The sequence below is a fragment of the Spermophilus citellus genome, assembly GCF_964194105.1.
Source record: "Spermophilus citellus genome assembly, chromosome: 13".
Lineage (NCBI taxonomy): Eukaryota > Metazoa > Chordata > Mammalia > Rodentia > Sciuridae > Spermophilus > Spermophilus citellus.
The window spans coordinates 91741583-91885038 of record NC_138193.1 but is presented as its reverse complement, the minus strand read 5'-3'; the positions used below and the strand labels follow the sequence as shown (position 1 = coordinate 91885038).

The window sequence follows — 143456 nt, the reverse complement described above, 5'->3', positions numbered from 1 at the left end:
TTCAAAAATCAGTATTCTGATATATATCCTAAAATTTAAAGAAATAAATTCTTTAGGGAGACAACATATAAGAAAACATACATTATTACCTGTTCAGAAAATATCCATGTTTATCATGCTCATAAAATTGTTCCATGATGGAATGTGGCATGTCTCTCCAACTTACTTAGGACTTCTATAATTTTTTTCCATAAAGTTTTATTATCATCCACATATTATGTCTAACACATCTTTTGTTAGATTTATCCCTAGGTTTTTGTTCTTTTGAAAATAGTATCCTTTGTAACATTCTCTGTTATAACTCCTTTTTGCTAGTGTTTAGAAATGCTGCATTATTACTTACTTTCTTTTAAAAACAAGATACATTTCTAACTATTCAGAGTTGATGTGTCAGCAGGCTCTGGGTAAATTAGATATTCAGAGCTGGCATTCAGTGGTACACAATAGCAGGGCTGCCTGAACACAATATTGAAACTTTCCCTCATTGGAGTTCCTCACACTCCCTGCTGCCACCCTGAACACATCTGGCACAACACAGGGCTTCTGGCTTTGCTCACCTGGGAAGGCCAGTCTGTTCTGACCGTTCAATTCCCATGCCATGTGAGTTGTTGAATATCTGTAATATTACCTCCTATGCTTATATGTTGGGTAGAATTTGAATCTGAGTGGCTTCTTGGGGATACAGAGATCAGAAAGAGATGATCAGCTTTGGGATTCAAGGAGGGTCAGGAGACCTAAGCTATAATAAGGAAATTCCATTTATCACTTGCCTCTCAAAATCCCCACAGAAGTCCCCACATCTTCAGCACACTCCTCCACCTGTTGTTCGCACAGGCATTTCAAATGCAACACGCTTCAGCCAGAACCTGTTATCTATCTGCTAAATCTGCTCTCTTCCTAACTTTCCTGATTAGTGGAAGAGCTTCTCCAACTGTTTTGTCCCCTGCAGTAGAAGATTAGGAATCAGCTTAGGCTTTGTCTCATTCTGATTTCCTCTTACTGCTTACCAAGATCTGCCCATTCTATGCCATAAAAAAAAATCTCTTGAATCTGACCTCTTCCCCAATCCTATTGCTGCTGTCCTCTAGTTGTGATTATTTTCCTAAACTGTCTCTTGGCCTCCAGCCTTTTGCTCCTTCAGTTCCTGTGCTGCTTCCAGTATCATCAATCCCACATGGTCCATGAGCTCTTTTTTTTTGGGGGGGGGGGGTACTAGGGATTGAACTCAGCAGTATTAAACCACTAAGCCACATCCCCAGCCCTAATTTTGCATTTTATGTAGAGACAGGGTCTCACTCAGTTGCTTAGTGCCTCACCATTGCTGAGGCTGGCTTTGAATTCACAGTCCTCCTGTCTCAGCATCTCGAGCCGCTGGGATTACAGATGTGCGCCACCACTCCCGGCAGTCCATGAGCTCTTTATCTCCTCTTCTGCTGAAGGGAGGACAGTGGGAACCCTCTGCTTTGTCAGGGAGTAGTGGTTTAGCATCACACAATTTAGGTGGTGATAATATAAAGCAGATGAGACTTTGAGTCGGTTTATTATTGCATTTAAATTCTTTACAAAAAAATGCACCCCTTTTTGCCTAACATGGCTGTTGCTCCCACCCACTGTCCTTGGTTAGATGCTGGAGATAATATGCTCTACTGCACAAGAGTTATAATGAAAGTTAGAAGAAGCAATGCTTGCTGTAGATCTTAGCCGAGGGACCTGCACGTGGTGAACATTTTGTTAATTTAATGATTATTAATAATAATATTGGTATGGGTTCCCCATTCTTTTCTTGGTTTCTGCCTTGGCATGCACAGCCTCTCTTGCCTGGCCTCACTTACCTCTTCCATCTTCCTGAATCCTACATTCCAGTTATGCTAAACTGTTTACACTGCCCTGCACACACCAAGTTTTTCCAAATTCCAGGTCTTTGCAAATGCTCTTTACTTGGCTTGGAATGGCTTCCTTTCTTCTTGGTTCAGCATTGAAGATCCATCTCTTGATCCTACCTCCTCAAATTATCCACACACAAGTAAGAACTCCCCCCATTGCTTCCATGGCCCTCTGCTCTGGTCTCCTCTGTAAGGTCTGCCTTGATTGCAGTTTCTGGAAGAGAGACTCCATATAGTGTTCACCTTTGTATCCACAGTTGTCAAAATTATGTCTGGCTTAGAATATGGGCTCAATATGCATAGAATTTTGCTTGTTTGCTTGTTTTGTTTTATTGGAAGGAATGAATGGGAACAGTTTTGACTTCACCCCAAGCCCAGTAAAAACTTTAATGACAGTTTGGGTATTTTATGCAGCCTAATACTGGACCCTTCTTTCCGTTCCCCAGGAAAAATATTCCCTAATACTAGAGTGCCTGCGTTCTTTGGGAATTAACCTCATGACTAAAGGAACAGGGGATATCAAAGAAGGGAGAGCAAGAGAGTAGGTCAATGCCATCTTCACAGCAGTCCCTGAGAGGGCGCTGTTCCCAAATCAAACCCCCAGAGGCGGGGACTGAAACGCCAGCGCTTTCCCACGGGACCCGGCCAGCATCCTTTCCCAGGCAGTGGCCTCCCGGCCGCAGAGCGCCTGCCCACAGACATGGCGGCGCCCTGCTCGGCTTCGCGTCACGGGGACCGTGGGTCCGGGCAGGCCGTGCCAGTACTCAGGGACTTCCTCCACGCACCGGCTTCCTGCACCGTTGGCATTTAAACGCGCGCCTGGGGCTGAGGGATGCTGCTACGGATGCGGAGCTGTCCTCCGGCTGTGGCGCGCTGACACCTCCCGCGAGCGGTCTCAACCAGGCAGGAGCAGAACCCAAGCATCCCTTAGCCGAGGGCCGGGCAGAGCAGGCGAGGGCTGGGGGAGATAGGAGACCCCCCCCCCCCCCCGCACAGTCCCAGCATCTGGCAGTTCGTCACAAGTCAGGCTCAAGGTTGCAACCCTCCTCCCGCAGCCCAGATCATTTTCCGGGGCTGCCGGATGAAGCGGGGGCTGGGCTGGGTCCCAGTCGCAGGGGCAGAACGAGCGCCCGGGCCATGGTGCGGCTGAGCCCCGCGCTCCGGTGAGGCGGCGGCGCGGCTTGAGCCCGGAGGGGCGCCTTCCCCAGGAGCCTTCCCCGCGGAGCCTTCCAGGGGGCCGCGATGTTCAGCTGGCTGGGTACCGACGACCGCCGGAGGAAGGACCCCGAGGTCTTCCAGACGGTCAGCGAGGGGCTCAAGAAACTCTACAAGAGCAAGCTGCTGCCGCTGGAAGAGTATTACCGCTTCCACGAGTTCCACTCGCCTGCCCTGGAGGATGCCGATTTTGACAACAAGCCTATGGTCCTGCTGGTGGGCCAGTATTCCACGGGGAAGACCACCTTCATCAGGTGAGCAGCCCCAGGGCCTGGCAGCCCATCCCCGTGCCCCTACGCTGAGTCCTCAGGTCTCCGGCCTGGGGATAAACTGGAAGTCTTCACTTAAGGGCTCTGACTAAAGCCTTGTGTGTGGTCTCAAAGGCGACCCCCACAATTTCCCCACTGGTCCCCCCTCTCCTTACTACACAGGGCTTCTCGACTGTACTTAGCCCTTGGTTCAGGTGGTGGATTTTAAGTGTTCAAGTGTAGGACCATCCCAGTTCTCCCCCATTTTCTCAATGATAAACCAAGGCCTAGGAAGAAAAAAATGGCAGAGCGCTTGGTCTCACCTTTTAGGGACCTATCCTTCAGGTCCAGGATCACTTTCCTTGCCTTTTAAATGGCTCAGCACTCACTTGGAGGCCTTATGGCTGCAGCGAGGAGTTCTGATGACCGCAGGCCTGGAAATGAAGGTGGTGCCAGGTAGTGCTACTTGTCCTGTTATTTTCTTTCTCTGGGGTAGTGCTCTTAGGTATATCTCTTGGTGACAAAACAGATGCAGAGTTGAGAAGCGGAATGCTTTTAATCTCTTTTCTTCTTTGACCTTAATGGCTCAATAATGATTTTAAAGACTTTTGGAAGTGGTAGGGATACTACAGCATCTCATCCAGTCCCCTGACTTTGCAAGTAAGATAACTGAGGCAATAGAGAAATTAAATGAATTGTCCAAAGTCATATAATGGGCGGCCGCAAACCTGGGATACAAATCTTGAGGAGATGGTTGGCTAAATGCCTATAACTTTGAGGGTGAGTCATCCATTCCCTTGAATGACAGAATCCTTGGGCTGGAAGTTTGTCCAGTCTGCATTGATAGAGGTCTGTATATTGTCGACCAGAGTAATGAGCATCCTTCCTGTCTTCAGAGAACAAGCTCTGCTTCAGTGGTAAATGCAGCCTATAAAGTCAGGCTGCTTTTCCTGGCCTCATTTGAAGACATGCCAAACTGTTGAGGAGTTAAGAGTCAGTGTGGGGATGGGGTTTGGTTGGTACCCCTCCCAGGTCAAGCGTACTTATCTCCTGCAGAGGGTTTGAAGCAGGAGTCCTCTCATTTCCATTCACTGGCTACTTGAGTATCTGAAGAAAGCAAAGCCTTGCTTGTTTGGTGATGAAAGCAGAAAAACTGACAGTCTAGTTACTAATTTTCTAGGTACTAATTTTCTCTAATGCTTAGCTTATACTAGGCTTATATCACACCTCCTGAGAGCAGGACGTGCACCAAGCTAGCGTGTCATGTCTGAACAGAACACCAGATCAAGTTTGTTTTTAAGCCGTGGACAGCCTTGAGCTCAGGAGCTTTGAGAGTTCAAATGATTTCTGAATCATTTGGGGTCTAGGGCTGATGTTTTGTTGACTCTTATATATGTTATATTGTTAGAACTTCAGGATCACTGAGAGATTAATCCAATCATTGCTTCTTAACTTTTTAAAAGGTCAGAACTTCCTTTGAAAATCTAATAAAACCTGTGGGCCTACTCTTTAGAAAAATGCACATGTATCCTAAATTTACATTTAATGCTGGGGGTCTAAGAGCCATCCTTGGACCTTAAGGTAAGAACCCTGATCCATTCCCAGCCCCTCATTTTATTAAAATTGCTGCCGAGGCACTGCAGAGATACTTGGATTGTGCACAAGGTTTCCTTTGTGATTTCTGCCCACCTGTCCTGGATTCACCTCACAGGAAGCACAGGCCATTTGCAGGCTGCTCCTGTGCAGCACAGCCTTCCCTGGCTCTCTGGACATTCCTTGGTTATGAGTCTTAGTATGTCCTATTATTGGAACTTCTCCGCCCAAGGCACAAGTTCTTACAAGGCAGAATCAGTGTATTAGCATGTCCCAGGTCTCAGCTACAGGAGATGTCCAGTACTTGTTTTGAATAGGAGGGAAGATGAAGAAGGGTGAGAGTCCCTAGGGTCTCTGAGTAGCAGACAGGTTTAAGTGCTTTTGTCTGAGAGGCCCTCTTGGCTTTGTCTGAGTCATCCTGGCTGTTATGGGTCTAAGAAATTGACCGAGTGTGTTGCCCCAGATTATTCCTTATCTGAGGGAGACAGAAGACAGGGAGAGGCAGACCTCTTTTCTCTTTTATTCTCCAAAGTCCAAGAGTTCCCCTCCCAACTCAGACCAGTAACTGAATTTAGCCCATTCATCAAAAGCTGTTTCCCCTTAAGGGAGAGTCAACCAACAGACTAGGCCATTTGTAGCCCAAGGAGCCCTCTTGAACCAAATTATGTATTTTTCTTTCTTCTCATTAGATCCAGCAGTTTATTTTTAATGAAAAAATGCAGACATGAATAAATTTGAAGAAATAAAATCATCCCTAATCCCATAACTCGGAGGAAAACATTTTAAATAACATGCATATTTTTCTTTCTAGTATTTTTAACTATTTTATACCACAGTTGAGATTATGCCATATATATATATATATATATATACAAATATATTATATATAATATATTTATATATAATTATATATATACAAATATATATATATATAATTTTGTAGGCTGGAATTTTTTTTTTTACTTATAAGCATTCCCATGAAATTATTATTCTTAACAGCTATATGATATTTTACTTCACATGGATGCAATTATTCTCCTAACAAGCTACTTCTTTGGAATGTTTCAGGTTTCTTCTCATTTGTTTGTCATTGTAGGATCACCCTGAAGGTCCCTGCTCATAACATTTTCCCACATATTGGGCTCTTTTCCCACAGATTCCCAGAATACAACTATCAGGCCAAAGGTTACATAGCATTTTTCATTTTTTAATATCTTTATTTTTTTTTGTACTGAGTCCTATTTCACAGTTGTTTTCCAAAAGGGCAAGTGGGCACATTATCCCTTCCCCACAGTGAGCAAAGGTCCCCGGGGTGGGCAAGTCCACCCCTGCCTGGCTCTCTGCACTTCTTGCCTTGATTCTCCTCTCTGGCTCAGGCCTGAACCTGCAAGGGACCTTTCCCTCCAAAACAAAGGCTTGCCTCTTCATTCCCCCAGTGCTTGGCTCTTTGCCTCCAGACTGTGCATCTACTTTCAGTTCTATGTGCCTGCCACGGGGCCTATTCCTTGTCTCAGGAAGAACACACAGAAAGGACATTCTTCTAATAACTAATTAATGCGCTATGATCTTTGCCTGAAATAACTTCCCTGGCCTGAGGCCCAGCAACCCAGAGTAATAAAATAAACAATAAACGGGGCTGGCGGCCGCTCTCTCCAACACAGCCTGCCTCTTTGGAGTACAGTAGCTCTGTGTCCCCCCAGCCCTGGCAACCTTTTCTCCTGCCTCTGCTATTTTTCTCTCTTTGCAGCCTCAAACTCCTCTTCCTCTGGGCCAGTTGGCCCCCTGGCCACCCCTCTTGCTGCCCACTTTCTGTGGCTCCTCTGTTTGTGGGTAGTGAAGGTGATCAGAGGAAGGCCGGTGTGCTCCTGTGGGTTGTAAGGGAGGTCCTCTGGACTGCAGTTGGGCTGAAGTAGAGGACCTGGGGACTGGGGAGGGGCTTGAGATGGCAGAGCAAATCTGCCGGAGCCCCTGCAGGAAGGTCTGGGCTGGTCTCCAGGCTGGCATGGCCCTTCTTTAGTGTGACTTGGCCTCTGAGGCCTGAGCACAAGGCAGGCCAGCTGAGGCAAGGCCTAGTCAGCTGGCCAGTTCCACCTTCTGCACTTCTGGGACTCTGCATCCTTCCCCAAAGGTGTCTGCCTCCATTTGCCCAAAGCTATTCCATCTCGTATCACCCACCCCAGGCCTTACTCTGGGATTTACAGCATTACTACCTGGAAAGATGATTCTCTGGGAAGCCAAAGGGTTAGAGAAAGGAGGCCGCCATCCTAGGGAGACCCACTGACTTCTGCAGAGCCTGTCCTACCAGCCATGGTCCCTGTGCTGGTCAGCCTTCTCCCACCCTCTGAGATCAGGGGATGCCCTTTTATTGCTAGGGATCCCATCTGCTGGTGCCAAAGTAGGACCACGTGAAAATTAACCTGCTTCTTCCAAGGTCTGACTGTTATTCGAGGAAGCAGAAGACTCTAGGCCAGAGAAACTGTATCTGTCTGCCTCAGGTCCAGCTTAGGATCTGCCTTGAAAGTCAGGTGTTTGGAAACCATTGCAAAAGGCATGTACTGGAAGAAAGATACCTCTGGAGAAGGTCTGCATCCCATTCCCGTTGAACCTGGACTAGGTCAGCAGAACCCAGGCTCCACCACTTCCTAGCCAAGAGACCAAATTAGGAAGACTACCAATGGCCAGGCCTCCCAGCCTTTCCGCCCAGCCCTCAGTTTCTTTATCTATTCAATGTGTGTAGACCATCTCAAAGGGTCACTATCAGGTTTAGAAGAGAACAGACCCAAGTTAGTACCTTGAGTTTCAGGCACCATACTTGGGGCTTGATCATTCCCTTCCTCTTTGTACCTTGATTTGCTACCAGGAGATTTAGAGGCAGACCCGCAGGAGGGGGAGGCAGCCTCTCTTTGGCACCACCACAGTCAAGATGGAGGGAGACCCTGCCTCTCCACACCTCTGAGGCTTGAAGGAGGAGCATGGTGCCAGGCTGTGTGGACAGACAGTAGTGCCCTAGGCAGGCTGGCCCGTTGCAAAGTGAGGCCAGGCAAGGGGAGCTAGATAGTTAGCCACTAACTTCTCCTTTATGCTGGAATAGCTTCTTCCCATGGATAAGGGTACTGTGTCCCAGAGACTATGGAGGGTGCTATAGGGAACACTGAGCCAACTCATCCCATCTTGTCCAAGAGTCTCCCACCTCACTTTGTGTCTGTGGGCCACATTACAGTCTCCCTAAAGCCCTGTGAGGTTGATGAGGCAAATACTGTTACCCTGACCTCATATTAAAGCTGACGAACCTATGTCTTAGGGACCCAAAGTTACTGATATATAACATGAATACCTATGATATAGGCAGAGAGTGACATGCACTTTTAGAGTGTACCTAAAAAATATGCAAAGTGAGAACTGTGAGACTCTCAGGGAAGAATGAACACATCGGGCTTAGGTGAGGGGGTAATGAATCAGTTGAAGCTGCACGGGGAGGCATTTGAACTGGGTTTGGACACTGGGTAGGAATGTGCTGAGCACCCACCGGCAACATGGAGGGCTTCATTTTCTCTAATTATTGTCTCCGCCAATGTCAGCAGTAGCATTTGCTTTTCCCGAACCCTTGTATATTACCTCAAAAACTTTCACCAAGTATTTTCTCCATTTTAAAAACCAGGGAGACCAGTGTTGTTGGGCTTTTGGGCCATTGTCCACAGTTATGTTGGTGATGGAAGTATCCTCCCTAGAGGGTGTATTCTTCATCTGAGCTGGGGCACCTGTCTCAGCCCAAAGCCTCCAGAAGCAGATCCCCAACCTCTGTTTCTCTCCCCTGCACTTGGTTCCAGCAGCAACCTGAAGTCTGGGCTCCCCTATTACAGAAATGGGTAGTTAGAAACAGCTAGGTTAAGATCCTTGGCTCCACACCTTACCCTGGGTACTTAGGTCACAGTAAAATAGGCCACCTACTAGGATCGCCATCTAAGCAGTGCATAAAAAATGAAAACAATGTGGAGCTGGGCGTGGTAGTGCACACCTGTAATCCCAGCAGCTCAGGAGGCTGAGGCAGGAAGATCGAGAGTTCAAAGCCAGCCTCAGCAAAAGTGAGGCGCTAAGCAACTAAGTGAGACCCTGTCTCTGAATAAAATACAAAATAGGGCTTGGGGATGTGGCTTATGGTTGAGTGTCCTGAGTTTGCTCTCTAGTACCCTACTCCCACAAAAAAAAAAAAAAAGAAAAGAAAAAAAGAAAAAAAGAAACATGGAGAAAAGTAATCTCATGAGAAAAATCAGAATTGCGTTGGCCTTTCCCACACCTATTTTATGATTTAGAATTTATTTATTTTGCATTAGACGGCAAGGGAAAAGGGCCCACCCTTATCTTTTTAGCTCTTAAGACCTATGTTACCTTGGCTCTGAACTTGGGTACTTCATACCTCAATATACTCAATGGTAAAACTGAAATGATGCTACCTTGCCACAGAGCCCATGGGGCTGATTAGTGGAGTAAAACAGGTAAAGCTTCCAGAACAGTGCTGGTGGCACAAGGGAAGCTTAGCCCATCCTTTTCCTCCTTATCCTGTGTGTCCCCATCTCAGCTGATCCCACCAGGCTTGAATTAACTTTTCTTTTTTTACACTGCTGTAGGAATGTTTTCACCAGGGAACAGAGGCGATCTGTCTTGCCTCCCATAAAGAGGCAGCGCATGAGATTCCTCAATAGATTTTCCTTTCTGGACACAGTGGTAGCTTTGTTAGAGGGGCACTGGATGCCTCAAGCCATACCCAAATGTCCCTGAGAATTTACCCAGCCCCAGGCTCTCTGCATGACCTGACTGTGCCCCGTGGACTTGCTGTTGGCCTCCTTAGACTCTGTGTTTCCCCAGGTCCACAGCGGTCAGCAAGTTTTGGGTCATGTGAGCTTCGCAGGATAGCAGATCCTACCCGAGGCCCTTTTTTTGTGGCCATCTCAGGTAGCACTCTGTGACTTCCCAGGAAGCCATCCTGTTAAACCAGGCAGCGTAGCCCTTTGTCTGCTGGGTACATCCTACCTTTCAGGGACGAATTTGAGAAGCCCGTGTAAGAAGGATCCCTCTTCACTGTTGATTTGGACATTTTGGAAGCTGCCTCAGAATGGTTCTTCCCACCCCTCTCTATTTCGGCTGTTCCTGCAGACTTTTTGACTCCCTCCCACCCCGACAACCCATTCTTGCAGCAAGGAACTTCTCAAACAAGCACATTCTCAAATCACAGAGTGGTGCTCCTGGATAATCTGGCCCTACCGTGAGCCCGTGGGCCTGTGTCCTGCTTTGGTCACCTAATAGAAACTGCTTTTGCATGTCTCTGGAGCTAAGCTGCATACCCAAGGGCTGATGTTTATGGACATGAGTGCACACCCAGGGTTGTATCCCCCAAGCCCCACCTTTCCCCCAAGCCCTCACCCTGAACCACCTGTCACCAAACCATATATATATATTTTTTGTGGCCTTTTATGTCCCATTCCTTGATCTAGTTCCAGATTGAGCGCTGTCCTTTTAGCCTGCCCCTAGAAGTGACTGTATGTCCTGTCCAAAGGGTTGCCTAGGGCAGGAAAGAAAACAGTAGGTATAGTCACTATCAGCATGAATTCTCAAACCCAAGTGCCAGGTTCAAATCCTAGGCCTGCCATGACTGATGCATAACCTGGGGCAAATTGTTTAACTCTTTATCTCTTCCTCCTTAAAATGGGGATAATGCAGGTGTCAGGTACTGGTTAAGTGCTTAATCTCAGAACACCCTGTGAGGTGGATTTTTTTATTAGGCCCATTTAATGAGGAGGATCATAGTGCTCACATCAGAGTCAACATGAAGATGAAGTGAAATAATCCACAGAGCATCTGGAACAGTGCCTTGCACCTCGCAGGGGTAAAGTCTGAACCATTATCTCCCTATTTCAAGAGGGAGGTACTGAGGTTCACGGGGTTAAGTACCTTCTGGAGGCTGCAGAATCCCAATGGCTGGCCCCAAGCCACTGAGATTCCCAGCCTCTCCCTCGAGGTCTGGTGAAGGCACACAAGAAAGTAGGAAGCACCGTGCACGTGTGTAACTGTGTGCTTATTCTCATCCCAGGCTGGTGCCAGCTCCAACCTGACCCTCTGACCAGAGGAAATCCTGCCTTCACACCCTGATTGTTGGGCTGGAATTCTGGAGGAATGAGGGGCTCCCCACCCAGTACCCAGGGTGCAGCCTCCCAGGCAGCAGGGCTGGAGGCTATGAGTAGATCAACAACTTCCTTGCAGCTGCCACGGCTCTTCCCCAGGCTCCTTGGGGAGGCAGTGCGTAGCAACCCAGTTTACACTGCTATGGAACCTCGGGGTCAAGTGCAGCTCCAATTGCCTTTCACTTTTCCAAGGCACAAATAGTATGTTGAGAATCCAGAGGACAGCCAGCATGCCTCCCTGGCTCCACCCGACCTTGGGGAGGCACAGGATGGCAGAGAGCTGCAGCTTGGGTCCCTGGAGACTTGGCCTCTGTCCTTAGCTCTGCCATGCCTGCCTGAGGGCCTTGGTCAGCTCTCTCAGCAATGATTTCCCCAGGAGTAGAAGACAGTTGAAGAATGAAGGATTTGGTGTCAGACTGATAGGGGTTTGGGTTCCAGCTCTGTGACTGGCTGCTTAACTTTGCAAAACCATGTAAAATCCTTCTTGGTTTCCTCAGTACCTATGTATAGGACAGAAGGAAGTCATATTGTGAAAGTATTCAGAACAAGAAGGCCTGGTGTGCAGAAATGCTATTGAATATCAGCATGTAGTCTCAGGAAAATGAAAGGGTTGATGGGGAGCAAATTAGAAATCCTGGCTGCATGGTGGAGCCATCTGGGGAACTTCTAAAAGGTAGCAATTGCTAGGACCCTGCCCCTGACTGAACAGGTTAGAAGCTCTGGATCAGCCCAGTACCATCACCTAATGCTTCATAGAGCTCTTGAATTGCAGCCAGGGCCAAGGACCACAGAGCAGGAGACCTCCCCAGTTCTCTTCTCAACCAAATAGTCTCCAACTTGACATCTCTTCTGAGGACTCCCTGAGCATGAATGCCGACCCCAGCCCTCAGGTTATAAAGAGGTTCCCAGGGCTTCTAAGGGCTCACCCCATGGATGTGGGTTTCTTGGGTGCTGTCCTTTAGATCCTGTCCATCAGCACCTTGGAAGATGCTCCTGGGACTCTACTGCAGCCACTCCCACTCCAAGGCAGTTCCAGGCTTCTTCCTTCAGTCCAGCCTCCTGCTGTCTGTGCTCAAAGCTGTCCTGGGCTCCCAAAGGGCTCCCTTGTCCTTAGAGGCAGTTTTCTTGGTTTCCTGGCTCACAGTGCCATTGCTCTTGGTCTCTAGAAGGAGGCTGCAGAGAGAGGCAGGTGGCCTCGGGTTCTCACTGCCTGGGCCCAGATAAGAGGAGGGAGGCACCTGCCAACTCAGGGCACAGTAGAAGCTCAGGGGCAGGCAGCTCACCACCCTTTTCCCCTTTCCAGAGGGGCTTGGGTAGCACAGACTTTTTGAACAGGAGAAACCCTGGAGATCACATGGCCCAGTCTCCTAATGCACAGGTAGCAATGTCCAGAGAGGAGAGGGACCTGCCTGAGGACTGACCCATGGTGAGCCAGTGGAATGAGCTCTTTGGTATTTCCCACCACCTCCTGGCTCACATTCAGGTTCAGGAAGGGGATGTGTTACAAATTCATCCCATAACATACTCTCCTTCTCCTCTCTGGTTGAGACGGTGTTTAAAATCCTCTACCACCATTTTCTTCCATCTAGGCAATGGAAAGTGTTAAAAGGTAGTAAAATTTTCACTAAAAACAACTTGTGATATCTATATAATGGAATTCTACATTGTTACCAAGAGGAATAAAGTAGGTCTTGGCTACTCTCTGCCAAACACATTAAGCATGAAAAGAAACATATACATGGATATTATCTGCAAAATCATTGCAGGCCCTGAGTTCCCACCCTTGCTCATATCCTTTGTGGTTACAAATTGCATTTGTTGGGGGGAGGGCTTGTGGGGGGATGTCATGTACAATCAAAAAGCATTGGTAGATAAAAGATAAGGTTTGACACCTCTCTCAGTGGAGCAGATAAAAAAATAAAAGCATTTTAAAACAAAGCACAGGGGCTGGGACTGTAGCTTAGCAGTAGAGTGCTTGCTTAGCACATGTGAGGCACTGGGTTCCATCCTCAGCACCGTGTAAAAATAAAATAAAAGGTATATTTTAAAAGATAGGATGCTGCTGGGGATGTGACTGAATGGTTGAACACCCCTAGGTTCAATCCTTGGTTTAAAAAAAAAAAAAACCTACACACACAATTAAAATCTCCATCAGGGAATCCCAACATGATCTATAATATTGAAAATCAAAATTCTTGATGCCCAAGGGCAAAAAGAATCTGTGTTGTGCCAGGTACCGTGCATGGCATTTTGAATATAGTTTCGTGCTTGAAAGTTTGAATTAAATGCATGTGACAAGAAAGACAAAGAGAAGGAAAGATGTGCAGTCTGCTCTGTGTTTAAAAAATTCAGTCCTCTCTGTGTCTGTTTCTGTGCATAACACGTGTGCACATGAGACAGTTCTAGAAGGATACAGAATGCAAAGTCTAGAGAGTGGGACCAGAAGTCTAGGTTGGGGATGTAGATTTGCTTTTCATAGTTGACCCTTCACAATGTTTTTATTTTACATTATATACAAGCTAATTTTATATTGAATAACTATCCAGACATAAGAATAATGACCTATGAAAAGCCAGCATTGTCTATGACTGGTCTGATTCTTACTATGCCTTTGTGTAGAAATGTCAGCAGGTTACCTACCTTTCAGCTGGGAAGTCTACAGTACTCTAGGTAGGAATCAGTTTCAATGCAGTCTTTATTCCTGAGTTCAAACCTGGCTTTCCTTCACCTGCCCCCCCTACTAATTCAAGGAGGGAAAAGGACCAAGAAGTACAGGATATCTGAAGTTAAGCTGTATTCCACCTCCTCTGCATTGCTCTGGATCCCGCCCTACTGTGACTTGCATATTGTCAGCCCTGTGGTAGATACACGGTGGTGATCTGCAAGCAGAATCCCTGCGTCATGACTACTCCTTTTTGCCAGGTACCTGCTGGAACAGGATTTTCCAGGCATGAGGATTGGACCCGAGCCAACCACTGACTCCTTCATTGCGGTAATGCAAGGAGACACGGAGGGGATCATCCCTGGGAACGCCCTGGTAGTGGATCCTAAGAAACCCTTCAGGAAACTCAACGTTTTTGGCAACGCCTTCTTGAACAGGTGAGTGTGGAGGGGAACCCACATCTTGGGGTGTTTTCCTTGCCACTTCTTGGGATATGGGAGGTGAATGGACAGTCTTGGGAGGCTCACTGCTTTTTCCATACCAGAATCTCTTGATCATCCCATCCTTCCTAGAACTGTAACTGAGACAGTCGCCATCGCAGATGTGGGAACTGCAAATGCTGGACTGATACCTTCTGATGGGGGGGGGGAGCTAGTGAGGGTATAATGATTTAGATCACATTCCCAACTAACCAGCCTCGACCTCCAATAAAAAAGGAGGGTACTGTGTATTTCTTGGCATTTACCTATATCATGGCTGCCATTTGCACCCAGTTGAAAGGGTCTCTTTTCTGTTTCTGGAGGTTGCTTTACTTGGAGGAAGGACCTGAACTTAGGGGGAGGCTTGGATTTGAACACACACTCTCCTACTACTACCTGGACAAGTTCAGCCTGTAGACACCAAGGTAATCATGAGGATTCAAGTGGAGAAAGCTCTAAGGAGTGCTTGACATGACAATCTGGGCATTCTGGTCATTATCCTGTTTAACTAGAGTGCAGGCCCACCCCCATCACATTAGTTAGACTTACAAGTCCCGTTTTACACATGCATTGCACTTAATTTTAAAATGACCCTTTCTAATTGGAGGGGTATAAAGGCTTTGACTTCAGATAGATGTGGGTTCAATTCCTGCCTTTTACTGTGGATCTTGAACAAGCCACCAAATTCCTTTGTATCTGACTTTCCCATCTGTAAAGGAGATAGTAGTAATATCTTTTTTCAAGGATTTAAAGGAGAGAGAAGTGAAATAATGAACAGAAAACATTTTGTATCCAGCACACAGGAGCCACCAAAACTGTTGTAGTAGTAGTATTATCATTTTGTGGGGAAGGGGTGTTACCTGGGATTGAACTCAGGGGCACTCAACCACTGAGCTACATCCCCAGCTCTATTTTGTATTTTATTTAGGGACAGTATCTCACTGAGTTGCTTAGCACCTCATTTTTGCTGAGGCTGGCTTTCAACTCTTGATCCTCCTGCCTCAGCCTCCTCAACTGCTGGGATTACAGGCGTGTGCCACCACACCTGGAATTACCATGTATTTTTAAAATTTGATTCCTCAATTATTCATTGAGGGAAATGGGCAGCCACAGTTGTAGAAGTTGAGACTCATTGGCCAAAGAATTTTCAACATCTCTTGTGTGAGATTTTCTATAAGACAGTTTCTGGCCTTTCGTATAGTGACGTGGAGTCAATTGAGACAGGGATGGGCAGGGGATCATGTGGGTAATGTGGCATTGCAGGCTGGCAGGTGTGCTCCCAAAGCAGGGATGCAGAGGGACGGTCGTGTTGAGAAACGGAGGGGATTGGCCTGGCAGAGAGCATGGCACAGGGGGCTGGCTGTGTTTACATAGGGCGGGAAGCTTGGGTCAGTGTAATATTGGGACACTAGTGGGATTAAGGTGAGTTGGGACAGGTGTCCTGGAGTTCAAGAGTGTCTCTGATTCTGGAGCTGGGTGAGGAGGTTCTGATCCAGGGTAGAGGGGAGGGTGAACACCCAGGATGCGGAGACACAGAAATGGGTGGAGGCAGGGTGAGCCTGATGGAGAGGAACGCGGCAGCAGTGGTGAACCGAGGTGGGGACCTCTGGGAAGGGCTTGAGGAATTTGAGTTTGCAGTGATTGACTCTGAGTGAGCTGAGGGCATCATCCATCTGAAGGCTAGAGCCCAGGCCAGAGGGGAGTAAAGCCCGGGCATGTAAGAGGCAACTGAGATCATGGGAAGGATGAGTGTAGGGTTAGTGGGTAACCCCCTTCTGAGCAATCGTGCTTATAACGATAATAACATATGGTGTAATATGATAGAGCATATAGTCTATTATGTGTGCCAGATGTTGGGTGCCCTCTGAGAGCAAAGGGCTCTTTGTGTCATTAATCAAACCAGCTGGTGTCACCAACCCTGTTGTTTTAGTCCGCTTTTTTGACGCTGTGACTAAAAGACCCAACCAACACAACTGTAGAGGAGGAAAAGTTTATTTGGGGGCTCACAGTTTCAGAGGTCTCAATCCACAGACAGCAGGCTCTATTTCTTGGGGCTCGAGGTGAGGCAGAACATCATGGCAGAAGAGTGTAGTGGAGGGAAGCAGCTCATGTGATGATCAGGAAGACTCCATTTGCCAGATACAAATACACACCCCAAAGCCACACCCCCAATGCCCACACCCTACCTGCCTTCATTTACCACTCAATCTCATCAGGTAATTAATTCACTGATTGGGTTAAGGCTCTTGCAACCCAATCCTTTCTTTTCTGAACCCTCTCACGTTGTCTCACATGTGAGCTTTTGAGTGACATCTCACATCCAAACCACAACACCTGTGGTTAGACATATGGAAACCAGGAGGTTGGGTGGGGGCGAAGACATTTAACTTCTTTCAGTCTTACTGTCTGCATCTATAAAATGATAGAATGCATAGTGCAAATTCCCTGTGCTTCTATCTCTTCCTGCAAATGTTGTATAAAGAAAATCCAAGAGAAAAACAAAAACAACTATAGAGTAGTTCCTATGATTGTTGACATTTGGGTAGTAGAACAGACAGGGGAGAAGGATGGGGGAGAGAGATACCTTTATATTTCATTGTATGCCTTGCTAAAAAATTTTTTTGACCATAAAAGTATACCTTAAAATATTATTAAAAACAATTTAGAGAGAATATATGTGAAGGTTCATGAAAAGAATAGCATGATCTTCTAGGGGAACACTGTTAAGGGATGTGGAATTTCTCTTTAAATCTGGGGTTTCCCTGGTTAGACTGTTCAGCCTCAGGAAACAGAGTCAGGCAGATCCCGCTTGGCCAAAGAGGCCTGGGCACCGCCTGCAAGAAGGCACACGAGCAAGGTGGCCATACAGAGGGCTGCACCCTGTCTCCCTCCTGGATACTTTCATGCAGGATGAAATTCAGGGTTTATTTCAACAGATACCAGGCCCCGCTCTAGGAGCCAGGAGTCCACTCTGCCGGACACAGTGGGACTGGGCAGGCAGACGCAGCGGATCAGGCGTGCAGAGGGCCAGGGGTCACACGGGCAGGGGGTAATCCAGGTGAGGGGCCTTTGAGGGAAAGTTAGCATTTGGCCTGAGCATTAACAAGACAGATAAAATGACACTGAAAGGGGGAAAGAAAGGACATTCCAGGCAGGGGAAACTAAGGAGAGAAGAAACTACAAGCAGGAAGGAATGAAAGGCCCGGCTCCGCGACTGCACGCTAGATGGCTTTGTAAGTTCTGGGATTTTCTCCAGGAGCACTCACCACTGAGGTGGTGGCTGACCAGGCTGACGCAGGGTCTCAGAGGCTGAAAGGACATCTTCATTTGTTGAAAGGACAGCAGGGAACAGGGAAGCCTTCTTCCATTTGCTGCCAGCTGCACCAAGTGCTGCGCCGGAATCTTCTAGTTGCTTCTCCGAGCTGCTTCCTGCCAGAGGCTCCCCTGCCCCTCCAGAGTAAGGCCCAACTGTTGCCCTAGAGCAATGCTTGGCAGTTGAGTCGCATTTTAGCTGCCCAGATAAATGTTCCTGGGTGTTGTGACCCATCCTTCCAGGCTAGTCCCAGTGCCTCCCCTAGAGAAGCCTCCCTGGAGGCCATCTGTCCACCTTGGATCTTCCAAGGTGCAGGCTTCAGGGCGCACCCTGGATTGTGGTCGCCTGTGGGTGGGCTTCCTCTCCTCCACCAGGCTCTGCTTCTTGAGGGCAGGGATGGAAATCTGGGCATCGTGGTGTCCCAGCAGCAGGGGTTTAAAAGCATGAGCCACGGCTGCCTGGGGATCACCCAGGGAGCTCCTCACAGTACAGACCCCTAGGCCCATGGCTAGTGCTCTCAGCCTGGCCTGCTGCCAGTCAGGCTTGTGATCCTCTGTCTGGTGACACCACATACTGTCATGCACAGGGTACAGTTCATGAATGAGGACACCTTCAGGAGGCACAGGGACTGCCTGCCACTGGGAGTGGGTTAGAAGGGGGTTCCCCACACACTGACTGCAGACCCCTTAGTCCCTGCTGTCCTGTTCCTAGGGGCCCATCACAAAGAGGAGGCAGGGGTCCTCTGATTGGCTGAGGGTCTGAGAGAGGGCCAAGCTAAGGGAAGCCACTTGAGGAAGGAAGTGGCTGACCAAAGCCCAACTAGAGTTGGAGCCATAAGAATCGAGTCACACCTGGGGTGGGCTGTCACCATGGAATAGCCCTATTGGCCAGGCAGCGTTTGACACAAACCGGAGGTGAACAGACAAGAGAATTGGGGCTCAGCCTCTAGATCAGCTGTCGCCCACACCCTGTACTGGCAGGCCCACGGCAGGGGGAATTGAAACCCCTGGGCACACAGCTGTGGTTGCTGTCGGGGAGGCAGGTGATTCCTGGGAAGTGCCTGAGTGGCTCTCTGGCCTTCCGCTCACCCATGCAGGTTCGTGTGTGCCCAGCTGCCCAATGCCGTGCTGGAGAGCATCAGTGTCATCGACACGCCGGGGATCCTCTCTGGGGAGAAGCAGAGGATCAGCAGAGGTAAGTGAGAGGCCAGGCGGGTGTTGACTCCGGGCTGTGTGGCACATTCGGATATGTTCTGGAATGTTCACTCTTCCCTATCAGAAGAAAAGCACCCAGGGTCTTGCTGTCCCTTAGTAGGCCAGTACTGATATGCTGCACAGGGCCGTTTTACATGGGGCAGCCCTGGGCAGGAGCCAGCAGATGAGTTCAGGTCCCATGGAGCCGAGGAGACAGTCAGCCTCGGTCTTTTCATCTGTAAAATGGAAAGTCAGCATCTGCCTTCCTCAGGGAGTTTTCGAATCCTCTACAAGGCACTTAGCCAGGCTTCTCCAGCGCCTGTAGCTCTGAGGGGAGGGCTTCAGCCCAGCTGGCCTGGATGAATGCAGTGGCAGGTTGTGACAGCCTGCTAGAGTCATTAGAGGAGGGACCCAGTGTGTGAAAATACGTGGAAAACTGTTCACTGCAGACAGATACGGGGTGATTGCTTGTGAAGGAAGGTCACCAGCACAGTAGGCAGGGGACAGAAGGCCAGGGCCAACTGGCAAGTCCTAAACCTGCCTCTGTCCTTTCCTGGCAGAGTGGCCTGGTTTCTTTATCTTTACTTCTGTCGAAATTTGTCTTGTTTGAGGATTAAAACATAACAGTGTAGGTAAAAATGACTCTGCCTGGCACACAGCCAGCGTCCAGGAAACACAAGGTTCTGTAGCTCATCATCGTCACTGTCACCACCGTCTCGACTTTTCTAGCCCTAAAATGCTAGGCCAATAATGTAGAAAGAAAAAAAAACCCTGCCCTGGGGTCCCCACCCCAGTCTCTCCTGCCACATTTGCTGTGTGCCCTGGGTGGTCCCTACCCTCTCTGTGTCACATGTTGTTTCTCTGGCAAGAAAGTCATATGAGCCACACCCATCCCGGCACTCGAGCTGGGAGCCGGGAGTGGAAACCAAATCAGCACTCGGAAATTAGCTGCGGAATGGATGACTTTGGACGGGCAGCTCTCTTTGGGAAGCAGCCAGAATGCTCCTCCGGTAACATCTGCCTCCCGGTGACATGTGCCTGGCCCTCTGTGCCCCATGGTTCTGCCTAGAGCAGATACCTCTCTGTCCTGTCTTATGTCTGTGCCACCATTGTGGGGGCCCAGAAACCCCTTCATGGCCTGCCTACGCCAGCATGTGTTCACCCCAGGACCCTGAAAGTCACAGGGTGACAGGCAAGTACTCCTGAGGCTGTGTATCAGTGAAACCCAGTGGCACAGGCCCTGGGCCAGGTCAGGCCTCTGGTGCCAGAACTGGGCTTCTGTCTAGCATTCCTGGGGGCCGCCTGGGCTTCCTCTCTGAGGAAAGCAGCTCTCTTCAGGTGAGGGCAGGTACGGGGCAGGCTCAGCCCTTTGGAGGTACACCATGGCTGTGTGAATGGGCAAAGCCAGCCCTGGCTGGAGTGGAGAGGAGAGAGCGGAGAGGCCGCCTAGTAGTAGCCTCCAAGTAGTAGCTAGGCCAGTAACCCCGTAGGTCCTTAAACTTCATCCTGGAGGGAGCAGGGGGAGGGTGCTGAGAGTCCTGAGCAGGAAAGCCCCGGCACGCACGGGTGTGCACACACACACACACACACACACACTCTGGGAAGCAGAGGGGAAGGAAGGAGCTGAGTCAGGAGGGTCTTTGTTCCCTGTAAGTTCCTGTAAGTTCCTGGCCTTTGAACCCTGGGACTTCATGATGTCCCCTGTGAAAGGGTCGGGGCAGCCCTAGGAAGAGTAGGCACCTCCACCTCCTCCCTCTTGCCTAGATGCACCTGGCTCCCTGCCCAGTGCCCTGTGGAGGGGCAGCTGGGGTGATTCTCTCCCTCCCTCCCTCCTACCCCATCCCTGCCCCCAAGTGGCTCATCTGAGTTTAGGCCTAGAGGGGCTCTACTGTTTCCCAGGCAGCCCATGTCCTCTCACCAAAGACTGTGAGAACCAACACCTCTCAAGTCCAGGTGTGGCTGGTGCAGGCTCCTGCAGCCTGACAGCCCAGGTGGGGCCAGAGTGGACCCCAAGGACACTGAACGAGGGGCTCAGAATTCTGTGCTTTAGAACGCTGTGGGTCTCAATAGGTCACAGTTTCTCCCTGAGCCTCAGGGTCCTCATGAGTAGTGGGGGAAATAACATGTATTACATGGCCTTCTTGTGAGGTCCACAGACCATAATGGAAACACAGACCTCAGACCTCTGCATCATGGCGAGCTCCCTCCTTCCCTCCTTGCCTGCCATCCAGGGCCCCCCATTCTACAACCCTGTGTGAACCATCTCCTTTGCCCTTGTACAGTGCACAGACTGTGCAGCTGGATGCAGCAGCCCTGCTCCCAGGGACTCCCACCTTCTTCAGTCCCTATTCCATTCTGGTTTTCTCCTGTTCTTCCACCTTCTCTCCTGCCTTTGTCTCTGGACCCCAGTGGCTCTCCTTCATAAACTGGGTATTGATGTTCTTGTCTGCGCTTCCTTGTCACCTCCCCTCCCATGCTGATTAAGCACCAGGCAGCTCACCGCTGAGAGAAGCAATGGCCCTAGGCCTGGCTGTGCGGGCCAGTGTGCTCTCTGCCCTCCTGAGCCCAGGCTGCAAAGGCAGCTGCTGGCAAAAGCAGGCTGTGGTGGAAACAAGAGCTGGCAGTGGCCGCAGCACCACGTTGCCAGCCTGGGGCAGCCTCAGCACCCTGAGGCTGGAGTCAAGGGCAGGTCTCCGACACCCTCAGTCATCGGGGCAGTCCAGAGGGGGAAAGTTTCCAGTGTGCAGAGCCCCTCCCATCCTTCCTCACTATCGGCCACAGAACCCAGAGTTCCGGTGCAAACCTACACACGCAGCCCTCCCCCTGCCTCCCTGCACTCACCCACAAGCTCATATGCAGAGCCGAATCCCCATTCTCCCCACACAGGTACCGTTCCTCCCCACCCCGGCTCACAGTGTGTCCTCAGGACTGATCTGGCTTTGTCAGGGGCTTTGCCTGGGCCTTCCGGATCTCTGAGTTTGACCTCAGAACGGATCTGGTGCTTTTTCCCTTTCTTTGACCAGCACAGCGCAGGCCAGAGCCCTGTGGATTGTCCCGCAGACCAGGCCCTGCAAGAGGAGTGCATAGAACCTGAAATTCAGCCCGTATTGCACTCGCCAAGCCTCAAGCTGGCACAGGGCTGGTGTCACCAGCAAGGAACATCAGTGTCACTTCAGCACAAAGGCACTTTCTGGAAAGTGAGCTGCTCCCAAGGGATCCCGAGACCTAGGCTCCATGCTGAGAAGCACTGGGGCCCCAGGGAAAGTGTGGTCCCTGCTCAGGGTGTGGCCCCTTTGTCGGGGGCTGGGGACATGCATGAGGCTTCTTCAGGGAGGCCAGTCTGGAAGGTTCCAGGCCAGTTCTTATCTCTGGATGAAGATGCACTGGGGTGGGCAGGAGAGGCAGGCAGGGTGGCAGTTCCTGGAAGTGACCGGATGTGCCCTGTCCGGGAACACTACTGGGAAGAAGCAAGGATGCAGCAGAAAGGGGAGGGCTCCAGAAGGCTGCCAGTTCTCACACTTAGGAACCACAGTTCTTGGCTGCTTCTGGGCTAGAAATGCCCTCCAGCCCGGAGCTTTGAGCTCACATCCCCCACTGCACAGCTGGATGCCTCCTCCCAGCAGGTGCCTTCTTGTGCCGACTCAGCAAACCCAGAGCAGGTACCAGTGTGCCAAGGTCACACAACTGGAGTGGGAACCCTGGTCTCCCTGATTCCCAGCCCAGTGGCTTTTCAGCTCGTTATCATCACCTGCCCAGGAAGAGTGCAGGGGGAGGAGTGAGAGCAAACTTCTCATCCAGGAGTTGCGTCTGGAGATCTGACTCAGACCATGGGGTATCTTGGGTGGCTCCTCACAGCCTCATACAGGCCAGTCCCTGGTGCCCCACTGGAGCTGGATCTGCACTTAGGGCCCCCTGGGGCTCCCTGACTGTGTGCTGGCAAATCCATGCCTGGGTGGCACTCACATGCCCGGGCAGAGCAGCAGAGCCACGACACCCTTCAAGAGGCCTGGGGAAGACTTTGTGGTTGTCTGGAGGCCTATGACACATCTACTTAGGCCACTCTTTGTGGTCACATCCAGGAGACATCCTGGGTGGCATTTATTCCCTGATGTCAGCCAAACTCTGCCCACATTTTGGAGACGGCTGACTTTTTATTTCTTTTTTTCTATAATATCTCAAATTTGACAGATCTGGGGGGGGGGGGGAGTGGTGTCTGGTTGGTGAACTCGGTCCTCTGAGCTCCAGGGCCCGTGAGCTAAAACCATGTGGATCTGGGTTCTAGGCTGGAGTTGGCCACTGCCAACTTCGTGAGTTTCAGCAAGCCCCTTAACTGCCTGCCCCAGTCCCTCCCCTGTAAGAAGGGACGATCTGTTCACCTCCTGGCATACAGAGTTTCGAGGGTCACATGAGGTCTGTTGTGTGGCTGCAAGTGTAGAGAAGTGCCGCCTGGTCTGTGCCCCGCCCTGCATTTCAGACTGTAAAGGAAGCCACCAGGTGATCCAGGAGCTGCCTTGCCTGTTGGGTCTGTCTCATTGATTTCCTCCCTCCTGGCATTACTTAGAAAGCTTTCCAGTCCTCCAGAGCCTGGCCAGTGAGCCAGGGTCCCTGTAGGCTGCCCCGTCTCCAGCGTAGAGCCTGCCCCCCAAATCTCCTGGAGCCAGCAGACCCACGAGGAGGAATTCCAAGCAGGGCAGCTTGTGTCCTCTGTGTCCCCCACCCATGAACCTGGGCTGCCACAGGTGTTCAAGAGCAGCTATGACAAGACTTAGAGCCATTCATGGGACCAAGGAGGAGAAGGGGGCCTGTCACCGGGCATATCATTCACCCTGGACAGTAGGGCTGTCTCCAGACAAAGTCCACTCCTATGTCCACTGTTGGATCTTATTTCCACGGCTCCTCCACAAACTCCTTATTCAGCCAATCATTGTTATCTTCATTTTACAACTAAGAAAATGAAGGTTCAGGCTTACCCAAGACCACACAGAAAGTCAACGGGGGAGCTAATCCTGTGCCCCTTTCCTTACTGGGTCCAGTCTGTGCCTTTGAGATGCCTCCAATTCTAGTTATGTACATAAATCCAGGCCATGGGAGCAACTAAATATCTTCTCAGAGGTCCCACAGGCTTCAGGAGCAGCCAGGGCACACTTCAGAGGGGACCCCAAGAGCCCATACAAAGGCATCTTTGTGCCTGATCGTCATCCACCCCACTGTGCTCTCCATCTGCACTCCTGTAATCTTAGAAGCAAAAAAGAATTTTGAACCAAGAAAGGAAGTCAGAGATCATCCAACTTAGTCCTCTGTTTTGACAAACAAAGAGATCAGGGATCAGAGAGGGGAAGCTATTTGCCCAGGATACACAGCAAGTTAATGGCCAAGCAGAAACTAGAGGTCACTCACCCAGGCCAGTGCTCCTCTGATGACTCATTTAGAGCACATCCCCTCTCGTGGGAACTGGTGTATAGGAGTTCTTAATAAAGGGAGCAGGGCAACATGAATTACCTGGTCACAGCGAAATAGTGTCTCCAGCATCTTCTTCTTTGACTTGATCCTCACGACGACCCTATGACCAAAGCACTCGTGGATTCTAATTTAGAAACCAGAAAAACAAAGCGCAGAGATGACTTGTTCACTGTCTCCCAGATGTAAAATGCAGAACAGGACTCCCATTTCAGCAAACACTGATGGAACATCTGCTATGTGCCAGGCTCTGCACTGGGTATAGGGGAAACCAAGGAGGGGGCTTCCCCTGTCCTGCCCTGCCCAGCTTTCAGGGCAGTGGGGGACAATTCCATGGAGTGAGCAGAGGACAGGCAGGCACATGAGTGCCAAGAGACCACAGGGGCACCTGGCCCAGCTGGTTTAGGTGCTACTCCCCACCTGTCCCAGAGCAGGGGGTAGCCAGGTGGCAGGGGATCCCCCTCCCCCAGAGACACAACCTCCTCCTGTGTGCCTGTGTCATCAGGGACCAGAGCCAGGTTGGAGGGGCGGAGCCTCTCTCCTCTCTGCAGCTTCTCTGATGTCTTTGCTGCCCCCAGTCCCCTGAAGGGGTGGCTACAGTGCTGGGCTTGAGGTTGGACGCCTGAGGTCCTGGCTCTGACCCCTGCTGCTGCGTGGCCTTGGGTCTCTGCCTTCTCTAAGCCTGCATTCCTTGTCATTTAAGGGCCCAGGCTGGCTGCCTTAGCTGGTTATGAGCAGCAGAGCCAAGGTGTGCCCCTGAGGTCCTGAGGGTGAGATCTGCTGACAGGCAGGAGGAAACAGCAGCAAGCTCTTCCTGGGGCCCCTCCCTGCGTCCTGCCCTGCCACTGCCACCACTAAAATCCATGTCAGGGTTGGGGAACAGGTGTCGGCAGAATGCAGAGGCTCTGAACCCACGGCCCTTCCCTCCTGCAATGCAGGGCCGAACTGACTGGCTCTAGGCACCGGTGCCCCAAGGCTGGGACCTGTTTTCAGGGGGTGGGGGTTGGAACAGGGGGATCCAGTGGCCCTGCTTTTCTTTGCCCTCTGACCCTCTTTCCAGCAGTGGCTGTGAGGAGACCACCTTGGGAGGTGAGCTGCCCCTCTGCTGGTTCTGACGGAGGAAAGATAAAAAGAGGCTGGTGCCTCTTGCAGAGGGAGAGAGGGAGCAGCTGCAGCCCACCTGGAACCCGAGGGCTTGGCTGGGTCTTTGTTCAGGGGAGAGGGTGACCGGTGTGGAAATGCTGCCTCGAGGTCCTGTGTGCCCTGAGCCCAGGTCCAGCCCAGCCACCACTCTCCAGCTGTTTGACCCCCTCCTCTCCAATCTCAGCCCTCCCCTCTGGAAACGAGAATGCTGTTCCTCTCACTCTCTTCCTCAGAAGAGTGTGGGGAAGGTGAAGTGAGGTCATGGCAGGAACCTGCCAGCTGGAGCTAGTATTGAACTTGGAGATCTGAGGTCCTTGTCCCTGAGCTGCTTCCCACAGAGCGTGGTCTTGACTGACTCACTGAACCTTGCAGAGCTGGTGCGGCCATCTCTGAAGAGGCACTGATAATGGCCCTGCCTGGCTACCAGGTGCAGTCGGCCCTGAGGCATTTTCCTAGGCCTTGCTCCTCAGCAATGAGATACCTCTCCTTGGAGGAGAAGGCGAAGTCCAGTTTGCACCAGGCCTGCGCTGGGCAGGAGCCTTCCTGGGGTGGTACATAGGCCTGCTCTTCCCTTCTGGAGTCTCAGTTCCCTGATTTTTAAACCGGGGAGTTGGACCATTGTTCCCGAAGCTTCCCCAGGCCTTGTGGATTTACCCTACATGAGCAGAGAGAGAGAAAGCCTGAGTTAACTGAGCTGAGGCAGAGAAAGTCCGCTAAGATGGGTATGCCTGGAGGCAGTTCATCCACCCAAGACTGGAGAGTTGAAGACAGAGGGGAGTGTCCAAAGGAACCAACATTCCTTTGTTGGTTCAGTTTCCCTTATGGCACCGGGGAAGCATTAAGGGGTCCTCTGGGACCCCTTAATGGGAAGTGTCGGGGCAGCAGGCTATCCCGTCCACACTAAGTCTATCCCCAACCCCAAGATAGTGCTTTAACATGCCCTAAGTATGTCTCAGGGCATTCAGAAGATGTCACAAGTAGAAAATGCCTCTAAAACCCAGCCCACCTCCCCAGCCTGCCCCATGCATCCTCATCCCCTGACCCCTGCCATCGAAGTCTGTGGCTTAGTCTGAAATGGCAGCCTCCAGAAGCCAGGTCAGGGTAGCAGCTGATGGCACTGTCTGCAGCCACACCTCCTGGATTTGGATCCCAGCCCCACCACCTGTTAGCCGGGTGACCTTAGACAGGTTACTTCACCTTCTTGTGTCTCTGGGTACTCATTTTAAAACTGGGTCTAATATTAGTTATCGGTTATTAATGACCTCATAGGGTCATTCTGAAGCTTAAGGAGTTACTGATTATAAAGTACTTAGAGCAGTGCTGGGCGCCTAGTGAATGCTATATAAGCAGTAGCTATTATTGTTATGGACCAGTGGTTCTCAAAGTGCGATCCTTGACGAGCTGCAGCCGCACCTCCTGGGAACTTATTAGAAATGCCCACTCTAGGCCCAGTGCAGTGGCACATGCCTGTAATCCCAGCCACTTTGGAGGCTGAGGAAGAAGGATCCCAAGTTCAAAGCCAGCCTCAGCAACTTAGCAAAGCCCTAGCAACTCAGTGAGACTCTGTTTCTAAATAAAATACCAAAAAAGGGCTGGGGATGTGGCTCAGTGGTTAAGGGCCTCTGAGTTCAATCTCCAGTGCCAAAAAAAAAAAAAAAAAAGAAAAGAAAAAGAAAAAGAAATGCCCACTGGTGTGGGGTAGGATTAGGCCACCTGGGTTTTAACAAGCCCTGCAGGGGATTCTGATTGGGCTCCAGTTGGGGATCCCTGTTACAGACAGACCATCAGAGTCTCTTCCTACATCTGATTCAATCACAAGGCAGTTGCATAATGACCTTGCCTGGTCTTTGGCCTCCCTCTGTGAGGCAGGGCCGGGACTAATGGCATTTCCCTTAATAGCTTGATTTCCTGCACAATAGTGGCAAAGAGTTTTTGGTCCCCATGGTGTAATCCCTGATAACCCTGTGCAGACAGGAGCCAGGACTGTTAGTTACAACAGAACCCAAGGAAAGGCCCCTGCCTTGGAGCCAGAGGCTGCCATGGGGAAGTGGCAGAAAGAGGCCCTGGAGCCCTGCTCAGACTCCCACAGGAAAGCCTGGCACTTCCATTCTCATCAAGAGCTGTGGACATTTGAACACGTCATTTAACTCCTTAGCCTGTCTTCTTCATCTGTCATCCCTGTTTCATGGAGGAGGGTTATGAGGCTCGGGGAGCTCAGGCTTCTTCCAGCTCTGTGTGTCTGTACAGCGAATGTATGAACTTGGGACATCTTCCCCCTCTGCTTCCCCAGATCCATGATGACTTGGAGTTGAGCAAAGCAAGGCCTCTGGAGTTCCAGGATCAGGCAGGACATGAAGCAGCTCAGCGCTGGGTAATCCAGGAGCCTGAGCTGAGTTATACACTGTTGTAATGAGAACTCAGATTTCTTCCAGGCCAGCAATGGGTGTGGTCTGAACCATGCATCAGTGATTTATACATTCTGCCTTGTTTTGGGGGAACTTTGTAAAGAATTTCTGAGTCTTTATTCAAATTAGGTATCTAGAGTTCCTTTTCCAGCAGGGCCTCTGGCTGCCAATTGCAATAAGTGAGAATAGGAGAGCTAGATGATCAGTGTTCTTTATGGGAATAGTGGTGTTCACAGTAATATCTGCTAAGTACTGAGCTCAGAGATTTAATCCTCATCATTCTATCAATCAGGTACTACATTCTGTTAGTCAGCTTTTTGTTGCTATGACCAAAACACCTGACAAGAACAACTTGGAGAAGGAAATATTTTGGCTCACTCTTCTAAAGGTCCCAGTACATGGCTCCAAGGCAGAAATATGGCGAAAGGGCATGGCAACACAAACCTGCTCAGCTCATGGCAGACAGGGAGCAGAGAGAAAGAGAGGAGCCAGGGATAAAATTTAATCCCCAAGAGTATGACCCCAGATAACCCAGTATTTCATTCATATTATCAGTCCATCAAATGGATTAATCCACTGTGGAGGGTGCAGCTCTCAGGATCCAATCACTGCCTAAAAGCCCACCTGTGAACCTTGCTATACTGGGGACGATGTTTCAACCTGTGAGCTTTCAAGGGACATTGCAGGCCCAAACCCTAACACATATTCTGCCCATTTTTTTAGATGAAAAGACATTGGCCCACCGAGTAACTTACTCAATGCCAGACAGTCATCATGTGGAGGAGCTAGGATCTGAACTCAGATCGATTCCCAAGACCATGTTTTTCCTACTGTCCCTGATGCCTCTCCCCACTGCCATGCCCCCAACGCCCCTCACCTGACTCTTCCTCTGCTCGCAGGGTATGACTTTGCAGCGGTCCTGGAGTGGTTTGCCGAGCGGGTGGACCGCATCATCCTACTCTTTGATGCCCACAAACTGGACATCTCAGATGAGTTCTCGGAAGTCATCAAGGCCCTCAAGAACCACGAGGACAAGATGCGGGTAGTGCTGAACAAGGCCGACCAGATCGAGACGCAGCAGCTGATGCGGGTGTACGGGGCCCTCATGTGGTCCCTGGGGAAGATCGTGAACACCCCGGAGGTGATCCGGGTCTACATCGGCTCCTTCTGGTCCCACCCCCTCCTCATCCCTGACAATCGGAAGCTCTTTGAGGCCGAGGAGCAGGACCTGTTCAGGGACATCCAGAGTTTGCCCCGAAATGCCGCCCTGCGCAAACTCAATGACCTCATCAAGAGAGCCAGGCTGGCCAAGGTGAGCCTGACCCTGGGGAGCTGACAGCATGGGCAGGGCCATGAGTCTGGGGGATCAGCTGCAAGAGCTGAAACTTGTTGCCTGCAACAAGTGGGCTACTTCCTGCCATAGCCATGGCACCAGCAGCTTCAGCTGAACCACTGCACACTGGGGGTGGGAAAATGGGGTGGTGGTGGCCGTAGGCTCTGGGTCAGAGGCCAGGCTGGAGCTCGGCCCTACCATTTGTGTGATCCTCAGGCATGGCCAGGCCTTTGGTCTCTCCTCCTCTTTCCACATCTATTAAATGAAAGTCATTGGAGGACAAAGTGGAACAAAGAATGTGAAGGCCCCATCCCAGCACCTGGTCCACAGCATTCCCACCCCCTGGCTGCCTTGACCTTGGCTTCCCCACATCCTCACCTTGCCCAGCCTAGCCCTGCAAGAGACTCAGAGGAGAAATGATTTCAGAAGCAGGAGAGGAGGAGGGGGGGGGGCTCTTGGGAAGGGGCAGAGTGAGAGAAACTCCAAGAGGGGTCCTGATGCCCTGTGGCCCTGTTTGTCAGGTTCATGCCTACATTATCAGCTCTCTGAAGAAGGAGATGCCCTCAGTGTTTGGGAAGGACAACAAGAAGAAGGAGCTGGTGAACAACCTGGCTGAGATTTATGGCCGCATCGAGCGGGAGCACCAGATCTCACCTGGGGATTTCCCTAACCTGAAAAGGATGCAGGTAACTAGGCTCAGGGGCTTTAAGACAAGGGATCACATGAGCTGGTGGTGGAGTGTGGAGGAGCTACCCTCATAGATCCCAGGGGGACTCAAGTCAGAACCAGAGGCACGGAGGAGGCCCCAGGCCTGTCCTCACTGCCGCACCTATGGCAGAGCAGGTGCCACATTTGAAACTGAGCCCAGTCCCTGCCCCAGGGGACAGGTGTATTAGGGGATGTGTAGACCGCCATCACCTCAAGTTTAAGACCTTCCCCAGTTGTGCCACCACAGGCTTGACATCACCACCATCTCCTGTGTAATGGGACATGTCACCTGACTTATGTTCTCCAGGCCTTTAGGTGGTCTCCCTGGGGAGCAGTTCAGGACTCACACCATGGAGAGGCAGGGAGTCTGCCATCTTTGTGACACACTGCAGGTGCCTATCCTGGACCAGGGGCTATTGTTCATGATTCCTCAGATTTTTCACGAGGGCAGTCTTCAGAGGGAGGCATTTTTGTCCGTCTTTAACCAAAGAGGAAGCTGAGGTCTCAGTGTTTCCCAAGGTCAGTATTCACATAGGGTACAGGTACAAAGGCCAAGAGCTGCTCCGAAGTCAAAGCAGAAAGCTACAGCATCATACTGACAGGATCCTCTGAGCCTCCATCTCTTCCTCTATAAACAGAAGCCACAAATGCCCCCTGTACACAGCTGTGGGGACCATCAGGGAGGTCACTGCAAGGCCCCTGGAAGAGAGCCCTTACACTCCTATCTGTCACTGGGCAGGATGTCACAGTAGGTAGCACTGTGTGGTGAGCCCAGAACACCCTCTATATGATTCTTGCAACTTCTTATGAGTCTATGATTATTTTGCAATTAAAGAGCTGGGTTTTTTTTAATTATCTGAATTAAAAAGGCAAAAATATAGCAGCCATGGATGTATCACAAATAGACGTTGCCATTCTTGTTTTGATCTTCAGGCTGAGAACCAGTGTCTCATTTTAAGGCTAGGATTATTCAAAATACCACTAGTCCCAAATAGGCATTTTTAGTTTTCTATCTAATAAAAATAATACTAGGGCCGAGGTTGTTGCTCAGCGGTAGAACACTTGCCTAGCATGTGTGAGGCAGCGGGTTCCATCCCCAGCACCACATAAAAGTAAACAAATAAAATAAAGGTATTGGGTCCATCTATAACTTAAAACAAAATATTTTTAAAAATAAATAAGATGAATAAAAGTAAATACCCGTTCCAAGTTTGCATATGTCCTTGGATCCATTCCTTCATATAGCCACCTACCCTACCGTGAGCCTTCATGATCCAGAATTGCTTTAGTGGAATCCAGGGTTCTCACTCAGTCATGTCCTAGGACCCTTCAGCCTTCTTTTCCTCTTGTGGAGAATGTGATGAACTGAGAGCTAACATTTGGAAAGGTGACACTTGAACCAGACCATGTGACCCTTTTTTAACGTGAAGAATCCTTGTAACAAATGATTTTCACTTTCTCATTTGTTTGCCAGCCTGATATTCTGTTCTAGAGGTATGCTGGCCATTCCCCACTGGGAGACATGGGGACCCCTACATGGGAGCCCACCAGACCCACCTTGGGCTGAACAGGCTAGGAGAGACAGAAGGTACTAGAGGTGGGAGGGACCTGGAAAGTTGTGTTCTAAGGCAAGAGAAAGGCCATCATCTGCTCTGCCCTCCACACCCGCTTCCTCATCATGTCCCTGGCTCAGCCCTAGAAGGGAGGTGAGAAGCGTCCATCTCACACTTGCTCTTGAAATGTAACTATGGGTGTTTTCTGAATTTTTCTACAGTGAACTCGATGTGCTTGTGCCTGTGCTCTGGCCTTTTCCTAGCATGCTGAGACAGCTGTGGTCAGGCCAGGGCAGGAGGACAGCACTTCCTTGCCACCCTCTAGAGGCCAAGGAGGAGGCAGAGTTCGAGACTCAGGTCCTGTCAAAATTGCAAACAAAGTGGAGCATCTTTCTTTGCTGACGTGGGTGGGTGGCATGAGACGGCGAAGGGGGACACCTTTACGAAATCTGAGGACCTGCCTGTGCCTACTGTGTCCAAATCCCCCAAGGTGGGGGTAATCTTTAAAAAACTCTCCAGGCAATTCCAGTGAGTGCCCTGATTAAGAACTGTGGATTTGAGGTTGATCTTGGCTTTTATTATGATTTGTTTTTTAGTTGCCTTAATTTTTCTTCAGTAAATGTGGGTGGACTATGATTCCCTACCTCGGAGCGCAACAGTGGGGAAGGTGGGGGCAGGGGTAGGTCACGGGAGCACTTTCCCCCTTGTTCAAGGGTAACCCATGTTACAGGTCCACATGACTCAGTCTCAGTTGCCACTGAGAGTCGTTGCCACTCAATAGCCAAAACCAACTTAAGGAGAAACATAATGATTCATTCTCTGGAATAACATTAAAAGGGGTCTAAATAGATAGACCAAGGTTTGTTAAAATCCCTTACTTCCCCAGCCTCTACTGCCTCCTGAAAAACCTTATCCTCAGCCCCAGTGGCCGGTCTCTCTTCCTCCCCTCTCACATTGGTGATATTTTTTGTGATGTAGCTCAGCTTAGCCTCTTGGCCAAACTCTCTTCATTGGAAAGGAGCAGGGCTCTCAACGTTCCAGCAGGACAAATGGAGGATCACCCTTGCTTGCATTCTATCTCTACCTTTCCTCCTCTCTCTTCCCAGGACCAGCTGCAGGCCCAGGACTTTAGCAAGTTCCAGCCACTGAAGAGCAAACTGCTGGAGGTGGTGGATGACATGCTGGCGCACGACATTGCCAAGCTGATGGTGCTGGTGCGCCAGGAGGAGACCCAGCATCCTGTCCAGATGGTGAAGGGCGGAGCATTCGAGGGCACCCTGCATGGCCCCTTCGGGCATGGCTATGGGGAGGGGGCCGAGGAGGGGATTGATGATGTTGAGTGGGTGGTCGCCCGGGACAAGCCCATGTACGACGAGATCTTCTACACCCTGTCCCCGGTGGACGGCAAGATCACAGGCGCCAATGCCAAGAAGGAGATGGTGCGCTCTAAGCTGCCCAACAGCGTGCTGGGCAAGATCTGGAAGCTAGCCGACATTGACAAGGATGGCATGTTGGATGACGAGGAGTTCGCACTGGCCAATCACCTCATCAAGGTCAAGCTGGAGGGGCACGAGCTGCCCAACGAGCTGCCCGCCCACCTCGTACCCCCATCCAAGAGGAAAGTTGCCGAGTGATGGGGGAAAGGGGCTTCACACAGGAAGTGTTAGAGAAGGGATGGGAGCAGAAACCACACACACACACACACACACACACACATCTTGACAACTGCACTGTAGATGGGAAGGGACCAAGATCCCCACGTTTCAGGCTGAGCCTCGTTTGGGCACATCTCCAAGTTCTCAGGATTGGTAGAAAGACAGACAGCAGCACCTCCAGGTCCCAGGGTGCAAACCTGTGTCTCTGCATCTCTTTCCCATCCTTTTTCCCTTCCCCAGAGACCTGAAGCAATTCACTGGCCCACAGATGGCCCACCCGCCCTGATTCCCCAGTGCCTCTGTGCCCGAGCTCTGAGCAGATGGAAAAGGCTTTACATTTAATAGGCAGTTTGCTTTATTTTCTATGCTTTTATTTTTCCCTCTTTGGCTTCCTAATAAGAAATCTACCCAGGGGCTAGGGAGGGGACAGCTGTGGGAGGAGAGGTAAGTGGAGAAGCATCCTCCAGGGCACCATATGCCAGACTGTTAGAGATGTTGGCCTGTTCACTTTACTCTCCAAACCTGAGGTTTGTCCTCCTCAGCAAGCCTGGCTTTGAACTCTGCCTGCAGTTCATCTCAAAGAATCCCAGAGTAAGAGAAAAGAAAAAAAAATTGGTAGAAAAAAGCAAGGAAACTATCAGGGTGATGCTAGTCCATGGATTTTGCCCGATTTGTGTTCTTTCTACCTGGCCTAGGATATTTGGGTGTTCCGACTTGCCTCAGTTAATCCAGCCCCTCCCGTGTGTGCCAGGAGCTGTGTTAGGCACTTTATATATTCTCTGTGGGCCTCATTAATGTCTCAGGTAGGTATGCATTTTGAAAAGATAAAAACCTGAGACTCAGAAGAGATGAGGTGACCTTCCCAAACTTGCAGAGATTGCACATGAGGGAGTGAGGATTCAAAGCCAGGGTCCTTGAAGACCCACAGACTTGTCCCTGTGCTATGACGTATGTAAATCCCAGCACTGCTGCCCAGTGACAAACCACAGAGAGCCACCCAGGCATGCAGGCCCCCTTGCAGCATCCCAGAGCAGGCTGGCAAGGCAGGAGGGCTAGCCAGCTTTTTGTGAGCCATCAGTCTGGCCATCTGTCCCCTCATAGAAGCAAACCGTGCCTTCTGGCTGTGTGCCCCATGTTCCCAACATCAGAGAAGCCCAACGCTGCCAGCAGGGGAGTGGGATGGCCTGCTGGGTGCTGGCAGCGCTGATCCTTGCTTACCTCCCCCACACGCACCCTGAGTCATCCCAGCTTAAATGCAGCCACTAGCTCTTATCAGGCAGTTCCTTGGGCTGACTCTCAGAAGGCTGATTCAAGAAGATTGGGGTCTTGTGCTCTGTAAGGTCCCCAGAAACTCTACAGTGTCCTTGGCAAGTCCCCTCCATACTCAGTGCCCTATACCCTCCTTTGTGGTCTCTCCCCTGGCTTGCTCCATAGCCGCTGATCCAGTCACTTTGTTGCCTATGCTCCTACTGTGATGGAAAATGAAACAAGTATAACTTATTTTATATCTATGTTCAGACTATATGAGAGAATATTCTATGTATCTATGATGTGCTTACTACTGCAGTGCGTTTGTCATTAGGATTCATGTTAATACAGCACATTTATCCTTTGGTACCTGTTTGTCCACAGAGCATCATTCTGTGGGGCTGGGTTCTTACTTGGGCTCTTGGCAGTGTCTTGGGAGGGAATTACTCACTGAGACTTAAAAAAAAAAAAAAAAAAGCCAGCTCTCACAAACATTATCCCATGGCCTGGTGCTCTTCTCCCCTGGACTGGTGACCAGCCCAGATTGAGCTGGTGAGGTCACAGTTCCCTGCCCCTCTGGTATGGAGATGGTCCCCAAACCTTTGGGCTTCCTTCTACAAACACACATATCTTTCATATAAAATGAACAGCAAAGAAAGGCCAAGGCAGAGAGAGCTCTCCTCTGAACACAACTCCACCGTGCCAAGACCAGCAGAGGAACTGTCCCCAGCATCTTACTTTGGGCTGATGGCAAAATGGGAAAGAAATAGCAGACGATGGAGATGTCTCTTGCTTTTTTTTTTATTTTAAAGGAAAAAGGAACATCTAAGTCCCTGTCCCCACCTTCACCTGGATACGCACACCACATTCCTTCCCTTCTACATCTCCCTGCCTCCCCCGCCTCATCTTCAAGTCTCTGCTCAGGGGGATCTGCCAGGCATGGAGATTCCATGTGTATTCTGTTCTGCTCTCCCTGGAAAGAGGAGATGATACTTGAGGCTATTTAGAGGTGGAGGAAATAGGTGCAGGTCACTCTGGGTGGTGCCCTCTGGCTGCCTGGTCCCACCAGACTCTGGGATCCTGAGGAGATCTCATGTCTCAGCTTGGGGACATTTCACTGGGAAAGTGGAGACCTGTCAAAGCCATCTTCTAGACAGGAACCTCTTGCATTCCTGTCCTGCTCCTTTCTCCCACACTATCAGCCTGTACCACAGTAATCATCAAAGGAGCAGGATCACCCCACATTTCTGGCTCGTGGTCTCAAAGAGCTAAATCATGACCAGAGAATAGTCATTTACATGTGCGAGTGACACTCTGCTATTCATAGGGCTCTGTTTGCAGAGTGATCAAAGTTATCCTTACTTCCATTTAGTCCCTTCTATTTGAAGAGCCAATCTCTGAGATGGCTCATCAGAATGAGCAGACGTATCTGGGAAGAAGAGTGGACTTGTTCTTTCTCCCTATGAGATATTAATTGACCTTGTACACATTCAAACACTTATTCTTCAGTGTGTCCTTTCTTCCACCCTCACATCTAGCCATGCAGCCAGTCATATATCCATACATCCATACATCTTTCACTCAAAAGACAAAGAGTACCTCCCACAGAGAAGACCCTGGGGGAAAATATAAAGATCCATTCCTTGAGCCATCTTATGAATTTCATAAAATCCATCTATGTAGCAGGAACAATTCTAGATGGATCAAATCAATGTCCTAGAAGACCAGAGAGTTCATGTCCTGATGGGGAAATGAAGTATTCATAATAGCATTGATTATACAAGGAAGAAGTGTGATGGGTCATGGGTACAGGCAACATGGGGACCTTGTCTTCAAATTGGAAGGAAGATGGTCAGAGGTAGCCTAGGCTGAGGGTGGGTGCCTGAGCTAAACCAGAGGGAGCTACTGGGGCCAGCCTCTAGGGCTTATCTTATTTCCTTCTAGATCCAAGGAAGAGAAGCAGAATTTTTTTTATATACAAAACTGAACAGCTTTCCCAGCCCACCAAATCATGACAACTGAGAACCTCTGGTATGTTTGAGGAAAAGCATGATGAGAATTTGCGTCTGGGGACTGCTAGTTTTTCACAGGTCATTTCCAAGTGAAAATTTTATCAGTGTCTTCAGAGTTGAAAATTCCAGTGCCTAGAGGAAAAGAAAAAAATGGCTATGGAGAAGCATTCCCGATCCCAGTTGAGCAGTGAGGGAAATGGGGAGAGGGAGGACTCAACCCTCCCCTTTATGCTGTTCACCAAGATTCGGTTCTCTCATCCCTGCCCCAAAGAGAAATGAGCTTCCCAGCCCTTTGAAGTTAGGTGAGCTGTGTGACTTGCTCTGGCTACAGCAGAGCCTTCCAGAAACAGGGGTGCAGGTTGCTAAGTTGTGCTTTTCCTGCCTCATCAGGAAGGCACACAGGAGCAAGCTTGATGATGGAGCCCTGGTCAGTCTGAGTCCTGACTCTAAACTCCTTTCCTGACCTAGGGGGGACAGGTGCATTAACAAGATATAAACTCTAATCATTTTAATTTTAAGCCACTGATAGTCATGGGCTACTGATTTCCTGGCATAACCGTTACCTATCATGCCCAGGAGACCTCAGAAGGACAAAAAATTCTTAGGAGACCAACTTCCTGCCTTAAAGAATGGAGGTCACCTGAAGCAGAAAGGATGGATGATTTGCAGAAAGGCTTTCAGTGAGTCACATTCTGCCATATCCCAGGGCCAGATCCTTCACTGTTGCTTTTTTTTGCTAGAGAATTTTGCACCTATGGTGTCAAACATTGTTAGGGTGTACTTTCTTCCCAGGAATGTAGGTACTGGGGATTGGACATTTGTTTTCCTAGGGCTACTCTGGACATGTTATGGTGGTGGAGCTGGGGGTCAGTTGGAAAGAGAAAAAACTACAATTCCCAAATTCCCTCATAACCACGTTCAGGAAGTGACTTTAGGTGCTGCCAACCAGCTATACTCCTGAGAATCTGTTCAAGTGGCTCCAGCTGGAGATGAACCTAGCAGCCATGGCAAAAGCTTCCTGGCTTTGCAACTTCCTTTCTATGCTCGAGTTAGCTGGAAGCCCTGTTGTGAAGCCAGAAGAACCCATGGCTGACAGCAGTAGACAGCACTGTGACCACCTGCCACCTTGTGTTGGCCCACCTAACCCTGGTGCCTTAGTACTGCTGAGATGTATGAAGCAGGCCTAGTTGCAGCAGGGGAAGGTTCCTGGATGGTGTTTTTGTGTGTGAGAGTGTGTGAGTGTGTGTGTGTGTGTGTCTGTCTGTCTGTCTGTCTGTTTTGCGTCAGGTTGGGAGGAGGCATTAGAGTGGTTCTTTCTGAAAAATGAAGAGAAAAGAGTAGGGCAGCTCTTTCCAGAGAGAATGACTCTGGGGAATTTTTCAGACAGTTATTACTTTCTAAGAATCTACATGGATGGATGAGCACACTTGGGACACTTGATATTATAAGAAGAGGACATGATAGCAGAGCACTCGCAGTTCTGTCTGCTTCCCTTTGGGTTGAAGGAAGGGCAGATCCCCCCACCCTACCCAAGGAGCACCACTGAAACATAATGGCAACCATGGCTTGAGGACAGATCAGTCTGTAAACACACAACAACACAGAAGGGAGACCGGAAAGAACAAGCACACGGGTATTGTGTGACCTGAGTTCCAGCATCAAGACAAGCCAGTGGAGTTGGTACGTCTGATACCTCCGTTTATTTTTCCCCCATGTCAAGGTCATTTCAGTCTTGGGAAAGCTCACCATTGACATCAACACTATCCAGGAGAGCTCCATCAGCATATGCTGGAAAAGAGTCACAATCCAGGGAAGAGATGAGAATCCTGACTACAGAAAGGAAGGAAAGTCACTAAGCCCTGGAGAAACAGGAAGATGACCATTAAAGAGGAGAGGTGGAGAGTCTGAGCAGAGCCACACCCACAATCTTGATACCTGAAAAGTGCTTGGGGGCCTGGATATTACCTGGGGGTGCCTATGGTCTTGGACTACTGGGGCCCACTGCCACCCTGGGAAATACACAGTTCTGAGTCCTTGCCTGGCCTTCCAGAACCGTGACCTTGTGCTGAGAGGGGTGTATGAGTATCCAGATGCCTCACTTGGGTGGGGGGCAACAGACAGCCTGGCTCCAATGCTCCAGTGCTGGCTCCCTGAGAACCGCAGAGGTGAGGGCAGACCCTCCAGAACAACCCCATGGCAAGCCTCCGGTCACACTGCTGTGTAAGGTCACGTCTCCTTTTCTGCCAACTTGTGTGATTTTCAGTCTTAAATCTTTTAAGACAAGAAGCTAAGGCAGAGACACATACCAGATCCATGTGGAAAGGAGGCGACCCTCGTATCCTCCCAATGGTATCACAGGAAGGGACGAAGATTGGGTTCGCCTTTGAGAGACACTCAAACTTGTTGGTGTCAGGATGATGCTGGTGAAATCCGACTTCAGCCCAGGTGTCCTTTCACACAGGCTGCTCCCTGCCCTCTTCTGCTCTCCTGCCCACCCAGTCCCAGGCTGCATCACCCCTCCAGACTGGGCTTTCTGTCCTCACTGACCAGTGATAGGAGTGTGTCTGTGCATGTGTGTGCGCGCGCACACACACACGCGCACACACACACACACACACACACCACTCCATTCCCATCTTCCACGTCTGCTCCATTACCTACACTAGAGTTTGCCTGATCTGAATAATCAAGAGATTTCATGTGTCTCTATGGGGTCAGATGCTACTACTCTTAACTCTGATCACAGTCTAATAGGAGCTTTGGGAGCCCAGTGGAAGAGGTTCCTGACATTCTGGCAGAGAAGTCTCAAGAGAGAGGGTCAGGCAGGCGTTTGGACATGCCACCATGAGCACCCACTAACATGCAGAATTTCCCTCCAGGTTTCATCTGCTCGCTAAATGCCGCCACAGCTTTCTTGGCCGTAGGAGGCAATTCCCCTCATTCCAGAAAATCTTAGTCTTCAGGAACACGCAATGGAATGAAAAGATTTGATTCAGTGCAGGGAAGTCAGCGGGCGCTTCTTGTCCTGAGCACAGTGTTCATTCCAGCCCCAGAGCAGCTGCAGCTTGTCCTCTTGATACCCCAGTTGTCCGGAGCCACGGAACTGAGGCCGACAAGAATGATAGCCCTAACCTCTCTAGAAACTTTTTTTTAAAGCATTTTTTATCACAATATCTTTGTTCTATTTATTTATTTTTATGTGGTGCTGAGGATCAAACCCAGGGCCTCACACATGGTAGGCAAGCGCTCTACCACTGAGCCCCAGCCCCAGCCCCCTGGAACTTCTTGAGACAAAGGGAAAGCAAGCAAACTGACTCTAAGCTGCAGCACTTGGCCAGATGTCACTCCTCAGCCCCAGGGACTGACTTATCATCCAACAGTGGCCCTGGTCTGTTGGCGTGCTTAAAATAAGCCCCACGTTACCCACCAAGGATTTCAATCTGGTTACTTTTGAGGACAAAAATTTTCAAACTAGACCCAATATAAATAAATATTCCCAGAGATGTGACACTCCACCCCCACCATATTCCCATCTGCAAAACCCCAGAGCTTTGGAGTTCCACCTATCAGAGGTCACCTGATGCATTGTCATTTGCATACTTATTTCATTCTACCCATCCAGATAATAAGCTCCTATGAACACAGAATATGCCTCACCCAGAGCAGTGGGTACTGTGCTGTGCCACCAGATCCCTTCAGGGGTGAAGGACTTAATTCTTCCGCTATGGTCAGGGCTGCCAGCAGCCAGCCCTCAACTTCAAGCTGCCTCCTCAGCTGCAGAGATCAGCCCCCTTGGCCCATGCCACACCCTTTTCCCAGCTGCAACTGTAGAAGAGAAATTATGTGAAATTCAGCTGTCACTCAAGATGCCAGTCAACCCCACATCCACCCAGGGGAGAAGGGGGAGAACTAGCACAGCCCAGTAAAAGTGAGCTTCACTGTGTAGATGGGCCTTGAGCTACTTGGCGGCTCAGCCTCCTCTGCTGTACCAGAGTGTGTACTTTTGCTTTCAAGAGACCTTTGCTTTGCTTGCTGAACTCTTGTGTCTCTTTCAATTCTTTGTTCTGGATGCCAAGAACCTGGACCCCGGGGCCTCCTGAGGACTCCTGCCCATGCACCAGTAACAACATTCTGTGCAGAATAACAGTGTTTTCAAGATTTCTCAATCAATAATTTCTTCTTTTTTGTTGAAAAGCAATTCCCTCCTGTTCTGGGAATATGCATAGATCAGAAAAGACAGAGGCCAATAGGTGAGGGAGAGAACATCCCTTCCTGGAATGAGTCTCCAACCCCAAATTCTCAAACAGTGTGCATTAGAAAGGACAGTACCTTAGGAGTGAAACTGATGACAATAGTGTCCTCGAGCAGCAGCCTACAACAGCCAACTGCATGTAGAGACTGAGGCTTTTGAACATTTGGCAGAAAAGTCCCAGTGACAAGGATGAGATATTTTAAAATTACAGACTTGTAGGTTATAAAAGATCAGTGGATAACAAAGAGCCGGGGCAAGAAAAGAAGGTCTGATGGGGGTCAGGATAACCTCAATGTGGGTTTTAAAATCCAAGGGACCACAGATCGGTAGCAACCTGTTGGTATGCTGCTGCAGTAGAACTCTTAAGACCCAGCGTGGCTTCTCTGATCGGTCAGGTCTTTCCTGGTCCAGAGCTGGGGGAATGTGGTGCGTTCATCCTGAAGTTTTGCCAGTTTCTCAGTGAAGAGGAATCACTCTTCATACCACAGCCATATTGTATGTTAAATGTAGTTTATTATATAAATAATTGTAAGTTCTATGAAGTTAGTAATTTTGTAAACCATGCAGATTTTATCCAACTTTCTCAATCACTTTACTACCTCTGAAAAGTCTTGAGAGAAAAGATTCCTCTTCCAATACTTTTGAAACAGCAACCTGGCTGTGGTGAATCCCAGTTGGTTTTGTGACGAGGACTCTAGTGGTAGAGTGGGTAAACCTTCTAGAAAGTGCCTCAGAAGGTCCACTTCTGATGGAGTGCTGCCTGGATTTCAGAACCTCAGGATCTTGGGGATGGACGGGACCTTGGAAATCATCATGTCCATTCGGTTTCAGATACTCACCATTGGAGAGTTCTGTCTCTTTATAACTGTCCCTGGCCACCCACACGTTCAGATCAATTACTTCTGGATATGATGTCTTCCAGAAGTGACAATCTGGTCATTAGAATATTTTGCCTTTGAAACATGCATGTAGAACTGCCTCTGAAAAGGAATTAGGGTCATTATGCATTTGTTGAATGTATGGACTCTACAACAGAGCCCACCCTGGTGCAAACTGTGGGTCTCAGGTGATAGAGATGTGTTGGCGTAAGTTCATCAATTATAGCCAATATACACCCAGTGCAGGGTGTTGATAGCAGAAGAGGCTATAGGTATGCAGGGATAAGCAGTTCTAATAAATTACTTATGAAATAAATCTCAAAACTGCAGGGTGTTGATAGCAGAAGAGGCTATAGGTATGTAGGGATACGCAGTTCTAATAAATTACTTATGAAATAAATCTCAAAACTGCTTCCTCCACTCTATCCCTCCCTCCCTGTTGTTGAAGGTAAGGATGCTGCTCAATCCACACCCATCATTCTGGGCAATGAGACACCTGCAACCCCTCCTTTGCCTTCTCCAAACTTTCTGCTCCACTTTGCTATGAACCTAAAACTTCTCTAAGAAATAAAGTTTTTCTACTTTAAAAATTTTTTTATCTGTACATGGCAGAAAAGGAAATCTGGTGTGAACTCTGGAGTCAGTGGAGTTGGTATATCTGATACTTTATTTCTCCTGTCACTTAGACAAGTTAAAAGCAATCACTGCTGGGTATTAACAGGGGTAGTTTATGCTGAGAGTTGGGGCTTAGGGCCTGATCGTCTCATTAATTACCTATCATTTGTTAATCTTTACAATTGTAGTTTATCTGGGGAGCACTTGGTTTCCTTGTTCCCTTGACTCCCTTCTCTGTCTCCACTTCAGCTCTTTTATCAAGAGCCCCTCTTCCATGGCCAAGCATTGAGATCATTATGTCTTACCATCCCCTTGGATGGTTGGTCTAGTTTGATCCATGCATGGAAAAAAATAATCCAAGGTAATTTATTATTGAAGAAAAAGGAGATAAGCCATGAGAAGGGAAAGATATTTTTTTTCTTTCCTGTTCAGGAAATGCAACTCTCTAGATTAGTTTTTTTAAAAATGAACTCTTTAATTTTCTTCCAATGCAAAAATGAAATTTCCCTTGGAAACCAAATGTATCATTCATGTATCCCAAACCACAGTCATTTTTAGATTTAAAAAGGCAGATCTATAATGGAGGAAAAAATGATCTGTTTCAGTCTACCCCCCTTCTCTGTGAGCATTAATTAAACAAGGATAAAAAGTGAAATAATCCTTCCAATGCCCTTCCTCTGACTTCCTGCTGCCTGCATGGTTTCACACGAGTTATTTCAGTTATTGTAGTTTCTGGACTTAATCCAACTTTTTTTTTTTTCATCAAAGTATTGTAGGCACTAACTTGCCTACAGGGCTTCAGCAACCACATGTGCGTGTGTGTGTGTGTGTGTGTGTGTGTGTGAGAGAGAGAGAGAGAGAGAGAGAGAGAGAGAGAGAGAGAGAGAGACGGAGAGAAGCCTTGTGCATGGATTTGTTTTATGTATGTGTATCTGTGTGTTTGCATGTGTATATATGTGTTGTGCTTTATATCTCTGTACATTGGTATGGATGCTGGTGTATGTTTGGTGTGCGTTTGTGTATGTTTTATGTCTGTGTGCATTCTCATAACTGTTTTGACCCATTTTGTTTAGCAGTGCCACAGTTGTGGGAAGCTCCTGAGAACAACTTTGAAAATACCTTCCCAGAACCTTCTTGTCCTGTTTCTATTAAGCAAGTCCAGCTTTGAAAAGTGCCTCCAGATGAGCAATCGGAAGATTCAGGACCCTGCATGGTATTGAAGAGTCCTCTCTCTCAGTTCCCAAGCCTATTACCTCTGCAGCCTATCACCTGGGCAGGTTTTGAACCCTTTGTAAAACCCAGAATTACAGTGTTCTCATGAGAAAAAAAAATGAAACATCTGTAATGGACCTAGAACAGGGGAGGAGACCAATTAATAACAATCGCCCTCCTTTCTCTCATCTCGCTGTGGTGCTTGGGTGAAGGCATGGTTCTAGTCCGCTTCCTCCTGGTGCTGCCCACCAAGAACCTTCTGTAGAAGGCAAGTAGAGAATGAGCCCACTCTGGTTCTTGCCATTTTACCTTCTTTCAGTGCTGGTCACAAGTGCACAGTGACCTCTCCTTTCCTGAACTTAACAGTACTCACAAATTCATCTCCTGATGACGTATGACTAAATCGCTTATTAAGAGTTTCCAGTGTCTTTACTTTGTCTGCCAATGAGGCTTAAGTGACCCGAGGGCAGGCTCGTGTTTCCTGTTCCTGTCATTTCCTCCCAATAGCTTGGACTAATCATAGGTGACCTGCAGGTATTTGGTACTAGACAAGTCAGTACAGGTCGCATGAGTGGCCTCCCTTAAGGGATGTGGTCAGAGAAACCTCCTGTCTTTTGTACACTATGGGTCACACACCAATGCTGGTGACTTGGTGGATTGAATTGGCCAGGCAACTAGTGGAGTGTCCTCCAACCATCCCATCCCCTTCTGCCCTCTGAAGTTGAGGTGGACAAATGGAGACAAGGACACACTTTGGCAGCAGAAGTGTGCTTGATGTCAGCCATTCACCTTCAAGTTCCTTGCTCCACTGAGGGCTCTCCTATGCCCAAGAGGCACCCAGAGACCTCAGGTAACCCCAATGTCTGGAACTATCACTTTCTTCCAGACGATTGTGAAACCTGCCTCCCTGGGGACTGAAGCCTTCTATCTGGCTTTCCAGAAGTTGTTGGTATTTCTGGGACCATATACTGTGACAAGCAGACAGAGTCATCCATCAGAAAATGTTGCTTCTTTGGAATCAGTGGGCCAAGGTTGGAAGGCCAAATCTGCCACCTATTAGTCTTGGGTGATAATAAAATAAAGGTCACATAACCAGAAGTTTTGTGAAAATTGAAGTCATTAATAATTGATAACATTTCTTAAAAGCATAGTGTATACCGGGCTAAGTTCCTTAGGTGCTTTTCTTTTGAGCCCCAAAACAACTCTTTAAGGCCAGCACTGTTCCTGCAACTTCTACTTTACAGATGAGAAACACAAAGGGAAAGGCTTGGGTGAGATGTGAGAAATAAAACAAGGTTTTTATCCATGGAGTGGCAGATCCAGGGTTAGCAACAGGAAGTCTTTTCAAGCACTGCTCTTGTGGGTATCTTATCTTCCCATCTCCAATGAAGTCTTTTTAACAATAGAGATATACCCGTTTCTGCCTTTAACTACATAGCTTTTAAAATACACACACACACACACACACACACACACACCCTACAACTCTTAAGAAAGAAATGAAGAAATTTATATTGTTGTTCCAAAAAAAAAAAAAAGGAGAAAAGGGCACACTTTGGGGAAAAAAAAACCTAGAATATAGAAAATATGAGCTATTTGAGAAAATATGAGAATAATAAACAAATTATTCTTCCAAATCCTTTCCAGGCTTGTGATTCTGAATACCAAAAATAGCTTAGATAGTCAAGCTGTCGACCTTCTTCATGTCTGAAATTACTTGTTATCTATCTGTGCATTAGTTGTTTATCATCATGGGCTCACTATGTTGTCACACTCTGCCCTTTGATTGCAGTGGAAAGATAAATTAATCAGTGATGAGTGAAATGACTTTTATCAGCTTGGAGGATTTTCTTTCCCTATGTTAACAATGTTCCCAGGTTAACTAGGCTCCTCATCTGTTCCCATCAAGGTCATGACTGCCCTGGGGTAACCTGTGATTAGGAACTTATTGATCACCTACCTGAGGGTGGGATGGTGCAGAGTTAGGGAAGGAGAAGAATCTTCTCAACCAAATGTGAGGCAAGGACTTTTCTCCCAAGTCAAAGGTAAGATAGTTCCTAAAGCTTAGAGAAGTGAATTCTTGCTTATGGTATACCCAGATTCACTGCTATACCTTTTGCATGGAAATACGCCGTTTTTCAGGAAGGATCATGTGGCTTCCTGAAAATTTTCTTAATATTGAAGTTGAACTCCAAAAGCTGTGTATTCCAACCAAGGCTGGCCGACTCCTTGGAATAACTAACACTAAAACCTCTTTACACTATGCACACAGTTGCTGCCTGACAGATTGCATTGCCAGCCTTGCTTTTGTGGGCTTTCATGGAAGTCAGCAAGGGCACAGAGCCAAGACCTGGCCCTTGAGGGGTGTTGCAAATGGGCAGCAAAGGGAAGGTTTCCCACCCCCAAACCTGAGACAGGGCAACAGCAACTTCAGAGATGGGAGGGGAAAGTGTGATCCCACAATCCAGTGGTACTGAACATGACGGAACAGCTACCAAGAGTGAGGGCTGGGAAGTGGAGCCGGGGAAGGGAGTCAGGTGTCATCTGGAAGGGAAGGGGACACTGTGAGAGCCCAGCCTACATCCAGAAGTTCAGCAATACAAAGATTAAAAAGAATGGACTAGGAGCTCAAGGGAAGCAGACTTATTTGACAAGGAGGAGACGTGGGTATGTTCAAAGGTTAAGAAGGAAGAAAAGAACTTCGGGTGACTTCTGGGTGACCTGCTGTCCCCATGTGCTCAGGGGTTTCCTGGGACATGGGACTTTCAGTGCTAAAATCAGTCAAGTCCTAGGCAAACCGGAAGGAGTGAGTGGGTCATCCTACAAAACACAAAGGGAACAGGGAGGGGATGGAGAAAGATAATACTGAGTCCTAGAGGAGGTAGAAAGGTTAAACTGGGAAAGGAAGGCAGATAATTTTTTATATACTAATTTTTATTACATTGAGAAGTATCTTGCCACACAAAGAATAGAAGGGTTATAAATTATGGAAACAGACTCTCAGTTGCTCTGCTAGCTTGGCTCAGGCCTAAAGTCTCGGCCTTTCTCTGCTACTTCTTATGTCATGCTCAGCTCACTTTTGCTATCCAGAGCCTTCTGGTCACTCACCTGTGGCTCTCTGTCCTCCATTCAAGGTCAAGCCATCACCCCGTTAGTCCTGAGCCCTGATCAAAACAGCTCCTAAAGCTCAGGCCACTAGCCCATTCTCTACTGTGGATCAGAACATTCTCCCCTAGGCTGCAAATCCCCTAAACCCTACCCCAGAAAATTTCAGAGCTTGCCTCTCCTCCAAGGACCTCCCAAGAATATTCTGTGTTTCTCGCCCTTCCCGGCAGGTAATGACATTTGTACATGCATGGCTATCAGTTCAGATATATCCTAGGGGTCCACAGCCCTCAGGGAGGGAACACTCAGACCTGCAGCATACACACCAGCTGCTAGTGTCCACCACCCTACCCCTCCTTCTCCCACCCAGCCATATCCATGCAGAGCCTGTGTTTTTGAATCCCTCTGATGCCTCCGCTTGCCCAGACTCCTCCATCCTGGGCCCACCTCCTCTAAATGATTTCTCATTTAGGAAGCAGAAGGCACAGGATTGTCACATTTTGAGGCACCTGGGTCCTTTTGAGTGTCCTCTTTCCCAGGGTTTAGAAATTTCCCAAAGCTGCCAAACCTCTCCTCTTTTTGTCTGTCAGGAGTTAGAAGTAAACAAGACATCTGGAAAAGATGAAACCAGGGGACCAGGGAATAACAGCTGGCTCTGCTGCTATTTGTCATTTGATTCTGGAAAGGTCACTGAAGCCCTCTAAGACTTCATTCCCTTGTCTGTAAAGTGGGAATTGCCGTGGTCTGAATGTCCATGTCTTCTCCGAAGGCAGATGTTGAAACCTAATCCCCAGGATCAGTCTTTGGGAGGAGTTTGGGTTGTGGTATGCTTTAGACATGAGGTCTCACCCCAAAACTCATGTGTGAGACCAGGCAAGTAAGTTTAGAGGTAAAATAATTGGGTTTGAGGGCCTCAACCTAGTCGGTGCATTAATCCACTTGAATGGATTAACTGGGAGGTAAATGCAGGCTGGCAAGGTGGGACTCCATAGGTCAATGAGGGCAGGACTCTGGGGTGTGTATTTTGTCCCCAGTGAGTCTAGCTTTCTCTTTGCATCTTGGTGTCTATGTCCTGATCAGCTTTTTGGGGGAGGAGATTGGGTTGTATTATGCTTCCACCATGATGTTTGCCTCACTTCAGGCCCAGAGACATGGAGTCAGCCAACTACGGACTGAGACTTCTGAAACTGTGAGCCAAATAAACTTTCCCTCCTCTATGTCTGTTTTTTTTTTTTTTTTTTTTTGGACAAAGTAATGAAAAAGCTGACTAAGACAAGCTGTGAGGACAGAGCCTTCTTGAATAGAATTAGTGCCCTTATACACGATCCCCCAAAGAACTTCCCCACATCTGTGAGATGGAAAAAAAATAATATACAATGAAGGATCAAGATGTATGGAATTCATTCTCAGCAAAGTGTAAACCTTCTCTCCTAAGTCCTATCACCTAAGACTTCACAAGAAGTGATACATGCTAAAGAATGGAACTTTTCAAATCTGAAATGGAACATCTTTATTTTGCCTGAATTTGGTACTTCCCATTCCAGGGCAAGACAAAAACAGTACTATAATTTATTATTGGAGACAACGAATATGTTATCAACAGAAATGTACATTCCAAGATAATGCAGATCCTGCTTCCCAGGGTCCCGCTTATCCTTCCCTCTTCTACGCCAGTGGGTTGAGGAAGGACTGGCGCCATCTTGGATCATAAATCACTTCCAAACAGTTCCTGGAGGGCACAAACCCCCAGGGCACACCTTCCACACAGCTGAAGAATTTCCTGCTGAAAAGGATAAGAATTTCCTGTTTTGCTTTTCATTATTGCTTTAAATAATCCTATTCAGAGTCTTGAAGGAGAATCGTAAGCAGCAGAGGCTGAGAGGGGATGTCAACATCTTTTCCAGATTAATTCCAGACGATGGCAGCAGCTTTAGAAATGGCCAAAATGACCAAATGGGAATCACGTCGCAGCCTGGGGGCTGTTCAGATTTCAGGGCAGTCATTCTATAAGCTCTGGGTGTCTGGGGGTCAGATATTTCCATCTTTTCCCAATGGAGGTAGAAGCTCCTCTGGTCACCTGTAGTGGGGACTCAGTGGATAAGCTTGTCAACTCCTTTAGCCACTTCCCTTCCTCCATGAAGAGCAATCAGAGAGATACCCACAAATAACCCTTAGAGAGATGGATGCCTGATGCTTCAGGTCCACCCTTGATGTGGCACTGGGCTTAGCCTATGCCTTTGACCATGACTCCAAGCCATACAGTGTTCTGCCTATCCCTCAGCATGGTTTTTACCATAGAGTTCAGGGGGAGTTCCCACAAACTCTCAGGCCACAAGATGGGCAGAGCTATTCCCTTCCCTTCCCAAAAGAGTCCCTGAGAATCACACATCTGTCAGGGTAACTGCAGGCTGTGCCCACACAAATTGTTCTTCCCTTTTAGACACTAAAGCCACTGGATATGAGTGCATATGCTCAAATAACACAGGGTAGACAACTCAAGGGGCATCTCATAACTTCTCTGAGGGTTTTGGTAATATTGGCTTAAAATGTCACATCCAGACTGCAGCCACCTTTTCTCCTCCATCCATGCTCCCACACCCAGAGTAGGGAACAAAGAGACTTGCTCCTCACCCCTGAACAGTGCTTGTCCCTACCTCCTTCTCCCCAACCCCTCTCAGCTCCCCATCCTGACCCCCTTCTCTCTATGGATGGCACCCTATTTCTTCCAGTTGCCCTTTCTTCAACTGAACGCTTTGCTTATCTTCACTCCTCCCTCTTGCTCCTTAAATGCCATCACCTGTCACCAAATCCAACCCATTGTCTAAGAGGCCAAGACCTCAGCTAAGTTCCTTCACATGAATCTCTCCTGCATTTGGCCTATTTCCCCATTACAATAAAACTCAGGGCCTTTTCTTCTCTATCCCAAAGGACAGCAATGGCCTCCTAATGCCTTTATATTCTTGTTGCCTCTTCTCCAGAACTGTTAGAACCACCCACACACTGCTTTCCTGCTCAGAAATGTCATGGCCTCAAAAATAAGGCACAGACTCCTTCAAGGCCCTGGTATTGACCACCTGTAAGGCCCTGCATGATCTGGTTTAGGTCCCTTCCCTTAGAGGTTCCCCATTAAGTTAGCGTGCCTCAGCCTTTGCCACAGCCTGCCTATTCTCCTGCCACCTCTTCTAGATTCAGTGCTTTCTAATCTCTGCAGTTCAGGGCGGCCTCTCAAGATGTCATCTCATGAAGTCCCCGAGGGCAGTGTTCCCTCCCCATTGAATCACACAGCTCCCTACAGTTTCTGTCACACTGTAGGCACCCTATGGGTATTGCCTAATATTTCCAGTTGTCTAATATTTCCAATCTCCTCTCATTCTGGGTACATGATGGATGACCTTGGAACTAGTTTTAGCCAACAAAATATAAATAGCAGTGACATATTTCATTTTTGGCCAGAAGCTTTAAAAGCCAATGTAATTTTGCCATACTTTCTTCCCCATGAAATATGTGTCAAGGTAGAGTCTCCATCAGCCTGAGTCCCTGAGAGCCTGTTATGTTGACTTTGTATGGGTGAAAAATAAGCCATTTTTCCTGAGCCACTGAGATTTGGAGGTTGTTTGTTATCACTGCAAAATCTAGCTCATCCTGACTATTCTAAGTTGGATACTAAGAGACCATACAGTCCCATTCCTTTATCTTACAGATAGGGAAACTGAGTCTTAGACGAGGTCACATTGTTAGTAGCTGACCCAAGCAAGGGTAGAACCAAGATCTCCTAACATCCAGTCTAATACTTCTTTCTTGATCCAGTCCTATAGGATCCCAGAGACAGGGCCTAACACCGAGAGTCTGACATTTTGACCCCCATCCTCTACTACTTAGCTACATGATTCTGGATAAGTCACCCTTGCTCCTGGGCCTCAGTTTTCTACTTCTAAAATGAGACTGGGACAAAAATCCCTTCTGGTCTGAGCCTTGCTCTGTCTCCCCTCCCTGCACTATCCCCTGGGCAGTGTTCATCACGGCGCCTTGCACAGGGTATGGTGAGGGCCTCCTAGCTACCTCATAGGCATCTTGTCTCTTCATGGGAATAACTAATCTATCTCTCCAGAGACAGAGTTCAGACGAAAACACTGACCCCTTTGAACCAGTTCCCATACTTCTGAGTTCAGCCTTTTGTGCCCACAGGCATCTGAGTTTATGTTTACCTCTCATCCATCCAGGCCCTGGATTAACTGTTTCCCCCTCAATTGACACTTCTCAAAGTCCTTAACTGATTCCACAGGTACCTTGTCTTTGGCAATACAGCAAGCCCTTGCAATGAGAAGGGTGAGCTTGTTTTTTATACCATGACCCAATTCTTGAATCTTCTAAGGGTTGTCAGCCTTTTAACTTGAGTTACTGGGTTTTTATCTGGGACACATTCTAATTCTTTTTTCCTTTCTTTTGATCTTCTTTCCTTATACTACTTCTGTATGAATATAACCAATTCTTTGAAAGTTAGGAAATTGATCAAGGTTTTAAAATGTGGCAGACCATTTCTCAGTACTGGACACAGTTCCACAAGTTGAGACTGCCCCGCAGCCATTAGCCAAATGTCCAGCTTCCTTTAGAGAGTGGTCAACCTCACAGCAAGAAGGATCTGAGAGTGGGTGCCCCCTTTCTTATATGGAGAACAGGGAGGACAGAGGTCTGAAACCTCAGGGGTGGGAACGCCTATGGAATGAATGTTCAATCCTCATGAAATTCATGTTAGATCCTAATCCCCCAGGTGATGGCATTAGAAGGTGGCCTTTGGGAGACAATTCAGTCATGAGGGTGGAGTTCTTATGAATGGGATTAGCACCCTAGAAATCTTAAGAGGCTTCAGAGGGTTCATTAGCCCTTCTGCTGACCATGTGAAAACCTAGCCTCCTAATGGTACAGATGAGGAAACCAAAGTGCTGAGATATGTGAATTTCATAAAGATTCCAGATTCAGAGTCAAGATGGAAGCCCAGTTATCCTGCAGTAGTCTTCTAGAAACAAAAGCACACAGGAAATCAGATATTGATTTATACAGATCCCAGACAAAAGGCTAAAGGTATATTTGCAGGGCTATAAGAAGTTGTTAGGTGACTTGCAAGTGCAAGCAAGCTGGGTATTGGGGGGATTTCTTATTCTTCTCTCAGGAAGGTAATGATTTGTAGTAAGGTTAGGGTTCAGCAAAAGTAGCTGCCTCTTAAACTCACAGATGTTCATTCTAGGAGAAAGGATTCATGCAAGCCTGCCAATCATCCAGCTGGTAGTATTCATACTTGGAGCCATTGGGCCCATTAGCTTTGCTTCTGACCTGCAGCGAGATGTTAAACAAAATACTGGTAATTGAGACAAAAGAGTGTGGACTCTAGAATCAAAGATTTACCTGGATTCCAAGTTCTCTCCACCTCTGTATTCTTCCCGTAAATTGGGGGTGATATCGATAATACTTTACACTGGTGTGGGTTAAAAAGACATAATGGCCAGGCCAGTTCTAGTAAGTATAAGGCATACAATCAGACCTCAATACACTTTGGCTTTGCTTCTCTTGATTGCTTTAGAAAAAGAGCCACTGTTGTCCGTGGCCTTTACTAAGCATTGAGATGCTACTCTCTTGAGTTGGCTCAGCCTCCTAATGGATGCCTGTAGAGCAACTTCCTAAGCCCAGCCAGGACTCACATGGAGCATACCAGCCTCCTCCAGTTCCTTCAGTGATCTTTACAGCAACACTGCCACCTGGGATTAGAAAGAAACCAAGTTGGCACGTCAACAGTCTTGGTCTCCCCCACCATGTGGGACCAGCCTTAGAGGGAGAGAACCCTGAAAGCAACAGTTTGGGATCATAGCTCCTCAGCTAGGGGATAAATTTAGTGCATGGCTTGGATATGGGAGAGCCTCTGCCTCCCTGTGATATTTTTAATTTGAACATCAAGTAAAAATAGAATTTCCTGTTGATCTGATAAGAAATTCCTGTTTTTCCAGGGAGCAGGGCAACCTCCACTAGGGGGCATGGGCAGTGGGGGTTACCAACTATTTCCGAGATGAAGAGTTAAAGAAAGGAGGGGCGCGGTGGGCCTTGGTTCACATTTATTTATTTTTAAAGTGTAAAGACAGCTCATGCACAGGGTGTGATGAATAATTTCCTACATGCATGGAAGACCTTGGCTGGCTTTGGAAAAGCTCTCTCTGCCGGTTCCCTGGAGCTTGGATATTTTTAGTTGTTAGATGCACTTTGGTTCAGACTTCTCAGGCCTGAACGATTGGACCTAAAGAATCGTGCCTGGTGTAGAAGGGCAGCATCCATAGGGCATGCAGGTGCCGGGCCTCAAACTTTGCCCCAAATCCCCACCCACGCCAACTCCTTCTCTGCAGTACCAGATTGTGCCTCTTCAGAAGGGGTTCAAGGAGTAGATCTCCAGTGACAGTTTGAGGTGTGGGAGGCCTCCCCGTATCCACTTCCCCTCTTTCTTTAGAAGCTCCTTGATTTCAGTTTGCTACCCCCAGTGAAGACCCTGGCAGAACAGTTCAACAAGGATTCTTGTCTTCCCCTAGTCAAGCCAGCCCATCAATCAGACCCTCTCCCGGAGATTTTGAACCTTGAGCAGAATGGGGCAAAGACAGAAAAAAAGGACCACAGCTTATTCACCCAGCAGTCAGTTCCTGCCTCCACCCCTAGACCTTGACTGATCCCTGCCCTTCTGACCCAGTTATTCACTTCCCCTTCAATTCCGTGGGCTGCCTGGTAGTCTTCCGATAAATCTCCACTTTCTAACACAAGCAAATAATGCAACTAACGCCAAAGTGACTAACGCCAGTCTACAGCCAGTGAGTCAGATGTGGCACCTCGTGTGTCTTCTAACAGGAACAGTCACAGCACTAATGTGTGATCTATTGACTGCTGGAGAAGCACTCCCACATGTGACAGCACCTCCATCCTTCTCACAGCTCTGTGAGGAAGACAAGCAGTGATCACAGTGCCTCAAAAGAAATGAGGAAGCGCAGGCTCAGGGATGTGCTCAGCCATTACACAGCCATCGCTTCAACCCGGGTCTGTCTTCTGACAACCTAGGAGGCTCGCCACCAGAGCACCCCGACTCTCACCGGTCATCGGAGCTGACTGGAGCTATTTCCCTGGTCAAGTGTGATCCAGTCTCTAGCCTCTGCTGCCTATGGATGCCCATAGCTCACCAGGCATGGAAAATGGTACCTTGATTTTTTTTTTTAATTAATTTTTTTTCTTTAATTAATTATTTATTTTTTCTAATTAGGTATATATGATGGCAGAATGCATTTTCATTGTACACAAATGAAGCACAACTTTGCATTTCCCTGGTTGTACATGCAGCATCGCACCATATGCACAGTCATATGTGTACCTAGGGTAATGATGTCCATCTCATTCTTCCATCTTTCCTGCCCTTATGCCCCTTTTTTTCCCTCCCTCCCCTTTGCCCAATCAAATTTCCTCCATTCTTTCCACACCCCCCACCACCATTATGGATCAGCATTCACTTATCAGAGAGAACATTCGGCATTTGGTTTTTAGGGCTTGGCTTACTTTGCTTAGCATGATATTCTCTGACTCCATCCATTTACCTGCAAATGCCATGATTTTATTCTCTTTAATGCTGAGTAATATTCCATGGTGTATATGTACCACAGTTTCTTTATCCATTCATCTGTTGAAGGGCATCTAGGTTGGTTCTACAGTTTAGCTATTGTGAATTGAGCTGTTATAAACGTTGATGTGGCTGCGCCTCTATAATCTGCTGATTTTAAGTCTTTTGGGTATAGATCGAGGAGTGGGTTAGCTGGGTCAAATGGTAGTTCCATTCTGAATGTTCTAAGGAATCTCCATACTGCTTTCCATATTGGTTGCACCAATTTTCAGTGCTACCAGCAATGTATGAGTGTACCTTTTCCCCTACATCCTCACCAACACTTATTATTGCTTGTATTTTTGATACTTGCCATTCTGAGTGGAGTGAGATGGAATCTTAGAGTAGTTTTGATTGGCATTTCTCTAATTACTAGAGGCATTGAACATTTTTTCATCTATTTGTTGATCGATTGTACATCTTCTTCTGAGAAATGTCTATTCAATTCCTTAGCTCATTTATTGATTGGGTTATTTATGTTTTAAATATATTTCAGAATGTCTGGTTTGCCACAGCATTCGAGCAGACACACAAAGACATTTAAATCCATCTTTAAGATGTCACCAGGACTGTATTTACATGTTCATATAGACTATTCACAATAACGAAAAGATAGAAACAGTTCACCTATCCTTCAACAGATGAATAGATGAACAAAATGCAGTGGTAAATGGAGTAGTATTCAGCCAAAAAAAGGGATAAAGTGCTGAATGGGTCTCAGTGTGAATGGACCTCAAAAACATCATGCTGTGCAAAAGAAGCCAGACATAAAAGGCCATGTATTAATTACATAATTCTATTTATGTACAACATCCAGAATAGGTACTTAGAGGTAGAAGACAAGAAGCTACCAGAGTGTGAAGATAAGTATGACTGGAAAGAAATTTTAATGGGTAGAAGTTCTGTTGAATAATAAAAATAGTTTTGAATTAAATCAAGGGTGATAGTTACACAGAAGAATGAGCTTATTACAAGCTGTTGAGCTGTTCATTTTAAATGGTTGATTTTATGTTATGTGAATTTCAACTCAAATTATATGAGAAACTTAAGACAATAAATAATAATAAAACAAATTTAAACAAAGATCCATTCCTTTATTTTTATTCCTACAAGTCTTCCTGACTCTTTTCTATTTACATATTCACCATCACCTGTCATGTGGGGGTCTGTTCCCATCACTTACAGTCACCATGTTTCATTCCCTCAAAACACCCGGGACTGTAGACAATGGCTCAGTTTGGTGATGGAATCTTCCAGTCTCTATGTCTAAACTGCCAACACGGCCTCTGCTTCAGCCAGGTGCTTTGTGGTAGGAGTGGGGGGAGCTCTTTCTGAGCCAGCACTTGCAGGATAGAAGACCCTCACAGGCCAGTATCTTCTGCAAAGGTGGATGGTGATGAAGACAGTGTCACCAAACTCCTGCTCTTAGTGACAATAGCTTCCATTGGTGATTAAATAACTCTATTTGTCCCTATATAACAACTAGGTATGTTATATTAGGATACAAACATTTCCCGCTGGAATTGAGACTGTCTTCCTGAGCTCCTTACTTATGGGGAAGGGTCTCATGTCACCCTGGCTTTTCCTTCACTTTTTTCTGGATTAGACCTGGTGCACATCCACCAGTGATAAACCCCGCTCTTTCTGGTCCTCCACTCCTTCCCTCGTTGATCTGCAGGATTTGTGGGGTTTGGCGTCTGTGTGACCTGTTGAGTCTGGACAACGCCATTGAAACCAAGATAACAGGAGGATCAACATCCCTAAGGACCTTCCCAAGGGTGGTGCTGTGTGTTATAAAAGTCAAGATGGACTAAGGAAAGACAAAGTGAGATCTGCTTAAAAGAAACGTCTCTGACTTGAGGGCAAAGGTCTCATGGGCAGCCCAGCTTCCCTTCTCTGCTGCTGGATGAAGGATGTAGTTTAATTAGGTAATGGGAGGCTCTTACTGGGAGAGTTGTCAAATGTCACCATGGGTGAAGGGATTATTAGTTCGGGATTCTGGCGGGTGGAATGGCTGTGTGTTTGCTTTCTCCCCCATTTATATGCTGTTGCTGAACATACATCTCTGGCTCTACCCTGCCAAGGTCAACAGGAGTCAGTGAGAGCTAAGATCCTGAGAGCCAAACTGCCAGGACGAGGTCTACCAAAACAAACCAAACAAACAAAAGAACATTCTAGTAACGCTTTACATATACTATTTTATTTAGCATTTATAATAGTCATAGCTAGAGATATAACTATCTCCATGACGCCAGTGAAGAAACAGAAGCTCAGAAGGATTAGGCGAGTTGCCCAAGCCACATAGCAAGTCTGTGTGGAATTTGGACTGGATGCCCAAGTCCATACTTCTCCCTCCACCTCATCCATCCCTCTCCTTTCCTTTTTAATCCATTTCTAGAGCTCTTCTGAGAGCCATTAGATGACCTTAGACTAGCTCCCAACATTTAAGATCTCTTTTCTGAATTCCTATGCCACATGGCAGCTCTGTTACAAACCTGAATGCCAATTTCATGACCTTCTAATAGACGTGAATCCCACCTAATATTCTAACATATGACTCCTTGTCTCAAGCATGCTCTCTGAGTCCTCAAGGAAAGCATGGATTCCTTGAGGGAGGACACCTGCTCTGCTCCCCCTGTTCCAGCCTGGCCTAATAAAATGCAGAACAAACAGGAAGTGACAGGGCCACCACACACTTTTGGGATCTGGAGTGCAAAATGGTCCTTAACGATTTTTATCCACCCAGGATGGACGCCTTATATAAATCCCCCAGTGATCACGTGAGCTAATGAATAAAGAGAAATATTGCTTTAACCCACTTTACCACCTCTGGTCCCTTCTGCCTTTAAACAGCAATCCATAATTTCTTCTAAGAGAGAAGAGTTAATTACATTCTTTCCAGGGTCTTGGCTTCTTACGGTGCCAGAGATGACAGGATCTACCATTATAACAAGATCGGGACAGAACTATGCTCTCAAAAGTAGTACAGGTTGGGCTGGGGTTGTGCTTCAGTGGTAGAGTGCTTGCTTAGCACATGCAAGGCCCTGGGTTCGACCGTCAGCACCACATAAAAATAAATAAATAAAATAAAGGTATTGTGTCTATCTACAACTAGAAAAAAAATTTTTTAAAGTAATACAGGTTCACAATCTAAACTTTGGACCCAGGTGTGTTTGGGAACCTCAAATTTTTTAGACTTATGTGTGTGTACAATGAATCCTGTAACAACCCTAGCAGTGTCCAGAGTAGTGCTTTGTTAGTATTTCTGCAGTAAACATGCACAGATTCATATTAACTGGGAAAAATAAACCTAAATACAGTGTATACCACTTCAAGATGGGTTCTTGCTTCCAAATGAATTTGATACCAACCATACAATTTTCAGACCTTTTTTTGACATCAGAATTGTAGGTAATGGATTACAGGCTTATAATAGACAATAATTATTGAGTGCTTATTATATGCCAGATGCTCTGCTAAATGCCTACTGTAAGTTACTTCAAATAATTCACCAACAAACAATAAGGTGTGTTCTCATTTTACCTCCATTTCACAGATGAGGAAACAGGTTTAAATGGATTAGTAACTTGTCCAAGATAATACAGAGAGTGAGCTGGAGTAGGACTCTGTGAGTTTTATCGATTGTCAGCCCTCTGCCATCTTTATGGTTCACTCTGAGGACATCTAGAAGGGTGAACTGAGAAGTGACAAGTGAGCCCCATAAGATCCCCATGGGACCTCTGGGCTACAGGGCTGGGCAGATTTTACCCTTGGACACAGAGAAGCTGAGCCCTTGGCCTCATAAGCAAGAGACAAGAGAAAACCAACCATCCTCTTTGAATTAAGTGAATGACAAGTTCAAGGACTAGCCTTGGTATTGATTGAGAATTAAGAGAAGCATGACCAGGGCTCACCTGGTCTTGAGGGTGTGCACAGTGCACTTGTTAACAGGAGGGTAAGTTGAGGTCACCCAAAAGGAAAGGAATCAGCAGCTTGATCCTTCAGTGTTCCTATGCTCAGTCAAAATCCTTTCACTGCCAATAACACCTTGGTTTTGCAGTTCATTGCTGCTCTGCCACACTTGACTGATGATTTTAGGAGATGTGCTATGAGGGGACAGAAGTGTCCCTCTCAGAAGTGAAGGAAGTTAGGAAAATCCTAGGCAGGCCATGGGAGAAGGCATGGCTTCTTCATGCTGCCTGAGGGTGGAAGGAGGGTGTCTTAGTCAATTTTCTATTGCTATAAGAGAGTACCTGAGACTGGGAGATTTGTAAATAAAAGAGGTTTATTTTGGCTCATAGTTCCAGAGTCTGGGAAGTCCAAGAACATGGCACCAGCATTTGTTTGGTGTCTGGTAAAAACACTGTGCAACTTCAACTCATGGTGGAAAGTGAAAGGGAAAGTGGTGTGTGCAGGGAAAAGAAGACTCAGGGGCTGCCTTATTTTATAACAGCTGGCTCTCTAGTAACTAATCCAGGACTGAGAGAGCAAGAACTCCCAAGAGAAAGGCATTAATCCTCCTCTTCACTACCTAACCATCTCTTAAGGGTCCCACCTCCCAAAACTGCCACATGCCAATCAAATTTTAACACAAGTTCTGGAGGGGACAAACTGTATTCAAGTCATAGCAGAGAGGGTCCAAGAGCCTCTGGTACATGGTGGACTCAGACTTGATCTGCAGTCTTTAAACAGCTTAGAGGAGGGGTCTTGTTGGTTCCTTGTCAACCTAGACTTCCTGGAAGGTGACTTGGGTTGCCTGTGATTTTCCTCTCATAGTCCTGAGACTATCTGAAATAAGGGACAGTCCTTACAGATAAGCAGTGCACTGCTTCCCTGCTAAATCCATCACATCAGAAAAGGCTTCTGGTGAGGCAGGAGCAGCCGGCCATTCAACTGGCCCCCCAGGCCGTCTGGGGCAGCCAGACTGTGTTAGAGGGGGATGTTGGCAGGACCACACTTCTTCACTAGGGTCTTCCAGGACCATCCCTGGCTCCCCCTCAGGCCTGGGGCCAAGTTCCACATGATGTTTAAGGAGTCACTGTGCCATGAAGCCTTCATAAACTCCATGAACTCAGGGCCAGGCACAAGAGCCAGCCATAACGGAGAACAAAGTTCCACAAAGTCAGGATGTTCATCGGGCTTACCATTGTGTCTTCAGGGAAGAGCGGTGTTTGGCAATCGGTTCTTAATAAACATTTATTGAGTAAATAAGTGAAAAAAGACATGTGTCTTTTGGCCACTGCCAGGTATGGTTCAGCTCCTCTGAGGGGGTGTCCCTGCCTTGTCTTACCCATCATAGTTTTAGGCCCCTCCTGGCTGGCAGCAGAGCTCATCTCAGTACCATGCCCCACCCTGGAGGCAAGAAGAGAAAGGGATCCAGAGCCGAGCATTCAGACCTGACTGGCTGGCACTGTCAGCCGTGGCTTGTCAACCCCCTATTTAAAGCTCACAATGTCTGCTCTTGTTCCACTGATAGACCTGCCATTACTGAGCATTCAAACCCAAACCAGCTGCTCTGAAGAGCAGTAATTAAGTCAGCAGACCATGATGTCTGTACGCAGCGCCATTCACACCTGCCAACAGCGGGGTTACTGGGGGAGAGAGATGTTGTCTGTGCCTAGATTAGTAAGCACCCTTTGAAACTGTGCAGAGGACCTGGGGCAGTGGGGCGGCAGGAGGTGGTCGGCCACGTGTAGGCCAGCTTCTAAACCCACACAGCAACTTGCTGGCATTCCTTTGGGGGGTCATGTGGCAAGCTCAGGATGAGAAGTTATAGGGCTATGGGTGGGGCTGGAGGAAAAGAATCCTCGGCTGTCAGCAAGAGTCTGTGGTGTCGGCCAGGAATATTGCTTATTTAATATTTGTTGGGTGCATCTGTGTGACAGGGACCACACCGATGTCCTTGTCTCTTCGTTTGCTCCTATGTGGCCGGACTTTAGCAGTTTGCCCAGAGTGAGGAAAGCACAGCTGTGTCTACCAGAGACATTCTGGAAAGATTTTTTTTCATAAGTGAGATGACAGCCCCGATTAGAAGCTATCATGAGATGAGAAGCTCTTCTGCCCAGCTCCCCTCTCCCTGACAGATCTACCCTGCATGGTGTCCTAGGTTTGAAGCATCAGGCTGGGAGGGGCAGAAAGGAGAAGGGTGGTCAGAATGGAGGGCAGTGTGTGAATTTCCTCCCTCCGGACCCCCTGCCGCTTTCCGTAAATATATCCAGCCTGGAATTCCTGCTCAGCTGATTGTCCCGGAAAAGAAAAAAATAGCCACAGAGCTCCTGCTGGGCCCCAACTCTGCTTCAGATCCCATAAACACCAGGATTAAAAATACCAGGAGCGCTTGAAAGGGCACCTCACTCACCAGAGCCCTCCCAGGTCAGAGACAAAGAGTCAGCAGCCCCTCCAAGAGAACGCTGAGGCTGGTGGACTCCAGCTGGGGCCTGGGGCACCTCTGCACCAGGGGCTTCTGTGAGGAAAGCCAGAAGCAGGGGTGTCTCTGGATCCTGGAAGACCTGAGATGAAACACACACAGAAGGCCTGTGGGTCCCTACTTAGAATGGAACCCAAAATAAAAAGTAGGAAAGAGCCAATTGTTGTCACCAAGTGGGGAAGTGGTTGCCTTTTCTACTCCAATGGCTCCATCAGGACTGTAGCCGCCAGGTCCTTCCTAACTTTCCAAGACACCAAGGAGTGGCCTGGGCTTGCTCCTCGAGAGGGAGGGACTGGGATGCTGAGGAAAGTTTTGATCCTATAGAGCAGGCAGTGATTGAAAGAGAAAGAGACAAACGGAAAGAGAGAGAGAGAGAGAGAGAGAGAGAGAGAGAGAGAGAGAGAGAGAGAGAGAGAGAGAGAGAACACATCCAGGTAGGCAGTCATGAAATCGGGCTGAAAGGTCTACACGGAGAAGGTTACAGGTAGATGTCCCCTGGGCTGGGAGGACACCCTGCACCTTTCCTGAGTACAAGATGATCTGAGTCCTACCTGGAATGGTTTTTGTATTCCAGAGGAGCCTTTCCCAAAATATAGAGGTAAACGCAGCTTGCATTGGTTAAAGCTACAGCTGTTCCAGCCCTGAACCGCAGGAGGAGGTGGGCTGCACTCCTCAGTGGGGGCAGGGAGGACAACCTTCAGCGCCAGGTAGTCCATCTGGGTGTCTCTTGGTGCTCTTTGGCCTGAAGTTGACAGTAAAGGAAAATGAAGCAGTCCTGGGAGGAGCTGCTTCCAGAGCTCCTAAGACTAGGATCTGAGCGGCACAAAGGCTGGGCCCTTATAGATGCTCTGATGAGTTGCCAGGTCCCAGCTCAGCACTGAAGGACTTGTTCCCTCGGCTGCTGAAAGTGCTTCCAGTTGATAACCCCTGAGAACTGCCTCGATAGAGTACAGTCACCTGGCTCAAAGTCACATCGCCTTCCCAGGTCACCTGCGTCCAGTGACTGGCTGGCCCAGGGGTAGTAAAGCCCTGTACCTTTGCCTGTACCTTTGCCGAGACAGAGCCCAGCAGCAGCTTTATTTGGAAGAGAGTAGGGAAGTGGGTCTGGCCTAGAAGCCCAGGGAGGAAAGAAGACCAAAGAGAGAGGAGAGGCGGGTCCATGGGATCCCTCGTGCTTCACCTGGTCACCCTTTGCAGAGCTACCTCCCCAGTCCTATTTATTTTATTTTGAGACAGGGTCTCTCTCACTAGGTTGCCCAGGCTGGCCTGGGACCCATGAGCTTCCTGCCTCAACCTCCTGAGTCAGTGGGATTCCAGGTGTGCACCACTGCATCCAGCTTGAGGTTTACCCGAGATCATATGCATGAAGCCCTTGGCACCGAGCCTAGCTCACGGGTACTACTCAACTAACTTCCTGGTTATCCTACTCAAGTATAATGACAATGCGGATATGAAAGACAGAAAATCAAGTACAAATGAGGTTTGTGGCATTCGGGATGCAATAGTCATGGGCCATCTCTTCACACGCCAAGAAAGTACAGGGAAACCAGAAATGCTGGAAGACGGTCAGGGCAACAAAACTACCTTTGAGTCTGGTGATCTATGTGACCCTGACCCTGAGCCCTACAGTCCTGCCTGAGCCAGGGAAGAGCACACAGAGATAAACCCACTGTGGCTTAGTGAAAGGTGTCCCAGGTTTAGCAAGCCAGTGTCCTGGTGGGGGGGTGGTCATGTACCCCTGGACATGGTCCCTCCTCCTGCTGTGCCTTCCCCCCTGCCCAGGCCTGCTCCACAGACTGCCTCCCCTTCCAGGCCACCATGCACTCATAAAAAGCTCAGCCTTGCCTATGACCAGAAGCTCAGAGGCAAGAAAACAAGGCTTTTTTTTTTTTTTCCTCTCTCTCTCTCTAACATCTGTGAACTCTCTTCATTGTTTCCCGAATTGCCAGGTCACCAGGAGGCTTTTTTGTTTTTCTTTCTCTTTTTTGTGCTTCCTTGGAGACAACAGAGCCCCCTGGGGTGTAGCCGGTGTGTCCAGTGTGAACCTGCAGGATAACTTTGGATCCCAAGTCTCCAGTGTTTCTTTGGAGAGGCTGAGCAAGGCTCCCTGTGCATTATTCAGTTCTTTCTCTGCAGAAGGAACTGAAAACAGCTTCTCTGAGTGTCCAGAGGCAGCCCCCGGAGCTGGAAACGATAATGGGAGCTGTGTTTGTGTTGTTTGTGTCTCACCCTTCCTTCTTCGGGTTGCCATGCATTATTAAGTAGCCTGAGTCAGAACCAGTCCTGAGACTTCCAGGAACCTTCCTCACTCAGTCACTGCTAGCAACTCTCTAGTGCAGTTGACAGGGAGTCATTACTCCATCTATACGACCTTCACCTCTGCTCACTCACATCCTCCTCACTTGGAGGATGGGTTGGGGGTGTGGAGTGAGCCTTCTCTCCAGAAGCAAAGCCCTCTGCTCAGGAAAGCTGTTGTTTCCTCCATGATGCTTCGAAAGCATGCAAGTGGAGTAGGCTGTCACCTCTAGCAGCCTTCACCGTGTCCTCTGGCACATCACCACTAAGTGAGGTGTTGAATTTGATGACCTTTTTGATGTCTTCTTTTTTTTTCTGGGGGTGGGACGGGTACCAGGGATTAAACTCAGGGGCACTGGACCACCAAGCCACACCCCCAGCCCTATTTTGTATTTTATTTAGAAACAGGGTCTCCCTGAGTTGCTTAGTGCCTCCTTTTTGCTGAGGCTGGCTTCGAACTCAAGATCCTCCTGCTTCGGCCTCCTGAGCTGCTGGGATTATAGGCGTGCACCACCATGCCTGGCCTCTTTGAGCTCATCTTGATCCATCTTTAAATGCATTTCCCAATGTCTTTAGCATTATCTTGTAGAAGTTTCTGCCATAAAGGGAATATTCACTAAATGCTACCCTGCCTAATAATGGCAGCCAGCAGCTTCATGTGGCCTTTGAGCCCATGAAATGTGATCAGTGCAGCCCAACAACATTTTAAAATTTCATTTAATTTAATTAATTGACTTTTAAGCAGCCACAGGAGCTGGAGGCCACCATGTTAGACATCACAGGCCTAAGCTTCTGGATTCTGCCTCTTTAAAACTGTCCTGTAGACTCTATCTGAAAGTTATAATTAATGCATATCCACCCATGCCTCTGCATTTCCCCAGTTTCCACCCTGGGCTGAGCCACCATTATCTCTTGCCTAGGAAGTGACCATGTTTCCTCCTTGGTTTCCCTTCTCCAACTTTAGCCCCCTAGAATCCTTTTGTTTACTGTACCAGAGATGGAACACAGAGCCCCACACATGCTAAGCAAGCGCTCTACCACCGAGATGCACTTCCAGCCTTTTTAATTTTATTTTGAGGCAGAGTCTCACTAAGTTGCCAAGGCTGGCCTTGAACTTGTAATCCTCCTGCCTCAGGCTCCCAAATCACTGGGATTATGACATGCACCACCATGCTCAGTCCTAGGATCCATTAGCTACAGTGCAGAGTGGTTTTAAAACAAAAATGATGAAATTTCTCCTTTTGAAACTCTTCAACAGACATAATAAATGAAACTATCATGTATAATTATAGTGCACCAATAAAAAGTATGGCATTTTGCAAAGTACTAAGGTTTTTGTGGAGTGAAAGTTAAATTTGAGTAACTGTAACTAATTTAATTCAGTTTATATGTTTTGGCTGGGTAAGCATAAAAATGTGTATTTTTATAACTTTATTTCATGTTTATTTGCATTGTGGTTTTTCAAGTACGCTGAAATTCATTTTTACTTGAAAAAAAATCAGTCTCCTGGTTAAATATTTTTCCTAATAACATATAATTCAAAAATAAACTTATAATAGGTAAAGTAATTAGCTGTTATTCAGAGAAGCTTCAGCTTGTACGTTTATTACAGTGCTAATTATTTCCTTTCTTGATTCAGTAGCATTAAGACAAATAGGCCAAAATTTCAGGACATATGAAAATTATAGACTTTATAATTTTTAACAAAGACTATTTTTTTCAACAAAGTCTCAATGGCTTCCTTCATTGTTTAATTAACCATGTATATTTTTAACTCCTGGGTATTTGTGAAGCTATACCTAAATTTTTATTGGCTTATCATAATGAAAATTATTTTCATGAGTCAAAAAAAGTATCTTCAACAACTTCCCCACTGCAATAAAATTGAAAACCCCTAAAGAGGCTTATAGGTGCCTGCACACTCAGCTTGCTCTCTGCACACTCAGACCTGCTTCCTGCACACTCAGCCTGCTCCCTGCACACTCAGCTGCTCCTTGAACATTCATCCCAGCTCCATGTACATTCAACCCTGCTCCCTGCACGCTCAGCCTGCTCCTGCACATACAGCCCTGCTCCCTGCACACTCAGCCTGCTCCCTGCACACTCAGTCTGTTCCCTACACACTCAGCCCTTCTCCCTGCACACTCAGCTTGCTCTCTGCACACTCAGCCTTCTCCCTGCACACTCAGTCTGTTCCCTACACATTCAGCCCTTCTCCCTGCACACTCAGCCCTTCTCCCTGCACACTCAGCCTCCTCCTGAACATTCATCCCTGCTCCCTGCACATTTAGCCCTGCTTCCTGCACACTCAGCCCTGCTCCCTGCACACTCAGTCTGCTCCTTCAAGCCCTCAACCCTCCTCACTCTCCACCTTGCACCCCTGCACTCCCGCCTGTGGAAGCTGTCAATCCCTTTTCCGTTTGCTCTAGAGCTGTGCTGTCCGATACAGTGGTCACTAGCCACATGTGGCTGTTTAATATGTATACATTTAAATTAACTAAATTTATTTAAAAATTCAGCTCCTCAGTCACACTGGACACATTTCAAGCTCTCAATAGTCACATGCGGCCAGCGGTTACCATGTTAGACAGGCAAATACAGAAAATTTCCATCATCACAGAAAGTTCTTTTGGTTAACATACTTCTAGAACATTCTTCCCCTCATTCCTACCCATTCTTCAAGTCTCAGTTTAAATATCACATTCCCACAGAGGCCTTTACTGACCCTCTAGTCTAAATTAAGATCCCCTGCTTGCTTTCTCACAGAGCCAACAATTTCCCTCTTCAGTTCTCACAACTGTTTGTAAAGTGAGCGCTTGGTGTGTAATAATTTCTAGGATGGCACCTTTTATTTACCCATCAATCCCCAACCTCTGTCTCATTGTGTGTCACTTAGTAGGAGCTCATCCTTGAGGTGAATGAATGACGTAATGCAAGAACCCAGGGACAGATGGAGCGCTGCCTGTTGTTTACCTGCCTCAAGAAGCGCACAGTGAAGTAAGAGCTCAGGAGCCGCAGGCCCTGGGATGACATCCTGACCTCTGCACCTACCTTTAGCCTTTGATATTTAACCACTGAGAGCCACTACCTCCTCCTGTGCAAAGAGGAAATGTTCTTGCCTCTCAGGCTGCTGTTGAGAAGAGTTGTGTGGGATAATGTATGTATATCCCTTGGTATGTCCTTGGTGCCACATGTATGTGCATTTCCTTCTCTTCCTCAGCTCTCTTGTCTCCTTGCATCCTTCTCCAGAGTCCCCTTCCTTGTCCAGTGCTTCTCTGGCCCTGATTGTTAATTCCCTCATTCCTACACCCATCACCCTCGAAGACATCTTTAGTCCCCTTTAAGCTGCCATGACTGAAAAGTCAAACCAAAAATGTCCCCACCCCATCTGGGACCTTCTTCACCATCTTCCCTGTCTCTGGTTACATAAGCCAGGCTGCACTGCCTCCCACCCAGAGCTCACAAAGGCAACTCCTGTCCCGGAAGCACTCAGAAGAGCAGGTGCACACGGCACCTATTATAGAGTAGGCCTTTTTCTTTCTTGGGCATTTCTAGCAGTTTGAATCTGTGGACCATTTACCCCAGTGTTCCCTCCAGTGCTTGTTTAAAATACAGATTCCTGGGCCTATGGAATCTCTGGGACCTGGGACACTTCATTTTCAATAACCAGCTCAAGTGATTCTGTTGCTGTCATTGAAGCTTCTCGGGGTATCATATTTATCCCCATGGAATGCCTGAAGGATTTTTCTGATAAGTCACTTGCTGGTCCTTCCTTAATTTTTACATTAAAAGATCATTCACCAGCAGGGTACGGTGGCACATGCCTGTAATGTCAGCAGCTCAGGAGGCTGAGGCAGGAAGATCGAGAGTTCAAAGCCAGCCTCAGCAAAAACAAGGCACTAAGCAATTCAGTGAGACCTTGTCTCTACATAAAATACACAATAGTGTGGGGATATGACTCAGTAATCAAGTTCCCCTGAGTTCAATCCCTAGTACTCCCCCCAAATGAGATCATTTTCCAAATCCTATTTAGTGAATTATCAAAGTAATTATTATTATTCGCAACTCATAAACTCACAAGCTATAGTTTGCATCTGAAATGTCTCCCAAAGGCCATGGGTCCCCAGTCAGCAGCACTATAGGGAGGTAGTGGGTTAAGAGGTAAAAACTATTGGGAGGAAGTTAGGTCATTGAGGGGGGCTGCCGTTAATGAGGATATTGGGACCCTGGCCTCTTCTCTCTCCTTTGCTCTCTGGCTGCCATGATATGAACAGACTTTCTCAGCCACAGTCCTGCCATGATGTACTTGTGCTACCACTGGCCCAAAGTGACAGAGCCAAGCATCCATGGATTAAAACCTGAGCCAAAATAAACCTTTCCTTCGTTAATTATTTCAGTATTCTGGCCCAGCGAGAGAAAATTGACAAACACATACCACGGGAACCTAGGTTTACAGTGAACCACAACCTATTGCTAGAAGGCAGCCATGCAGGACCAGACTTCTATGAGGTACATGTCCCCAAAGGTCACTGCAAGTCCCCTTTTCCATCTAGAAGAGATTGCTGTTATCCTGAATTTGTAATAATTTTACATTACTGCTGCTTTTTCTTGAAATCGAATGGTAACATATGGTCAGTATATTACTATGGATTTGTTTTGCTCTGAGTGATCTGGTAAGTCCTGTGAAGTGTAGGGATGCAGATTGACATCAACACAAATTAGAGCCTACACATTCCCAATAACTAGATTTAAGACAGGCATCTTGCTGGGCAAATATAAATAACCTCAGAGCTAACACAGATGCATGCATATATAATTTCTCCAAAATTTGCTTTTTATTGATACTGTATTGTGTTAATCAGGTGCATTCTCCATGTGAAGCCGTAAGGTAAAGCGGGGAATGAGGAGGTCCTGCAGAGAGGTTGAACAGCCAGGGCCAGGTTCTGAGCATAGAGCCTTGGTGACTCCTTCCTTTAATTGCCTTGGGAAGAAAAAGACATATTCCCTTGAACCCTAGGCCCATGTCCTTCCGTCAGAAATGCCAATTCCTCAGGTCCCTTCCTTGACCCTCACCGAGTTCTCTTAACTCTGCCCTCAGACGCCCCCTGGATAGGCACAGCGGGGCTGCACCTGGAAGTTTCTCTGGCCCTCAGCAATAAGCAGTTGGCAGCATCTCCAGCCCATATCTCCTGTCCTCTCCTCCCAGAGGCCCCTTAGACTTACCACTTTCCCACAGGGGAAACCACAGAGCATATAAGCAGCCCAGCGCTGGCTGCATATCTTCCCAGGAAAGTTCCCAGGGGTTCCAGAATGGCCTCCACATATTACCTCCCTGTCTCTGGTCAGGTGCCATGCTGGACTCACACGTGGACCTTAACCTCCCACACTGTGCAGACCTGCGAAGTGGGGCTTCATACAGACGAGAGGGTTGAAGGTCTGAGGGTGCAATGCCCCCCCCTCACTCCAGGGAGCCCTCCCTGCAGGATCCTATGGGGGGGGGGTCAGCCCCTGAACAGCCCCTCTTGGGCATTTCTTTCTGTTTTTACTATCTTCCTTCACTTCTGTTAATGTTAACACATCAAGATCTTAGTTTGCAAGTCTAGAACACATTTTGTTTTTTAAAAAAATTGAATATCATTTATGTATAATGAAATTCACAGCCCCCCCCTTTTTTGGGGGGGATGTACTAGGGGCATTCAACCAGTGAGCCACATTCCCAGCCCTATTTTGTATTTTATTTAGAGATAGGGTCTCACTGAGTTGCTTAGTGCCTTGCTTTTGCTGAGGCTGGCTTTGAACTCGTGATCCTTCTTTCTCAGCCTCCTGAGCTACTGGGATTACAGGTGTGCACCACCATACCCAACAATAATGAAAAGCACAGCTAGTAACTGCACCAATTTGATGAGTTTGGATAGATGCATAACCTCATCAACATACTTCCAACATACTTCCATGCTTCCATCAGCCCAGAAAGATTCCTTATGCCCTTCCCAATCAATCCTCACCCTCCAGGGGAAACTGCTGAAAAGTTTAGTTTTAAGGTATTGCGGTTTGTGCGGTTTGTGCCGTTTGGTTTGTTCGGGTGGCTAGAAGCAGGAGGCAACAAACAGCAGGAGCTGGTGACCTGCAGGCAGCACTAATATCGCCACCGCCCTGCTGGAGCAGGGAGCAAGGCTTTGTTCTTTCAAGCAATGGGCCATTTGTTGCTTTCTTTCCTTCCAAAAGAAACAACTTCCCAGAGAGGGTCCCAGCAGGCTCCAGCATGTCTCCCTGGTGTCTCGTGTCACAGGGCTCAGGAGCCTGCCAACCCCACACACCTGGGGCCTCCCCCTCTTGCCCTCCACTGTGTTTGACCACTGGTGCTCCACTGCCTCCTGTTCCTCCTAGGAGCCTGCCCCAGTGTTTCAGCATCAGCACCTGCACCTTTTCTTTGTCTACCAAAAGGCCCCACCTGGAGCCCTCAGTGCCGCTGGATCAAGTTGAGGACAAAACAATACAGGGTGGTTCTCCCAAGGCCCCCCATAAGGAAACTGGGAAAAAGGCCAGTCATCTTACCAGCTGTATCTACACCCAGGCTCTTCTCCGCATTCCTGCCGACCTGATGACATCCTGTTTAACATGCCCGTAAAAACAATCCTTGTTATGTTCATCTCAGCCTTGCTAATAGTAAAACAACTTGGGAACAGGCCAAAATGTCAACATGGGGAGACTCGGTTAGATAAACTGTGATGCCATTGATGCAACCGAAAGGTATGCATCCATTAAAAATAACATGGAGGAAGAACATTAATAGACACAGAGAGTTGGGAGGAAATACTGTCAAGTTTTAAGGGCCTCTCACAAAACACTAAAGTGTTCAAAGTTGTTTGGAGTGTTGGGATCACGGGTCATTGCTACATTCTTTGGAATTTCTAGAACTCTGTGCAAGGGATATATAATCTTGAGAAAAAAAAAGTTATTTATTAAATGAGCCCAGCTTCACATGATTACATCTTGAGGATGAACAGCAAGTGTAGAAATACTACAATAACAATCTCATTTGCACAACGGGCAGGAATGTCACTGAATGTTCCATATGCCTTGGGTCAGGAGTCTCAGCTTTGGTAATAGTCTCATTCTGCTTTGGACAGTCTCAGCCATCTTAGTCTCATCCTGCCTTCGACAGATCTTACTCTTTCCAAGAGTTGGCACACACATATCTCATCGTTTGGAGGAGGTAGCTGGTTTGCCCTCCAAGGAAGGAGAGCTGTTCTTGATTCTCCAAACCGGTGGTTTCTAGCCTCCATGATTTTGTTCTTTCCCGTCTCTCTGCCTGAAGGGCCCTCCAGCATGGCTTAGCAAATGTAAATTCTGTGGGAGGCACAAAAGTGACTCCTTAAAGATATCCATGCCCTAATTCTTGGATTTTATAAATATGTTACATGGCATAGCAAAGAGGATTTTGCAGGTTACAGACCTTAAAATAAGGAGAGGAGCCTGAATCATGTAGGTGAGCCCAATTTAATGACATGAGTCTGTAAAGTACAGAGCTTTCTCCAGCTGCACCCAGAAGAGAGGTGGCAGAAATGCTCAGAGAGATTGGGCACATTAGAGGGACTTGCCCCTCCTGCTGGAGAGGTACACATGGTAAGCACGAGGATGGTGGTCAGCCCCCAACTGACAGTCCACAAGGAAGTGAGGAACTGCATGTGGGCAGCAACTTGAGTGGACTTAGGAGCAAATTCATCCCCAAACCCTCCAGAAAGCATCACAGTCTACTAACACCTTGATTTTGACCTTGTGAAACTCTCAGCTGAGGACACAGGAGAGCAACACTTTACCCAGGCTTCCAACCTACAGAACTGTAGGATAATATAGGTGTTGTTTTAATCTGTTAAGTTTGTGGTAACTTGTTACAGCAGCAAAAGAAAACTAATACACTGCTGTGGTTTTGGTGAGTATCCCCCAAGAATCCCTGTATAAAAGTTTGGTCCCTAAGGTGGCAGTTTTTTTGAGGTAGTAGACATTTGGGAAGTGAGGCCTGGTGGGAGCCCTTTGGTCACTGGGGTCATACTCTTAAGGATGTTAGGGGACACCACTGGTCTTCTCTCTCTGCCTCCTGGCTTGAGATGGGAGCACTTGCTCTGACATGTGTTCCACCCAAGATGCACTGCACTCAACAGAGGCCCATATCAGTGGGACTGCCCAGTCTTAGACTTGAACCCCCAAAACTATGAGCTGAATAAACCACTTATTTATCTTTATAAATGTAATGCCTCATGCGTTTCATTGTGGTAATATGAAGCAAAGATACACATCATCCTTCAGCCTTTAATACAAATGCCGTTTCCAAGAAACTTCCTGATTCCTCCATTAAGGATGATCCTTCCTCTGAATTTTCCAAGCCCTCTGTCCCCGAGTCTCTCCTGTCATTGCCATAGCCTGCCTGGACTTTGGGCTATTTATATACATATGACATTTCTCTTATTAGACTATATGCTACTCAGGGCAATATGTAAGGCTGATTCGTTTTTATTTTCTTTTCAGAACACAGCACAGCAAGTCATGTATAGTCAGTGCTAAATTTTTGTTGGAAAAATGGCTCACCACCTGGATGGATAATTATTGTTTTGATAAAATGAATTGCTATGGCAATTAGGAATTGAAAATATGGACCCTAGGAATATTTGCAAATGCAGAAAGGAATGGCTAATTGACAGTGAATACTGACAATGTAGAAAAACAGATTGTGCAGAAGTAGGATATCTAAATGTTTCTGATGCTTGGAAGCCGGCAGCGCTCGGGCAGCTGGGCCTAAGATGGAAATTAATACACAAAATAAATAGGGTTGCAAGTTGGGGATAAAGGCTTGTGAATTCAGCTGGGTGAGGCTAATGGGCATTTCCCCAATGTCATCTGTGCCACGCAGCTGTGGGGAACTGAGAGTCCGCCCTCCTACCCAGGGCAGGGTGCTGGGAAAATCACATCAGGGTGGGAAGCTGAGACATGACAATCAATCATTTATGTTATCTTGGCTAAAATATAACGATGTGAACTGTTCTTACCTTGCTTCAGACCACAGTCATCCATGTGCTGCCTGTTCCCCATCTCCCCATATCTCATTATGGTTGAGGGTTTGGCTCATTCCTGCATTTTCCCTTCCACCTGAGTTTTGAAAAGCTTACTCGAGATTTCCTGGCGTCTTACCCCTGGAAGGCATGATCAAAGGCCTGAAAGCCACAACTCTGCTCTCTATAAAGTGCCTTTCATCCTCATTCACTTTTTCAGTCTTCACAACAGCCCAGTAAAGCTGTTGATCATCCATGCTCATTTTACAGGTGAGAAGACTGAGGTTCAAAGGAGCTCACAAACTTGCCCAAGAGAGAAGAGGGAAAAAGAGGAGAAGCGAGGGCAGTCCACATGGGTATGCTAATTCCTAACACCAAAGAGTGGGCTGAGGGATGCTGTCTCACTCTCACGGGGCAGGTGCTCAGTCCAGCCTAGATGGGAAGCAAGAACAGGTAGTGTTTCCTGCACCAGGAGGACCCCGGAAATACCCTATCTCCTGGGACAAGGAACACAGCTCATGCATGGACCAGTTCACCACTCATTGATAGCTCATGGATCAGGACAATTGGCCGAATGTGAGTAGGTACCTGTGAGGATGGGATGAAGACAGTGGTGCAGGGAGAGGGGAGCAAGTCACATACCACTCAGACTCTCAGAAATGTGCTCTGAGTTCCCAGGGTTGATGCAGGAGCACGTCAGAACAATGCAAGCAGCTTGGGTACCCCACTTTCATGCCCCTCCTCCCAATATTTATGGCTCAATTCCAGGAATGAGATCTTTGGTCTTGTTCCTGGTCACAAAGGCCCCATGGAGAGCTCTGCTATCTTCCTTCCTACTAGAAGATGTGTAGGAGGAGGGGAAGACGGGAGGCTGGGACATGGGAGGCAGGGCAAGGTGTGATGGTAGTCCTCAGGACCTCGCCAGAGCCAGCTGACTGTCCGCTATTTTGGTCCTAGGGCATCAGGTGGTCCCTTCCCCTCCCAGTCCTCCTGAGTGGCACCGCTGGTCATCTTGCCCCACCATGGCAGGAAGTGGAGTTTGCTCTTGTCCCCTCTTCTTGGTGCCCCAATATCTCAGTCTGACCCAACCACAGCTTCCCAAGCAGGTTTCTCATGCTGGGTCTCCTTCCCCGCAGGGTGGGGGAAAGACACACATACATATGCACACGTTCTCCTTGTTGGCAGGGAGGATGCACAGCTTTTTATCTCCCAAGAAAACCTCCTTCCTCTCAAATTTACACTCTACTACTTCATTCCTCTGAGGTGGGTGGTGAGCTAAAGGTGGCAAAAATCCGTTCCAGCCACCCACTCTGCAAGTCTTGCATAGACGATTTAGCACCTCACTTTGGAATGAGAGGATGTTTTTGCACTTACTATTTTGTTCCCCGCCTGTGGGCTTAGGGAAGAATCTCATCGTAGCATCTTGTCACAGAAGCAGAGACATAGAGACACAGAAGGCAAATGTCCCTCTTTGCACAGAGTCCTTCTTGGGCCCTGAGCTGTCCACACCCTTTCTCTACCAGCAGAGCTAAATTTCTATCACTCCCCAACCCAAAGGTTGCATCAGAGAAGGGTCCTCTGACTAGCCCAGGAGTTTGGTGGCCTTGTAAGCCTGTCTTTGCCAGTAAAGGGCCATGGGACCCTAGACAAGTCAATTACCCTCTATAAGATTGTTTCTTATCTCTAAAACAAATGGATTGTTTGGGATATTTAGGATATTGAGTTGGTCTGGGGGACTGCCTGGGGCTGGCCGGGATCAGGGCAGTTCAAGGTCAGAGATGACTGCCAGAATGCCTTTGGGCAGTGCCTGGCATTTCCACTTCAATGAATGGGCTGCTTTATTTCAGGTGACAGGATGGTCATGGGATCTATCTCCTATCTTAGGGACATGTCCTCCCCCACTTTAGATTAGAAACAAAACAAAAGGGCAGGCCCAGGGGGCACATCGTGCTCCCAGAACTCACCGGTTCAAGGAAGCTGCGTGTTATGAATAGCCCTTCCCCACATCCCCAACTGGGAGCACAGTGAGCTGGTTTCCAAGCTCCCCCTCAGCTAAAAATAAAAATATCTTGAGCTCAGGGATGTTCCCAGTCATAAATCAATCAGCTAGCACTATTTCTGTGCTTATCCCTTGTCCAGGGTTCCTCTTATGACCTCCATCCTGGCCTCCCCATCCTGGCCTCCCAGTCACCTTAGTCCTGGAGGAGGATGAGGTTCATCAGTGACTCAGGCAACATTTCAACAGTGTTGCCCTGCCTGTGTGGCCTACCCTGTCTGTGAGAAACAGATAGTTGCTCTGGTGCCTCCATCAGCCTCCATGATCCTGCCTGGGTCCACTTTGACAGGCAGATCAACTCCCAACGTATCCCAGGTCTCCCCTCCTAGGAGCTGCCCACTGTTTGTGGTGGGTTTCTAGGAGTAAATGTTCCTGAGTTAGCTCCTAGGCATAGCGAAGGGTAGGGCTTCTCCTTCGTGTGATTACATGGATTTGGTTACCTACTCCTAGAGCCACTGGGAGGATTAAACAAGACCATGAAGGTGAAGTATTAAATTTGGCACCTGGCACATTGCAGATGCTCAGAAAATAAGAATTGCTTTTCCCCTGCTAACCTTCCATCTGGAGCTCAGTCCCCGTGGCTGACCCATGTTCTTAAAGAGCTCCTTTGAGAAGATTTTGCCAGCCAGTCAGCTTCAAATCTGGCTCTTGGAGAAGCCCTTGAGGACATTTGATCTACTCTGAGATCCTGAAACACTAACTTAGTAATTAACCACAGTGCTGCTGTGCCATCTGGAGACTGCATCTCATGCTCAATCTTCTACCGCCCTCTGCAGGTTATAGATCTGCACTGCAGGCAGTGCTGACTGCTGGAGGTGTTGCAGCCCCACAAAGACCAAAGCACCTCCCTCTCTGGGCTTGCAGCAGTTACTGCAGAGCAAGGCAAGGTGTCTGAGGAGGACAGCGCCTCTTAAATAACAGTGATTTATAGCTCACAAATCTTGCTCATTGGAGCTCCATGACCACTCTACTTCTGCCTTGGTTAGCAAAGCACAGATGGAAATTCTGAGTCACAGCTCAGCCTTGAGAGCCTCACCAATGACATATCAGGTCCTGCTCCAGAACATTCTAGAAAATCATCTGAAGCAGACCTGCACGTCTCACTGTAAATACCACCTTGATGTTTAAAACTTCAGCCTTAACCATGCTGTAAAAGAGACTGCACATCTGGAATACTTTGAAAAACGGACTTTTGTAAAAAAACAAACAAAAAGTGTGTGTGTGTGTGTGTGTGTGTGTGTATGCACGCGCACACTCATGCACATGAGTGGTTATGCTTTTTAGAAATGAAATCTGGCTAAGAAGTGGAAGATACTAGCATTTGGTGTGATTATGATTACTAATAAGCATTTCTCCCATGCCAACCAGCTGACAGTTTCATTTATTAGTGACATCAAGCACCAGCTCAACTGCACAGTTTCCATCGTGCTCCTTCTATGGCCAGAACCACAGACTCTGTCTGGCAGGCTGGATATTTTGGACAGTGAAGGCACATGACAATGTCTCATCTGCCTCCCAGTACTACGTTGTGATGAAATCACCTGTTGGAGAAACCAAAGGAGACGATTGTCTCTCTTCTGTTCTTTACCAACCGCAAGAGCTTGAGGGATTCTAAGTGGAGTTCATTCAGCCCAGACATTGCTTCATAGTAAGAAAGCCAAGTCTTTGATAGCTGCAGGTCCCTTATATAACTAGAGTTTTCAGGTCATGTATTAATAGACTTAGAGCAGAAGAAGATCTCAGAGATTATTCCCATCCAATCCTTTCATTTTGCAGTAAAATGAAACACAGAAAGGGGGAAATGACATTCCAAGGTCACACAGGCAGGGACAGAGCCTGGATGAGAACCCAGGCCTCCTCACTTTCCCTCTGGCTGGTATTGATTTCAATAGCATCATTTCCAGGTGAGATTTACTCTGGCTTCAAATGAAAATCTGATCTTAAATTTGATCTTTTTTGAAATACACAAAGGGAAGAAATCTAGCACATTGCAGGTTCTCAGTAAGTGAGACAGTTGGATTATTGTGTTATAGAGTAATTTTACTTTATGCAGAATAACAAAATTAGATACAATTAACCCTGGATTTCCTTCATTCTTTATTATTTTCTCTAGTGACACAAAGGTAGTTAGAGGTTTTAATCTCACCTCACTGTTTCGTTGTAAAATGTGAGTATGGTTGAGGTTATAAGATGATAATCGTTGGTTTGAAAGAAAGGCTTCCTGAGGAAGGCACTCAGATTTAGAACAACTTTGGTTTAAGTTTCTGGAGGTTTGTGGGAATCCTCTTGGAGGGACAGACACCATTAGCACTTGAGGTTGCACAGGCTGTCCAGTGAGTGGGGACATCGCACAAACACTTCCTAAACCTTCCCCAAAACCATGATTAAAACAGACTTGCCCCAGAACATTCTAGAAAAATCATCATTCTTGAAATGACACCAACTGCCTCTCCGCCTCTTAGGCTTCACAGTTCTAAATTTGATCATCATTGTTTGCAAATCATATTTTTTCAAAATCTTCCAATGCATTCCAGTTCTTCCAGGTGAATCACAGCTTTGTCGTCCAGCTTGTACAGATTTGGGTTTTGTAGTATGTGCTTCCTGCTCCATGGAAGCTCCACTGTAGCACAAGAACACTCTGCTGGGGACTTTCTCTTCAGACCCTCTGAGACCAGGGCTTACAGTTCTCCTGTGCTCCAGTGACACACTAGGAAGGAATGAAGAGCTCTCATTGGCAGGATCTTCTGATGGCGCCCCTCCCACCTTGCCATACACGTGTCACCTCCCACCACTGCCAGCCACCCTTCTAAGGCCAAACATCATTCTATAGTCTCAGCCATTGGGAATGCCCCAGGGCAGGACCCTTTGGTTTCCTAGCCATTCATTTATTTTTACTGAGCACTTTCCATATGGCAGCCATTCCCTTAGGCTCTGGAGATATGGTAATGACCAATTTAGAAGGGGTCCTTCCTCACAGTGGTACTCAATCCTTAAAAAGCACAATTGACTCAGAATCCGCTGCTCATGCAAATCCATTACATGGATTTTAAATCATTGATGTGTTGTTACATAGAAAAGAATCTTTGTTTTAGGTTGGAGGCCTCAGAGGGCCTCTTTAAATGATTAAGTCCCACATTGGATTGTTTGTAAGAATCTAACCTTGCAGTACGGGTGAGCTCATTGGAAGCCTTGCAATGCCAGGTAATGAAGGAAACTCAGCCCTGGGGGCCATCACAGGTTGTGGGCCATGGAAAGTTTGTGGGAACTTCACTGTTTAGGAGCTTACACATGGTCTGTGTGGTTTTTAGTCTCATGGCTAAGCTATAGGCAGACCTGAGGGGAACCTGACCAGGGACCCATATGGCTCTTTCTCAATGCAGAGGTCTGGGATGGCAGATTTGCACACTGCTCCTCCCACTCCCAGACTCTCCTACCCTTTCCCCATGCTCAGAAGACTTCTGGTCCATGAGTACCCACTTCATTGCTAAACCCAAAGGCCTATCAAATTTCAAAAGGAGGAAACACAGCTTGAGTATCAGATAGAATCCGGTTCTGCTAACCCAGTGGAGATCGTGGTAATAAAGGCAACCTGGAAGTTCAGTGCACACAGCGACCAATAACACAACTCAGAGCAGGGCTGGTTCTGAGAGCCCAGCAGAGGAAGATGTAGTCCTAGCAGGCTCTTATTTTGTCACAGAGGGACTTCCCAAAGTGTTCTGACAGCCCTGGGTTCCTCTACTGCATACCCCTCCATGGTGGTAATCACCACATAAAGCCATCATCTGGTTTCCCAAAAGGCTGTGAAGTCCTCAAGGGCACCTACGTGTTCCCAGTATCGGCGTGGCGTATGGTAATCATGAGGCAATGTGGCTGATCTAGTTAATAATTTCTTCTCCCCCTCTACCGCATCTCCCTAGTGCCTCATACAGTGTCTTTATTAGAGGGGTCCCCAAATACTAGTGACCAACACTAGAGATTTGGCATATTTGGAGTTTTCTCTATCGCCTGAAACTAGATGGAAAATGGTGAAATCTGTGGGGAATGGCAATTACCACACATTCCTCCCACCTCTAGGCAGGCCCAGCGGTAAGCTGCAGCTTCAAAGGGGTTTCTCCTTCTTCCCTTGCAAGTTCAAGTGCATACCCAACCTGCACAGCAATTCAGCCATTGACCCAGGGCTGCCCAATTGAGAGACCCTGGCATTTCTCCTTTCTGTAGAACCTTCCCCTGCAGCGTGCCAGCCTATCCCCAGCACCCCCTGGAGGGAGCCAGTGTCTGAGAGGCAACCTACCAAGGTGGTGAACTGGTCCACACAGGCATTGCGGATCTTCTCCGGGGTGGCAGGGCTGTCCAGCTGGAAAAGTTGCTTCGTACTATAATCTGCACGCTGAGCTCGAGCTGCCCGAATGGCATCCTTGATGGCGAAGAAGATGGAGGCAGCCAGGAAGAGGGGCGGCTCCCCAACAGCCTGAAGGGCCAGAGTGCAGGGGAGGGCATCAGCAGCTGACCCTGCACACAGATTCCAGAGACCAGGCAGCAAGTCCACACCAGGGGGGCTGGTGATGCCAGCAAAGCCCCACTCAGCACTAGCAGGGCAGCACCCAATCCAACAGGAAGAGGTAGTCAGAACTCATCAGGGACTGAGAACCATCAGTCTGGACCTCATGGGCATGCTCCTGTAAGTTCTTGCTATGTGATTTCCTCTGATGACACTTGGTAAATATAATGTACCTTTATAAATTACATTAAATAATTATATTTTGTGGATTCAAAAACCTGACATGAGTTTTAACCCTTTCTTCAAAGTTACTAGCCTAGGGGGAGTATCTTACCGGCACCATAATTACATTTGCAGCATCTTCTGGAATTATAGGGCATGACCAGTAGGAATTAAAACACTTTCTCATAGAGGTTGACTAATTTTCCCCAAAAGCATAGATCAGAGACCACCTCCATCAGAATCACTAGGGATACTTATTTTAAATGCGTGTTCCAGGAACCTACTCCTCAGACCTACCAAATCAAGATTTCTTGGGGTGGGCTCCATAGAGGTGCAATTTAATCACAAACCCTGGTGATTCCGATGCATGATAGAGTGTGGGAGCCAGTGGGAAAGGTCATAATGTGTTCTGGACCCTTCCACTGTAAAGGGTGAGAAAAGCCAATGGATATTTCACTGGTCACCTTCCTTCATAGGGATTATTGCCTTCCTTTGTAGGTCTAGGATTACACTGATCAGCTAAATTAATTTTCAAACTCTGTTTACTGGGAACAAGGAAGAAATAAAGGATAGTTATTTACACTCCTTTGGCATGCTGACCAAATCATAAGTTTGGGTCTGGGTCCCTGAAGGAGGTGCCAGGGTGAGCTCAGACATTGCTCTCCACCCTCAGGGAATATGCTGATTCCCGTGGGACACAGGATGCTGCATCTGTAAAACCATCTCTGAGGATCAAGCCCCAGGGATGCACACCTGAGATACAGGTGTAGGTTGGGATTTGCTCTATAGGGTATGATTAAGGAATTCTCGGTCTACCACAAGAGCTGGCTTCAGACTATAATAAGGTGATGCCCTCAACCCTGTTTAACTGGTTCTCAGGTGGCACTGCCCAGCCATCTGCTGTCCTCACCAAGGCCAGTGTTAGGCTCTCTTCTTTCTGCAAGAAGAATCCCTTGCAGACCCACCAGGTGGGTATGGGTAGCTAAAGCCCCTCATTGCTACCTGTGGCCTCCCACAGGGCATCCTGGAAGGCAGCACGGACTCAGAGCAACAGTACCTTGGATGCGTAGATGGCCTTCTTGTTGGGGCAGTCACGGAGCAGGGACACCCTGAATTCAATGGGGATGCTTCCAAATGCAGGTATCTTATAGGTGCTGGGCCCGCGGGTGTGCAGGCTGCCCTCGGGGGAGTAGTGCAGCTCCTCCAGGGTAAAGAGGCCAAGGCCCTGAACAAATGCCCCTTCCACCTGCAAGATAAATGAAGACCACCATTACCTGACTCTCCCCTCCCCAAGGACAGAACCACTAGCAGCAATGAACACAAAGACCTATATGGAAACTAATATAGTCCCCTACTAATCACCTGGTTCCTACCGCAGCCCTGCAATAACCTAGTTGGCCTTTGGCTTAGACAAAACAAAGGCGTGAACACTGAAGGTCAATGTCAGAATTTGTAGGCAATTCTAGGAGGATCACATGGGACAGGCATAATTTCCCACTAAAACCTGTCACCTGCAGATGGAGATGTTCCTTCCACATCATCACTGAAGAAATTGTGGCCCCAAACTGAGAAGTAAGCTCACAGGAGGAATTTCTTGGATAGTAGTTTCTTTGAGATTGACCTCCAGTCTTACTGAGCCTGTTCTCTGGGAGCAGATGCCCCTGCTGTGGCTTAAAGATCTCTTCTAAGGCACCTGACATACTACGCTGGCCCCATGACTGCTGTCCCAGCTCAGAAGGGTGACATGTGGCATCACCATGACTGAATGAGCCTTCAGGGAGAGGCCAGCTGGTAACCATCCTTGGCTCTGCAGTTCCTAATGCAGTACCTGCACCAGGGAGGGACTCCCCAGGTGACTGCTCAATGAACAAGTGAACAAATTGACTAATGACTAGATGTCCGTATCCTCAGTAATTGTCCTTTTTTTGAGAAATGCAATGTTTATTTTCTACCATATGCTCACTACATCTCAACTCTCTGTTCTTCCCTCTCTCTTCTGTTGCTATATATAATCCTCTACTTTCCCAAAGCGATTTTCTTTGGGTCATTCCTGAACTCCTGGTTGTGCCCACGTCTTTGACCCCCAGGGCCCTCCCATACCCCCTGCTCATTGCTTACATCGATTGCCTTCCTGGAGGATAAATGCTGTCTTGGCTGAAAGAGTGAGGAGGAGAGAAAGGACTCTTCTAACCTCAGACCCTACTCCCTGGGCATCCATCCCAAACTCAATCTCCATGCGCATGCGCATATGCACACACATACACCCAGTGTTTTGCCATTCATCATCTTGTTCCCCGGGGTGGGAGTGCCCTTTCCAGATTAATCCATATTCATTTATTTCCTGCCTCAAAAGTTGGGAGGGCTATCATCAATCTAAGTGCCCTTCTGGGGGAGACTCCCTACAAGCCATTTTCTGGCTGTTTAAAAATAACATTAAACAATCTGCTGTATGGCTGGTGACCCTAGTGGGGATGAAGTACATCAATGGCCCATTCTGTCACCACTCTGGTCTCCCATGGGGCTTACCTGTCCAATGTCAATGGCAGGATTCAAACTGGAGCCAACATCCATGACAATATCTGTGCGGAGGTTCTGAAGTAGATGGCAAACAGAAGCAGTTTGAGAAGAAAGGAATGTTTAAACTAACCGTAGATGGGTCTTGACCAGCCCGGACAGTGTTTTCACAAACAGAGATCCCTGAGCACACTCAGGCAGAAGAGTTAAGTTTCCACCATGTCTTGACTGTCCTTGTCACTGCTGTAGTTTGAGATCTTAGCAGCTAGGTAGGGGACAGGGAGCAGCAATGATCTCTCAGCAATCAGAACTAACTGTGCACCCACTCGTGCATGAGTAGCAAGGGCAGGTTCCCAGGGGCCTGTCGGCTTGAACCTGAGACTGGGTAGACGATGTAAGAAAGGGGTCAACAAACTGTGTTCCAGGGGCTGAATCTAGCCTGTTCTCTGGTTTTGTAGGGCCCAAAGGCTAAGAGTTATTTTATTAAATGGGTGAAAAAAATAAAAAGATGAATATCTTTTGACAAGAAAAAAATGATCCAAAATTCAAATTTGTGTCCACAAATAACATTTTACTGGATCATAGTTGTGTTCTTTGCTTATATCCATGTTGACTGCTATCACACTACCATGGTACAGTTGAGTGGATGAAGCAGAGACTCTGTGGCCTGTTGAGCCTAAAATATGTTCTGTTTGACCCTGTAGGCAATATTTGCCTATTCCTGATGTTTTTGGCATCATTTTCCCAACCAGAGACCCTGATTCTATCAGCTCTTAGGATTACAAAGTTGTTTGTCTTCTCTTTTTCCCCTCAGGATTAAGGTTTTACAAACTCCTTACCTTATGATCCCCTGTTAAGCAGTCAATTTCTACTTCAGAGCAAGCCACCCCATAGGTGAAGTAGTGGAAGGGATTCCCGGAGTTTGTCTCAAATTTGTAGCCAAGGTTGGGTGTCCTTGGAAAGAAAAGGGAAGAAGCTGCATGTATTAGGATAGCCCACCCCTTCCCATATCCCACATCCTGTTCCAAAACCTTTAAGCCCTAATCATTTTATTCTCCATTCAGCTGTTAAAAAAAAAAAGATCCCATTTATTTTGAATATTCTAAAACTTTAATGAGACTCAGGTATTACCAAGCATTTTCCGTTCCATTTTTCTAAGGCCCGTGTTATAATCTTTCTGCACAGCCTCGTGGCATTTAGTATCAGCATGCTGGCTTTGCATGGTAGAAACAGAGGTGGCAGATTTGCCGGGTTTCATAAAGGACATGAAAGTCACTCTGAAGGATGGAATGAACTAGAATCCCAAGACTTCAGAACTGTGATGGTGCTTGGGTTAGTCACACAAGCTCAGATGCTTACCTTTCTCAAGTCAAAGTTCCCCCAGGGAATTCATGCCAGCCTGGGGGCATCTGTAAGTGCCACTCCCCACTTCCTGACACTTTCAAAATTTCAACAAGAGATTTAAGAAAAATATTATTTATACAAACAAATGTTTCTTGATAGACTTTTTTTCTTTTTTGATCCTGAGAACCTTATACAATTCTGATTTTGTGGGGTGGGGATGTAGCTCAGTGGTGGAATGCCTGCCTGGCATGAGCAAGGCCCTGGGTTCAATCCCTAGCACTGTACACACTCACACACATGCAAAAGCCCAAAAGTCACATGCATGTGCATCTTTCGTGTCACGCACACAGTGTTTACTAAACTGGGCCTGCATTATTTTATATATTATACAGAAGTAATGTGAACAGATATGAACAGGAAACCACAAAAATAAACTAATATAGGACCAAGGGACAAGACTTCTCCTCCCAACAGAACCAGCACTTGACCTCTGGACTTTACCATGTTCATCTAGCTCTCCTTTATAAAACCCTACTTTTATGAACTTCAAAAATATAATAAAAACTTTAAAAAAATCTGCATTAATTTGTGTTTGTATAAGCCAAATATTATATGTCCTGGAGAATATAGGCCAACCAATTCATATATACACACATATATAACAAATACACACATATATATGTGTATATGTACATATACAGAGAGAATATATATTCATGCATATTAATAATGTTCATACATTCATGCAAGAAATTTTAAAGCAAACATTTTTAAAGCAAACCATTCTTCAATCTTTTGACCTGTGAAAGAAAAGGTCCTAGTTAAATTTCCCAGAGATAGCTAAAACATTATGACTGACAGTAAATATAACCAACTCTTTTTACGGCTCTTAGTCAGATGGGCAGGTCTCTAGCTATTCACACTGCTACTGAATTTTAAAACTGCAGAAGGTACATGCTCTCTTTTAAATCTCACTGCATTAATAAGGTTCCCCTGTACCCTGCATGTCCTCTTCCATTCTGAGGGAAACCCGCTCTGAAGCAGTCTGATGCCCAGTACAAAGAAGCACACAAGGGTTACCCAACTCAAGCAGCAGACACCCCAGAACTTGCAAAATGCCGGGGCAAGGTCAATAGTTGATTGGCCCCATCTGGAAAGGGAGGAAACAGGCTCCAAAGGAGCCATGACTTCTCCAAAGGAAGGAGTACACTCAAAGACCCGAACTAGAACTTGATCTCCCAATACAGCAGCTCCTGCTTTTTCCCTCCTGACTCATGGTTTGGTAATCCCACACATCTAAAGCACCCTTAGATTCAAATTAGTGGAAACCCATTGGAGAGATAAGCGTTTCAGTAGAACTGCCCTCTCCTGAGCATGGACCGACAGCATTTGAAGCTGGAGGGGACCTGGACCTTAGGATGACCACCCATGGCGAGACAGGCAGGGCAGGATCACACTTACTTATAAAACCCAGTAGCAGACAAGCTCACTGCATCCTCGTAGGCAGCTTTGACCTGAGGGGAGGAAATGGCCATCAGGAAGTGGCAAGTGTGGTTTCCCAAGAGCCTGACTTGCCTTCATGCTTTCATGAGCTCACCTTCTTCATCTGGAAGCTGATCTGCTAGGGGCTCTTCACTCCTACCACCTCCACCAGGCCCTCATAGTCTGGAGGCTGGAGTGCAATAGTAGCCTCTTAACTGACCTCTCTGCCTCAGGTCACCTCCCCAGCCCAGCCGGAGTAGCCACCTTAACACACGGCACTGCCGAGGCAGCTCCCTCCTCTAGAGCTCTGGGTGACCCCCTATTGCCTGTGGAGCAGATGCCTGACGTTAAGGAGCACAGCCTTGCCTCTGCCTTCAGCAGCACACCATCGCCACCCCAGCCAAACTCGAGTGTGACCCCTTCCCAACTCCTCCACTATTTCTATCCAGATCCTTTTCTTCCAAGACTAGCACAAACTCACCGCTTTAATCACCTCTCTTTGGTGAATATTTTCTACTCAGGCCATTTTAAAAGCAACTGTCTAGGGTGCTCCTCATACTCCACATGTTAACCTTATGCTTTTACTTATAGTTTCCTAGCAATAAAATTATTCATCTATACTTTAATTGTCTAATAAATAGCTTTTGGGATACTCCCACACATTGGCATATGAAGATTTAAACTGTGCTTGATATAATTTGGATCACCATCATTGTCAATTACCAAGCTCTTTACTAGGTACCAGATGCTAATTAGCACTTTGCATATCTTATCTTAATACTCACCATAACCCTATAATATTTGTACTATTATCCTCATTTTACAGATGAAAAAACTAAGGCTTACAGAAAATATTTTGGGCTAGGATCTGCAATAAGCCTATGATATAATTTTTTGTGTATGTGCACCTACATGCTGGTGATGTGGCTTAGGGATCATGGTTGTCTGCTTCAAGGGACATGAAATGACATGGCTGGTAGTAGAGCACAAAGCTCAGATCAACTGGTCACATGACAGAAACATTTAAATTGCCTGCCAAGTCCATGCTAAAATGCAAACTACCGGAACAAGCTACATCCAAGCACTATTTACGCATATGATATCCGTAAGTGTGGGAAGGAAGTCGAGGTTACGTGAGACCTGGAAAGATGAGGAGGTTTGGCTGTGTTGAGGGAGATTGGTCCACGTGCAATCACATTCAGTGTGTTACTCTTATGCCCAGTTCTCCTGTTCCAGTACTGGGACAAGAGCTGGAGCCTCCATTGATATTCCTGCCTATTGCAGGAGCTGCATCTCCTGCCTGAGAGAGTCCTCGGTAGCTTCCCTCCTTGTGTGCAGGGCATCTGGTTTAGAATTCAGGGCATTGGGCTCACTCTTCCTGGAGTGGGTGTTGTGTTATTCCTAAGGCCACAGGAGTGATGGAAGCTCCTGGGGGATGTTATTTCCCTGCTCTCTCATAAAGGGCAACTCAGTGGACCCAGACCCAAGAGTGGATGAGGGGAGAGGCTGCCAGGGGCAGCCCTCAGAGAGATGGAGGCTGCTCCATCCAAAACGTGATGTGGGACCAGGCTCAAGAGAGCCAGGACTTCCTAGGGAGGTGTGTCTGGTAGTCATCCCACCCTCTCAGGCTCAGGGCAGCCAAACCCCAATCCCCACAGGCTGTCAGGATCCTGGATCAAACATTTTCAAGATACTTCCCTCAACTCTGAAATCTATGGAGAAAGGGGCCGAGAGAGGTTGAGTTTTACTTGTCCTATGAAACCTTGCAGACCACCTCAACTTCCTCTGCCTGTGTGACTAGATCATAATGCTCCTACATGTGTTCAGGGTAGGGACAGAGGCCCTGCTGCTGTTAGCTTCTCTCCATTTGCAAGAGTGTCTTTGATCGGCTCAGACTTACCCAGTCTTTCCAGGAGCCTTTGGGATTCTTTTTCTTGAAGGGTTCCAGCCTTTCTAGGATGGTCTGACAGGCTGCCTGAAGAAACCCCCACCATACACAGGACAGGTCAATCCTCTGCCCTCTGAAGCCCAGGGTAAGGCCACCTCCAAACCATGCTGTGCCCAGGGTTCCACTCAAACAGCCTTGCCACCCTCCAGAATGACTGAGGCCCAGGATAAAAGTCACAGGGCTCTGCCTAAGGGGCTGCCATAGGTCCTCACTAGAAAACCTGTCCTGACCTAGTTCTTGGGCCAACAGGGAATTTTTGCAAGCCTCCCAAGGAGGTGCCTTCTTCCATCAAACTCTCCTACACGGGAGAGAAGCAAGTGGGTCTGACCTAACCCCTTCCATAATCAAATTTCCATTTCAGCCAGTTACCATGTGGCCATTTTCAACACCAAAGGGGGTGCCTTCCCTGAAAACTCAGCTTTCCCTCCACCTTCCCTCCCCTTCTGCACACATCGCCCTTGGCTTTGATGGAAGTTGGATTTGGATTCTTGGACCTCTCTTTTTGCTCGGTGTTTGGAGGCAACATCCTCCTGGGAAACAGAGCCAAAGGTATGACCATAGCCAGGGAACTGTCAAAGATTCATCCCGACTCCCAGAGGAGGCTCTCCAGGCCCCCAGCCCTGAGCTGGCCCTCTGACGTGCTGGCTCCTGCAGGCTCCTTACGTAAACAGCCTGACCGTTGATGTCAGTGCTGACAGAGGCAGCCGTGGGAGAGGTGTTGGGCACAGTGTTAGTGCTCGTCTCACTGATGTAAATCTTGGAGGTGGGGATTTTCAGAGCTCTGCTGGCAACCTGCAGAAAGAGAGGACATCACCCTGTAGGGAAGAGGCTATCATGGTTGCCTTCTCCCTAAAACAGCTCAGGTTCCCTGTTAGAGACAAGAAAAGAATTTTGTCAACTCTAATCCTATTGATTCTGGGATGTTCTTGCACTTGGCTGATATTGAAGGAGCACCTTATAAAATGGTTTGGAGGATAAAACATTTATAAACCCATCAATGACTAAAGGGACCTTTTCAAGCTAACACCAGCCTTTAAAAAAAAAAAAAAAAACAGTTTGGCCAATTTTCAGGGGTCCAGCAGATGTACTAACCATCATGTAACCCCATTACCCTGGCTGCCCTGTGAGAGCTCTTAAGGAGTGTGGGAAACTAGCTGCCATTATATATTCAACGTCCCCACCTCACACACAGAGCCCCAGGGCCCTAGCATGGTGGTAACGAAGGCGTTCTCAGAGAGCACCGGCTTGTCCCCTTTCAGATGAAAAAACTGAGGCCAGAAGGGGAGAAGGCTTGCCCAAGGCCACACGTACATGAGATCCCAGGCCCTGGCTGCCCTGGCACATCTCACATGCTCAGTTTCTCACATAGCATCCTCCCTCACAATAGCCACCAGAGTGTCCGAGAGGATGTCCACAGCCCCGGGTGCTCACCTGGACCATCTTGGTGTGCAGGCCTTGGCCCATCTCAGTGCCCCCATGGGTCAGCAGCACAGAGCCATCTGTGTACACGTGAATCAGGGCTCCTGCCTGAGGAAAAAGAAGGATGCCAGACACAAAATTCAGTAAATCCCACTCATTTTAAGGCTTAGGGCCTAAGAAATGGAGCCCAGAAAAAAGAAAGCAAGCAACTGTGGCTATAGACCCAGATAACATTTGCACAGTGTGAGTCTCCTCATCTAATTAGGTGGCCTTCGGCAGTTCACAAAGTGCTTTTGCATCTATCTCATCCTCAGAGGGAAGCAGGCCATCTGTCTTTGATCTTTGTCCTCACTCTGTACATGAAAGCACAGTGGCTGTCCAAGCCCTGCAGTTGGGAAAGGTAAGGACCAGAGACTGACCCCAGATCTCCACCTCTCACTGTCCTGTGACATACTGTACAGATGATGATATGCAAATTCAACTTTCACTCCAACAGCAAAGAGCTTCCCTGGTCAGCTCTGGTTACCAGTGACCATGGGATTACCCCTGCAACAGGCGAGAGAAATAGGGCCTGAGTCCAGTGGAGATGGAAAAAAAAATATATACATATATATATATGTATGTATGTATAAAGCCAGTACCTGGTTCAGAAAAGGCACAGTGAAGCTTATTCCAAACTTGGTTGGGATTATGCACAGTCCTCTCTTTTTCCAACAATTCTCCCTGGAGATAAAGGAACATTCTTAAAAGAGTTTTTACTACGTATTTTTAATAGTTTGGACATATTTTCAGTCAATATCTTTGTATCAAATCAGAATAGGACATTCCTGGATCCTAGGATCCCAGGCTGCCCTGGCACGTGTTATCCCATGGCGATAACTGTGTAGTTATCACCATAACTGAGTTGGACCCCAATAGTGCAGTCAAAATGAAGGAAGTGTAGCTGCAGCAGAGCTTACTGTCATTCTGTCTCCCTGGGTGGAACCTGCATTGAGTCAGTGTGCCCTAGTGATCGTGGACTGTCTTTGTGCCAGAGAGAAAGATAACAATGCCTTCTCTGTGCAATTATCCCCACTTTACCGATAATGAGACTGAGGCCCACTCCAGGGAGACAGAATGATTTCCAGGGTCAAGTGTATAAATTAGCATCAGAGACAGGCACGTAGCTGCAGTGTCCTTAGTCCTGGGCCAGGGCTGTCAATAATGTGTACACATCCTTGCTCAAATGATAGGCCACAGTAGATGGACCACGACGCCAACTGCAGGCTTGAGCCGTCCACCTGGAGGCTGAGGATCTTTATACGATCTTAAAGGGATAGCTATCAATGAGCGGGCAGCTTCCACAGCCTCACAGGTTGTCCATCAAATGACCAGCTTCATATTTAGGGTTTGGCAGAAAACCCAAGGGAGACGGGACTCCCTACTCCTGGTGCTTACTTGTTGAACTTGTCGACTTCACGCTTCCGAGTGTGATACTGAGAGCTTGCTAGACATTCATCCCAACACCTGGGCAGGGTGAACCCCTCAAGCTTCTGGTTGAAGTGTGTCAGGTCCCCTTCTTTGTACAGGTTTTTCCTCCGCACCTTCCCAAGGAGAGAGACACCGAGACCTTGTTGGTGGCTAGATGCTGGGGTGGGAGCGGGGCAGCCTAAAGTTAAGCTTCCAGTCCCCTTAGCAGCACCTGCCCATCCCCTGTCTGCAGGGGAGATGCCCAAGACACAAATCCCTCTTCCCCCCCAAAAGGACTCAGCCATTCTGACTTATGCCATCAAGTTCCCAGCTTACTTCCTCTGCTGGCAGCCCACAGGTCACTGCGACTTCACTCATCCACTGCTCGGCAATGAACATCCCCTGGGGACCCCCAAAGCCCCTGAAGGCCGTGTTGGAGGGCAGGTTGGTCTTGCACACCCGCCCAGTGCCCCGGATGTTGGGGATCTTATAGCAGTTGTCCATGTGGAATAGAGCTCGTTCCATTATCTGAAACCAAAGAAACCAAAGTAGGAGAGAAAAGAGCAAGATATTCATCGGCTCCTCAAACAGCAACTGTGAGGGCTGCAGCCATGCCTGCCTTTCCAGCCCCGCCATCACCTGCTCTTCTCCAGGCCCAGGCCTTTGAACAGCCTCCTTGCTGCACCTTATCCACCTGTGCAGACCCTGGGCCCTTCTCAGACCTCTAGATGGAACCCATCCATCACCTTCCTATTTATTTTTTAAAAGCTGATTTTCACTACATTCATTGCAAATTGGTTTTTATTTCCACTCAAGTTGTACTGCAAACAGCTTAAGAGTCAAATGCTTGTATGGGTCATGTTGTGACAAAGAGCAGCCCCCTCCACTTTCCTTCCTTCCCCTCCCCAGCAGATACCACTTCTGATTCTCCTCGCCTGTTCTTTGGTAGCTATTTGGATTAACTCCTACATCGCTAAACAGCTTTTTCTATTGCTACTTCTTGGCTTGTCCACTTTTAGACTTTTATATTACCTTCCCCCTATAAAGAGGGAAGGTTTAGTTCCTGCCTGATGCCTTTTCCCTACATATAATATACCAGTTTCCTGTCCCCCAATAGAGTTGTATTTTGTTCTGATCAATAGTCAGTTGGACATAATAACTCTGCAAATATTAAAGTGGAACCATGTACTTACACTATGATCACCTCTGCCTTTCTTGATATCACTTTTCACCCTGAAGTTAATAATTGACATATTTTTCCATGTGCTTCATTTTCCATTCACTTACTAGTTGGCCAACTTAAAGTTTTCTCCAGTTCTAAAAATATGTTCTCAATATGTTCACATTAAAATTTCTATCAGTTGCCTCTTTTTAAATAAATCATTCCTGAAACTGTCTGACCTCCAATTGAAATTGGCTGCCACCAAGCTTCCGCTCAGCTGTGGCCTTCAGAGTTTCCCTCGGTCTCCCAGGGATTCCTTTCTCCCCTGTGTTGAATCTTCTGTTGGTAGATCCCATGCCTTCCCCGCCCCATATTTTTTGGTTTTACACCTTTGTTTTGTTGGAGTGTATTCTTCAATATCTTCTCCAGAAAGGGTGTACAAAGAAGGACCTTTTCAACATCTTTCATGTCTGAAATGCCTTCACTATACACCTATCCTTAGTTGGTTTACAATTCTAGGTTGGACATGGGTTTTCCAGTTTCTTTCTGCATTTTGAAGGCCTGGTACTAGTGTTTTCTAGCTCCCTCATATTGAAAAGTCCAATCAAGACTTTCTAATTCTTGGAAAGTGTTCTGGTTTTACCTTCCCGAAAATTACAGCATCCCTCTGTCTCCAGGTTTCTAATTTTCATAATGATCTGACTTAGCATAAGCCTAATTCCCTTTATTGTACTGGTTGTTGGAGGGTCTTTTTGAATCTCAAAATGTATGTCTGTTGGTTTTGGAAGGTATTTCTTGTATTATTTCTTGTAGCTTCCTCTTCTGTCTTCTTTTATTCTTTATTTCTATCATTTGGACCTCTTGGACTAGTCTTTGAATTTTCCTGTATTTTTATCATCTTGTTTTCTGTTTGGGGGAGAGTCATCAAGTTCCTTTCAACCCCTTTTATAGTTTTAATTCACAAGAGCACATTTTTATTCTTGGACTGTTCCAGTTTTACAGCATCCTGTTCTCTCTTTCGGGTGTGATGCCTAACTTCTCTGAGAAGATAAATGATAGCTTTTATTGTTTTTGTTGGTTTCATTTTGGCTCTAGTTTACCTCCCCAGGTGGAGTCTCTCTTTCCCACAGTTGTTTTATGTGTCTTCAATCATTTCAGTCCCTAGTCATCCTAGAGGATTTTTTTCTGTGTTCCAATTAAGTGCATTTCTGCTTTCCCTTAGAACATTGTCAACTTGTACTTTCTATTACTTTTTAAAATCTATTTCCCCTGCCATTGGTGAACTTATTAAGGGCAGAAACCATGTCATGTGTTTCTTGATGTTACCACCCTGGATAGTCAAGAAATATTCACCAGAGTGAATTAAAAATCTTGTAAGATTTTCAAGGACAAGTACTGAGTGCCGATTTTCACTACAACACAAAAAAGCATGTGTTGTACATGATGAAAACACTATAAACATTTCCTTTTTTGAACAATTTTAGCACTAGATCTGAAGTATAAATTCCCCTAATGGAGCCAATTAGACGGCCCCTAGCAGAGAGGGGTGGGATCCCAAGGGTGTAATGAGAAAATTCTGCTTTTCCTGAAAAGCATTACATTTTTAAAGAATTTATATATATGTAGCTCATGGTTATGAAACTAAGAATTAATAAGCTTTGAAAAGTAGTACCATAGAGGTAAATTTTTCAATTCTCACAAATTATTGCATTTCATCCAAGGACTCTAGTTATCTTCTAAACAACTCAACATTCCAAGTTCATCTGCCAAAGCTGTGATCACGATAATGAGGAGTGCAAACTCCCACTTCTCATGTTTCCCTACTGTATATACTGTGATCAAAGGAGCCTCAACTGAGACGAAATATGTAAGCACCTAATAATTGCATTTGACATTACTCAGTGTTTTCTATTCTGGGAGAAACCTAGCATGAATGTGTAGTATGAGGACTTCTACTCCCACCAAGCGACACTAAAACTTTATATATATATACACACACACACACACACACACATACACACACACACGCACACACACAAACAGCAACACAAGAAGGAAGAAAAAATGGCCAGTCCACAAGGGACCTCAGGACATGAGGCATGACAGGATGATCAGTCCCAGGTGGATTCCTTTTGCCTCATGAATCTTAAACTTGGAGCAAGAGCAGACAATCCACAAATACCAATGATTACAGAGTCCAAAGAGGCACCCCCTATCCCCTAAACCCTGTTCCCTCCAGCCAAAACACCAGGAAAGGAGGAACCCAGCAAAACTGAAAACTTTTAGACAATAGCTACTCTGCTCCAGCCAAATACCACAGAAAAATAATCTGTGGTCCCACTCCTACTCACACCTGTAAAACCTCTGTGCATCCATGAGGCTGCACCAGGCACCCCTGCAGTCTTGCCAGGGAAGGGTCGGAGGTCAGGTAGGAAGCTGAGACTCTTGTTTTTGGTGGTCGGTGATAAGGCCCCACCCACACCCCTGGAGTCACTAGAGAACACACAAGAAGCTTGGACTTCCACACCTGCAGCCGCTCTTCCTTCATTCCCCGCTGGGTGGTTTCAGAGGAGACCTAATGAGGAGTCAAGCCTTTAAGCACAGCGATAAGGAGAACACCAGGATGCCAGGGAGAACATGAGAGATTGAGATCGTCCACTCCTGCCCAGCAGGAAGAAGGAGTTGCCCCACCCCCAGGTGTCAAAAAAAGCCAGTGGAAAATGAAGACTTGTACCTCTACCTAACAGTAATTAGGTGGCACCTACCCACTCTGCCCCATGCTAACACAGTATCAGAAAAAGCCAAATAAAATAGAAAATTAAATATTTTCTAAAATCTTAGGACTTATCATCATCATTTCATCATCTACCAATGAACCCAATATTAAAAAACAACAGAGCTAAAAAATATATGTCAAGTTAAAACCAGTAGAACTGAAAGAAGAAATGAAAAAAATCCACAATTAACAATTGGATATTTCAATGGCACTCTCAAATTTGATAGAAAAACTAGAAAATCAGAAAAGATATAAAAGAACTCAATAACATCATCAACCAATAGGATCTAATGGACATTTATAGGAACCTCTATGTAAGGTGGTAAAAGGAAATTCCTCTCCAAAGACATATTCACTTCCTAATCGTGGGAACCGTGATTACTACCTAATGTGGTGAAAGATGGGATCAAGTCAAGGATGCTGAGAGAAGTGGGGGGACCTTGAACGTAATCTCATGCATTGCTAGAGAGAGGGCAGGGGAGGATGAGACCAGGCACACAGAGGAGGTGCTGTGGGGACAGACAGAGGTAGAAGTGATGCCACCTCAAGCAAGGGACCCAGGAAAGGAATCCCCGCTGGCACTCCCAGAAGGAGTTGGGTCCTGCCAATACCTTGATTTTGGACTTCTGGCCTTCAAAACTGTGAAAAAAAAAACATAAATTTCTACTGTATACATTGTTAAATTACACTAAACTTTGCCGGAAGATGAGTCCTTATGTAAAGTACTGCCACCTAACTTAGTTCATAAACTAACTGGAAATCTAACATAGCAATTTACTTTTGTAACAAATAACTGCATCTCAGTCAAACACAGTAGCCAAGTTTCAGTTACTCACAGGCAGCCAACAGATCAAATCATGTTCAGATGAGGCAAATGCCCAGCTGTAAACAATCAAGCTGTTTTTAGATCTCACTCCTGTTTTCTGTCCATAGATGCCACCTGCCCACACTGAAGCAGAGCTCTCTGAACACTCCTGGTTCTAAGGGCTACCTGATACACAATCCATTCTTTTGTTTAATTAAACTAATTTAATTTATTTAAAGTTCTTATTTTAATTATGTACAGATATATGCAAATTAATATATGCACGCACACACGCGCGCACACACACACACACACACACACACAATGGCCACACCCCATAAAGATCTGTAACAAGCTTTGCTGGCTTTGATGGATGCTAGCAGGACGGATGGGGTACTAGCCAGAGATTAATCAAGGATGAGAACCTGGAGGTAGGGACCAGTTAGGAGGCTGTTGCAATAATAACAGACAAGAAGCTAGGAGGCCTGGGCCTGTGTGTGTCATTAGGCTGTGGGGCATTCTCTTGACCTCCCAGTCACCCGCTGGATGCAGGAGCAGATCCTACTTACACTCCGAGAGAGATCTTCAGTGTTCCCGGCATTGCTGAAGTGATCTACCACCAGAGCCACGACCTTTCCAGTCTTCATGAAGCCAACCTGATAAAAGGAGAGTGAATCTCATCAGGGCCCTTCCTCTGTTTCTGATTATCCCCCTCCCACTTAGGCTACCTGGAGGAAAAAGGACAAATAATAGAAGGTGACCTTGAGCAACCACCAGATTGCAGCAGGTGGAGAAGAACTTGACCTCTCCAGACGCTCTGGCCCACACTCCACTCCTACCCGCCCCCAGCTCCTGAGAAAAGGAGTAAGGAGGTAGAGAAAAGAAAGCTGGTCATGAGAGGGCAGGACAGTACCCTCTCAGCTTTTGGCGAGCAGATATTAAAAACTCCACTCTGCAAGATCCTGAATGTGCTTGCACATACTTGACCTTATTTAACACAAAAGAGAAAATCTTTACAGACCATTTGACAAGTATGGAAACTGAGACCCCCCAAAAGATCACATTGCTTTCTTCAGGTTCACAAGAACTTAGGAAGAAGAAATGCAATCCCTTTCTAGAACACAAATTATGAAATCCAGTCAGAGCAAGTCAAAGGGAAGTTATTCAAGGCCTGTTTGTGGAGGGAGAGGACTCCCGGGTTACAGAGCTGGGCTGAGCCCTGTCAAGTTATCTGCTGTGCACAGGGAAAGGAGGCATTGGTGGGGACAGAACTAGTCATCCACAGAAAACCAGAAAAGGGACCATCCCAGAGAGAAGTTGGGGTGATTCCCAATCATGCTCTGGCAGACCAGGTGCCCACTGTAACAACCTGTGCCTGTCTAGGACTCTGGGAGGTTTTATTTCTCATGGCAAGTTGCAAAGAGGTCATTGTGATTTCTACATCAGGCAGTGAGCATATTGCCATTAGACGCTCTTTGTGATGGATTACCCCAGGCCACTGACAGATTCACAGAAGTCATGAATGCCACCCTATGACATCTCTTGGGGAGTGTCCTGTGGCCTCCTCTAACACACCCTTCCATGTTGCTGATGGCTGGTTTCAGTTTCTCTGGATGCTATTTCTTCTTGAACTTCTACAGATAGTCATGCAAAAAGTAAGAGCAAGTCCAGGGTTCCTGGACCTTTCCCTCCAGGGTCCTTACAAGATGGCACTCCCTGCCCTGACACACCCCCACCCAGAACCTTGTATCTGGCCAGGAAGGGATGTCTGCCACCAGTTATCAGCATGTCCTCATCACGGTCCAGCATGCAGCGTACGGGACGGCCTGTCCTGGAGGGAACCAGGAGGGTTAGAAACCTGTGAGTCTTCAATGGTACCCAGCCCTGTGAGTCTCAGAGATGCAAACAGCAAGGGGACCTTCCTTTCCCGCCAGGCACACTGAGAAGACCTGTACTGAGCTGCTCAGCTGTGCAAGCACCATGCAGGACAGGAACAGGGGATAATATCAGGACAAGAGGCACAACTTGCCCTCAGGGAGCTCACAGCTAGGTAGAGGAGATAAAATTGGGACCCATGGGTCAGAACACAAAGAAATAGGCTATATTACCCTCATCCTTATGCCCAAGGGTTCTAAAAAGAAAAAGAGCTGTGAGAATTTAAAGCAGGGGAAAATGACTTCCAATGAGGGGAAATCCAGAAAGCCTTCCTAGCAGAGGTGATCTTATCCTCTTCCCAGAGCTGCTGGAGGAAGCAGGCTTTGGAACTTACTTGTATGCAGCCAAGGCCACGGCTGTAGACAGTACAGTGCTCCGGGTCTCCTTCCCTCCAAAGCCTCCTCCCATTCTCTTCACTCGGACTACAATCCGGTTTTCTGGAACCCCCAACATTTTCGCAACAAAACTCTATGGAGGAAAAAAAATTCTTTCACTGATGCCTCATCTGGATTTATTTGGGCCAGACCCTGAGCCCACCCCACAAGCGTGGACCTGACTGCTGCTGTGAACTCTGAAATTCCTAGAGTGAAACCCCTCCCCTCCTAGTTAGTGGTGCAGGGTCCTACACTCAAGGTCATTGCAGACTGAACTCAGCAATCCAGACACTTGTTTTCAACCAGAGGGACAAGATCACAGCATGTTGTCAGAGCCAAAACTCATTCCGTTCAGCCAGAGGCTGGTAAGTCTGGGTAAGACTAGCTACCCAAAATGCTGGCAATTACTGTGCATCACAGGTGATAGATAATATCTGAGCTATAGCAACTAAGTTAGTGGTCCCTGTGAATATCACTGGGCCCAGCTCCTTCATTTTAAAGATGAGGAAATGAAGGCAAGACATGATTTGACCAGAGCTATTTAGCACCAGAATCATCAGAACTAAGAATTACCAGGCTCTGGTGCAACTGTTGAAACTCGTCTAATTGATATAACAACCTTACCAGGCTCCATTTTACCAAAGAGGAAACTGAGGCAGAGAAAGCTTACATGACAAACTCAGAGATACCAACCCCCTTGAGGACCAGCCAGATCTCCCTCTTCCCATTTTCCATACTGCCCTCCTGGTCTGCGACAGCCTCTGTCATCATCTTTCCAGTGCCCTGAGCTGATCCATAGGTCATCCATCTACCTGTGTCTTCATGGTGTTCTGGGTAGACACAAAGAGCTCCATCTCCCCCGCCTCGCCTTTTGGGACAGCAATGGTGCAGTGAGTCTCCAGATAGAAATGCTCCTGGCCACCGATGTACAACTCTCCTGGGGAAGCAATGACAGCCCCACCGTGAGCCCCTTGCAGCAGAGGGGCATGCATGCTTGCTTAAGGAAGCCATGCACTCTGCCAAGTGGCCCAAGCGGGAACCCCAGGCCCACAGGTAACCTCTGGTTTCCCCAAGTTTGGTGGGAAAGAGTCTCAAAGTCTTAACCAGCTGGAAGTTATGTCTCCCCCTCCCACAAAGAAACTAGAAGGACACTGAAATACATCAGGCATAGAGCTCTTTTCTCAGTGCAGTCATTGAAAATCACAGATTCCTAAAAATTTGGAAAAGTTGAAGAGGGAATTAATAGATGTAATTGAAAAGCTGAAAACAAGAGCATCTTGCAGAACCAAAGCTGTCAGGCCTGCTGGAGAGTTAGTTGGCTTGCTGGTGACTTAGCGACGACCAGGAGCCAATGTGGAGAACAATTCCAAAAGGGGCTGATCAGCTGCCTGTCGTAGGCTAAGAGCTGAGGACCTAACTTCACAGAATCAGAGACAGAGGGACAGGGACAACGGGGAGGAGGGTGAGCTAGCAGAGGAGCACCTTCAGGCAGATGGAGAGGTTAGAGGTCTGGCAGCTCCAAGCTGGCCACATCTGGGATATGACTTCCCTGGACAGTCTTCCAAATCAGAAAACACCACACCTACTCTCTCTAGGATACTAGGATGCTTAGGTACAGCCAGCCCAGGACAGGGGAGTGGAGGTTAATATGGGTGAGGCTCCGTCCCAACGCTGTCTACTGTTCTGTTAGAGATGTCAGAGGTGATCTTCCATTAGGAAATTTGGGAGAATCGCCTTTTCCTGCTCCAGGGCTCAATGTGGATCTCTTGAATTTAATGTGCAAACCAGAGTCACCCCATGCCTACTGCATAATGTACAGCTGTACCTGAAACAACATTATCTGCTTCGGAAAACCCCTTCTTGAGGTCTCCTTTCTCGATCTTCAGCTCAGATCCATAAAAGGAGTTGTTCTTTATAGCATCCTGAGGATCAGAAAGAAGCTTCAGTGGCCTGACTCAGGGGGGAGGAAGACAGCTTCTGCCTGGGGAAAGGAGGTCTCTGAACTGTGGCCTCTCTTCTCAGACATGAATCTCCACAAGTTTCATGAACCAACTTAAAACAAGCTCCACTGTGGCCCAGGGAGACATGCTCCTATTTCCTGAGCTGTACATGGATCCTAAGGAAAAGAAAAGAATCCCAGAACAAAACAACTGGAGTTGAAATTTGGAGAAAGAGGAACTCCACTCCATTTGGTTGTTGATGGACTGGGCCCAAGATGATGTATGAAAGGAAAGGACAAAAAAAAAAAAAAACAGAGGGTGGTAAGGGATTTTAAAATACACTTATAGGTGTTCCTTGATCTGCAATGGAGTGATGTCCCCATCAAGTTATCATAAATTGAAAGTATCACAATAAAAAAAACACTTAATATACCTCACCTAGCAAACATCACAGCTTCGCCTCGCCTAACTAAGCACCCTCAGAGCACTTACGTGAGCCTATAGTTGGGCAAAACCGTCTAATACAAACCCTGCTTTAAAATGAAGTGTTGAATATCTCTTGTAATTCGTTGAATATTGTAGTGAAAGTGAAAAACAATGGTAGCTGTGTATGCTTTCACACTATCGTAAAGTTGAAAAATTTGAAATCATTTAAGTAGCACCATGGTAAGAAGGGGACCTCAGGTAGCCAAATTCCCACCTGCTGCTCAAATCTCCTGTGAAGGAACCTTCTAACCACACCTGCAGGGACAGGGAGCTCATTCCTTCACACAGGCAGTTACCTCAATGGTGATAATAGCTGGAAGGTCTTCATAGGTAATTTTCACCCCTTGAGCTGCCCTCTGTGCATGCTCTGGAGTGTCAGCAACCACAGCACCAATGATGTGCCCAACACAAGTTACCTAGGAGCAAGAGCAGATTGTCAAAGAACACGACTGACAGCTCTTGTGAAGTGTACTTTTTACAAATTGTTCAAAAAGGCAAAGGAAGTCCCCACGTTCCCAAAGAACATTTTAGGAATGTCCTGGGGCTTTTCAAGTTTCCTTATCCCAGTAACTGGGAGTATGAACCTCTTAAAACTGGGGTTATGAGCCTCTTAAAAAGAGCTTAGAATCAGTAGAACAGAACAGAGCACAGAGAGATCACTGATATCAGAAACAGATTTCATCTCAAGGGCCAAGTCTGAGTTTTTAGTATTGGTAGCGTATTGAGAAGCTGCACAGGGTAGAGTATAGTGATTGATTATGGCTGTCTGCCATGAGCAGAATGGAGATAAGGTGCCCAAGTAGGTCAAATCAGACGTACTCCAGCAAGCTGAGTCTTCCTATGAAGAGGTGGCGACCAGAAGGCACCGTCAAGACTGGTTAGTAGTTACCAGATCATGACTAAACCTTAGGTCTTGACTCTCAGTTTTATTATTGGTCCACTTCATCATTCTCTTAATGTGCTATTTCCCAGATTTATACCAAGAGCTCCTCAAAAGCCACAATCATGTCTTATTATTTTATCTAGAAGCCCTAAAAGCAGTAGTTCACGAAAGACAAGACTTAAATTCAATGATCTATAAATAAGATATTTTTCAATTTATAGAATAACAATTTTTTTTCTTTAAATTCAATTCCATAAAAACTTAATGAATCTCCTTCAGGGATAATTTTCATCAAACATTCCCCCTAAAATTAACAACAAAATACATTGTCCAACTCATCACTTTGGAATATATTTCTAACAATATGAACCCATACTTAGCATGCAAGTCTCTGATAATTCTCTCTTAAAGACTCCATTATGAACTTGGTTAATGCAGCGATAGTGTATATAGCTGATCCCCACTAACCAAAATGCTAGCAGTACTCCTGGAGGCTCTTGGAGCTTGTAAAACGATATGTTCTTCTAAGGAGTCCTTACAAATTCTGGGTTTCATATTTGTAGATTTTTGTTCTTTCACCTTTACACTAATAATAAGGTGAGTTTAACTTTCAGGGATACCTACCCACATCAGATCGGCAACATCTGATGTGTGTTAGAACTAGGAAATGACCATCTGAGAACTATCCTATAGTAAAGTATAAGAACTTTTGTAGAAACTGTCTTAAAGGTTTGGAAACTATGTTGCTGTAGAATTTCATATAGTTGAAATCGATAGATGAACTTTCATATATGTGAGCTATCAATCCACAAAGTGATGGTATTATTATTTCTTTTCTGGTTAGTTCATTTAATGTTTTCTTATTTTTCTTTTAATAAAAGAGTTTAATGTCATACATTAGGAACCCAATTCTATAATCACCAGCCTTGCTTTACTGCCATGTAGGCCCAGAGTTACCCTGCTATGTGCAAACAGCAGCCATCAATTAAATGTTGACATTTTAAATAATAACATTCTATCCCATCATGAGTTGTACTGAATAATGTTAACCAGAGCGAAGGTCATGATAAGTGCACATGTATAATCTTCAAGATGAGGGCAAATTAGAGCCATGAGCATGAATTAAAACTTCAATACTTATTCTATTTATTTCATACAAAATAAAATCCAAGCATACCTCACTTTCCGCAAAGACTATTTCATCATTAAAAAGTCCAGTTGTGTTACTCCCAGGAATATCGGCAGCTGAGAGGAAGCAAACAAACCCTGGCACCTTCTTAGCTGCTGAAGTGTCTATGGACCTGCAAGAATGAGCCATGGGAGGAGCCAGGTGGGCAAACTGAAGCAGGAGATCCATCCCCTGGACTGGATAACTGGCCTTGTTTTAATGAGCTTTCATTCCCCCCAGGCTTTCTCAATCTGGCCCCTGCCTGCCTCTGGGGACATCAGCCCTGTGAGCAGACCCTCCTCGGAGTCACAGGGCCCTCACTCCTCCTGCTGCGCTCTGGGTGTTGATTTGGAGACGATTTTCCATCCTCATCTCTAGGCTGGGAAGCGCTGGAAGACGCTTGCTAAGGTCATCTGTGTGTGGGAAGCCTCTCAGGTGCTCCCGGCACCCTCCCCCTGGAGCGCCAGGGCTCCCCACGGCCGCTGCACTCACTTGATCTTGGCATGGGCCCTGGTGCTGGTGACTAGCCGGAGAGACAGCTCGTTCTCATAGCGGGGGATGTCATCGCAGTACACTGCCTCCCCGGAGGCCTGCATGTTGGCGGCAAGGTGGGGCATGGGACGGCCCACCATGTCCTCCTCAGACTGACCTTTGGGAACCTCCTGGAAGAGCATGGTCACCAGTCAGGATGAGGACACTGTTTCTCTAGAGGCCCATGGTCACTGGGGAGTCCTTGAGGCCAGATACCAAAGCAAACCCAGAGGGTTGGAATGAATGAGGTAGAAAGGCTTTAGGGGTGAAAGTAACAGTGAGGCACCTCAGAAGTCACTAATAAGGGTGCTCATAGTGTAAGTATATCAAGGAACCCCTCCCCCCCAAAAAAGGAGGAAACTAAATGTCCATCAATTGAGAACTGGGTTATGCTATAGCATACAATGAAATAGTATGCAGCCATCAAAACATATTTCTGAAGAATTTTTATTAAAAAGAAAGAATGCACATGCTAATTGTAAAAATAAGACATGAAACATTCTCTGTGTAATGATTCTCATCATGTAGGGAAAATAATATATGCTATAAATATCATATATGCATGTTCATATATAAATGGGGGAAAAGAACTAAACAAATACAATGAATCTCTCTTGGGTGATTTTTATTTTTGTCTTTATATTTTCCTAAATATCTTAAGATATATTAATTTTATAATAAAGTTCTGTTTTTGTTTTTTCAAAGTAATAATAATGGCTAATATTTGTTGAGTGTTTTTACTATATGCCAGGAACCATCTAAGCAATTTACTTTTATTAACACATTTAATGCTTGGCCATCCTATGAACCAGGGACCATTATTAAGGAGCACTGGTTGTTCTGGGTCAGGTGGCTGGAGAGGAAGCTGAGGTGGTTGTTGCAATAAAGACTGTCTGACTCACAAAATCTAAACAGTTTATAGAAAACGTTTGCTAATCCCTTGCTCAGTTACTCTCAAAAACTTGTAGCTGATAGAATGGTTTGAGCGTATGTGTGTATGCACATCTACTCAGGAAGACGTCTGGAGTTAGTCTAGACTTAGTCCTACATAGAAAAGATAAATGGAAAAAAAAAACTGTTTTTTCTTTAAGGCACAGGCATCCTAAGAAAGAAATTTAGGCCAACAAAGGGGAAACAGCTCCATCAGTATGATTCCCGCTTCTTACACTGGACCTGTAGGCACCAGAGTGGGGAGCTTTTCACATCTATGTATGATTCAAGCTGGGCACTGGTCAATGGTCAGCCATCGACCATCAGGGGTGGCCTGAGCTGGCCTTCATATCAGAACACACATGGGTACTCACTTGGAAGAGCTGGACGTTGGCTGGAGGGTCTTTGTGGAAGAGCAGAGTGGCACTGGTAAAGGTGGGGTCCAGCAGGCCACAGTTCTGTGGAGGTGAGACAACAGAGGTGGCCGTGACAGCGTTGCATCATTGATCCCTTTCTTGGTGCCCCCAAGTGATAGAGGTGATGAGGGTTCCCCTCAGCCCGTCAGGTTTTACCCTCTGAGTACTGGTAAGGTCTACCTCGTCCAGACGTGGGCTCTGAGCACTCAGAATTTAACCACCACCTCAGCTCCATCTCCAGCTACCTGACCTAGCACACCCAGCGCTCCTTGATTCCTCCCACACTCCAGATTTCCCCTTCTGCGTTACACGTGCTGTTCTCTCTGCCGGGAATTCTTCCTCCCCACCCTTCCCAGAAAAGTCTCCCTTCCCCCTCTATTCCGTGGGAAGTACTTCATGACATGGAGGATATACTAAGGTAAGGTGGGTATAAAAGTCTTCATGCGGGTGATCCCAAATCTGTTTAGAAAATGACATCTCCAGATCAAAAGATTGCAAGATGATAGATGTGTTTAGAGACGATGGAAGGACAGATGGAAACAGTGACAGGGCAAACAGCATGTAGGGAAAAGGTTAGAGAAGTGTAGGGAAAAATCAAAACTTAAGCAGTGACTTTCTCTGGGACCTAAGAATAGGGGGTAATTTTAGTTTTCCTTTATAATCTGTATTTTTAAAGCTTTCCAAAATAAATCTTTAATTTTTAAAAAATGGAAGTATTTCTAATGTTTTCAAGAGGGATTTGGCCCAACTGTCCGCCTCTCTGTAGTGTCTTCTCTCTCTCTTCTGTGCTCCCTCCACACCCCGCCCTTCTTAGTTGTCACACCAGCTGGCCTTTGCTGACTTGTTCTGTCCCACACTAGGCTGTCCCTCGTCCCACGTCCCACGTGTAGCATGGTATGTAATAGGCAACAAACAAATGCTCGTGATAAACGAATCTTGGGAGGAGGGCTCCACCTCAGCCTGCCAGTAGCCTGAAGGCACATCCTGTGTTCCACAACCCCCGTCCTCATTCCATTCTCCCCCTCTGGTCCCTTCCTACATGCACAGCCACAGTCGTGTCTGCTCTGCTTCTGGAAGGGCCATCTGGTCCACCGGCCCCTATTGCATATTCCACAGCTGGGAGGAAGAGAGAGGCGTGGCTATTCGAGTTCCCCAGTGAGCTCATGACACTGGCAGGACAAGAGCCCGTCCATGTCCCTGACCCAGCCAGCAGGTTGGCTCATGTCTGTGGACCCTGCCTGCGTCTCTGGTTCCTGCTCCTGCTCTCAGACATCCAGAGTGAAGAAACAGGTTTAACCCCTGACCAGCCTCCAAACATGCCTGCTGTCGAGAATCTGCACCTCACCCACCTCAGGGTTCTCTTTGCCCAGCTTCTGAAGCACTGTCAGGTAGAATTTGAAGAAGAAGCTAAGGCTGAGGGTGCGCCGGAACTCCACCATGCCGCCAGGGGCATCAGGGGCCAGGTGCAGCTCCTCGGCCAGGCCTGCACACACATCCTGCATTAGCTCCTCATTCCAGAACCTGCCAGAGAACAGATGTGGGGAGTGCGTCTCACCCCCGCCCCAGTCATGCCATGTGGAGCACAGCACCCAATGCCTCCTGGCCATGCAGACCTCTGTTCAAAACCTGGCTCAGATACTCAGAGCTGTGTGAGTTGAGGCAAGTCGCTGAACCAGTTACTTCACCTCCTGGGCCTCCGTTTCCTCACCTTTAAAAGTAGATATACTCTAAAAATCACAAAATAATAATAGTTATATCTTCTTTTTTAAAAACTTTTTTTTTGAGAGAAAGAGAGAGAGAGAGAATTTTAATCTTTATTTTTTAGTTTTCGGCGGACACATCATCTTTGTTGGTATGTGGTGCTGAGGATCGAACCCGGGCCGCACGCATGCCAGGCGAGCGCGCTACCGCTTGAGCCACATCCCCAGCCCCAATAATAGGTCTGTCTTCTGAGTTTTTACAACAGGCTAGGCCTTGTCCTAGTTGCTATATGTGAATCATCACTTTTAATTTAATTAAAAACTACAGTAGGGAAAAAGCCTCACACCCACGTTACCACTGAGAAGACTGAGGCATGGAGAGGCTGTGGAACTTGACTTATGTTACTTTCCTGGTCAATATTGGAACCAAGAAGCCAAATTTCAAGTTAAGCTTTATCATGTGTGGGTTTTGTAAGGGTTATGTAGGATAATGCCAATGAAGAACTTGGTTCAATTGCTGCCTATGACAGTCATGGGAATAGTGGTAGCAGGATTAATAATAGAAGTAGTAACAGCAGCCAGAGTAACAGTGGCTGTGGCGTTAGCAGTAATGGTAGCAGCATCAATGCTACTAGTAGGAATACCAGCAATGGCAGCAGTAGCAATAGCAGTGGTGGAAATAGTAGCAACAGTAATGATAGCAGAAGTAGTAACAGTAGTATGCGAGAAGCAACCTTCTTAGCAGAAAACAGCTGCAGAAACCCTACTATTTATGTACAATTAGTGGTAGCAATAGTGATTTACACTACTAGTCACAATAGCACAGTGGCAGCAGTAATAATAGGAGCAATAGCAGCAAAGCTAGAAGGTAGCAATAGTAGTAGGAGCAGCAGTGAAACTACTACTAGTAGCAATAGGAATAGCAGCAGTACTCACAGCAATTGTAATGGTGGTGGTAGCAATAGCAGTAGTAGTAATAGCAGCAGTGGTAATGCTATTAGTGTAAATACTACAAGCAACAATCATTATAGGAGTATCAAAAATCATAACAGTAGTAGAAAAGGCAGCAATAGTAGTAACAATAATAATAGCAGGAATAGCCACAGTAGGAATACTAGTTATAATCGTGATATTGGTAAGAATAACAGCAGTGCTAGTAGCAGCAGTGATGATAGTGATGTCAGTAGTAAGAGTAACAGCAGCATTAGTCCTAGTAAGCAGTATCAGTGACCATGGTAGCAGAAGCAGCAGCAATAGGAACAATAGTGATAGCTGCAATATAGAAGCACTAACAGTAATAACAGAATTAACAGTAGCAACAGTGGTAGCCACATGATAGTAGTACAGCAGCAGTAACACTAACTGGAGTCACATGTCATTAATAATAGGGAAATATTCTAAAGAGTGTGTTAGGCTGTTTCTTTGTGCACTTACACAAACCCCTATGGTATAGCCTACTGCCCAGGTTATGTGGTAGAGCCTATTGCTCCTAGGCTACAAACCTGTACAGCATGTTACTGTACTGAATACCATAGGCAATTGTAACACAATGGTTGGTATTTGTGTGTCTACACGTATCTAAATGTGGGAAGATACAATAAAAATACTAGGTGCCAGGAATTTTTCAACTCCATTGTAATTTTGTGGGACCACTGTCATATGTGTGGCCCATCACTGCTCAAAACATCAACATACTGTGTCATCAACATGACTAGTAACACTAGTATCTCTAGTAATATCAGTAGCAACAGTGGCTGTAGCAACAGCCGGAGCAGCAATAATAAAAGTGGCAGTGGCAATAGTAATACTCCAGTAGCCATAATAATGGCAGCTACAGCAGCTTCACTGGTACTAGCTCTTACTTGGACAGCTGCTTTGCAGTGGTCTTGATGGCTGAGATAGTTCTGTCGGCCATTCCTCCATAGCAAAGGGCCAGCTCCTTCACCTCTGTGGTCCCTGGCTTGAATAGGACTCTCATGCCACTGGTCACCTTGGCAATGTCATCTTCTCGCCGGGAGGCCTGCTTGAATGCTGAGAAAAACTCACCCTAAAAAAGAACAGGTAGATGCCTGTTCTCCACCTTGTTTCGCAAGGACTGCAAGTGGCCAGCCTAAAGCAGGACTGTGAGGTGAGGTGAAGTGAGGTGATAATGCCACCGCACCCACCCTGGGGCCCAGGGTCAGGGCCCACCCAACCTCTCTGAAGATTCATGAAGCCCCAGTCAGCACCTGGCTGCCTCTCAAGCAGGGACAGGGAGATGGCACAGGTAATCCGAAGCCATCTCACTTGTGGGTACGCTCTTCCTTGTCCCTCCCATGACTATTCTAATGTCAACTGAGAAATCTCATTTTCTGCAAGAAAGTGACCCACTAGGAAACAATGCTCCCTCTGTGTTCTGAACCTGCTCTTCCCCTGGGTCTGAGCCAGGGTCTGTCTTGGGGAAGCTAAGATGAGGAGGACAGTGGAAGTCATTTTCCAGGGAAGAACCATCTGACTTCAGTTCTTCCGTGCAGGTGCTGAGGTTGTACCCCACTGATTGCACATTCTGATTAACACCAAGTGGGAGGTTAAGGAAAGATCCACCCAAAGCATAATGAAGCCCACTGCTGAAGCCCCCAAGGGGCACAGATTTCAATTCTCTGGAGCTGTGAAGCCCCTCCTGAGACTAAGCTCATATTCCTGGGCACCGAACCCAGCATTTGGACTTGGTTCTGGAGCAGAGGTTCCAGATGTTCACTCTCAGGGTCATTCAGGGACATTTTCACTTGAGTGCAGAAGTGCTCAGCATCAGGTTAACAGCATCCTTTGTTGAGAAATCTAATTCTGGGTATTAAAATCTCCTTTCTTTGACAAAATGGTATTTTCCATTAATGACCATACCTGGCAAAATAAAATCTGAATAGTGCTAAGCCTGTTTCCTCCCCCTTCCTTGGCTCATAATTAAAAAAAAAATAGTGATCTGTAAAATTCAAAATTTTGGGAGTCACTGCTCAAAATGTTCTGCAAAGACAAGCTATAAAATCCTTAAGAATCCAGTTCAGGGCTATCATTGCTGTAATTGGATTCACATTCTCATGAAGGAGGTCAATGTTAGCAAGGGCAAACATCCCTCGCACCCTTGCTGGAGCAGGAGCTGCCGTAGACCCTTCACCCTCCTCACCCACTGCTTTCCCCACCTCTCCAGACCATTTTTCCAAAAGGCCTATTGTGGGATGTGTCCTGAGTCAGTGGCTCCTAAGAAAGGAGAGAAGCACCCAGATCAAGCCACTCCAGGCCCTGAGAGCAAAGCAGGCAAAGGCACCCAGATCTGCCCGAATGGATGAGAAAAGCTGTTCACAAAAAAGAAATCCAGCAGTGCCAGCCCAGAGCAAGGTCAGGGGATTAACACCTCCTCAAGGCCAAGGTCAGCACAAGAGGGTCTTAGACATCTTCTGCACTCCACAGGCAAGCCCTACACTCTTCACTATGAGTAAACTGTGTCCTTGACATGGGACAGGAACACTCAACTGTTGAATTTACTCTTAGGACTATGTTGGTAACCTCCATGGCTTCCAGACACCTGCCAGGAACAATCTTATGAAATATTTCAGCCCCCCACAAGACCATGCACATATGTAACATTTGTGCCTTCTTTACAGGTGGGAACATTGGGGCTCAGAAAGCTAAGATGACTCGCTCAGGATCGTATGTCTAGCTAAGTGACTTTATGCCCATGCCCTGTGTACCCCTGTCCTTCAATGTCCCATTGTCCAGAGAGGAATAGGGTTGGTTCATCAGAGACAAATTTCAGAGAGAAAAACATCAGTGTCAAGGTCAAGGGATGCTAAAGTTGGTCCTGAGGCAGGCTCTTGTCTCCAGGTCTGAGCCCAGCAGCATGGGTAATTTGGGCAGAGCCTAGACCCCTGCCTCTCACCTCCCTGCTGTAGGGGATCTCAATGGAAAGCAATATCTCCTCCGGACTTAGCAGGGTCTTTCTGTAGCCAGGGAAGAAGGTGTGGTCCATCCGAACAGTTCTCCTGGTGCCTGATAGAGACAGGAAGAAGAGGGCCAACGTGAGGGAGAGGCTGGGGGTTGCATAGTGGGCAGAGGACAGCCCGCCAGTGAAATCCATTCTCTCCCTGCTCTCTGACACCCAGTCAGAACATAACCGAGGCCAAGTCCTCCACCTGAAGTCCTAAAGCAGGGGTGTGCTGGGGGTGTCAGGGGAATCCCTGATTCATAGCATTTGCCAATCTGTAGTGTAAATGCTCTCTCCATAGCCAAGTGACCATGTTACATCACTGAATGTGAGGTTGGGACAAGTGTAGCAAAGAGTTAACACAGCAGCCCAGGCTGCTGTCCCTTGTGAGGAGGTAGGCTTACAAGAATGGCCCTTGGCTGGCATCTGGGAGCATGGATTTGGAAGGGTTTGCACCATTCTGCTATAAGAATGGCTCACTATGCCTCTGCCATTGACACAACCTATACAGCCTATACCTGCTCTTCTGCCAGGAGTCCAGACTTCTGGTACATGCCTGTGTGACCAGTCACCAGCCCTCCAGAAAACCCTGGGCGCTGAGTCTCCAGCAAGTTTTTCTGGTGGATGATGCTTCACATGTGTTGTCATAACTCATTGCTGGGGGAATTAAGCATGTCCTAGGTGACCCCTGTGGGGCATCCCGAGGCTTGTGCCTGGGGTCCTCTGGACTTTGACCCATGCACCTTTCCCCTTTGCTGACTGGGCTTTGTGTCCTTCCATTGCCATAAACCTGAGGAAGACTCCGTGCTGGATCCTCCTAGCACATCACCAGGCCCAGGGTGGTCTCAGGGACCTTCCAACAAGGCAGAGATGCTCAGGAGAGCACCACGGCAGAACACTTCCACAGCACAGATACAGTGGACGTAAACAACCTCAAGAGCATGGCATAATAGTCAAATGAAGTCTAATAGGAATTCATGGATTTTGAGTATTTACCACCTTTGTTTTGAAAATAATTTATTTCATTCTATGCTTATGTAATTTAATTTTAAATAATGGCCATGTTTAACAAATGGCTTGCAGATTCCCCATAATGGAACAATCAGCTGTGGGAAGCCTGTGCATTCTGGCCCCAGTGCACCCTGGGGAAAGGTAGGCAGGAAGCTGACCCAGTTGTGAGTTCTCTACAAAGAAAAGACACAGCTCTCCCAGCCTCCAACCCAGATGCATTGCCTGCAGCTTCCAAGAATCCAAACCTTAGGACAGCTGGGGCACTGAACTTTAGGCTCTGTTTCTCCATAAAATGTCCTGTCTGGTGTGAGTTCCCCCCCCCCCAAGTCCTTCTTTCTGAACCTCTGCTCCAAGTAGCTTACCTCGGGATACCAGGGTCAGTTTGGCGCCACTGGCCATCAACACAGGATTAAGGTCAGAGATGGGGCTGGCAGTGATAATGTTCCCTCCAATGGACTAGGATAAGCAAAGAGAGTGAGTGACAGCCCACCCCAGGACCCCAAAGCAGAGGGCAGGCAGGGGACACAGTCTGCAGGGAGCACTAAGGACCTGCATCCCAGGTAGACGAGAGCAACCCAATAACATGGGCCCTCAGAAAACACGTGCTTGACTTGAAATCAGAACCCTTGGGGTTGGGTCCCAGTTCTGAAATTTAAGAGTCAGTAAATGGAGACAAGTCCTTTTAAATTGTTTGACCTCACTCAACCTTTTCCTGAAAGGACTGACTGAGGTGGTTTACCACAGAGACCACAGGGAGCTAGTAAAATGAAATAGAAGATAAAGATCAAGGAAAAAGAGGAGGAAGACTTTAAGGGTGAACAGTTTGCTATATGTGGATCTGCACTTCCTGGCAACTTGGCAAAAAAAAAAATGGAAGAAAAATCAGATAGAGGCTTCTCATTATTGGAAAAGAGGAGGAAGTGTACAGTGGAAACAAAGTGCTTCCTAGAAGCAGATTTAGCAGAACTTGGGGGTACAGTGGAGCTTTCTGAGCTTGAACCTCCTCATCTGCAATCAGAAGTGGCAGGTGCTCAGGCAGGTTTGGGGAACAGAAGTGGAATGTTATGTTCTTAAAAAAAATAAAATTTAAACATGGAATGGAAAGGATGCCTGCTTCAGAGGGCCACTCTGAAGCCTGACTGAAGTCAACAGGTGCACCCTGCCCTCCTCCCAGGGGGTCTCCATCTGGTTCTCCCCAAACTCTGAAACGGAACCCCCTGCCCAGTTTTGCCTTCTCTCTAATACAGTTCTAATTCACCTACTGAGAGCCCCAGCCAAGTTCAAGAAGAGGGAGGCCAGAAGCTGTACCTCTGCAACCTCAGAGGTGAGGACTATTTCTTGATGTGGCCCAAAGGCCACTTTCATCACAAGCATCCAGGAGACTTGGGCTGCATCCCAGATTCACTGAATCAGAATCTCTGAGTGTGGGGACCGGGGTCTGCATCCTGGGAAATGCTAACCACTAAAAGTTGGGCCCACTAGGCTGGAGCAGGGGGAATCTGTAGCTGGGGCCCACCTCCGGCAGAGAGGCCCACACGCATGGGCCTTGCTTGCCTCTGAGCGAGGACTCACCGCCACAGACTTGACCTGCTTCCCTGCAAACCAGCGCAGTTGCTCCAGGAATCCTTTGAACACCTCAGTTTTCTGGGCAGGAAGCTTGGCAACTGCATCTACCAGGATCTTTTCCACAGAGCTCAGGGGGCACGCAGCTCCAAAGGAGATGCCTAGGCACACACACTCAGAATCACAGTCACACCCTCTACAGTGAGGACACATCCCACGCAGCTCCTCAGAGACTCAAGCAAAGCTGAACCATGGCCTACATCTTTACTAGACAAGGAGAGTAGGGCTCAGAGAGGTTCAGCTGCTTACAAATGCCCAGGCCTCTGGACTCTGTAACCTATTCTCTTTCCTCTAAGCTAGCAGTTCTCCAATAACATCAGCATATGCAGGGGTAAAGTCCTAACGTTGTTTTTTTTTTTTAAAAGTACCCAAGCACTACCACCCCTACTTCTCCACTTCCCCCCACCCCATGAATGATTCTAATGTGTGGGCAGGACTGAGGAAAATCAATGAAATCTCATAGACTCTTGCTTGCTGGCACCTGACCATGGAAACCTGGGGGAGGGAAGGCCAGGAGGGGTGCCCCCTTCTCTAGTCACCCCTCTCCCCTGTGCAAACTGAGTTCCAGGGAAAGCAGGTGGCAGCCAAAGGCCAAGGGCAGGCTGTCCTGGCACCCACCACCCGCTTGGGGACATCCCCAGCATCACTGTGCCACCATAGGCTCAGGGTGAACCCCTTACCCTCTGGTCCATGTGTCACCGTATTCAGCTCAGGGATCCAGGCCGGGCAGACAATAAGAGGAAAGAGCATGTTCTTAAACTTCATCTCAATGCCTGGAGAGAGAAGCCATTATAGACCTCAGCCGCCCCTCCCACTATGCATAGCTTTATGACATATTCCCAATTGCCACGTGCTGGGGACGGTGCAGGGCTGAGTTAGGAAACACAGTGGGCAAGGCAAGGGATTAGGGAAGACTATGTCTTTCTCTCCCTTGCAAAAAAAAAAAATCTATCCATATTCAAATGAAATGAATTTAAATTTACTGTACTGTGTGTATGTATGTGTGTTTGTGCTGTGTGTGTAATAACAACATTAAAAAACACAGGGATCTGGGTATGTTGGAAATTCTTCCAAGAACTTTCCTTTTTTAACTAACTTAATCCTCCCAGCAGCTCTATAAGTACTGTGGGTTTCTGCTCACAGATGAAGAAACTTAGACACAGAGAGATCAAGGCTTTTACCCACATCACACAGCTAAGAACAGGCACATTTCAGTTCTTGAGCTACTGTTAGTTTAGGATATAACAATAAAAAGATATAAGTCCAAAATTAAAGCGAAAAAGGAAAATGAGAGCAATCTTCCTTCTAGTCCTCAGAATCTGAGTTCTTCAGGATGTGGGGCTTTACATGCCCACAACCATGTCCAGCTTCTGTCATCTCAGCTAAGCAAGTTAGGACCTCTGGGACACGTGCATACCTGGGTTCCCGAGACCCAGTTGGTGCAGCACCTCTCCTGACCCCACCCATGGGGCTATAGATGGGAAAGGTTGGAGATAAATGCCGGAGCCCCCTACCCAGTACCCAGTGGTGGCCTAGCCCCATGCCTGTGCATTTCTGCAACGAGTCTGGCTTGTGTGGGTGTCCTCACCCCCAGAACACAGAATGCAGATGGAGACCTGGGGCCCATCTGGATCTGGCTTTCTCTAAGCCCACTCCCCCGACACCCTGCACTGGCTGTGGGCAGTTACCTGGGGTGTTGAGTTGATATAATGTGTGTGAATTCCTTTCTCTTGGAAGCCAGGGTTTGTCTGACTCATGGCAAGGAACATGTCCAGTGTCAGGACATCCTGGGATCCTTCTATCTACCTTCAATCAAGCCCTGGACCCTAGGCCATGACTATATGGGCAAAGGCAGTGTAGCAAAGAGAACACCAACTGCCATGAGTCCTACTAAGCCAGAGCCACACAATCACATCACAGGCATGTCTCACCAGGCACAATGTGTCACACAAGTGCAGCTGGGGACTCTGTACTGTATCTGTGCTTAAGAGGGCAGGGCCAGCTCTCTGCTCTAAAAGCACTAAACCAAGCCAGGCTCCCTTCTCTGGCTGAAGATAGAACCTAGATACTGAAGACTCCTTTAGGAACTAGAGCCAAGAGACCCCCAACCTCTGCATTTGGCTACTTGAAAGCATGGCATGCCATCTCACTCCCAATCAGAGGTCCTCTAGGATAAACCTTGACTGTGCCATGATCTTCAGCTGGGAGCCTAACTAGGTGCGGAACCTAGCAAGGTGGACACCAACCAAACCAGGCTTAGAAAAGAAGGAGAGTACAGGGCCTGGGCCTCTCTGTCATCTTGTTCTGTCTGAAAGAGCATGGGGGCTGAAATTGCACATCTTGAGCCTCCCTGGCCTTTCCAACTCTTGTGGGTCCCACATCCCAGGTTGGGGCACAGTCCCAGGCAGCACAAACACAGTGACACTCCCTCTCTTTACCACCCATGCAGTGGTGGCCCTAGGGTTCTTTGCTCATATAGTCATGGCCCTGGGGACCAGGGGTAGCAAGACTTAAGGAGGTTAGAAGGGTCTCCAGAGATCCTCTGACACTGGACATGTTCCTTGCTATGAGTCAGACACCCTAACTTGTGTCCTTCTCCTTTACCTTATCACATCATCCTCCAGAAAAGGGGTAGTGGGAGGCAAAAGTGTGGCATTTCTAGACACTCCTTCCCCAGCATCTAAAAAACTCTGGCTAGACTCTGCCTCCATTCAGCCCTCCTTCTTCAACTAGAAGAGCCTTGAGGGAAGGAACCATGTCCAGTTGATCTTTGTGTCCCAAGCCCTTCCCTGAGACCCTGGCTTGTAGCTGGCACTCTGTAGATGTCCAGGGAGAAGAGTCAATGAGCATGCAAGGATTTCTTTTGATACTCAAAGCAGCCCTTTGAGGAGTTACCCCATAGAAGGAATGGGAAATGGTGGTGAGGGAGGCCAAGGAATTTTCCTGGGAACACACAGCCAGCCAGGGTTCAAACCAGTTCTGTGTGACTTCAGAGCCAGGGTCTCAGCAGGGGAAATCAAGTAAGTGTCCAGGGCCCTTCAGTGGTTTCCCAGGGTAGTCAGTGGGACAGAGGTGGGGTACAGAATGGGGGGAGGTCAGAGAAGGGTGAGGGCAAGCAGGAAGGGTCCAGAACCCCTCCCAGACCTTCGGCAGTACCCAGGCCCTGGCCCTTACCAATCTCCGTGTTCCCCACCACGAGCTTAGCGTCAGGGTGCTGAGCTTTGAGTTCCAGCAGCTCCCGCAAGGTGGAGGCCTGGATCCAGGTCACACGTTCCCCTTCAAAGCGCAGCTGCTTCTGGGGAGTGTCCTTCAGCCTCTGGGAATTGTAGTACACTTACTGTAGTACACTTACTCCCTCCTCTTCCCATTCCCCCGAGAAATTGCTTTATGTCTGTAATGGGGTCAACTCCTCTATTGACTTGCTTAATACCTAGTTCACCAGAAAGACCTATGTACATTGGGGAGGAGGGAGGACTAGCACACACTGAGGCAGGAACTCCACTGGCACTTAGTAAACACATCTTCCCCATCTTGACTTCAATGAAGGAGGCCATGTGAGTCTTATTTTACAAGCAAAGGAGCAACCCAGAGAGATCAAGGAGGTTGTGGGACCTGCTGACCTTACAGAAAGCCCAGGTTCCTTGCAGTACCCCACACTGTCTCCAGGGGGCGCCGTGGGCAAGGTGCGAGAAGGAACAGAGGTGGAGAAGGAGGGAGTGTGAGAAGGGAAAGGGGAGGAGAGCTAGATCTGGTGCACAGCTGGTGACACTGGGCTGGGAAAGAAAGCCCCCCAATCAAACTGATGGTGTTTCCCAGGTTTCACAATCTGAAAGAAGTGATGTGGTGGCCTACTTCAAATCTGTCCTCTCCAGCCTGTCAAACCCAGGAGGGAGGCTGCCTAGACTCCACAATCCCAAGAAATGCATATCTGAAAAACTCAGAGTGGCCTGACTTTTTCCCTGCCATAACTGTCAGTGGGAAAATGGGCACGACAGAGGTGTCCTGAAGACGGAACTACAAGCCATGAATCATGTCCTTCGAATATAACTTAGTTTGTTTTAAAAGAAATAGTTTGGATACAGAGAGAGGAATAGGTGGCTTCATGGGCTTAGACATTAGATAAAGTCAGGAGGTCCCCAAGTCACGAGAGAGCACCTGCTACTACTAATGCACAGTGTGCTAGAGAGACCCACTTCCTGCCCTCATGGGGCTTATAATCTAGCAAGGAGCATTAGACATCACATTAGCAACTGTAAGTGTGACTTGTGTGAGGAGCTGTGGAGGGTGGCCCCATAGGGGTGTCAGAAAAAAGAAGGGAGCCCAGTGTGGTGGCTCATGCCTGTAATCCAGCTACTCTGGAGGCTGAGGCAAGAGGGTAGTAAGTTTGAGGCCAGTCATAGAAACTTAGCAAGACCCTGTCTCAAAATAAAAAGGGCTGGTGACATAGAGAACCCCTGGGTTCAATCCCCAGTATGGAATGAAGGAAGGAAGGAAGGAAAGAAGGAAAAAGGAAGGGAAATTTGAACTGACACCTAAATGACAGGGAAGGTGCAAGGTTCTTAGTGGATATAAAAATAAAGCAGGTCTCAGGATCTCACAGCACAGAGACAAGGCTGGACTGCTCCCTGCGGCATCACCTACCAGCAACTCTGGAGGGAAGATGGGCTCCTGGGTGGGATCCAGGGGCATGAACTCTTCTGGTTTGAATAAAGATGGGGAGAGAGTGACCTACAGGAAGAAAGAACATGTAAGGAACTGCAGTTCTTCCTTCCAGGATTAATCTAGCCCTTCCTCCTGGTGAGCTGGTTCCCAGCCCCTGGTAGAGGGGCAGGCAGCTCCTGGGAAGCAGAAGAAAGGAGGTCTTGCCAGGGGACCCCAGGGCTAATGAGCACCTTCACCACTCTCATTACCTGGTCATCCCCAAATCTTGCCATAGTTCCCTCTTCCAGCCACCGCGGCCAGGGGTGTGGAGAGAGCTCAGTGACTCCTCTGAGTTACCCCCAGGCTCCAGGCAGAGAAGACTCACTTACTGTGTAGTCTTTCTTCTGGTTCATGCAGCAGTTTGGGTTGTCTCCACTTCCCCCACAGCATCCTCCATCCTAGACAGATGACATTCCCACATAGACATTTATAGAGATTTCACAGAATCTGGGGAATCCTGATGATTAATATCTACTGAACTCCAGCTCTGGTACCTATTCCAGCACCAACAGGAAGAGGGGAATCCCCCACCCCATCCCACCTGCCTGCATGCAGAGTTAAGGCCTCCGCTCTCTTATCCTTTGCTTTGCTGATGTGTGTTACAGAACACATGGATGAACACTTAGGAGTAACAGGGAAATGGTCTCCATCAAAACTAGATCCTGTTTTATCAAAAGGTATTTTTCTCATAGGTCCTCTCAGGACCTAAGAGGCTCCACTTTCAGGCTCTACATCTATGGGGCTTGGCTGGGTGTCTCTCAGGCTGGGCATTCTGTGGGACTCTGCCAAGGATGTCCAAGACCAGTGCTGATCCGAGAGATGTGTCCATCCAGTGTGTCCAATGGCCTCCTCCCTACCTACTAGGTACTTCTTCCCAGAAAGCTGAACACTCTTCACTCCTCATTGTGGGCCTGTTCTGGAGGAAGGGTCCAGGGGGAACCACTCATCACCCATGTGAAGGATCTTCTCAGGGCCTCTCGATGCCAATGGCAGAACACTAACAAAGAACAGAATCACTGTTCCCACAACTGAGGTCTTGCAGAGCCGGGAAAGGATGTGTTCATCAGGCCCATCTGCCCTAATAAGGCAGGAGTTGCAACTCTGGGCTTCAGAAGACATTTCGGAATTGTGGGGCTGTGCTGAGACACTAAAGTGAGGAAAATTTCCAGGCACTTTTCCGGGGTAGTCAGTTCCCGAAGGAGCAGGCTGGGAACAGTCCCTTCTGCATGTGAGTCACAGGAGACACCATTCCAGGCTGTCATTTCTCAAAGGGTGTGTCATGATTCACCATCTTTCCTAACACAGCTCTCAGAAGACCATGGAGGCTGAAGGTGTGGACACGCAAACACGGGCAGACAATGGCAGCAGAGAGGAACTTTCCCTGGTCTCGACCCCCTGCCCATGGGGCCTGAGACACAGAGCCTCCCACATTCATAGCTTTGCTCTGTCCATTCTGGAACTCTCTACAGCCCCTTCGCCCTTCCCCTCTGAATTTAGATAGGAAAGGAGGAAGGAAGACAGGTTCCCTCACGCCTCTTTTCATCTTCTGGGCGAAGGAGTGATGCAGGGGAGTTCTCGGGCCCACGAAAGTGAGAGGAACTTGCATGTGGTGAAGCATCAGCCTCGCTCGCCTGGCCTTCCTGAGGGAGGAGACGTTCCACCCAGATCCATTTTCCAGATCATTAAGGTGCCAGCACAATCGCACTTAGATCTTTTTCCTTGATAAATTAATTGGTATGTTTATGACACAGATTATTGTGATGTTCAATAACAGGTCACTGCCCTCCAGGTCTTCTGAGGTTGGATAAGGCTGATTTCTCCTGCCTCTGCCCTTCTGAGAGTTACAATTTATAAACTAAGACTGCTAGGCTTGTGCTTTTTTTTTTTAATAAACTAGGTTTTTTTTTTTTTTTTTTTTTTGGTTTTTTTTAGATCGATTCTAGGTTCAGAGTAAAACTGAGCAGAAAGTACAAACAATTCCCAAATACCCTTTCTCCCTCTTCCCTGCCCTGGCTACACACATACAACCTCCTCTGCTCTCAGCATGTGCACCAGAGTGGTACATTTATTACAACGGATGAAGCTACCTGGACGGGTCATCATCACTCAAAGTCCATGGTTTACCTGGACAATGTGTGGACTTTGACAGATGTATGATGATGTGTATCCACTAATACAGTATCATACAGAAGGGCCTCACACTACCCTAAAATCCTCTGTGCTCTGTCTGTTCGTCCCTCCTGCCTCTGCTCTAGCAACCACTAATCTTTCCGCTGCCCTCATAGTTTGGTCTTTTCATAGTTTCACGTAGTTGATATCATACAACATGTAACTTTTTCAGATTGGCTCCTGTTAGTTAGCAATATGCATTGTAAGATTCCTCCGTGTCTTTTCATGGCTTGGTGCTGAACAATATTCCATTGTCTAAATGGGCCACAGCTTCTTTATCCATTCACCTGCAGAAGGACATCTCGGCCATTTCTAAATTTTCACAATTATAAGTAAATATGCTGTAGACATTTCTCAAAATAAGAACTATCCATGGCCAACAAAGAGATGAAAGAATGTTCTACAGCTTTAGCAATCAGTAAAATTCCCTTTCACTCTGTCATTTAATTCCCCTATTTTTTCCTGACATCTTTCCTTAAAGTCTTCTTTGTCCAAAATTTACATAGTTACTCCCACTTTCCTCTCATTACTGTTAGCATGGTATATCATTTTTCATCCATTTACTTTTGACCTAGATCTGCCTTTATAAGTTGGGTTGCATGTAGACAACATATATTTGGGTTTTATTTTTTTTATCCACTCTGAAAATATCTGTCTTTTCATTGTTATATTTAAACCATTAACATTGAAGGTGATTATTGATACAGGTAGAGTGGTATCTGCCATATTTGTTACTGTTTTCTATTTGTTTCCCATATTCTTTGTTCCTACTTTTGTCTTTCACACATTCTCTGATGAGGTTTTAACAGAGCATTATATATTATTCCATTTTCTCTTCTTTCTTAGCATATCCATTGTATTTCTCTTACTTTTTTTGAGTTTGTAAAATACATTTATAACAAAATCCCAGTTTACTCTCGAATAACAGTATACCATTTCATGGATAGTATGAAGACCTTATAACAAGATATTCCTAATATTCTCCCTCTTTCTCTTTTTACCATTGCTGTCATCATGTATATATATATATATATAAATGCACTTAGTCAAATACATGTTGCAATTCTTGTTTTGAACAATCCGTTAGATTAATGAAGAATTGAAAAGGTTTTCATTTCACCTTCACGTATTCATTCTCCAGTGCTTTTCATTTCTTCGTGTAGATTTAAGTTTATGACTTTTTCATTTTTATTCTCTCTGAAAACTCCCCCCCACCCCACCCCATACTGCTGGGGATCAAGCCCATGGCCTGGTACTCTACAAAATCTCTTCTTGTGTTTCTTGAAAGGCAGGTCTAGTGACAACGATGTCCCTCAGTTTTGTTTACCCGAGGAAGTCTTTATTTCTCCTTCACCTTTGAAAAACAGTTTCTAATTTGGTGGGAGCATTTCCCTTTTCAGTACTTTAAATGTTTTACTCCATTCTCCTCTTGCTTGCATGGTTTCTGAGAAATCAGATATAATTCTTACCTTTGCTCCTGTATAAGTGAAAGTGCTTTTCCTATAGATTCTTGGAAGAGTTTTTTCCTTTATCTTTCATTCTATGAAGTTTGAATATAACATGCCTGGATTAGTTGTTTGTTTGTTTTTTAATTTGGGGATTTGTTGTTGTTTTGCTCCAAATGGCTTTGGGTTTTTGTTTTGACATTTATCTGGCTTGCTGTTCTCTGAACTTCCTGGCTTCCAGTATTTTAGTCTGATTAATTTTAGGAAATTCTCATTCATCTATTGCTTCAGATATTGCTTCTGGGCCCTTCTCTCTTTCTTCTCCTTCCGGTATTCCCACTACATATAGATTTTGCTTTTGTAGTTGTCTGCAGTTCTTGAGTTTAATATTTTTTACACTCTTTTTTCTCTCCGCCTTTTGGGTTAGAAGTTTGCATTGCCACATCATCAGCTCAGAAATTCTTTCCTCAGATATGTCCAATTTACTAATGAGCCCACCAAAGGCTTTCTTCATTTTACCATAGTGTTTTTATCTCTAGCGTCTTAAAATACTTCTCTTTTAGAATTTGCATCTCTCTGCTCACTTCATCCATCTGTTCTTGCATGCTGCCTATTTTTTCCCATTAAAATCTTTAGCATATTAATCAGCCTTTAAAAATTTCCTGTTTGATAACTTCAACATCTCCACCCTGTGGAGCCTGGTTCTGCTGTTTCATCTCTTCACGTTGGGTTTGCCTTTGAGTATGCTTGGAATTTTTTTGTGGGTTGTTTGAAAATAAGTCATTTGTGATGGATAAAAGGATCTGCTGTGAACAGACCTTTAGTAATATACTGGTACGTGTGAAGGATCCTGTTGTCCTAACTCTAGGTCTCTCTGTCTTTTGGTGAGTCTGTGTACCTGAACTGTGAGTGTCACAAGTGTCTCAGGTAGTTTTTTCCTATCTACAGTGAGTCAGGGTGGCTGGAACTTCTCTTCTTCCAAGTAGGAGGAAGAGAAATTCACTCAGTTTGTTTCTCTGAGACTTGTCCACATTAAGGTTCCAGCAATTCATCAATTACTGCTCAAGTTTCCCTGTTGCAGTACTCGTTCATAAAGAGGTCTCTGCTCGCGTGTTTATGGCCAAGTATGTTGTGATTCTCTGTATCCACCTGTCTGCCTCCAACTTGAGAAACAAGAGTTCATCCTATAACTTTGTTTTTCTGATGAGTCTAAGAAGAGTGGTTGATTTCTCAGTTTGTTCAGCTTCTTACTTATTGTTAGGATGGAATGAAGATGTCAAAACTCCTTACATATGTATCGGAAGCCAGAAGTCTTTTGTGTGCCTATTTTAATAGTTTTTCCATTTCCTTCCTCATGGCCAGATGGACATTGTCATTCTTGCTGTGAAAAGTGTGCTCAGCTTTTCTAGTGTGTACTAGATACAGGAAAACTAAGGAAATCAAGTTTGTTAGAACTCTGTGTAAAATAAAGGTAAATTGTCTCTGAATAAAAAGCCTGGGGGCCTCCAGTGAGTATTATGAGGACACGTCCTCTCACCTTCTGCATTTGGCAGCTCAGCCTTGCTCTACTCTGCAGGACAGCTGGGTGGAGGGGGTTGCTGCTACATAACAGAATATCACTTCAATGATAATAAAACTCAGACCTCAAGCAGTAGTGAAACTGTCTGCTATATTCAAATGCCCTTCTCTTATGAGGCACTGTGAGGACTGGTTAGTTTGCATGTCTTTGAGCAGGTGCCTAGGTAAACAGATAGGCAAGATTGACAATCACTGTTCTCAGGGAAGCCTGAGCAATTAACGGAGATCATACATACGGTGGGTGAAGAAGAAATGTGTCAACATCATAATTCACAGCTCCATTTATGGACAACTTAAGATGTACCAGGCATTGTTCTAAAAGCTTTGAAGGAACTGCTTATTCTTTACAAACACTATCAGGTTGGTATTATTATCATTCCCAGTTTTGAAACAAGGAAACTTGCCCAGGGTCATTGATCATGATAAAAGATTTGAACCCAGGTCATCAGACTCGGAATATGTACTTTGAATGATTTTCATTTAATTGTACACCTCCTACTACTTCATCAACTGCATTCTCCAGGGCCTGGTGTTGTCTGTCCTTGTGAAGACCCACCTCTACCTACCCCCACCCTTTCTTGGATAAGGTAGGCACAACTCTCCTTCTCAAGACGTAACAGTTCTGAAGGTCAGTGCAAAGCACAGGTGTCTGTAACTGTCTCCTGAACCCAGAATCAAAATGAGATGACAAGGTTTGATGGGAGACAGGAGCAACTTGACCTAGTTGAGAAATCAGGTAAAAGCTGAGGGGACTAAGCCAAGGAAAGCGAAGCCAGCACTCCATGCCAGATGGCAGGTACATGCCATTGGTTACATAATCAATGCCCACATACCCGGCTGTGGAGTGAGATGAACACTGCAGGGGTTCACAAACTGTCTGGAGATCTAATTATCAGCTTCATAAGCCCAGCCGAGTGCCAACCTCAGAAACAGCCAGGAGAGAGAAGGAGGAGGGGCACAAGCGCTGAGCCAGGCTGGGCTGTTGTGAGATGCCATGTTAAGCGCCCATGAGCCTGCCAGTCTCTAGGAAAAGCTGCCAAGCCTGAAAGCACTGAAGGAAGCCAGCACTCAGGCAGGGTGCCTCTTCTAGAAAGCAGAGCTCCAGGCCTGCACTGGGAGGAAAGCCCGGGGCTATGGAGAAGAACTGCAGAATCCACTCCCCACAGCACCTGTCCCCGGCAGAAGGACCCGCTCACTAGACATCTCACCTTTCCTTCCAGAGACCATATCCTTTGGCATCCCTCCCAGCTGTGATCCCTGAGGGTTGCTGCTTTAAGAGCAGGACCCCTGCTGCTCTGGGGCCTCACTTACCCGGGCGAAGGTCCGGAAACCCTGGAGGATGGGCCTGTAGCCTGTGCAGCGGCACAGGTTCCCTGTGGGCCAAGAGAAAAGCTGCAGCGTTGGTGCTGGCCTTGGGCAGGGGAGGGCTTGTGGCCTTGCCCAGCTCAGTTGGATGCTCCATTTACAGCTTTGCCTTTATTGTCCTGTCTCCTCTGTCTGGAAGGTCCCTGTTCCTCTTCATGTCTCTAACCTCAAAACTTCCATCATGACTCTCCCCCAGGAAGCTTTCCTAGAAAGCTCAGAATAAGTCAGGAGCCCCTGCTGGTGTCTGGTCAGGCCTTATCAGTGAGCTTATCAAACTACATTATAAACTCACTTCCTCTTCAGAGTGTGAATTCCTTGAGAGGAGTAACTACATCTTTCCTCTTGTGCCTGTACAGCACAGGACTCAAACTACTTAATTGGAGAAATAATAGATTGAAATGTTGAACAGGTAGGGAAACTTCTCTGTTCACTTCAGAGGAGCAGACACATGGGACAGGCTCCTGGGCCCACTCACAGGAGGCAAACTGGGAAGCCAGCCCTTGCCTGTGTCTGAGTCCTGCCTGACTACCTTCCTCCTATGTGGTCTGTACCCTGAAGAATCCTGAGCTGGTGGAAATTGATAAGAGGAAGCCGTATCACTAGACTCTGTGCAGTTTCCCAAGTGGTCTCCCATGCCAGCTGCCCAGTGCCAAGGCCACCTCAAAGCTGGAGAAGGGCAGGAAGACATTATAGGAAGCAGGGGACCCCAGGAGGTCTATAAGCCAACCAAGTGTTCTCCAAAGCAGGAGAAACTAACTTTATAGCAGATCTTAGCCATTGCTCTGGGGTGGCCTGCACCTTTCCTCCAAAGGGTGTTCTGACACTCCAAGCCTCTTCCTGGCTGTCACCCTGACCCCATCCTGACCACCCCCCCCCCCCCCGCAGGGTCCCATCTGCCACTCCACCTCCTTGGCTGTGCCTGAAGGCCCGTACCTTGGAAGGCATTCTCAATCTCCTCCATGGTGGGCTCTGGCTCATTTCGGAGCAGCGTGTACATGCTCATGACGATGCCAGGGGTGCAGAACCCGCACTGGGAGCCATGGCTTTTTGCAATTCTCTCCTGAAAGGGACAAATGAAACAGATGCCTGTGTTGGCGAGACCCCCTCCCCATTCCCTGAGAGACAGTGGGGGTAATGATCAGGTCAAGCCCCTCCTTAGAAGTAAGGTCCTGTAGACCAGCCACGGGCACCTGGTCTATAGGAGGAGGACAGTCCTACTCTTTACTTCTAAGGATTTAATGAGATAATTCATGTAAACCCTTGCCCTGTGCCTGGCATATGGGAGGCAGGAAGGCAGTGTTACAATGGGTAAGCCACCCCTTTTAAAGTGCAATGAGTATTCTGGGAAGTAGGCCCAGGAAATATAAGAACTTAACATGCTGTGAATGGAAGAGTTGTGTTGTATTCCTCTGACTACACTACCCTGCAGTCCAGCTCAACTGACCTTCCTGGAGGACCAACAGGGCACCTCTTATTCCAAACTAGAGTCCCATTGCATTCCTGTATTCTTAAGTGGAGGCAACTCCTCCTGTGGAGGCCAGAGAATTGGAAAACATGTCAAACTGAATTGACTCCATGCATTGAAAGTCACAGGATTCCCATGCAAAGCAGGAAGATTTTTACTCTAAGGAGATTTTCCTCATTCACGTGGCTTTCTTTTTTGTTTTTATTCTGCTTTTTTGGTCTCTTGGGAGTCTCTCTTGTGTTACATAAAATTGCCAGAATATTATAACCTTAGTATCCTGTATATATATTAATTGATTTTATGAATATTGGCTGAGAATCTCTCATACACCAGGCACAGTAAAGGCACTGGGAACAGAACAGTGAAGAGGAGAGACAATGAGAGATCTCCAAAGCCTACATTCTCACAAGGAGAACACTGACAAAGAAGGAATCCCAGGTGGAGATTTTGTGCACAGAGAGTTTTTACAGAATGACATGATCCATTGTGATGGTGGCTGAACACAGTGGCCAGAAAAAGCCACTTTGAAAGGGAGCCCTTACGCTGAATTAAGTAACACTATTTGAATCAGAGAAGAGCATATTGTAGGGAGAGAGAACCGCAGTAAGAAGGCTCTGGGCCCAGAACAAGCCTAACATGCTAGATTTGCTGGAAGGCCACGGGTGGGACTTGCTGGGACTGGAGAAGTTGGCTCACAGCAGCTCTTCCCACGTCAGGGTTGGGATTTGGAACTTCATCAGGGTGTGATGGGAAGCCAGTGGGGATTTTCAGCAGGAAGTGTGTGATCGAAGACTGAGGGTTTCCTGATCATACTGGGGGATTTAAGGAATTTTCCTAATCATACTGGGGGATTTAAGGAATCACCCTGGCTCCTAGGTAGAGGATGGGTTGCAGAGGGCAGGAATGGAAATAGGCCTCAGGATAGCGTAGCCGACCAGACAAAAGGGGAGATAGTGGCTGGGCCCAAGTAGCAATCACGACAACTGAAAGAATGAAGATGTCATTAGAGGTTTGGTTGGTAGAGTGGACCCCACTTGTGGATGGATTGGATGTGGTCTTTGAGAGAAAGAACCAAAGGCAACTCCTAGATTTTTATCCTGAGCAACTGGGCAGAGGAAGATTGTGAAGGAAGAAGTTGGGGGGGGGGGATGAGGTTTTGATAAGCTTGAGGTTAGACATCCGTGTTGAGTAGGCAGCCGGAAGTGGGTCTAACCTGAGGGGAGGTGGGAGCTGAAGGCGTGGGTGTGCATGCTCCTTGCAGGTAGAGAGATCCAAACTCCCCCCCCCCCCCACCAGAGAGACACTGAGAAGGGAAGGGGTCAAGGGCACATCCTGGACCCCACAGCAGGAGAGACAGAGCAGAGGAGGAGCCAGCACAGGATGCTGACGTCGAGGAGGGAGGAAAAGCAGGGGCATAGTGCCTCAAAACCAAGAGAAACACATGAATGGACAAGAAGTGAAATCCAGCTGTTGCTCAGTTGGTGCCAAAATAAGTGCATCAGGAATAAGGTCTGACTGCAAAGGGAGGGGTTTAAACTGATCATACAGATAAGATCCCAGTGTTTATTCATTCTTTTTTTTTTTTTCCATGTTTGTTTCAAAGAAATGACAAGCCCTAATTACCCTTCTCACACCTCCTGCAGGTTGGACAAGTTGAGTAATTTCCCCATTTCCTGCCTAAGAAATACAATGATAGAGGCAAAGCAACACTACCCCACCCTGCCCTGCCCTAGGGACAGGCCCAGCTCACTCATCTGGAGACCCTGGCTCCATGGTGTCATGAAAGGTGTCAGGGAAGGCAAGATCTCCTCAAGGGCACATCTCCTCAACTGGTCACGGGAGGATTAAGGCCTGGGCTTAACTTTGGAACCTTTAGTGATTGCAAAATCCCAAAGTTCCCCTTCCTCAGTTTCCCCAAACAAAACAAGGGCCTTTCCTTCCCACCGTGCTCTGCTCCCATTTGTTTCCACTTGGCCTGAGAATATCCTGACCCTCTCCAGAAACCCCTCAGATTATTGCCCACTCTCTCCAAAGATGTTCCCAATTCGAATTCATTTTCAGGTGGTCTGATTCTACCTGAAAGCAGATAGAAAGCCTTAGCCAGGTACTCATCCATCACTATTATCTTATTTAGCCCTTGATAACCTCTATCCTAGTGAGAGTGGAGGCTTGGAAGCACATTTGTATTTCCTATCGGGGAGAAATAAAGGTGCCACTAGGATTACCACTCCAAGGAATGGAGAGTAGATCAGCCTTTAATCAAGGGACACAGAGAATTTGGAACCTGGGAAGACTGAGGGTTTCCTAAGCATACTAGGGAACAAGGTGAGAAAGCACCCTGCCCCTCCTCCTCCCATTCTGGTGCAGCTGGACCACCTGATCACCAGATTCAGTTGATCTCTTGGATTCCTTGGGGTCATGCAATGTTAGGTTCACTCTGGCCACAGGAGGGAGTTTTGGGCTTGGAAGCCTTCTCTTTCCATCTCACAGCACCCAGAAGAAGAGAAAGTGACCTTTGTTCAGGTTGTGAAACTCTACCTGACAACCCCAAACCAGTCTGCAGCTTGGCCTGAGCCTTCCTGCAAAACGCCCTGACCCCAAGAGCACAGCTCCTTCCCTCTGCTTACCTGCACAGGATGCAGCCGAGTCTTGGTGCTTCCTATTCCCTCCACAGTAGTCACGGCAACATGATGCAAGGAGCAGATGGGGGCCAGGCAGGCATTGGCAGAAAAATGGCTAGAACCCCAGATTAAGGTCACTCCATTGTCCACTCAGGTCATCAGAGCAGTGTAGGGCCTGGGGAACTCCTCGTGGGGAAAGAGAGGGAAACGGGAAACACCAGCCCCTTGAATAGAGCTTCCTCTAGAATTTCTTCGCCTGCTTTCCTTAGCCATCACTTGTTCTCGTGTATGTACAATCAACATCAGTGACTGACTGCCATTTGTATGCTAGCACTCAGCCGAGAGCTGGAGAATGACAGTGAATGAGATGAAATCTCCAGCCTTCAAAGCTTGCAGTCAACCCAGGAAAATAGAAGTGGGTGTGAAGATGCAATTTAAAAACTTCAGGAGGGCTGTGCATGGGGCACTTTGAAATCCACACAGACAAGAGGCACTTAGGCACTTAGCCCTGTCTTGAGAAGTCAAGGAAGGTTGCCTGGAGGGGGTGATTTGGGGTCCACTCCTAAAGAGCTAGTACCAGTTTGCCAGGTAGAGAGGCTTGGAAAAAAAGACATTGGGAAAAAGCTTTTGCCAAGATCAAGAAATGAGTGGGCCTGGGGCATCTTTAGCTCACAACTATCTTGGCCTAGAAGGAGTGCTGGCACACAATGAGAAGGGAAACTGGAGAGGAGAGCTAGGGCACCATGGAGGAGCCTGGACTCCAGCAGGGGCTGTGGAAAGCTACCAAAGGAGCGCATGAGATGAGCTGTGAGCCTGAATTTAGAAAGATCATTTCAACAGCCGTTCAGAGAACCTGGTCAACAGTCATGAGCCAGGAAGTTACTTGCTAAGTCATCATTGTACAGTGTCCCTGTCCGTGGTTAGAGCTTGCTCAGAAACACAGGCTCACATACCTGTGCACATGTATGCACACGCTCGCACGCTCACTCACGGGCTGGCCCTGCATCTTAGCCCTCACAAGGACAATCAGGCAGCAGGCAAAGGATACACGATCTTGTTCTGGAAACGGTCGTACTTGGAAAGCATCACTGTGCAAGCCCCGCAGCCCCCTTCTCCACAGCCAAGCTTGGTCCCGCTCAGCCCCACTATGTGGTCTCGAGTTAAGGAACATGAACTAGGGGAAGGAAACTGCAAGATTGCTGGGAATGCCTGGGCAGAGTCTCATGGGTCTGCTCATCCATCCCCACACTGGGCTCAGGGTCCTCCACCTGGGAGGCAGCAGAGCCAGGGCCTTCTCACTCAGAGGAGACACTGCAGCCCAATGGGGCAGGAACAGAGAGCAAGACAGCAGGTTCTCATCTGACAGCATCCCCAGGGATGCCTGTAGAGCTGATAAAGTCCTAGGATCCAAAATTGGAGCTAGATCAGAGGCTTTCAAATATCCAGCCATGATATGTGCAAGTAGAAATTAAAATAAAGGTTTTTTTCGAGACGGTTGACCAGAATCGGGCCCAATACTTACACAAACTACGGAAAGATAATCTGATACTTTACCTCACTAGTGGGCGATTCTAGAGAACAGCAATTGGTGGGCACATTCTCTGTGACAGGCCTCTGTCCAAACCCCCCAGCCCTCTACAGCAGATTGAGGGAACTGAGATTATTTTCACCTGTCACTTCCTTCATTTTCAAGATAAAATGAGCAACTAGCGATGATATAGATCATATACTTGGAAAGCACTTATATCCATGTGCCCAGAAGATCTTCACAAGAATTTAGTTAGCAGCTGGGGTAGGAACTATGATTTTTCTCACAGAGTAATAAACAAAATAAAAATGAACTGAGACCCAAGATGTAGCATGAGCCACACAAGTGTTCCCTTGCTTGTTAGGGCCCCAACGTTCATCTGATTTGGTGTGCACCCCCCTCCCCATGCCATCTCTCTAAGCACACCTGAGACCTGAGGAGAGCTTTCTGTGTCCTTGGTTATTTTTTTCACAAAGTAGATGCAGTTATCTGCCATTCAGACATCGGCAGGGGTGCATGAAGACAGGGAGTGAGAGCTGGAAGTCCAGCAAGGTATTCTGGCCTCTGGATCTTTCTAGAAGCCAGGGTAGAAATCAAGGGTCTTCTCTCTTACTGGGAACTCCCACAAAGTAAACTTCAGCCCAGACAACAATAACCTGTGAGGACTTTACTTGCCAACTTTTGAAGTGGCACCCCCTTTCTCCACTGAAAAGTCTTAATTGGGTCTCTCCAGAACTCTTCACCATGGCTGATTTTAGGACCGGCAGCAAAAGAGTCTCTGCAAAAGAGTTCAATGTAGATAAGCTTCCTATTTTTGTGTCTCCCTGTTTACTTGGCCACTGGCCGAGAAGATACCAGCACTCCAGATGCTGGACACCCCCTTACTAGGTTTTCACAAACATATCCAGTATAACACTTTGAAGAAATGTGCAAACAAGGCCTCTGGCCTTGAGCTGGGCTTCACAGAGATGTCCACATTTTTAAGATAAGTTACAAGTTACATGGTAACAGCTGGCAGGGGAGGAAAGAAAGGGGAGAAGCAGCTCTCCCCTTCTCAGGTGTTGTCCTTGAAGGGTTAACTTGCCCAGAACAGTGAAAGAAAAAGCTGCTTTTATGTGAACTTCTGCAGACTGTGAACTTCTGAGCCCCTCCTCTTACATGCTGGGTATAAAACTCTGAAACTCCCTGAACTCAGGGTTCAGGGGATTAATTGATTACAGCAAAAGTTGTGCCCTCTGAACCTGGCTGCAGCCAAATAAAACTGTTTCCTGCCATCTTTGGTGCCTTGCCTGGTCTGTCCCTACAGCACTTTCAGTTTGGGATTTCACTTGCACTTTGTCCTTTCAAACAGCTTATTGCTATTAAGGCATTTCTGAGGTTTCCGGGCCTTCAAAACTAAAACTGAAACTAATAGAAAACTAAAACTGATCTCAACCCCTGAGACCTGGGAGGTCTATTCCCAGACCTCCCAGGCAGATGGGCTGGAAACAGAACTCCATGCAGTCCCCCGATCCTATCCACTGGGTCCTCTGCTGCAAAAGAACCACGAGGTTCATCTACTATGAATCTCTGGTCACCAAACACAAACACTGTGCTGTCTGATGGGAGACCACTGAGCCACAGTCAAGGCTAGGGTTTCCAGGGCCACTTCTGAGAGTATTGAACAAGTCTTTGTTGTCCTCAAACATATCACTGGAAAGAGAACCAGACAACCCTCTGGGAGAAGGAGGAGTTCTTTAGCAGATGTCAGGACCAGTGAGCACAGTCCTGACAATAGACCCCCAGAGAGTTTCTGGTATGGATGAGAGGTCAATAGCATGTTCTCGGCTTCAGTCCAACCTCTATCACATTTGCCCAGAATATGGTAGTAGGGCAGGTCATGTCACATCACCCACGCCTCACTCCCTCCCCTGCTGAAGGGGAGCGATACACTTCCATGGGATCGCTCTGGAGATTAAGCGAGATCAACTGTACACACCACCTTGAACCCTGCCTGCGCATAATAAGTGCTCACTAAAGGTTAGCACCTACTATTATTTTTGTTGGTTTTGACCCAGAGTCTCAGGATACTTTAATACTCTGAAAGGACAAAATGTACAGAGGATCTTACAGAAGTCCTGCCCACACTGAGAGCACAGCAGCACCCCAAGTCTCCCCTGAGGAGTTCCCTGCCTTTGATGCCTCCAGGGTCTGCCACTGCCACAGCTCCCACCTCAGGCTCCCTCTCCCAGTAGACACCTGTACCCTTGTCTTCCACACCAGACGGAGCTGGAAAAGTTCTCTGGAAGTCCACTTATGTATCAAGCAAATGTCAGCTGGGGAAGGACTGACTCCTCCCAGGGGAAACGAAGCCCTCCAGGACAAGAGAAGGTCTTTTTCAGACACAGCATCAAACATTGGAAGTACTAGACTCTTAGCTGGAAGAGATCTCAAAGGAGATCGCTAACAATCCTCTCACTCAGGAACTGAGAGTTTCAGATGCAGGGAGCTCAAGGACTACACAAGGTCACACAGCTACTGAGTGACACCACTGCAGCTAAACACAAGTGTCCAGACTCCAGATCCAGGGCTCTTTCCTCCACACCTCACAGCTGCTCTATTCACACTAGGAAATGACAAAGCCCAGAAAATAAGACCCTGTTGCCCCACCCTACCCCCATTCCCCTACCCCCACTTTAAGTCAGGATACACTTTCTTCTCAGGTAGACCAAAAGGGTTGTTTCTGGATCTGCATTTTTCTCCACCACCTACCAAAAAATGAAAGAAAAATACATTATGGGTATACTTGACCATCCTTCTGCAATTGATTTCTCCCTTCCATGTCTCATCCAAGAATTGGTAGAATTAGCAGAGATATGCCAAATAGATAATGAAAACCAAGGTATTTTTCTTGGCAACCCCATAAGAATGAACATATAAACTACAAGCCGGAATCCATACAGTCTCACAACCTTAAATCCTCAGATTCTACCACACTGCTCGGCCCTGCACCTCCCGCCTGGGCTGACCAGGGCAGAGCCTCCTCTGAGTCAAGCACATCATCCCATCTCTCCTTCTGGGCCACATCTTGGAATGCCAGGGACAGCTGCGAGGGTCCTCGAGGCAGGCTCTGGCTTTGTCTCCTTGAGCATACACCCTAAGACCCTGTGTGTGACTGGAGAAAGCCAGTCATCTGGCCTGTGCTCACTGCAGAGGTGTGTATGGGATGGGGATTCACAGTTAGGAATGGAGGAGAAATCTCAAGCCAAAGACCTATCAGTATGTTCAACAAGGTAGGAAAAAAAAGCCCGTCTATAAAGTGAGAGGCTTGTCCCCAGTATGAACTGGCAAAGGAAATCTATGAAGCCCTTCTTCACTACTCCTCATGCATCATCAGGATAGTTCTGGGTTCTTGAGATGACTGAGGGAGAAAATCTGTGAGAAGGGCTTCTTCGGAGAGAACTGTACTGAGTCACACAGTTTCCTAAAGTGGAAGGAAAGGAGGTATCTGCCTCACACCTCAAACCCAGGGCACATAAAACCATAACGCCACCTTTGCAGCATAGGGGACATGGTAGTCTGGAATATGGATACAGCTATGGGTGGACTTAACATACAATTAATAACTCATGAGGATGCACTTGAACCTCTAGTTAAGGTTAAACTGAGACCAGTGCACACTCCTAGAGTGGCAGAGCCCAGGATATGGGTGGCCATGGGCTGAGTGCAGGCCATCCATGAGGGAGAGAGAACTGGCTTGGAGATGTTTAAATTATTCTCAAAAAAAGACTGCCAAGGGCGGGTGAGGAGCCCTCTAATGGGGAGTCTGTGGAATGGACCTCCTAACCCTGGAGGCTGAGGGAAAGCAGCCAGAGAAAAGCACATGACTCTTGTCATGAGACATGCAAAGGAATGCTCTCTGTGGTGGCCCCTGAAGAATCTGCAAAGTCATCGCAGGAGGAGGAAAAGGGTCAGCTCCAAACAGCTGAAAAGCCCCGAAAGCCAGAAGTCATCTGACAGCTGTACCAATCGAACAACTGCTTCCTTGCTCCCCCCACCATGCCATCCTGAGTTGAGACCATGTTGGCAACTTACATAGATAATACGACTCTTTGTAACTGCAAGTAATCAAAAAGTTTATAAAACTGCCAAGAGTTTGCCCTTTGAATAAGGCTTGAAGGACATTGGGAGATAAACTTAATTGCCTCATATGATCATGCCTCTTGAGTCTAGCTTGTTCAACATCCTGGCTACAAAGTTCACACAAGGAGTCATTTTTTTTTTTCTCCTGGAGGAAAAATCATAAATGCAAATAATCCTGATCTTATCACCTTTCTCATGCACAGCAGTAAGAGATGGTTGTTTCCCTCCATGTTTTTCCTTCCTCCTGTCATACACCAAACTGCAAATCCCTCTTCTATCTTCCAGCCCCCATACCTTTCAGCATTCTTGCTCTCTTACACGTGCACCTTGACTTCACAGGAGACCCTATTGTCTAGTCAAGGCTTCCCACGCCACCCCAGCCACGGGTGGCCCACCCTCCATTGAATTCCCATAGGTAACGGCCATGCTGCTGTCACAGCGTGGCTGCAGGGCTTTCCAGGTGTGCGGAACACTCTCAACAGACTGCCGATGGGTATTCCCAGCAAAAACACCTGGTGAGGAAATGGATTTACGAAAACTGGGTTCGTCGATTCCTCTGGGAAAACTCGAGCATCAAGAGAAATAATGATTATAAAGCATTAGAGCCCATGACGTAAGATTAAAATCCACGAATCCAAATAAGTGATCAATAAATGAACAAATGGAAGAGAAGAGAAAGCTGTTCCTGACAGAAGAATATCAGGTGATAAATACGATTGGCCATCTTGTAATCAGCACAACAATTAATCCAGTTAATCATTAGTGGGTTAAATTTAATGAACAAGGTATTTATATAATTTCAAAGTATCTGTTTGCAGATGATTCATTATAAAGGTAAAAAGAGTTACTTGCAGTAAAGGAATCTAGTGGACCCCACGTTTGCCAAGAGATCAAAGTTCATGTCACGATCATGCACTCCCTTAGAGAACGCACTGAGAAAGACACCATACTTGTGTGGCATTCCTGCCCCAAAAGCTGACTCAGAATCTAATTACAGGAAAGCATGAGACAAACCCAACCTGAAGAACATGGGAACAAATAACTGGCCTGTTCTCTTCAGAAACGTCAATGTCATGAATGACAAAGGAAAACAGGTGCTATTTCAAATTAAAGGACCAAAATAACTAACCGTAAAGCATGGCCCTGGATTCTGGGCTGGGGGCAAAGAATGGGAAAGAATGACATTATTGGGAGAATTATAATTTTGCAAAAGATCCATAGGTGATGGTATTATATCAAAGATAAATTTCCTGCATTCTATAAGTGAAATCTTACTCTCTAGGAAAGTTCTTATTTTAAGGATTTGAAGTAAAGGGGCATGATTATGAAATGTACTCTCAAATAATTCAGAAAAAAATTATAATTTATATATATATATATATATATATATATATATATATATATTACCTAACATATAAAATTGTGTGCGTACTTATATACATCTGTACATCTTTGTGCGTATGTGCATGTTTGAAGGATAAAGCAACTATAACAAGAGGTTAGCAGCTTTTGAGTAAAGGGTAGTTAAAATTGCTTTGTAGTCTTCTTGCAACTTTTCTGTAAATTTAAAACAATTTAAAAATATAAGGTTTAAAACTATATTTCTTTAGTTCAGGATTTCTCAGGGCTTTTAATATCCATCCATTCATTCCACCCACATTAATTGGGCATTTACTATGTACCAAGTACTATGCTGAGAGTTTTAAGAGTATCCAAGAAGACTATTTCATGATACTAGTTTCCTGTAAAATACATCTGGAATACATTACTTCACCTATCCATGGGATCTTGAATGGCAAATGCCTGGTCTCAGACATGGTATTCTTCCAGTACTTGTCCTGTATTCATGCCTTGGAAGGAGCTTGATAAATGTTGGCCACAAGAATGAGTGAGTGAGTGAAAGCCAACAGGAGGCTCTTTCTAGCCCACATAGGGTTCCTGTGGAGTTGCTCCTAGATACCTCCAGCTGCACCCTAACTGCTGAATCCTCTTGGACTTAGGCGCCAACATCTCCACTAAACAGAGTGATTACTCAGCGACCACCCAAAAGGATTTTTGTTGCAATAATAAAATCCTTAGGGGCTCTTTTCCTCTGACTCTGACTCTAGACCAGAATATCTAAGATATGTAGTCACCCAGGCCTGTCCCCCCCAAAAGGTCCTCTGGGTGTTTGATGTTTTGCATCTAGCACCCTCTCTAGACCCCAGCTAGGGAGACAGAGTCCTGGACAGAACAAGCTGTGTAAGAGGCTCACATTGAAAAACAAGTCACCAGGCCAGGTGTGGTGCTGCATACCCATAATTCCAGCAACTGGAGAGCCTGGGGCAGGAGGATCATAAGTTCAAAGTCAGCCTCACCAACTTAGCAAGGCCTCAAACAACTTAGCAAGACCCTATCTCAAAATAAAAAATAAAAAGGGTTGGGGATGTGGCTCAGAGGTTAAGTGCTCTGTGATTCAATCCCCAGCACCAAAAAAAAAAAAAAAAAAAAGTCACCAAGTTTGGACAGCTTCTTTGGTAACTACTTTGCACAAGATCCTATAACGAAAGGGCTGAAACATCACAAGAATGAAAGCAGAACAAGCTTACTCATTGCTGCTTTATTAAACCAGGGTCCCTCACTTGGCTGTGTTTACAGCACCACAGTCACGTCTTTACTCTCTGCACTGTGTCTCCATCTTTCCAGTATTTCTCAAGAGGCCCCATCTTCATAAATTACAGTCATGAACATTCATCCCAGAATCTGGCAGTAGTAAAAGCTTCCAGAGAGATAGTAGGGTGTGATATAATAATGCCCTCTAAAAATTTAAGATTCCTTTCCTAAACTGAAAATAAAGTTCAAGGGAAAACAATCTTTCACCAAGTCAGTTTACTTTGAAATGTTCCCATCTAGACCCAGAACATAACAGCAAGCCATCCCTGAAGAAGACCAGGACCTTATGCTATCACACGCAAATGGATAACTTACTAAAGAAGACCTTAGAGTAAGGCATAGCTTTGGAAGTCCCTGGATCCAGCTACTCACTGTAAAAATCACTTATAAGGGGCTGGGGTTGTGGCTCAGTGGTAGAGCACTTGCCTCACACGTAAAAGGTACTGGGTTCGATCCTCAGCACCACATTAGAATAAATAATCAAAATCAAGGTATTCTGTCCAACTACAATTAGAAATAGTTTTTTTAAATCACTTATAAAAATTCCAGAGACGATGTCTTTGTGTAAGAACCTCTCTAGAAGCCAATTCTAAACAATCGTTTCTTACATCTCCATGAAGTAATTGCTGAAGGCAAAGAAGTTTAAGCAGTTGGATGCAAAAGGCTTACTACCACAGCTTGGGAGCGTTGCCCTACCTCTTGGTTTGGCACAAGGTGTCACTCCTGAAAAGGAAGCATCTCAGACAGCTCTGAACCCCAGCACCCCTGATGGCACCACCATCAATAGTCTTTGTGGCACTGATGTTGTGTTGGCTGATGAAAATTCTCTTGCTAGTCACCTAAATACATCCTGACAGGGTAAGTCCTGGAATCCTGTGAAGCACATTTTAGTTCTTAAAAATTACCTCAAAAGTCTCTCAGCTTCTCAATTCAATGGAAAAAAAAATGTCAATATAGCGAGACAAATAAAAGTGCCCTTCTTTGGGGACCCCTTGGGAACGTTCATTGTTCACACAACATGGCCAGTTACAAAGCACAACTGCAGCTACTCTTTTGTGATCTTTTCCATTCTCAAGCGTGGAGCTGAAACACTGCACTGGACCAAGCTGATTCACTCCCTCCATGTCCACAATTTGCACTTCACCCTTCAGGTTTACAACAACACAGACGCAGCCCTGCCAAGCAAGCACCGTGTCTCACGACCCGGTGGAGTGGACAGGTCACAGAGCTCAGGGAGCCAGATTCAAACCCTGTGAACCTCTTGGTGCAGGGAGGGCAAACAGAGCTGGAGACGATGGAATGGCTTCACTCCCTCTCTGCCTGCACCTGCATTAAAGCTGCAAAGATTCTCACCCTTGCAATGCCCAAGGACTCGCACCCATGCCACCTTTCTTAGGTCCCAGTGCACCAATGCAGTTAATCCAAGCAGGTAAGAGTTTTGCAATACTTATTGGTAGAACCAAGGAAGGGGGAGTGTCTCCTTTATGAAATCATGTTTGCCACAAGGTGTCAGTATATGTTCCCACACCGTCATTCAGGACAACTGTTCCATATGTGTATATATATATACACAAAATATATCAGAATCAAAAGCTCTGCACATTACATATCCTGATGCTAGCATAAAAAACATATTCCTGATCCTTCTCCAAGTAAAGAAAGCCACAAAATCATTAAGATATATCTAATTCAACACAGAAATAGAGGTGTGGCTGGTCACTTCCCGACTCACCTAGAACTTTGTCCCTTTTCCTGGCTCTGCCAGTGTGTCTCCTACTGCAGAGTAAGCACTCAGAACCCCCCACCCCTCACTCTTTTGTGCCTGGAGTGTCTGGCCTGTGACGTAGCCCTGAGAGGGTTTCTTGTCTCAATATTAACAAAACACAACAACACTTTTGAGGAGAGGAAAACAAGAAGGACCAGGCTAGAGAGAAGCAGAATACGCCTCTTCCAGAGGACACGCATCCCCTCCCAAGGAGCAGGGACTCCAAGTCTAAGGTCAACTCTGACTTACCTTTCTGCCATTCACAAAGAAAACCAACTCATCTGCTGTCATTGTCACCGGTGGAGTCCCTAAACTCCAGGTACCTCACTCCTAAGAGACACTAGCAGTTACCACTGCTCTGCAACTTGAAAGCTACACCTCCTATAAAATGAAACCAAGTTGGCCAATGGGAGAGAACCAGCTTGCAGCTTCAGGGCACAGACAGTTCTTGGCAAAAGCCACTGGTTTACATAATCCAGGAAAATGCAAACAACCCTACACACCAGTCACACTCTACAGCTGTGGAGAAGAGCACAGAGGAAAAGGGCTTCCACAGAGTGGCTGGGCCTATGTCTTGGTGCAGGTGACCATGGACTTGGGGCATTTCCCTCATGTTTTGTTGCAAGACAGACCTAAGGGAAGCACCATTATCAGTGACTGCTGTCCGGACGAAGCTGATTCCCTCCCTCCATGTCCACACTTGCATTTCACCCCTCCAGGTTTACAACAACACAGACGCAGCCCTGCCAAGCAAGTGCTGTTGTCTCACGACCTGGTGGAGTGGACAGGTCACAGAGCTCAGGGAGCCAGATTCAAAGCCCAGCATTGGACTTCAGACTTCTTTTAGCTGCTCCAGAACTTAGTAGTTATCCCAGAAAGGGGCACGAGAACCACATACAGGGCAGAAGGCTGAGGGACAAATGCTATTTCAGAAGTGCCTTACAAATTTGCAAAGAAACATTTAACACTGTTGCAAAGGTATTGCCATCAACACAACCAAACAATCCTGACAGCAAACTGTTTTTGAGATTTTTCTTTTATTTGAATTTTCTCTCAGGAAAATGCCCTTGATAAGCTGCCAGAGTAACTCATAAAAATGTTTCAAAATACCAAGTAAATTAAAATGCACAGACCACCTAGGCATAGACCACATTAACAGAGCTGAAAAGCCTCCCCCCATCAGTACCATTAACTCCTGGTGTAAGCATACGTGGGCACGGTCCACCCAAGCAGAAACAATGGGCTCTCTGTAGTCCAGCACCCTCCAGCTCCCCTCCTGGACACCAGTTTTCCCTCTGGTCTTCCTCAGTCCTCTAACAACCTGCACAGGCACTCAGCCAACCTTCCTGAAGGAGGATGTCCCCTACACCCTTGGCAGGCTAGGTGCAGGGAATAAAGGAATGACAGGCAGACGTGCTTGGTGCAGCAACAGCTTAGAGACACTGAAGACTGCCCAGAAAACCACCCCGCCCTTTTCCCAGCACCCCGCCCTTTTCCCAGCACAGCTGTTATTCAACCAGGAGAGGGAATTTTTACTCATATCATCATCAAACATTCCAATTTTCCCTGGACTATCCCAATTTTAGCCCCAAATCTCTGGCAAATCCCTCAGTCCAGAGCAAACTGGGATGGTTGGTCATATAAGACACTGGTTGTTAACCAGGGTGGTTTCCCACCTTAGGAGCCATTTGGCAATGTCTGGGATCGGTCTCAATGTCAGGACTAGGGAGAGTTGCTACTGCATGGAGGACAGAAGCCAGCAGTGTGACTAAACATCCTACAAAGCACAGAGCAGCCCCCCTCCCCACAGCAAAGAATAATCCAACCTAAAATGTCAATCAAGCCAAGGTTGAAAAATCCTACAATAAAAGGAAGAAGGAAGAAGGTGGGAAGAGGAATCACAACTGAGCCTGGAGAATGTTCTACAGTGAGTCATTTCTTCCCAACCCTCATGCCTCTGTGATTGACAGGCTTTTTATCTAGTCACTGATCCACCCAGCTTCACAAGCCTGCCCCTTCTGCTTAGACAGTTCCTAACCAACTTCTCAGGGAACCCTGAGGTTCAAACGAAGGGCTGAGGAAAGAGCTCGGGCTTCGGAGTCAGGTAGATGGGCTCAAATAGTACCTCCACTACTTTTATGCAAACTTTGCAAACATTACTCTCTTGACCTTGATATTCTAATTTAAAAAATGGGGTTACTGTGCCTACTTTGTAAGAACCAACTCCTCTGAAAATTAAATGAGACCTAGGTTAAGTGTGTCCCTCACAATAAAGGCTCCATATAATATATCCTGGTTTGCTTCTCCCCACTCAGAGCATCTCTACCCCTTTTTCTTGAGCTTGGAGGCCAGATTCCTCTCTGCTTCTACAGAGCATTGAAAGACAAAAAAGAAGTTTTCAGTTAGGGTTTGTGTGTCATTCAGAAAGTCCACTTCTATATTTACAGGTTGGAACCTCGGATACTGAAGTCTGACAAAAACTTTGAAAACCATGATGACTTCTTACTCAGCAAAATATTTGCAACCATTTTCTTCCTCTGTGACCTTGTTTTTTAAATTGACGAATTAAAAAGTGAATGTACTGATTACAACACGTTTTGAAATATGCACACATTGTGGAATACTCTAATTAACATGCACATTACCTCAGGTATGTGACATTTTTTTGTAGTAAGAACACAATCTCAGCAATTTTCAAAATATAATACCTTATCAAATATAGTCATTATGTCGTACAATGGACCTCTTGAATTTATTTTTCCTTTCTAACTGAAATTTCGTATTTTTTCCCAACTATCTCCTCAATGTTTTCCGATCCTTAGAAAGCTATTCTATTAATATGGCTTTTTAATATTCCACATATAAGTGAGATCGTGTGCTACTTGTCTTTCTCTGCCTGACTTATTTCACTTAACAGAATTTCCTTTAGGTACAGCCATGTTGTTGCAAATAACAGGGTTTCCATTTTAGGGGTGTATAGGATTCCATCATATGTATTTACCAAGTTTTCTTTATGCATTTCATTCATTGATGGAAACTTAATTTGATTTCATGTCATGGCTCTACTGAAAATAATACTGTGATAAACATGATAGCATAGACATCTCTTCAACCTACTGATTGCGTTTCCTTTGGAAGTATACCCAGTAGCATGGTTGCTGGGAGACCCCTCCTACTGTTTAATTTAATGGATGTTTAACTTAATTTACATTTCCACCAACATTGGGTGAGGGTTCCCTTTTCTCCACATCCCTTACCTTACACTTATTTTTTTCTTTCCTTCCTTCCTTTCTTCCTTTGACAATAGCCATTCTAACAGTTATGAGCTGATAACTCTCTGATATTTTAATTTGCACTTCTCTGATATTGAGCATTTTTTCATATACCATTGGCCATTTTATGTCTTCTTTTAAATCTCCTATTCAGGTTGTTTGACCATTTTTTAATTGGGTTATTATTTTTTTTGCTACTAAGTTATCTGAGTTCCTCATATGTTTTGGATTCTAATCCTAACCAGATATATGGTTTACAGATATTTTCTCCAATTCCATAAGTTGCCTCTTCACTCTGCTGTTTGCCTGTCTCTGCTATTTAACTTATTCTAGTCTCAGTTGTTGGGTTTGCTTTTGTTGCTTGTACTTTAAAGATCATATAAAGAAAAAAAAATTGCCAGACCAACATTATGGAATTTTCCACCTGTTTTCTTTGAGTAGCTTTGCTTCTTATGTTTTGGTTTTATGTTTAAATTTTTAATCTGTTTTGAGTTGCTTTATATGTGGTGTGAGACGAGGTTCAGTTTCACTCTTCTGCTTGCAGTTGTCCAATTTTCCCAATACCCTCCTCTGAAGAGACTCTTCTTTCCTCATTGTACTTTCTTGGCATATTTCTCAAAAGTCAGTTTTTCATAAATGTGTGAGTTTATTTCTAGGCTCTGTTTTGTTCCATTGGGTTAAGTCTCTCTCTCTCTCTCTCTCTCTCTCTCTCTCTCTCTCTCTCTCTCTCTCTCTCTTAATGCCAATCCCATACTGTTTTGATTACTATAACAAAACAGTGTAATTTCAAATCAAATAGTGGATGCCGCCAGTTTGCAGGGTGGCGATGGGGTGGGGGGGCTCTCATGATTATTTTGTCTATTTGGGATCTTTTATGATTTCTCATGAATTTTAGAATTGTTTTTCTACTTCTATGAAAAATGCCACGGAAATATTGGTAGGGATTGCATTGGATCTGTAGATTGCTTTGGCCAATGTGCACATTTTGACATATTATTTCATCCAATCCATGAATATAGGCTATCTTTCCATTTATTTGTATCTTCAATTTCTTGTACTTTATCCATGTTTTAGGATTTCAGTGTATAGGTCTTTCCCCTCCTTGGCTAAATTTTCTCAGTACTTTTTTTGGGGGAGGGACTATTGTAAGTAGGATTGTTTTATTGATTTCTTTTTCAGATAGCTGTTAGTGTGTAGGCATACTACTGATTTTTGTAGGCTGATTTTGTATCCTGCAACTTTGTTAAATTCGTTTATTAGTTCTAACAGGTTTTTCACGGAGTCTTCAGGTTTTTCTATATATAAGATCATATCATTTATAAACAGAGGCAATGAATATTCTTCCTTTCTGATTTGGATACCTTTTATTTCTTTCTCTTGTCTACATGCTCTGGCTATGATGTCTAGTACTATATTGAATAGAAGGGATAAGAGTGGGCATCACTGTCGTGTTCTTGATCTTAGTGGAAAAGCTCTCAACTTTTCACCATTGAATATGACGTTCAATGTGGTTTTGTCTTTATTGTGATGAAGCACATTCCTTCTGTATCTAATTTATTAAGAGTCTGTGTCATTTGTCAAATTCTGTGTAACTATTGAGATGGTTATATGAATTTTTTGTCCTTCATTCTTTTCATATAGCATTTATAGATTTGCATATATCAATCCATCTTTGCATCCCACTTAAACACTGTGAATGATCCTTTACAGGTGCTGTTTAATTTGGCCAGTCCAGAGATTTGGGGCAAAGTGTCTGTGAATAAGCTTGCTCTTGAAGTCCTCAAGCAGGCTAACTTGATGCCTGGGTCATCAGGCACCAGGTCTGGAAATGGGGTCCACAAGGTTGAGCCTGGAGCCAGGATTCACTGGGGCCAATTTGTTGATAGGATTCTAAGGAGTAGTCTTGGAGCCTGGGTCTGTGAGGGTGAACTTAGGACATGTTTCCATGAGTACCAGTCTGAAGGCCTCTTTCCATGTACAAAGAGGCCAAGCTGGCATTATTGCATTTAACCTGAGTCTACAGGGGTTTTCCAGTACTAGGATGGAAACGGATGCTCTGGGATTCCACCTGGCACCAAGGGCCAGGAGATTCAGTACACAAGTATTATCCTGGAGTCTGAGGCTTTAGGGGCCTACTTGATGCTGGGTTTACTGGGACAGGCCAGTGCTGGGTTTCAGGGCAAAGACTAATGCTCGCTTTCCTTTTCTTCTCCCAAGTGGAAGATATCTCCACTCTTGGCTGCTTGTGGTGGGGAGTGTCCTTGTACTGCTATTCTTCCTACCATCTCCAGTTCATCTTTTCTTATTTCTGTGCTACATCCAGCTGTTTTAACCTCTTAATTGGTTCTCTTGGCTCTTGTGAAGGAATTTTCTTTCATGTATTTTTGTTCAAATTGATATTTTTACAAAAGGATGAACACTAGAAAATCATATTCTGCCAACTTGCTGGTTTTAGATACCTTTCTGCAATTTTTCAAGTTATTATAAATTAGGGGAAAACAACTTTAAAATGAGAATTTTCCAAATTTAAGACCTCCCAAATATTCTTTCCGAGGTGGGATGAATTCTGAAATTGGGGCTGAATTAGTGGAATTTTGTGATCTTGGAATAGGCCAAATAAAACTTACATTGTATTACCTTTATTTACCTGCACTTTATTAAGAGTTGTCTTGGCTTACTTTGTACAGCATTGGCATGCAAGGTCCCAGAATTCACAGAAAAACCTCCTGGAAACAGGCCTCTTCCCCCTTGGAACTGCAATTTCAGGAAATCATAAGTGATAAGAAAAATGAAAATCCTGCCAAGAGCTATGTTTTTATTTCTGGAATCATGAGCTCTCTCAGGGCTAAGCATTCTCTGGAGGAAGAGTCAGTTCAGGAAGAACTTTACAGAGAGTTCTCTGAAAGGTAGGGATGGGCCAACAGTTGTGAAGTCTGCATTGTTCTTGAGTTTGTGCCCTGGCCCCTTGTGCCCTAGCTATGCCTTCAGCTCCCTTCAGAAGCCTTTCTGCTGGCCTCTCCAGTCTGCTCACTTCCTCTGTTTGCATCTGGATGTGCACTTTGTCTGCAATCTAAGGGAACTCCCATTCATTTTCTTCACTTATTACAATTTTTAATTAAAATGATGACAAGTATTTTTTAAATACTTGACAGCAGAATGCATTACAATTCTTATTACACATATAGAGTACAATTTTTCATATATTTGTAGATAGAGTATGTTCATGCCAATTCATGCCTTTATACATGTACTTTGTTTTTTTTTACATTGCAATTCTTATTACACATATATACCACGATTTTTCATATCTATATACATATAAAGTATGTTGACACCCAATTCAAGTCTTCATACATGTACTTTGGATAACGATGTCCATCACATTCCACAGCCCTTGCTAATCCTCTGCCTCCTCCCTTTCCCTCTCACCCCTCTTCTTTATCTAGAATTCATCTAATCCTCCCATGCTCTCTCTTCCTATCCCACTATGAGTCAGCCTCCTTATATCTGAGAAAATTTTTGGCATTTGTTTTTCTGGCATTGACTAACTTCACTTAGCATTATCTTCTCCAACGCTATCCATTTATCTGCAAATGCCATGATTTATTCTCTTTTAATGCTGAGTAAAATTCCATTGTGTATATATGCCACATTTTTTTTATCCATTCACCCACTGAAGGGCATGGATTTTTTTGTTGTTTTTGTTTGTTTGTTTGTTTTTTAGCTAACACTGGTTTTACTTTTAACATATGCTCCATTCTGGATGAAAGATTGTGTCATGTTCTCAGAGCATCACTGTCCAAACCCCAAGTCCTCCCTTGTCCTCCCAGACATCTATATTATTAACTTAATAATAGTTCTTGATACCTGAATAGTATATTTCACATGCTTGGATTTCATTTGATCCTTATAATAGCCCTGTGAGGTGAACAGGGAAGTTATTATTATCTTCTCTCTCTAGTCAAAGAAAAATGAGGGTCAGAAGAGAACTTGCCAACTTTTGCATGATGAGCAAGTGCCAGTTTCTATGTTTGTCACCAATACCCTAACAAAGAAGTGATCTCTTTAATGGCACTAATAAAACCAGGATTTTAGCAAAGTATGCATGGCCTTCTCAATATGCCTGAAATATACCCTTTGGTGTAAGTCTATTTCTTTTACGAAGAAAGATGGGTTAGTAAAGTATCTTTCTCTCATGCCTATATGGTGAGCCTCTGAGATCAGAAGCAGAACTACTTATCTCCATATCCCTAGTATCTAGGATAGGGCCAGGGCTACAGGAAATATCAACAAATCCTTGTTTAATTGAGTCCACAAAGCAAGAGATGAGTTTCGACATTTCCTAAGCCTCTGCCTTTTTCTAA

At 46.8% G+C, this 143456-nt stretch overlaps 2 protein-coding genes across 5 annotated transcripts; one reads left to right on the top strand and one right to left on the bottom strand.

Annotated features, from left to right (window-relative positions):
- The first annotated feature begins 2559 nt into the window (after positions 1-2559).
- EHD3 (EH domain containing 3) lies at positions 2560-34633 on the top strand. The gene is made up of 6 exons (XM_081263818.1): positions 2560-3352; positions 14038-14214; positions 18666-18763; positions 28667-29079; positions 29622-29786; positions 32468-34633. The coding sequence occupies exons 1-6, from the start codon at positions 3126-3128 to the stop codon at positions 32993-32995; spliced, it is 1608 nt and encodes a 535-aa protein (XP_081119944.1). The 5' UTR covers positions 2560-3125; the 3' UTR covers positions 32996-34633.
- Positions 34634-75919: 41286 nt separating this feature from the next.
- XDH (xanthine dehydrogenase) lies at positions 75920-137123 on the bottom strand. 4 transcript variants are annotated; one of them, XM_081265281.1, is made up of 36 exons: positions 137007-137123; positions 129971-130028; positions 126802-126898; positions 125760-125868; positions 122601-122727; positions 121614-121675; positions 115440-115508; positions 115051-115137; positions 113584-113725; positions 111090-111182; positions 110359-110510; positions 109149-109242; positions 107731-107840; positions 105680-105864; positions 103467-103638; positions 102076-102159; positions 100733-100902; positions 100250-100373; positions 98486-98605; positions 97589-97685; positions 96576-96700; positions 95724-95857; positions 95198-95285; positions 94024-94110; positions 89048-89239; positions 88700-88845; positions 87904-87985; positions 87275-87370; positions 86507-86635; positions 85796-85870; positions 83875-83927; positions 81909-82023; positions 81082-81147; positions 79613-79801; positions 78127-78303; positions 75920-76542 (listed from the first exon to the last, which is right to left on the bottom strand). In XM_081265281.1, the coding sequence occupies exons 1-36, from the start codon at positions 137007-137009 to the stop codon at positions 76492-76494; spliced, it is 3960 nt and encodes a 1319-aa protein (XP_081121407.1). In that variant the 5' UTR covers positions 137010-137123; the 3' UTR covers positions 75920-76491. The 4 variants fall into 4 exon arrangements, with proteins under 4 accessions (XP_081121407.1, XP_081121406.1, XP_081121409.1 ...); XM_081265280.1 differs by lacking the exon at positions 137007-137123 and adding an exon at positions 136070-136204; XM_081265282.1 differs by lacking the exons at positions 75920-76542; positions 78127-78303; positions 79613-79801; positions 81082-81147; positions 137007-137123 and adding an exon at positions 136070-136204 and having other exon boundaries at positions 81976-83213.
- Between the last annotated feature and the right edge of the window lie 6333 nt (positions 137124-143456).

Coding starts and splice junctions, on each gene's coding strand:
- XDH (XM_081265280.1), bottom strand. CDS start 136,111: ATGACAGCAGATGAGTTGGTTTTCTTTGTGAATGGCAGAAAG. Junction 87,986..88,699: donor GAAGTCGACAAGTTCAACAA/GTAAGCACCAGG, acceptor CTTTATCTCCAG/GGAGAATTGTTGGAAAAAGA. Junction 78,304..79,612: donor AGGCCATCTACGCATCCAAG/GTACTGTTGCTC, acceptor CTGGCCCTTCAG/GCTGTTGGGGAGCCGCCCCT.
- EHD3 (XM_081263818.1), top strand. CDS start 3,126: ATGTTCAGCTGGCTGGGTACCGACGACCGCCGGAGGAAGGACCCCGAG. Junction 14,215..18,665: donor GGCAACGCCTTCTTGAACAG/GTGAGTGTGGAG, acceptor TCACCCATGCAG/GTTCGTGTGTGCCCAGCTGC. Junction 18,764..28,666: donor GAAGCAGAGGATCAGCAGAG/GTAAGTGAGAGG, acceptor CTCTGCTCGCAG/GGTATGACTTTGCAGCGGTC.